At 40.4% G+C, this 144,179-nt stretch overlaps 3 protein-coding genes and 1 pseudogene across 3 annotated transcripts in view; all 4 read right to left on the bottom strand.

The window, feature by feature from the left end:
• The window catches only part of hsd3b7 (hydroxy-delta-5-steroid dehydrogenase, 3 beta- and steroid delta-isomerase), a 54,827-nt gene extending 14,926 nt beyond the window's left edge, over nucleotides 1–39,901 (bottom strand). The window contains exons 1-5 of the mRNA XM_017697407.2: nucleotides 39,846–39,901; nucleotides 37,249–37,402; nucleotides 23,923–24,214; nucleotides 9,686–9,841; nucleotides 2,228–2,336 (exon numbers count right to left, since the gene is read on the bottom strand). Of these exons, the coding sequence (XP_017552896.1) occupies nucleotides 2,228–2,336; nucleotides 9,686–9,841; nucleotides 23,923–24,076 (419 nt within the window). The 5' untranslated portion in view covers nucleotides 24,077–24,214; nucleotides 37,249–37,402; nucleotides 39,846–39,901. The remainder of the gene's footprint in view (nucleotides 1–2,227; nucleotides 2,337–9,685; nucleotides 9,842–23,922; nucleotides 24,215–37,248; nucleotides 37,403–39,845) is intronic.
• A 28,729-nt stretch (nucleotides 39,902–68,630) lies between these two features.
• On the bottom strand, nucleotides 68,631–113,193 carry setd1a (SET domain containing 1A, histone lysine methyltransferase). Its single transcript, XM_017697408.2, has 21 exons — nucleotides 113,070–113,193; nucleotides 111,417–111,561; nucleotides 110,197–110,295; nucleotides 106,684–106,954; nucleotides 103,375–103,499; nucleotides 102,632–102,867; nucleotides 98,500–100,195; nucleotides 95,874–96,878; nucleotides 93,482–93,697; nucleotides 92,586–92,673; nucleotides 91,979–92,139; nucleotides 89,350–89,383; nucleotides 89,034–89,235; nucleotides 88,903–88,949; nucleotides 87,405–88,795; nucleotides 84,283–84,679; nucleotides 81,767–81,945; nucleotides 80,951–81,061; nucleotides 80,278–80,397; nucleotides 73,401–73,538; nucleotides 68,631–70,131 (listed from the first exon to the last, which is right to left on the bottom strand). Exons 2-21 carry the CDS (start codon nucleotides 111,552–111,554, stop codon nucleotides 69,958–69,960), a joined length of 6,828 nt encoding a protein of 2,275 aa, XP_017552897.1. The 5' UTR covers nucleotides 111,555–111,561; nucleotides 113,070–113,193; the 3' UTR covers nucleotides 68,631–69,957.
• A 12,366-nt stretch (nucleotides 113,194–125,559) lies between these two features.
• On the bottom strand, nucleotides 125,560–126,253 carry LOC108427308 (annotated as a pseudogene).
• Nucleotides 126,254–130,605: 4,352 nt separating this feature from the next.
• On the bottom strand, nucleotides 130,606–143,436 carry fus (FUS RNA binding protein). Its single transcript, XM_017697409.2, has 15 exons — nucleotides 143,223–143,436; nucleotides 142,694–142,721; nucleotides 142,418–142,578; nucleotides 140,886–141,054; nucleotides 140,300–140,562; nucleotides 139,392–139,554; nucleotides 137,838–137,872; nucleotides 135,888–135,920; nucleotides 135,693–135,802; nucleotides 135,481–135,610; nucleotides 134,693–134,800; nucleotides 134,299–134,407; nucleotides 134,090–134,187; nucleotides 131,284–131,425; nucleotides 130,606–131,129 (listed from the first exon to the last, which is right to left on the bottom strand). The coding sequence occupies exons 1-15, from the start codon at nucleotides 143,233–143,235 to the stop codon at nucleotides 131,090–131,092; spliced, it is 1,602 nt and encodes a 533-aa protein (XP_017552898.1). The 5' UTR covers nucleotides 143,236–143,436; the 3' UTR covers nucleotides 130,606–131,089.
• Between the last annotated feature and the right edge of the window lie 743 nt (nucleotides 143,437–144,179).

Below are 144,179 nucleotides of genomic sequence, written 5' to 3'. Positions count from 1 at the left end.
CACTGCATACATTAAAGGAATTTCACTAAATAGCTTTTTTAAAAATGTGGTTATGTATCTGTGGAAATGGTTTGGGTGACTAATGACTTCCAGTGTTTATTAGCACGGTTAGCCTAGCAGCTCCAGTTCAAAACTAAAGACGCAATATTTGCTGATCGATAACATTTGGGTTAAATAGAATGTAAATGAGATTTTTTGCTAAGCTATTTTGTTAAGTGAGTACAGTACTAATGCACAAAGATACCAAAATCTACTGTGCAGTTCATGAAATAATCTTTGAATAATGCAACAGAAAATGTTTCTTGTGCCATTTTATAAAAGAAATAAGCCAGTCAGCTAAAGTGATTTCATCGCTATGACAGTGATAAAATCACTGTAAAGCACACTCTATTCTGTTTTTGTTAATAAATTATTTATATTTTTGATATGATTACTCTGGAATGGAAGCGTATTGCATCACTGCTTTGAGATCAGAGATAAGAATAAATGCATAAGAAGGAAGAGGCAGGTATCCGATGAGCTGATGCAGTTCATTGGACAATGATCAAGCTCTGCATGTGTTGGTTCAGATGTGCTGGCAGAAAAACTACTAAAGCCCTCCAGGACTGGCGCTGTGGACCCCTGCTGCAGGAAGTCAAAGCTATGAACAGAAAGTTCTGAGAGCGCATGTTTAAATGCAGTCTATGGACTCTCTTCTCTTTCATGTCAGCAATATCAGCAAATACTCTATATTCAGTTTCTTTAGGAAAAACAAATCTTTTGAGGTCTTTTATCTTTTGCACAGTGATGGTAAAACACTAAATCATCTAAGGTCTTTTACATACATGCTTTTGTATTAAGGCTTCTCCAGCTATTAAAACCTTCAGATATGACCAGTGACGAAGTCACACATTACAGTAGTGCGATAACTTTTAGCTGTGATGAGCTAGTATAAAGCATTAAGTTAAATTCTTGTGATAACCTAACAGTTACTGACTTAGTCATATGCAAAATCTTGTGTGCCCCAGTCAAATGATATTTTGTTGATTTTTTTAACTGAACACTAAAACTTATAGTTCTTCAAGAGTTCTCTAGCAAAGAAAATGGTTCGATAGAGAACCGAGTTTCAAAAAACCTTTTGCATGTTTAAAGGGTTCATCGTATCATGAAAGGTTTCTTCAGATTGATGGAGAATGAGCTGTAGATGGTTCCATATAGGTTTTGAAAAGGGTTCCATGTTGCACTGATGTCAATATAGAACCTACAGAGACCTTGAAGAACCATCTTTTTTTAAGTATGTCTTTTTAAGATTGCAAGTTGATTGCATGATTTTGATTGTCAACATGAGCAGCGCAGCACAGACCTACCATGGAAAGCAGTGTAAACTCCGTAACCTGTCAAAGCTTCTTATCATGCTAATATTAAATCTGTGCAAAAAGAAGAATTTTTGTCTTCAGTTGTTTTTCTGTTTTTGACATATTTTGAAAATACCTGTTGCCCTTTAGTCTGGGTCCACTGACACTAAAAGTAAGGGTTTTTTCCTTCTCCTGTAAAGTTATGAGTTTTTGTTCTGACAATAGCAATATCCTTCTAAAGCTGTTATTGGACTGTTGTGCTGAGCTTTGTTCAGCTCATACAGATGCATTTGAGTTTTAGAGACTAACACAAAAGTGAATCAGTCATTAGTGAGATTATGTTTTCCAGAATTAATAAAGTAAATCCCATTACAGTTTGTTACTATTATTAGAAGCTTGACATTGTAACGACAGAAGAACCCTTTTTGGTGCTATATAGAACCCTTTTCAAAAAGGTTGTAAATAGAACCATCTACAGCACATTCTCAATGGTTTTACATATAGGGACGGCATGGTAGCGCAGTCACCCCACAGCAGGAAGGATCTGGGTTCAATTCCCCAGCCGGGCACCCAGGGTCCTTCAGGTGTGGAGTTTGTATGTTCTCCCTGTGTATGCATGGGTTTCCCCCAGGATAGATTGTCCCTCGTGTGAATCTGTGTGTCGGCACTGTGATAGACTGGCCAATGACCCCTTGTATGGGCTCCAGCAAACTAGGAGGATAAGTGGAGTAGATAACATGTGTGTGGTTCTATATAGAACTATTTTCTTTAGTAAAGAACCCTTGAAGAACCATCTTTGTGGTACTGTGTTTGACACTGCAGAGTCATAGGAATCAGAACCGGGGGGAAGCTGAAGACAAAGCGAGAATGAACTCTTAGAGAAACAAGCACACCTGATAAAAGTGTCGCCCTTCACGTTGGGACCCACCACCTCCATACTGCTGGTGTAGATCAGGTACTGAATACCGAGCTCCACACAGGCATTTATAACGTTCTTTGTACCTGTGGACAAAGAAGAGAGAAAAGCACTGTGAAATTGCATTACTGCGCTGTCCCTGACCAACAGCAGCACAGCATGCAGGCAAAGTCCGGCCTGGAAAAAGAACTGTTCCATAATTTACAATGCTTTACGGAAATACTTGGAAACTGTTACGTGGATATAAAACAAAGCAACATGCCAGGAAAAAAAAAAAAAAAACCCACACACACACACACACACACACACACACACACACACACACTCTGTCTAAATCTTGGATTCTTAATAACAACTTGTGAAACCACAAGGCATTCAGTAGCAACTTTTCAGCAGGAAACCACAAGTTCTTCCAGCTCTCTGCTGCAATATCCAGAGATATGGGGTACCGGTGCGTTCCTCTGCCTCTGTGTAAACCTAATCCATCAATGTTTAATGGCCAGTGCTTCTTCACCAGAGGGTTCTTGCACAACTCTGAGGTGGAGTTTCAGGTCATTGCTAGCCATGTGGGCAGAGACTGCAGTACATTTGGCATCACCAGTTCAGCCACAAAGTAACAAGAGCATGTCACACTAAGCAGAATAAAGGTGGGTGAATATCAGTGAATAACAGTGCATTAACACAAATGACATTGCGCCTGGGATTCAGTTGTAGGTACGAGCTCAGGGCGAGAACAGTGAATCTTCACAGCTGTATCTGTGAGGATTCTCCTGCTTTCATACAACAGTTCTGCAAAATGGACAAAACAAGTAAAGCAAAGAAGCCAAGAATATCATACCAAATGTGCTTTAATGTCACCAATTCCTTCTGTCAAACATGGATAAGTTGGTTTTAAATTGAATATTGTTGTTTGCCTTCTCTCCTTAATATCTCATTAAATAAAACATACAAAAATGATCAAACCTGCATTTCCTCACTCCTTAAAGACACAAAGTGGAACCAAATATATATTTTTTTAAAATGTAGTTTAATTTCGGTTCTGAAAACGTAGATCATTGAACATTTAGTCATGAATGGACCGTCTGAGAAGTCCGTATCCCAAAATGCATTAGGCAAGATCACATCAAATCACTTGTAGTAATAAGAGAAGCTTATTTTACTACAAATCTCGGTTATGGGACATATTTAGAGTCAGAAGTCGGATTTCCAACAAATGTCCAACGTTACATCATATGAACTGCCCTGTTATGGACAGAATCAAAACTGTCAATCTCAGATTTAGCTCAGCTATCGGGTCACAATTTCTATAACGAAAATAAAGTAATCTAAAACGCCCAGATTCAAAACTATAACTCAAAACATTATAAAACAATGTCTCAGGCATCAGCATATTCATGATCATTTCATGTAGTAACTTTATTAGCTTTTAGAGACGGATGTCTGGTTCCTATCACCACCACTCAGTAATTTTCACTACAACAGAGCATTTCACATCAAACCACTCTGAATGAGTTAATTTACATTTTAAAGATTTAACTATGCAAAAACTTTGAATAATTTTTGGAATTCTGCTTTGAGCAGTTTTGTTGGTGTCCTTTGTTTTGAATATGAAACTAGAGTAAACTAATGTTTTTTTTTGTTTTTTTTTCCCCACTCGAGATGAATAATGATTGGTTTCTGGAGAAGCCGCAATAAAAATTACCCATATATTCTGCCTCTTGGCCTCATTTGTTATTTTCCTTTTCTTATTCTGCTCTTAACAATGGTTTCTTTGCAGCAGTTGTTCCCGTAAGGGCAGGTTTAATGCAATATCCTCTGCACAGTTGAAACATTTGTATTTCATGGTGAAACAGCTGTAATTCTACTGGTGGTTAACTGATATTTCCTGAGCTGTGAATGTCATTTATTTCATAGTCTTGAGTCTTGAATACCTGGTTTTATGACTCTGAGATCACATTTCACTTCTTTCTGACCTCATTTAAAGCTCACAGATATATCATATTCTTCAAAGTGTTTGATGATCTTGGCCACAGCAGGTATAGATGCTGAGGTTATGCTATGTATCTTTATATCAAGTGTTCCTCGGATGTCAGCAGTGATTACCTACAAGAAATTAAAGATGGTAAAAGATGAATTTCTAGACATTTGATTTATAGCCAATAACAGTGCTTTAAGTGAATGTACCTTTTTTTAAATACAGAAGCAGTGGTGACCCAAGCACTGACAATGGCTGAGATATTAGGCATGTTACTTTTAACCATACAATTCTCTAGTGGCCTGACTCCCAGTCTTGGCCAACCATGCCTGCTCAGTAGAGGGGCCCCAAGCAACGCCCCAATGCTGTCACATCTTTGCCAGCCACTGTTCTCTGGCGGGCTCTGCTGCTAAGCCTTGTCGTGTTGCCTCCACCACTGTCTTCCCTACCCATTCTTGCCATGCTGCCGCTTCCTCGCACTTCCTACTTCTGACACCACTGTAACATTGGTGAACAAGATGTGAGAAACATAGCAAATGCTCTTTTATTGAACACAGCCAAAGGAGAGTTGCCACCCAGCATTGAATGGTTGAGATAGTCTGGCCATACAACTCTCCCTGATGGTAGGCCATAATCCCATCCAAACTACCCCACATCCCAGCACGGTACAAACAATATCTGTACACCTCTTAAACTAATCAGCAGCAACTTATTTACAGTCTCTTACTGCAGGTCCACTGCTCCCATTGTCACCACACCATATGACCATGCCTCCTGTGTGTCCAAGGACAAACAAGCCATCAGCAGGATGCTTCAATATATAGCTGAAATGCTGCCAGTCACTACTTAGAGAAGACGAGGCTGTTTGTGTCATGCAATCAGGACTTCAGTGGCAGCTCAAGAATGTAATCAGGAAATGGTGACTATTGTTTGCTTAAATGTTCCACGCAATGCTACCAGGAGACACATAAGAATAAGCAGAAGCACCTGAAAGGCTAAAAAAACAAAACTATCAAAATGCTTATTGTCAGTGATTAAAGTAGCAGCTGTTGTGCGTCACGAGGGAGAAAAACACACTGATAGGTCCAAATCAGAGGAATGTGATGTGATGAAATGAAAGGAAAAATACTGTTAAGGGATTACAGCCGAGCAGAGAGAAGCTGGATGGAAACAGTGACAGCCAAGGTGTATGGAAGGTTCCTATAAAACCAGATATTTATGGTTTATTCTGAACAACTTAGCTTCATGCTGTGCTTGGTCAATGTCACTCATTCCCTCATATACCATCTAACCATCCCTAGCCTTTAAACTGCTTCATCACACTAAATTACACAGTCATATGCAAACATTTGAACGTTTTGTTGTTTTACTATGTGTAAATAAGTTAACACAGGCCACATGTTCTATTTTTTCCAATATGTTAAATGTGTTAGAAAATATGTGCAATGAATGCATGCTTAGTTTGTTAGAAAATCTAAAAATAAATGCTAAAATTGAAACAAGAAAGGAATAGGCTTGCGATATTGTGTGCAAAAATGCAGGCCACTTTCCATCTGAAGGCATTTTCAGTGCACACTGGAAGCTGTACATATGGACTGCATGCTGCTCCTCATGCTGACAGACTGAGGATCCTCTTACAGACAGACTGAGGATCCTCTTACATGCCTTTCTTCAGCAACCTGTTTCAACAGGGGTGGCTTTGTTATAACACCACCTTACCTGCCTATTAACATCACAGTAAACCTCCTTTGTGCTCAGAAACTGTTCTTGCTTTTGGTATGGCTTAGTAGTTTTGGCTGCAGGTTTAATAAATTGTGTGTTTACAGCATATAAGTCACTTCTTGTTAAAATAATAAATAAATATTTTAAAGCAACACTATGCAAGTTTTGGCGATTTGGAGACCTCTCTGGTGGGAACATTTTGTAGCAACGGTAGTGCTCTGGACCCCCACAAGCAGATAAATCTGACATTTGTGAGTGCGGTTGAAAAGTCAAAATCTTCTGAGGATAGGAGTGAATTATCTACAGTTATTACATCTACATTGGTATAATGCTGAATTTTGTATTTCAGACCTATGAGAACGAACAACATTCTGAATGATGCCCACCAAATCTGTCCTGGTACCTCTGACTTTTCAATGATCCTTTCAGGCTTTACAGGGCAACTTGCAGCAGTGCTCACCATATTTCAGCATGTTCTTCTTTTCGATACTCAGTAATTGTAACGCTGGGGAGTGACGCATGTGCTGAGATAAGCGACTTTTACTGTGGGCAAATCCAAAGTCAGGGTCGAAACAGTCCAGGGTCCAGTAAATCAAGATCAAGAGCAGGGTGGGCAGACATGATAAACACAGAATCCAAACAATCAAACAAACATCTAACGACAAACACCACAATCAGAACAACAATTCAAAACAAAGACCAGCAACCAGACAGGGCCAAAAAAAAAAAATAAAAAATAAAAAAATAAAAATAAAACAGAGCTTAAATACATAAGGGTAAATGAGGGACAGGGTGAAACACAGGTGCAGACAAATCAGTGGCACATGGACAGGACTGGGAAGTAAACACCACAAGCACATGGACAGGACTGGGAGGGGCCAATCGTGACAGTAATGCTATCCAAAACAATTCATCCATATGAGTAAAGCTATGTTTTCAAAAGCAATATTAAGAACTTTTGTCTCTTTACAGTGCTCCAGGTCAAAGGGCCTCATTATACAGAGAGCTGAGATCTAAACACTGAAATATTTTTGGTGGGTATCATATTGAATGCAAGTGCCTTTAACTCCCTACCTCTTTCCCCTCCCACTCTGAACTGGTTTAACTTTTGGCCAACCTTGCACTCAATAACTGTACTGCTGCAGTTCAAGATCTGTTATCTGTTACTTGCAACATGCACTTTATAAACCGCTGCTCTACATACTTGCACACACACGTAACTTTAATTTCCTTTCAACTTTGCACATATGACTACTTTTTAACTGTTATTTTACTATTACGTGTTATTCTTAGATTTTTAATATTTTTCTATTATTTTATTCTAAGATTATATTTGGTGAATGGAGGAACAGCAAAGTGAGAATTTCATCATACAGTGTAACTGCCTGTTTCTGCTGTGCATATGACAAAACTCTTGAATCTTAACCCTCTACTGTACACATTATAACAGTATTTTAAAAACTTCACCTTTCATTCACTTTTCTTGCATAAAATGGTTCTCATATATATTATATATAAAAAAAATATTTGGTCCCAATTATTAAATTCAAAAACATTTTAAAAATGTGTGGAGGCGTCCTTTTGGAGTATGTTGCCTTGAGACAACATTGTGAGACAATGGGAAGAAATGACATGAAGCCGTGTTCCCTGAAGTGGTGAAACCCAGCTTGTGACTGGCAAAATCTATTCTGCTGTCGCACAGTGTTGCTTCTAGACAACAAACATAATTCTGCAAAAAATTTATGCTGAATATTTAAAAAAAAGAGGTATAAAGATAGCATGACCAAGTACATGCTTTTTACTGACTTACTCAGTCTTCCCTCTATTTTTAACCCTATTATTGTCTTTAAATATGTATAATGTTATTGGAAAGAGAGGAAATTGAATTTGTTGCCCTGAGGGAACAATAGAAGGGAACCCTTCTATAAGGGTTGAAAGATAATTTGCTGAAAGAAAACCTCAAGCCCATCTAACGCCATCAAATCCCGACAGATGGAAACTATTGACTCAAGCATAATAAGATCAAAGGACGTAAATTAGCAGTGACACCTTCCTGTGCTCTGCTCTGCTCTACGGTAAATAGAATGGACTCAGAGCAGATGGATTTCCTCATGTGACGTGGCCTGTATGAAATTAGCTGCAGACGGCCAATGATAAATCCAGTGACCACATTCTTTCATCAGAGTAAAAACGTTTACTCCAGCACGCACACCAGCGCTGAGGGTCAAATTACCCAAATGTTGATCTGTGATAAGTTTGTGCCTTCTAGACACAACGAAACAGGAACTCCAGCTGATTTTAGATCTGTGTTCTTACCAAGTCACTTCATAAATATGGGTCATTGTGTAGACCACAGGCTTAATTCAAGCCTTATTCAAGTAAAGAGCACTGCAGTCAGCAGCCTGAATTCCCACTGTTCTAGTCCACCTTCCTGTGAAATTTATTCATAAGTATCTGCCAGCAGGTGCCCTTAATGTAAATACCTCCTTCTGTGTGAGGCAAATGAGAAAAGTCATACTCAGTACTAAGAGTCATATACAAAAGTTTGAACAACCCTGTCAAATGGTGTTTTGTTGATTTTCTGAGTCAATTTGTTAACACTGTATTGAACTCTTACATGTTTTCTACCTAAGCACACACAAAAAAAAAATGGACCCATCAGATAGCCTCCATGAGAAGATATTTGACCTGCAGTTTGTTTGGTCAAATTCCAAAGAGACAGATCAGCTTTTCAGACAAGGACTGGACTAACGAACTAATCAAACTAAACAAAGTAAACCACTACATAATAATGAATCAAGTAGAAATGAACAGAACACATTTCAGCCAACAAGGTGGGCTGTGAAATGCTTTACAGACTGACTGGAACAAAATTACATTGTTTTATTTAAAAAGCTGAGATGATATTGCAGCAGTTTTATGGCTCAATCCATAGCGTAAATGTTTTTCAGCTGAAAACATTTCAATAATACAGCAGTGCAATGTGCAGAGCTTTTCTGCTTTTTCATTTATTTTGTATATCTGTTGTTGTATTACTTCAATAGAACATGAGTGGGAGCGTGTTACTATAAAAGCAACCAACTTCTGAGACTTGAGGTGTTTCTGCAGATTCTTTGAGGAACAGAAATTGAGTCTCCTGAAAAGAATGGAAACTGGTTCTGTGTAATATAGTACAGTTTTTTCTATGATGTTGAAAAATGATGTTTATGGATGTTTTGATTAGAAATTAAATGAAGGGTGGTCATTGACTTTTGCCAGTACTGTGTATATGACGCAATTGGACATTTACATTCCACAGCAGCTTTATGTGAATATTTCTTCTGGTAGATATACCAACAAATTCCCTCAAATAAATCTTACATTAAAAGAAAATTACATTAAATGTACTTCGTTTTTCTGGAAAGCATTTTAGCGGGTTGATGTTTTGCCATGAATGTTGTGACATGTTGGGCGTTAGATTCCTCTTTGTGGTACTAACGAGACGTGGTGAGGTTTCTAGTCACCAGTGTGTCAAATGACACCCTCTGAATAATGCTCCGGAGCACAGGCAGGAAGTGAGCAGTGCCCAACTTGTAAAGGAAACATGTAGATCACCATCATTTACTGGCAAATCTGAATTCCCAGCAGAGCCTTTAAGGGCTTTAATGTGAAGGCCATTGTGTGACCTGCACTGAATGAAGTCACTGACAGGTAAAATAAACTCTTGACTGCTTTAAGAGAAAACTGAACTCTTCTCACCTCCCACATTAACGGCGTAGATGGTCTTCTCTGGTATTCTGTGCCAAACGTCCACTAGACTGGCCGCATGGATGATGAGGTCAGCTCCCTTGCAGGCTTCCATAACGTTCTGGTAATCAGTTATATCTCCCTGAATGACCACCACCTTGACCCGCTCTGTAAGAGAGAGAAAGAGTGTTATGAAGACCTAAAGTAGTCTCAACAGTTTTGACAGTGTTTTGGAAAAGCAGAAAAGGTAGGTGGGCATTATGACCACTGTTATCATTATGATAAATCACTACACAGTAGTGTGATATATATAGTAACAAAAATAGATGGATGGATAGATGGATACACCGATGAATATTTAGATGAAAAGATATGGATAGATAGATTAATGGATGGATAGAAGGACAGATAGTTGGAGAGATTGAGAAATGAATGGATATATGGATATTTAGATGGACAGATATATGGATAAATAGATAATTGGATGGACAGATGGATGGATACATGTAGCTTAACATACTTGTACATAAGCTTACATATATTAGGCAAAAATAAAAAGGCAAATTTGGCAGAAATAAAAAGAAAATCTTGAAAAAAAGCTATATTATTTTCTTAGCAATATTTTACAGCAGTTTTATTTGATAATGTTCTGCTGGTTCATTCTGTCTGTTTCTCTTTTTCTATTTCACAAAAGGATAATTATCAAGATACATATGGCTGTTGGGAAGATGTTCTGCAATACTACATTTTCACCACACCACATCCTTTGCTGAAAGAACGGACAACAGCTGGGAGTTCGCTGACCACAACAACACAAACTAACACAAACATTGGTATGCTGTACCTGCGTTTGATCGTTAAGAGACTCCAGAGTGTTTGTTTCCTTCAGTCTACTTCATTTGATTTGAGAGAGCTTTTGCAGGAAAGCTGTAAAAGAACATCTGTGTACTCCAGCCTTTAGAGAAGCAGTGATGACTGGAACACGCTTATCTATTCAAATAACCTAAAACAATACAGCTACTCAGTATGTCCAGTAATCCAGGGTCATTTATAAAATATAAGCAATGCCTGGCACAGTGTGGCATTTATTCACATTATCATATATGTCATTATTTCACTTTTATATATGCGATCACAGTAGAGCGGTGCAGGTGTGTGTGAGGCAGAGAAAGCAGTTTCTGTCTTGGCTGATCAAGGATCTGAGGGCGTATTCTGTATAGGGAGCTGCTGACATCTGGCTTACTGCTCTGCAGGAGGGGATATTGAGTGTGAAAAAACAGAACCTGCTTGAAACATTGAGGCTACAGTTTGTTGCATAGCAGACGAATATTAGAGGATCATTTTAAACCAATCATGAAACCTAACCCTAGTTTCTTTGTGTAACAGTGACCAATCATTAAGGACTATACCAAAGGTCAGAAATACCTGGGTTCCTAGGGGTTCCAGGACCATCTAATAAACCTCTTGAACACCCTGAATGTCTCAAAATCAAAATTCCGTAGGGGAATTCATGAAAATAAATTTATTATGACATTATGCTACTTGACCCACAGTCGGCTTCTGTATTCTTAACTAGAGCTGCATCACTGCTCTGCAGCAGATTGGTTTACCCAGTAGGCCCCTCATAGCCTAGTAACTGCAACCATGTCTGGGATACCGCTGAAATTTTTACAGTATCCCGCGGTCTATTTGCAAATCTGAAAACTTGCCCAATTTCCCGAGAGTTTGGTGGAAAGAGTGAATTTTTGCTCATTTCTCAAGCTTTAACACTTCAGAGGGTGTAGTGTGTCTTGTTGGAACAACAGTTAAAATGTGATGTAAAACTTCTTGTCACTTATCTTTTCAACACTAAATATTTACCTTCAAAGAGAGTCATTTTTATTAGTTTTTATGGCTCCAAATCGCACACAATACAGTCATTTGTCACCATTTCAGAGTAGCACTGAAATAACTGCTCAGTGTTCATGTTTCCTTGGCACCACCTCTGTATCTGTACTTGGCACAAAGGTCTCTTGACCCTTTTCCTACTGTCGAGGCTTGCGGTACTCTTTCTGCGCATGCAAAGCAAAAAAAAGCTATCAGAGTGATCATTAAGCTAAAATCCACTGGATTTCTCAACATCAGATAAGTTTTACATGGCGCATATCCTCCACCTTTGTATTTTATACTTTCCAGGAGCTCCATCTATGATAGTTGGGGGGGCTTAGCGCTGCTGTCAGAACAAAATCTCATATCTCCATGTTTGTCAATTTTCAGCTTTTTAAATAATTTGATAATCCTTTTTCCCCCCCTTTACATGTTTCCTGATGAATGGACCAAAAGAAATGGCCTAAATTGACATGAAAAAGTGTTGTTCCATTGACTTACATTAAAAGTGATGTAGGTTGCTTCCCTCTCCTGTAAATTTAGCATCTTGGCAAGACAAGGTTTAGTTCCAACAACAGCGTTATGCATTTTAAACTGATTTATTTCACTTGGAACTGTAAATGGTTTAAATGAGCATAAAGTTTACTGTGTAATTTCACAAGTGCTCAATATGAACGTCCTCCAGCTGTACGGACAACATCAGCGCCATAGTCAAACTAATCCCATACTCGATTGAGCATGTCGGGTGTCACTGCACTCACGACTCTCCCAGTGCGAGTTCGAAGATCATCCAGTTTTGTGGAACCAACACTGAACAGTCTGAGATGTTGGAGGTTCACTGCCGATGAAAATCACGCTGCACGGTTATGATGGATTCACTCTTATTGAAGTGGAGAATGCAGAGCACTTTCCATCTACTAGCATACTGAAGGGAGCCATCTTTCAGTGACGGTCAGAAACTATGACCCCCTCTTTCAATTGGTATGTCATTAGTTCCTAGTCGCCTCACGGTTGTAAAAATATGGCACTTTAAAATCTGACTTATCTTTTTGAATCACCCTGTATTACTGGTATGCATGCAATTGTACTTAATTCAATTTGTGTCCTTGACTCGTCACACTCTGTGCAAGAACACTACCTATGAATTACGCATGTGTGGGCATGTGTTGCATGTTGCATGTGTGTGGGAACGGCCTGCGTGAGTGTTTTCCTTCGTTATTTCCATAAAGTTTTTCTCGGAAAGCAAGATCTTTGCATTTGGTTTCAGAAATTCAGAACTTCACCACAGGCTTCCCCTAAACGTTCAGCTCAAGGAGGTCAGGCTGTGACTGTGTGGCTGTGGGCGTGTGAGTGTGGGAGTGCGTGAGAGAGAGGGGATGTTTGTTCATCTCCTGTCTCCTGCATACGTCCCGGAGCCATTGTGCAACATGTTTACATGCTCTGGACTGTTAGAGATTAGATAGTTCTATAGACTGCCAGTTGCTAAGTAACTACAGTGGGTCGTTTTAACATGGGTTTTTATGAAGGTTGGCTTTTTTCAGGTTTACAGGTTTCATGTTCTTCAAAGGCGGCGTGGAGCTGCCTTTCCCTGTTGCTTAGCAACAGCTAGCAATAGCTAACTCCCTAGCTAAAATCAGCCAAACTGATTGCTTATTAATTATAGATGACATAAAAAAAAAAAAAATTGAAAATCTCAGGTACCGCACTAACAGGACCCCAGCACTGCTAACAAGCTATCGTTTCAGTATGTATAGGTGAATAGAAGATTCTCCATAGGTTCTTAGTAAAGGGAATATTTGTATTCCATGTGTAAATGGTTCTCTGCATGGTGAATGGTTCTTCGTTTTAAAATTGCTTCTATATAGCACCAAAAAGGGTTCTACTACTGTTATAGCCCTCTTTGATGCTATATGGAACCATCGTCAATAAGGTTGCATGTAGAACCAACAGCTGCTTTTGGTTTATGTCAGACTTTACATCTTTGAAGGATTACAAACACTAACAACTCTTCCATTACAGCTGTCACCGAAGGCCTGCTTTACCTTTGATCTTGTTGGTCGGCTCAGAAAAAAAAAAGCTCATGTCGGAAGCTACTTGACCGCTGTGCTCTGGGCTCTGCACGAAACACAGCCACGAGGGGCACATTAAATGCTCCAAAAAAAAAAAAAAAAAAAGGGTAAGCAACAGAAAAAAAAGTCACTTCGCTCCATAAAAACACGCCCATTGTGAAGCACCCTTTACTCCAAGATGCTGGAACTAACTTTCTGGTTAAATAAATTGTGTTAAAGACATTTTTGAAACCATGTTCTTTGCTTTGTTTGACTTTTGTGTATAAGAAATACAACAGAAAACTCCGAAGTCATGTGTTATGGTGAACATCCATAAGTCTGGCGCACACCCGTAACCAAATCACAGCCATGTTGTTCATGAAAACACACTCCTCATGTTTTGCTGTTCAACAAAGTGAAACCCTCTTCCCTGTCTCTACAGAAACTCTCCAAAACATCCCAAACAAAGAACATTGAAACATGCCGTGGAAATCGAATACAGAGTGCAGCATTCCATTGTCTCAAGCTTTCCACTGAGTCTTTCCATTTAAAGTTACCATGCATGTCATCTGAACACCATGTAGAACTCATTTGGTTCCCAATAAACCAGTCATCCACTTCATGTGCTCTGTGGTGGCTCAACACAGTCGCTATAAAACATTGTATATTTGTTTGCAACATAATACAGACCACATTAGACCAGTGTTTCCCCACCCAGTCCTCAGTGCAGTGCCAGCTCCCAAAAGTATTTACCCAAGTATTAAAGAAATTATGGTGAACTTCCAAAGAAGGAACTACCGAAGAAGTTACTCTTTGATTACTGGAAGTCATAATTTGTCAGGTTCCATGGTACCAGTGCTTACCTGATACCAAAACACAGTAGACCAAATTGACAATAATCTCTATGTGATAAGACCATAGCTGATCAAGGAAAAGACTGGTCGTTGCAAAAACACCGGTCTAGTATGACCATAGGACTAGTCATTGTCCTCCAAGAGCCCTAGCCTGTCCAGATTTTGTTCTGTTCCAGCCCCTACACCACCTGATCCAGACAAAACATGCATTGCAAAACCTTCATCACCTGCCTCAGGTGTGTTTGGAGACTTGGTCTTCCCCAAGGACTAAACTTGAAACTGCTTATTTAGATGATGGCAGACAGCATTTTAACAAACAGTCAAAACATTAAAGTTCTGCCTCATTTTTCCAGGCAGACGTGTATGAACTCGTAAGGGGTCAAATTCTGATTCTGTTCTCCATTTCAACCAAACCATGTTTAGAGTGCCAATAGACCGTTAACTCTGCCAAAGAATTCCCCAAGAATTAAAAATGAAACCTCACCTAGACCACTGCTTTTCGAATTGTAGGTCGCAGCCCATTCGTGGGTGGCAGAGTGGGGCAGGTGGGTCGCGCGGAAGCTGCATCAGAGGCTATTTTTGGTTTTGCAATGAAGGCTCAGCTCAATGAATTACTCTTGTTGTGGCTGATGTGGGATATGAAGTGCAACACGCAAGAGGTGCAGTTATCGAGTGTTGTGCAAGTGACAATGGAAGGAAAATGCCCAAAGCTTCCAAAAGACCATGTCTGCTCTACAAAACATGTAAAAAAAATATTCCTGTTCACCACACACGATCAACTATGCCAGTAACGCCAATGACGAAAGCAAAGGCAAACAGAGTATACAGCTGACTGGCCTACTAAACTTGCATCTGGTTAGTAGTACAGTAAATGTAATGTAAACTATATTTATATTAGGGCTGGGCAATATGATATTTATCATGATCAACGTACACCTGGACTAATCTAGACCCTTTTGAACATCCATCATAGACTCATCACACACCCCTTTACCATCACTGCACACCTGAACGTCAAACTCTATCTCAAAGTGCTATGAGACCTGAATCGTTCTGTAGACATTACAATGACTAGTGAGTGTGTTTACATGCAGCCAGTAATCTGATCATAATCGGATTTCTGCATTTATCTGATTGTTCAAAAGGTCATGAATACAGCATATTCCGATTTTTTAGATTGGAGTAGAAATTGATCAAGAAATCTGATAAAGAGGCTAGATTTTAGCTCAGTAGTCAGATTGCTCAGTACATGTGAACTCTTACTCTGATTTCTTTCAGATTTCTCAGTCTGCAAAAACAGACTGCGGTACTGGAAATAAGCGAGCAGTGTTGATGAAAGTTGGCAGAAAAAAAAAAACAAAACAAAACAAAAAAAAAAAAACAAAAAAAAAAAAAAAAAAAAAAACACTTTTGTAGTGACGCTGGAACCAAATACATGCCTGACGAAATGAAACATTTAAATAGTCTCCTGTTTAACACTATCACAAGCAAGCAGGCATTGCACACAGCCCTGTACAGCAGCAAGATTTGACTACATTATCACTAAAGGTGTCAAACCAGGGGATCTCGAACAACCACCTCAGGCATATGTTTCTGTCACACTATTTGTCACTGGCTGCATGGTTCAAGTTCAGCACAGAGTGGGTTCAACAAATGGCCTGCAAAGCTGTGTGCAGGGCAGCAAAGGAGACGAGAAACGCAAACGCCTTAAGTGTTCTCTCACTAAACATGTAATAGTGTAGACCAATGCATGTTTTAATATACTATAAAAATATGCTACTGTGTAGGCTTGAATAAATCAGTCAGCCCTAATGTTGTTTCTGTTGATTTAAAGAATCGTATACTGAGGAAAAGCTTAATGACTCAAAGTTTTGTTTGGCAGGTTTATGTCTTATTAAAATCAAACTTCAGGTGGGTCTTGTGACCAACACTCTCGTGGGTACTGGCAAAAAAATGAATGGGGTTCTTTACAGATCTTTCCAACAAGAACTGCTTTAAAGCAGGAAAACACTATAATAATTAGTTAATGTGTGTTACAAGGAGCAGAGCATCCAAAGAGATGTCAAACCCAGACTACACAATAACAAAACAAGCAGCTCCCCTAATGGTTCAAAGTGCTATATTTCATACAATGTCAAAACAAGAAATGCAAGTCTGATATTTTTATGTTTGGGATCAGAAGAGTGAGGCACAGTCATGTACCTTTACCAAGCCATGGGCCCGCCAGCAGGCCCAACGTTTTATTACTTACTTTTATAACCTAAGAAAAGCTCCATTAATTTGTACTTAAGTCCCTGTAGTTACTGAACAATAAGCCTGAGTATGTACTAAGCCTGGACTGGGGTAACATCTCTACTACCATTTTTATTTTTTTAAATAAATTTTTACATCATTTGAATACAACAGCTGCTATGGATGCAAGAAATTGGCATCACAACAGTATCAGCATTAGTCATTTTAAAAAGTATTGCTAAAAATTGTTTAAAAAGTACTGAAATAATACTGCAAGTAGTCTCATGGGGTGATATAAAAAAATCACATTAATGGTAATATCCATATGGGACAACTTTAATTTGTTGAACATCGAACAGATGTTCAGATTTGGCCGATGTTTTACAAGTGATGTATTTATTATACTCTGGAGAAGCAGAAAATTTAAGGGACGCTGTTCAAATTCCTGCATTATAAATGTTTATGTATTAGCATCAAAAGATATGTACATGAAAAGTCACAATTCCCATATTGGTCCAGTTCTACCAGCTGTCATTTACTTTGAGTCAACATTTCTTCATGGATGGGCCAACAGAAACATTCCAAAACAGTTATCATAAATTTCAGAAACAAAAGGCCTTGTTCAGACTGCCAGTCCAAATCTGATTGTTGGCATATCCAGATTGTATCGAGACATTTTTGATCGTGTGAACAGCAAAAAAACATGAAATCAGATTTTTGCTAATTGGATCTAAACTATATTTGGAGGTGGATTAAAGTGCAATTCCAATCAAATTTTTTCCAATCAGATGCATCTCAGTCTGGACGCTCAAATAAGATTTCAAAGTGTCTTTTGCATTACTCTCAAACAACAACAACGTCAAATCCAAAGTGACAGAAGTGCTGTGACTCAGGAGGCGCATCAAAGATTCATGTCTTTGCTAGAGAATTTAAGAGTTTGGTGGGCGAGATGATGCACTTCCATCTTTCCTGCATCCACGTTTGAAATCCGCATAGCTATTGTTATCATGGCAACCCACAAAAGACACAAAAGTCTGATCTGATCAATAGCAAACAACAAAGCAAACTGTCTTCTCTAAAGATCTGATTTGAGAAAAGAATCTGATTTGTTTGCAGTCTGAACAGCCAAAAAGTTGTTACAGCAAAACAACATGAATTTACACTAATTAAAAGCTGCACAAATGAGGCCTTGACATTGCTTTGTTTTCTCATACAGCACTTCCAAGTTTTTGGGGCGTTGTGACACTGACTGCACCCACTGGGGGCGATGGGTGTTGAACTGAAATGGAATAATTAGTGAGTTTCTGCATGAGCACTGGCATCTTCACTGGAAAATGAACCATTACATGGAAAGGAATGTTAGCTGGTTCGGACTTCTGGTGAAGGCAGCAGGGTCACTGAGCAGAGAAAATTGAAGTTAGGGCATGAGTGCATGCTGGACAATGACCTTCAGCCACCAGTAACCCTAACAACGTCAGCCCTGCGCACAAACATGGGTGTTCCTGCAAGGGACCGACACAGAGGTTACACTGACCAAACATGCAAGTTCAGCATGTTTCCTGTTCATTTCCGTATCCTTTCTGTCTGCTGATTTTACCAGTCCCATTTGAGCCATTCAAACCTTTTCAAGACCCCACCCTTTCTTTCTACTTTTTGCCCGTTGTAACTGTAAAGCAATCCTGAGCATGGGAAAGGAGCTACCTATGCAGCAAGAAATGTATTGTTTGACTTGTGTTGTAGTACCAAACTTATTGTCATATTTCCTTGTGTGAGTTTCTCACCCTAATTTATGGCAAACAGACAAGCTCAGGTACTATAAACTGAAAATGTATATAATTTCTAATAAATTAATAGCAAAACCCATTGAACTATTTGATGTGGTGACAGACAACCACCAGACATGTTTGTCTAGTATGTTTGCAAAGCAGCACATTCTCCTTTCGACCTTTCAGTTTTCACAAGCACAATTGTCCTTTCTGCCGTTTTGTGTAATTTAGTTCATTATGTAAATAAAGCTAGATATTACTGCTGTACTGTCATTCATAGAAATCTACTACATAGGTAGCTAATCTAGTTTGCATAGCCAGCTAAAACTGGCACCACTGAAGAAACTAAATCAAACACAACTTCATCTTAATCTCTTCACAGGAAACATATTTAATAAGTCTATTTCTGGTGAATGCATTTGAATACATATACGATAGCCAAATTGTGTGATGACATTTGCTGGTTTGCTAATTGGCTTCTGCTAAATGTATTCAAGACACACCTGCACCAAACTAGACATAGATAAAGATCTAGATCTAGTTTGTGAGACTATGCCTTCAACATGATGGCAGTAGTATGAGGGAAGACAATGAGGGGGGAGGACCTCAAGAACTTGGGGTAGAGTTCTGGGCAGCCTTTGCCTGTAGCTAGAAGGCCAGATCTCCCATCACAGCTGTAACAGGACTGATGTAGGACTGAGGAACAGGGAGGAGATGGGGTGGTGGTGGCAATTGTGAATACCTTGTCACGGAAACAGAAGGTGATGTTCATTTATATGGCACTAGATTGGAAAAAGAGGGGGTTTCAGCCATGTTTCTCTCCCCAAAATTCAGTTATAGCTACACATGTAGCAAGATACAGTATTTATCTATATCATATTTAATCATATTTCCATGATTTCCATGGAGAACTTCTAATAGGATTTCATAAACTGGTCCCCCTACATTGTAAAGTTTCATGGTTTCCTGCTAACACACACCTTATTTAGCACCAGATTGACTTCAGTATTAGTTAATGATGTGTGTTCAGGACTGTGCAGTTCAGATGGACTACAGCAGTGGATCTCAATCCTGGTCCTCCTGCTCATTCCAGTACCGGTTTTACCAAAACCTCGTCCATTCGGCCTCACCATTTCCTCTCAGAGGAATCCCTGATACCATAAGGGCCCTTCTATTACTTTATCTTAAATAAAGTTCATTCCATGAGCGATAAGTGAACACAAGGGATCAAGTGAACATGAGCAGCAGAACATGCCCAGAAATCAATGCAACCAGATGCATTTCATTCTTCAAGAAAAGTTGTCAGCAATAAAATGTGTTCAAGTGCTTAACACTTCAAAGCCATATTCTTCAACTAGGTTTAAAAAAAAAAAAAAAAAAAAAAAAAAAAAAAAAAAAAAACTGTTATCCATGACTGTGGATAGAACTTCATTACACTGCTAGCTTGCTAGTAATTAGGCTAAAGGCTACACAGCTAGCGACAACAAAAGAAAGAAAGCCAATGTCATTATGTATAGGGGAAAAGAGGACTTGCCCTCAGACGTCAATCTCAATGAGCTAATCAGCTAGCCATGCAAACTTTCCAAAACAAAACATTTTTAAGAAGTTTGAGCGTAACGTTCCTCACATGTGAGTAACTGCTTTGTCAGGCTAAACTTTGAGTAAAATCATGGAGTTGGGTCTTTGTTCTTGTTCACCATGTAGCATTTAGCATGCTAACGAGCCAGCTAGCACAGTAAAGTGAAGTTGGATCAGCAGTCATGTATAACAGATGGAGTAGCTTGTAACTTGTAGAATTTGGGGTTTGAAAAGGGAAATGCATCAGGTCGCAATGATTTCTGGGCAAGTTCTGCTGTTGAAGTCGACACTGATGTGTCCAACCCAAGGGCTCATGTTACATCTTATTAGCTAAAATTATCTACAGAATGTAAAGAAATAACAGTCTATGTATCATTTTGAAGAGAAATCTACTGAGGTTAGCATGCTAACCTGTTAGCCTCAGCCCACCCTGTCTTATACCACTTTGTACCTCAAGCGACAATGATAAGAGGTTGCAGTGACTCAATCAAGTTGAAGGTACAACCACAAGTTAGAACCTTAATAACAATGAAAGGAACAGTAAACACAACAATGGCTGGAGCTCTTGGTAAGCAACCATTTTTCACCACTGCCGCCCACTGCTGGAAAGAAACCATGTTCAGCAGCAAAGACAAGAAGTAAACAGAAACAAAATAAGAGTTAACGCTGGTATTGCTTTCCACCACTAAACACTGCTGCTGAGTAAAGGGATGAAGGTGAAGGTGAACTTGCAACATTTCTTCTAGACTGGTAAGGAGGGAAGAGTGGTAAGGAAGGAGGAGGAGGGACTTTGCATTTCCTTGTTTCTTATGACAGGGGTGGACACCACAACTTTGTGATATTTTGCCCTCTATTTGTCTGGAGTGAATATTACAGGTTGGATGTTCTTACATATTTTTGGTCAGTGTCTGGCCCAAATTAGGCAAAGTTGTGGGGTTCACTTTTGACTGATTTGTGTCCCTGATCTGATGCAGATGTGTCAACCAGGACTGGTCTACCCAAGTGTTGCCAATCCATGTGGCAAGAGCCCCAGATGACAATGGGGGCTGGGATGTGGGCCAGAAAAATTCTGCCATCTGAAACAAGTCTGGTGCGGATCTGTTTCAGATAAGGCCCACATTTTGTGGTCAGCTTCTGGCCCAGATTAGGCATCAGCCATTGCTGTGTTTACTGTTCCTTTCTTTGACTACCTGTTCTTTATCTTCTTATATTAATGTGTGGTACCTTCAACATGTTTGGCGAGGGGCCACTGCTCTGCATGTAGTCTCATGGGGTGAGATGTAATGAGAATACCTATCTGGGACTTCTTAAAGTTTTGGTTCTAGATTCCATTGTTTGTTAAAAGAAACACTTGTGCTGGGGAGTTGATTACAAAGAGTCTATTCCTAGGCTCCAACACATGAGAGGCTAATGGCACAGAATGGTGAAAATTTACAAAGTTTACATGCTGGCTGCTTTTGCTCAGCATCCAAATCTGTTCCAGGGCAGTTCTTGGACTAATCAGGGTAAGATTCTGACCAATGATGGACCCCTCTAGTGATGTGCATGGAGTCAATTATGTGAAAAAATCTGTTTTTAGCAGAGGACGCAAATCAATAAGCATTGAGTTAGCACTAACATTGCAGTACTGCATTACTTTTATACCATTATAAGTGCTTTAACCATAGAATTCACAAACTTGTCCCTTCTTTGAGAAATAAGCCACTTGATTTCTCCTCATGTTTTACGTGATTGGCTGTTTGGCATAAACATCATGCTTTTCATGTAAATGAAAATCTAAACCTGAGCTACAGCACTAAAACATTCATCTAGCACAGTGCTCTCCAACTCTGGTCCTGGAGATCTACCTTCCTGCAGAGTTGAGTTCCAACCTGTATCCAATAAACTGCCTTGCCCATTACTGACACTTATACATCTGATCCAGCCAATCAGGGACTTGGAAGTGGCTGATTAGCTAATGCAGGTGTGGTAAACTGGTTGAAACTAGACTCTTCAGGAAGGGAGAGCTCCAGGACCAGGTTTGGATGCCACTGAGTTTATGACCATATTGCTAATTATTCTGTGTTTAGATCTTCAGCAGGACTGTCTGAGTTTGCCCAAGGACTAAAGCTGAAACCTGTCATCCAGACTAAAGTGGCATGCTCTTTTGACAATAGCCAAAACTATGACTCTCAGTCTGACTTGCTTACCTAACAAGTTGTGTCACTGCTACCACGAAAGGGGTCAAAGTTTGATTATGCATTTTGTTGACATTGACTGTGTTTTCCACTAGGCTTGTTACAGCGTTTTTAAATTAAATGTTTAATACCTTTTTAAACCATCCATATAATAAAAATAACATTCACCAATGCACAAAACTAAAGTTTTACATGTATTTGTGTCTATTTTGTTCAAAGATGCTGGCTGAAAATCATACAAGTGGTTTTTAATTTATATATTTTATTTATTTGATTTGCAGACATTCGCTGGTTAGTTCACAATCCATCAATGAACTCAAGGGTTAGGGTTATTCCCCATGGCTGTTTGGTTGGAGATCTCCAGGCTCTCTCAACATAAAGTGTCTACCATCAGTTTGATGTGCCAAAAGTGGTTTAATTTTGCTAAACATTTAATGAAGTAACCTAAAGAAATTCATTGAAGTTTACCAATAGTTGAATTGTTAAAGGTGTCCAAATACCTTTTGGTGCCACTGTATATGAATGACATGTCTTTTCAGCATGCCAGACTGTCTCAATTGGATATTTTTGCTTGATCGATTATTCTGAATGAGTTAAAATTAGTTTCAAATCTTCTTCATAGTTCACTGGTTGAGATATAAACAGATTCATTCACAGTGGTGTGGTGTAAGTGGTGCATCGTAGATAAACGTGTCAAATTAGATTTCTTGGTGATGATAACCAGGTGTGGCAATCACTAGAAGCAGTTTTATTTACTATCCAAAATGACCAGTGAACCTACATGTGTCTGAGTTTTTATATCATTGCTGTCCAAACAAAAACAAGTACGTCCAAAATAGTAACTTTACGGGAGAGGGCAAAAACACTCTTACCTTTCAATGTAAGTCAATTTAAAGAGGTTTTCTTCCAAGTGATTTTAAAGCATTTCTATTGATCTATTTTCACACAACGTAAAGGATGTAGAAAAATAAAAATCAACAAAAATGGATCTACATGGTTTTCTTTGGACAGCAATGATGTTTAATGTTGATTACGGTAAAACAGCAGTAAACCTTACAAAAAAAGTTTTCTTTGCATATTACTTTGCCTCTAAACACCCTTCATGCACCCTCCACTTTATAATACACATTTTAAGTCTTTTTTTTTTATAAAACAATGCATTCAGCGTATCAATGACCACTGTGTGTAGGTTTCTATGAGCTTTTAAAGACATTAAAACACTTCAGACATCTGGTTCCTATCACTACCACTGAACAATTACGACTCTGAAGTTTCTCCAGAATGGAGCATTTCACCCCAAACCACTCTGAATGGCTTTAATTACAAAAGAACCAGATATTCGGAAAAATGGGTGGAATTCCCCTTTAATCTTTTCAATGCAGGGTTCAGGCATCATCCACATCAGCCTGCACCACTGTTTATATTTTTAAAAACCACCTTTTTAGAACATCTACATGTACTTCTTTACATTTTGAGCTCTGTTTCCAGATTTTTTTTAGAGACCCTGTCTAAAGATTCAGTTTATGTGGATCTGGGTAACAGGTTTGGTCCACATGATTCATTTTAATAGAAGAAGGAACATAAGAAGAATAAGAAGAAGAAGTAAAAGAAGGATAAGAAAAACTCTAACAAAATAAGTCTCCAGTACCTCTGGTGCTTGGACCCCTACTAACACGGTCAATTTAAGGTCAGTTTAAGTGAATAAAAGAGAGGCCTACTCTCACTCACCTGTGCTGAGGGTCTGCAGGCTGGGATCTGCAAGCTTGTCAAAAAGTCTGATCTCCTTGATGTTCTCCTCCTTCTCCAGCAGAACGTTCAGGAGGTGCTGACCAAGAAACCCACATCCTCCTGTTATAACGTAGACCAGCTTCTCAGTGGCCATGGTGAAGCCTCGTCCCGCTCGAGCTCTGTGTCTGTTAACCTAGCGATGCCGCTGTGCGGATCAGGAAAGGAGCCTTAGAGATGACCGGCGCTCCTCTGCTCCACAGCAAACCTTCGAGCAACTCTTTTCTCCTCTGCCCTGTACAGAAGAATGAAGCGAATGAACAGAGCAACTTCTGTAGTAACGCTGTGGGAGGAGGTTTAAGAGGAGGACGAGGGGGAGGGCTCAAAGTCAGTCACGTTCAGGTTGGGGTTATTAAAGCTAGCGGTTCAGCTGAGGGTGAATTGCAAATAAGCAGCCCTGAGAGTCGGTTATGTCGCTCGCTCAGAAACCGTTTCTCTATTTTTATACAGCAGTTAGCGCCGGCCACGCGAGCTGATTGGCTGAGAGGCGGTTGTTTCAGAGAGTATTTTTCGCAAACACTGTATCACTCCGCCAAGACCCTGTTGCTAAGCAACGAGTTTGACAGCTGTAGCAGACGCTCAGACCACTTTTTTTACTTCTTACTTGGCCATAAACAGAAAATGGACACTTTTAAAATCACATTTGACCGATTTGGTCAGACTCTGAAGATGAGACGACACTAAATTCCCAAACCTTCATCACCGCTGAGCAGCTTTTCAGTGGCAGCTGTCACAGAAGAACAGCTAAACAACCTGGAATCAGCCAGAAATAAACCCAGTACCAATCACCAAACTAAATAGGCTGTAAGATGCTTTACAGACTGGCTGGAACAAAGCAAGAAGCTAGAGAATGAACTGCGTAGCAGTTCTCTGATGTAGCTGCAAGCTGCTGGTTAAGGAACTATAAATACATTAATAGCCACAAAGACCCATTACAACCAGCAGGAGTTACATAACAACCACGCAGTTACATAACTAGTCAACAATTACCGTTAGGCTACCATTCATTTTCCATTGAATTTACAACCGAAACCTCAGAGCTAGTTGACAAGAATTTGAGGAAACACTAAATCGGTAGTACTAAAGCCCTAATAAAGACATGCACATTTAATCAGGAGCTGAACCACTTCAGGAAAGACTAAAACTCCCAAACGCAGCAGATGAGCAGATTTGACCAAAATGTCAGTTTATCATTTTCTCATGTTCCTACCCAATATTTCTGATTTTGGGCACCAAACATTACATCTAAAAATAAATTGCAATAAGTAAGATTGGAAGAATGTTTACTTATGCTCTCTTTTCCTACCTCTCTCTCTCTCTCTCTCTGTCTCTCTACATATATCCACAAAACGTCATTTGTCCAGGGGCGCCCAAAATTTACAAATAACCATGTAACTCAAGTCAAGTAAAGTCATGTCTTTGTTGCTGTTCTTCAATATTATTCATATACTTCGGAATGAAATGTTGTTTTTCAGGCCCTGCAGTGAGCGCATTTGCCTGGAGCGGTGGGCAGCCTTATCCACGGCACCCGGGGAGCAGTTGGGGATTAGGTGTCTTGCTCAAGGACACCTCAGTCATGGACTGCCGGCACTGGGGATCGAACCAGCAACCTTCCAGTCACAATCTACCAGAAGATCTACAATCTACTGCTGTATCCCTTCTCAGTGACTTCATCTGCAAAGGGCTGGTTTGGCTGCAGCTTTTCATTATAAACCAGCAGGAGGTCCACTGTTGACATTTGTGTGGTTTTATGTACCAAAAACACTAAGCATTAATTTTTACAAAAGTATTTTTTAACCTCTCTTCATGCCTTAGAAATTAACAGACTGTTTTTGTTGTAGTGCCTTTAAGAATGGTGTATGCAAATTACATCTCTTCTAATTGGCTGCACTGCAATGTGCCACTGAAACACTGTCTGTGTGCAAAACCACATATTACCATACAAAATAATATTACAGTACACTCCCAGTAGAAGTCCATTTATCATATATGTAGTAGAGCAGTATGTGCTTTTGGACAACTGATTTCAGCATGAATGGGCGGAGCTAAATTGCTGTAGACTAAAAGGGAGGATTCATGTAAATGATTTGGGTTGTTGTTTTTTCTTTTTGTGACATCACAAAAGCAACTAAAAATGGGCTGTTTTTTACCGCTTAGTTCCCCTATATGGACTGCAGAGTGAACAGTATGTTTTGATTTTTGACAATGTCTGCATACTTTATGCAACGTATTTATCTAAAAAAAAGTGAGGAAAATCTAGTTTTCCAGAATATAAGCCCTTTAAACCCACTCTCCGGTGGATTTGCAATCACTGGCAGGTATGACACCAGGTAGCCAATCCATTACACATGATGTACAGAGCCCTATACCATTTAAGAATCACCTTTGTGCTTCTAAGATGCTTTCGGGAAGGCAGCACTGATCAGTTAAGCACAGCTGGACTGTGGAACGACAATAGACTTCTTTGTAAAAGATAAGAGATGAAGGTACACAGTGTGCAGGAGGGCCAAAGGGCTCTTTGCAACAGGTTATATAGCATTTTACGCTTGATAAGATTGCTATGCCACAGTGATTTGTATTTGACCCTCTAAGAGTCATTAGTCACTTCAAAGACTGCTTTAAACCAGATATTGAGACACGGAACATCTATGCAATAGGGCTACACCTATTTTTTCCATCTGAACTGAGGTTGTAAATGCCTCTGATATCCTTTCCATACTCCAGCTCCAATGATCTGGTCTTGATGCATATTTCATTCTTGCCTCTGAGGCCCACGTACTATTTTTGGCTTGTATTACATACCAAAAAAACGCCATCATTCATTTTTTATATGGTCATTTTTCTCCCTGTCTTTATCCCTTAGAGCAGCGGTTCCTAACCCAGCCTTTCCTAAATAGAATGGCATGTTTTAGAGTAGCAAGACACAAAAATGTGTAGGGTAGAGGGCACTCCAGTTTTACCATAATTACATGGTTAAGATGTAAACAAAGTCATTCAGAGTGGCTTCGTGTGAAATGCTCATTTTTAGAGAAACTAACCAAGTCAGAATTATTCAAAGTTGTGGTGATAGGAACATGATGTCTCAAGAGGTTAGTGCCTCTAAAAGCTCAATCAAAGAAAGTTATTGTATGAAATGGCAGAGCTCAGTAACACTGAGATTAATAACTGATTACATTGATTTATCAGTCTACTCAGGCTTTAGCAGAGCTCAGTAACACTGAGATTAATATCTGATAATCTCATTGATTTATCAGTGTCCTCAGGTTTTAGCAGAGCTCAGTAACAATAGGATTAATAACTGATTATCATATCGATTTATCAGTCTACTCAGGCTTTAGCAGAGATCAGTAACAATGAGATTAATAACTGATTACATTGATTTATCAGTCTACTCAGGCTTTCACAGAGCTCAGTAATACTGAGATTAGTAACTGATCATCACAGTGATTTATCAGTCTGTTCAGGCTTTAGCAGAGCTCAGTAACACTGAGATTAATCACTTATCACATTGATTTACCAGTCTACATGGGCTTTAACAGAGCTCAGTAACACTGACATTAATAAATCATCACATTGATTTATCAGTCTACTCAGGCTTTAGCAGAGCTCAGTAACAATGAAATTAATAACTGATCACATTGATGTATCAGTCTACTCAGACTTTAGCAGAGCTCAGTAACACTGAGATTAAAAACTGATCACATTGATTTATCTGTCTACTCAGGCTTTGGCAGAGCTCAGTAACACTGAGATTAATCACTGATCATCACATTAATTGATTCGTCTACTCAGGCTTTTCACAGTTTCACATTCTTATTCATGAACTCTCTCTATACTTTACTATACCCTTGTGAAAAAGGCCCAACACTTGTCCTCCATAGTATTAAAGAGCTTATACACCTGCACGATCGAGAGCATCGTGACAGGAAGCATCACAACCTGGTTTGAGAACAGCAGCAATAGGATAGCCGGGCTCTCCAGAGGGTGTTGTAATCAGCTGTGTTCATCATCTCAACAGAGCTCCCTGACCCGCAGTCCATCTACAGAAAGTGGTACTGGGAAAGTCAGGAAGACAGTGAAGCAAGCCCAACATCGGAGTCTTCACTCTATTGCAGTCAGGGAAATGCTGCTGCTCCCTAAAGGCCAACATAAGGAGAACTAGGACAAGCTTCTTCTTGCAGGCCATCAGGCCCTGAACCAGGACAACTAGGCTATTTATCCATGCACACACACACAGACATAATTGGACTACTGCACAACACTCATACATCCTACATACACAAGACACTCACATGTACATTTACAGCATTTAGCAGACATTCTTATCAAAGCAACTTACAAGAAGTGCTTTGTCTATCTAGAGAAAGTATCTTTGCTAGTTACCAATAGGTTAGAGAAAAAGACAGTCCTGAGCTCCCCACAACTCTGACGGAGAAGCGGCTTAGAAAATGGATGGATGGATGGATGGATGGATGGACAGTCCTGAGCTCAGATACTGCTAGAAACAAAAGTCACTAGATACCCAGAAAAAGGAACCGAGTTGAACACAGAATTCTGTGGTGCCGTAAATGCAATGCAATACAATACAGTAAACTACAATACACAGTGCAGTACAATATATTACAAATAATTCTTAAATCAATGCTGATTTAAGTGCTGTATAAAGAGATGTGTCTTCTGTCTGCGTTTGAAGACAACAAGAGACTCTGCTGTACGGACAGCCAATGGGAGTTCATTCCATCACCTGGGTGCCAGTACAGAGAACATTCTCGACGCTTGTCTTCCACTCGAAGGATGGCGGGTCAAGCCGAGCTGTACTTGAAGCTTGAAGGGCTCATGGTACAGTTCGAGATTTCACCATTGCCATCAAGTAGGAAGGGGCTGGTCCATTTTTGGCTTTGTAGACAAGCATTAGGGCTTTAAATCTGATGTGTGCAGGTACAGGAAGCCAGTGAAGGGAGCGCAGCAGTGGGGTGACGTGGCTGAACTTGGGCAGATTGAAGACAAGCTGTGCTGCTGCACTCACTGCTATATTCATAAATATTTATTATATTTATTAACCCCTTCAATTCCACTACCTCCTGCTCATTTGCACACTTCACACTGCAGCACATTTACTTGTATATTAATATGTCTGTATGTATATTTTTTTTATTTGTATATAGGTTCTTCTTCCCTTTGTTATACTTTTATCTTTTTTTTTCTTGTATAATCTGTTTTTATGGCAACAGTGTAGTGTAAGCATTTCTCTGCTCTTTATACTCTGATTGAATGTGTGTGTTTGACCAATAAAGGTTTGATTTGAAATGATTAGATTTGATACTTTATAAAGTGTGAAGTTTTTTTTTTAAAGCTTATTCCTTTCTTTTACTTTCTCCAAGTCAGTTTAGGTATGTAAGTTGTCCAGCTTTTTGGAGCAGAGGTTAAACTCTTCTACATAAGTAGGTAATAAGTAAAAAAATCATGTGGTTTGTGATGCAGTCATGTGTATTTTAATCCCTGCTCCAGTGTCTGTAAAAATAACCTTTTTCTTATACATACCACACAGCAGAGCCTAGACAACACACTGCTGACTCACTGATTCCTGTGGCAGCTTCTCAATGGCTTTTGGCTTGGATGACGTACCTCTGGGTCTCGTAAAGGTCATGTTTTGATTAATTAATGAGGCCCTTAAAGCAGCCAGCATATGTGATCATTTGGACAGGTTAATACAGTGATACAAAACTAGCATGACTTCATTCACACACAGTCAGAGAGAAGCCCTCATTTCAGTCAACACAGCCATTGAGTCGTACAAGTTTCAATGGAAGCATCTATTTAACAGAAGATTGCACAGATACCCCAACAACTAAATGTAATATTGCCAGTATTTACCTTTATTCCAGCTTCTATTCTTTTCAGGAGACTAACTTTCAGTTCCTGAGAATCTGCAGACACACCTCCAAAGTTCAGTCTTAGAAGCTGGTTGATCATTTTCTGAAGTAATCAAACACATTCTGTGGTGTTGAGCTCTGGACTCTGGGCTTGTCAGTCCATTGCTCAGCTTCATTGTTTGATGTGTCCGTCTCTATTTTCTCAGTGAGGTTCTTCTTGACAGCTACACATCCTTTCAGACCCATAGCACTGAGTCATCTTCTCACAGTGGAAGGATGGACAGAAACACCTGTAGATGTTTTCAGATCTGAAGCAGCTTGATTTTCTCCTCTATCTCAAAGAGGAAAGCTTTAGGTGCTGTTTATCTGATGGGGACAGTTTTGGTGTCTACCAGGTCTTCCAGGTTTTCACTCAAATCAAGCTGGAGCTCATCTGACTTGTTTTATCGGTAGGTTTCAGTCTTTAAACTGCTGATCAGTTGATCCCCTGCTTTGTTGAAATGAAAACCTGCAGCCACACTGGCCCTTTGTGACAAGATTGGACACCCCTGGTCTAATAGGTTAGTATATGTAAATGTGATGGTTTTGATGACATCACAAAATGTTTTTGCAGCTTCATTTCCACATTTCAACTATATGTTTCAGACAGTGAATTACATGTTTTGAAACTTTAACAATGTTGGCTTTCCACTATATGGGCTCTTTAACAGGTTTGAGAACCCCACTTCTCAGATGAGACCAAAGATTTCACCAAAAAGAAGAGCACCCGGCAAGTTTGGGTCAAAAACAACATCGCTTTAGATTCTGAGTATCATGGAAAGCAGCTGAGTCAGTACTGCTTCATCACTGCAGTCTGGGAGAAATAGTGGCCTACTGTACTGGAACAGTATGGACCCAGTAAAACTGAATAAATGACCTTTTGTTAAATGCATCAAATTGTAGGTTCTGGACAACACAAAGGTCACCCTCTGAGTCCCATGGCGGCTCACTGTTCTGTTTTATCGTTGTGTCAGCTCATTTATTCTGCATCACCCCCCCAACCCCCAGGAACTCTCATCACCCCTTTTTGTTCTTGCTTATCCACTTCTCCAGTAGAATTACTCATGTTTCAGCATGAACAGCTTTGGCAGGAAGCGTGGGCCAACAACAAGCCTGGAATGAGTCCAGTCTTTTCTGAACACCTCTATGTTCTACACTGATTTGCCATTTTATCAGAAACACCTACCATATAGGTGCACTTTGTAGAGAATTTTGTTGGTATAAGATTTTCTTATTGGTTCAAACAAAGATGCCACCAAACACACAAATCAATCTTTCAAAAAACAGTGAGCTGTGTAAACGAAACCCATTGTCCTAATACAAATTTGCACTGTTTTTGAGTTTTTCTCATAAATGCACTTGCGCAACGTTAACATTTCAACATTTCATTTGAAAGTGAAGGTGAAGGTGCAGCATCCGATATGTATGCTAACATTTTTTAGCCTCTCTAGACACTTCCTAGCCTCCCCTTCTCCCAATCGTTTGGCCTGGGTGAAGTACGAACTAAAACCAGAATATCTCTATTATTGTAAAACTGAATTTTAAGATCTATAGTTAAATAAACATGTAAGTTTGAGGAAATATGGGCCCGGAATAAAATATTTGTGAAAAATAGTGCATTATGGAGTTTTGCAATAACCCCCAAGATGCAGCGCTTTTGAGAAGCATTTCAAAAAGTAAGCCAGTTGAATACAGTATATTAATGAGCAGCCATGTTGCTTGCTGCTGAGTAACAGCTGGAATTATGAAGCTACAAGGAAATGGAGAGTCATTCTGTTTTGGCGTGTTTTAGTGTTGTAATAGGTTCTAGTAAGAGAAATGAAGTGAGGAAAGAGGCGAAGGCATAAAGTTTTCAAGGGGCTCAAAATTCCTACCAGCACCCTAGTCATGCTCATATTAGCTGAGACTGAGCTGGATTTCTCTAAGGGAAAAAATGAACAGCGATTTAGAAAAAAATGCTGCTTTTGCTTCCTCAGAATCTGCTAAATTATGCGGTTATTAATGAGCCAAAATATGAATATCACTACATGCAGGCTAACAAAGCTGCACATTGCATTGATGTTTTAAGACCAAAGACCTCACCAAAATAACCCAAACAAACAAACCCGCCAGCTTTGTCAGATGGGGTAGTTTAGTTTTGACCATAGTAGCCTACAGTTTGAGTAGACTGATAAATCAATGTGACCATTTATTAATTTGTGTTACTTAGCTCTGCTAAAGCCTGAGTAGACAGATAACTCAATCAATGTGTTGATCAGTTATTAATTTCAGTGTTACTGAGCTCTGCTAAAGCCTGAGTAGACAGATAACTCAATCAATGTGTTGATCAGTTATTAATCTCATTGTTGCTGAGCTCTGCTAAAGCCTAAATTGACTGATAAATCAATGTGTAGATCAGTTATTAATTTCAGTGTTACTGAGCTCTGCTAAAGCCTGAGTAAACAGATAAATCAATCAATGTTTTGATCAGTTATTAATTTCAGTATTACTGAGCTCTGCTAAAGCCTGAGTAATCAGATAAATCAATCAATGTGTTGATCAGTTATTAATTTCAGTGTTACTGAGCTCTGCTAAAGCCTGAGTAAACAGATAAATCAATCAATGTGTTGATCAGTTATTAATTTCAGTGTTACTGAGCTCTGCTAAAGCCTGAGTAAACAGATAAATCAATCAATGTGTTGATAAGTTATTAATCTCATTGTTGCTGAGCTCTGCTAAAGCCTGAATTGACTGATAAATCAATGTGTAGATCAGTTATTAATTTCAGTATTACTGAGCTCTGCTAAAGCCTTTAGGACAGTATATTCAGTATTCAGCCTTCACTACAAGCAGTTTACACATGACTTCAGTGGTCTATTGTTCACATCCCAGAATGATATATCTTCAAAGTGCACGCTCATGGTAGGCGTTTTTATAAAAAGGCCAATGAGTGTAGGTACAACGTACGTAGATGTTTCTAAAAGCATTCTTTGTGTTCACCCCCGCACTTGACTCTGTATTCAATCACTGTATTGAGCCCATGAGCAATGATGCTGAGTGGAGAGATGAATGTGTCTAAACCTGTTCATGAATAATCAAAATAAAAGTTGAATGGCTTTTGTGTGTAACAGAGATGAGAAAATTGCTCAATACTATAGCATCTCATCATTTGGCTCACATTTAAGGCCAAACATATCAAGTTCCTTACACAGTCTCCCTTATCACACACCCCATGATCTGGGACTCAGGATCACCTGACATCACTCCAAAGACAACACATGAACAGCCGACTCTGCTTGAATTGGCTCAAAAAGCCTGTTTTAGCTAAAATATGTCCTTTAGTTACCTTCTGAAGTAATGCCATGTTCTGAGGACAGAATGGCCACGTTTAGCAAAAAGGAAAATTCTTTGTCACTGGACAGTGTGACAGGCGGCCATTCTGTGTCATTTCATTTGAGACCATAAACTGCCAAGAATATCTCAATTTCCGTGTTCAGTTTGCCTTAATGTGAAGCCTGTGACACGGATTACTGACCCTGTGTCTCAATTCAGGCATTGTGTTCAGGTTTGGGAGGGTTACCAAAGCAGATTACTGACTACAGGATAAAAAAAGGTGATGTGTAGTGTTATCCAAAGGATGACTATATTAAAGTAATCTGATTATTTTTTATCACTTTTGGATTACTCGTCTTTTAAAGTCATATTAAACAAAGACAATTTTCAGCATCTGTAAAAAAGGCAAACTGGGAAACTGCACTGTTATAGGAGACAAAATCATAAAAGTGACCAATAATTGTTGCCAAAATTAAGCCAGAGCTGTAGCCAGAATGTTCAATTAGGAAGCATTCAAGTTTCAAGCTTCAAGTTTATTTGTCATTTGCACAACATGTCAGGACATTTATGCATTGAAATGCTTGTCGAGTTTACTCGGAGCTCTCACCAGTGCGGCCATTCTACGGAGCACCGGAACCGGAAGCATTCTGTCCCAGAGAAAGATTAATAACCACCAACTAGCCAACTTCATTGTAGCTTCCACAAGAGAAAAACATACTTTTAAACAATTTTAAAAACAGCACACTGCTGACCATGCATTAAATTATTTGCTGATGTATTGGTAGCTAGCTAGCTATAGTTCCTGTTCCACCTTTAATGGTGGCAGCAGTTACATTCTTGTACCTTGGGCACCAGAACTGCTGCACTATTTAAGGTGGAAGAGGGGATTCAGCTCCATATCACTGAAGGATTAGAGGTGGGTGATAATAAATAATTGCCCCGCTCATTGGAGGCATATGATGCCCTAAATTTTACTAAAGCCCAGCAGTGAAGAGCTGAACATTACCCTCCTCTGCTGTCACTGCAGACTGGCAGCAGCGCTTGTAGTTGATAAGGAAGCAATGTTCTTTTTATTTGAGGGTCCCATTTCGTAGGGAAGATTTCAACCTCTACTAACAGGGGCAAGATGACACTTGAAAACAAGGGGTGGGGTAAAAATAATAAATTATTTTTGGTTGATTTCTCTTCATTCACACATCAATGGATAATAATAGCCTTTCATAACTATGCTAATGTTCCTTTGTACAAGGACAAATGCTTCAGTGGAAAGTCTCCATTAGGAATGCACATTCTGACTAATTTGGACCTTTGAGTATCTGTAAGAATGAAATCTGAATGAAATCTGAGTTGGTAAGTTTCTCTGTCAGTGAGAAACATTTCACATCAAATCTCTAAATGACTGTTTACATTTAACCACTGAATCCTGCAGAAATTTTGAAACATTGGTGGAGTTCCTCTTTACAGGCTGGCAATGAGTGAAGACGCTCTGAGCAAAACAAACATTGACATCAGTCACCAAGTGCTGTGCTGCGTCTCCGTCAGACAGACTTTGGCCACTAGTAACTCAAGGCCACAGTCAAGGCCATGTTTTTTTTTTTCATGAGGTGGTCAGGAAGGGTAGACAGATAAATTATGTCTGCAGAGGGTGTAGGCACAAATTAGGAAATGTGAAATAACGATAGACTAGGACTGACCCTAAAGGGAAAATTCAGCAGTTCATTCTTGAGCATGTCTTAGCTGACTGCTCAAATTCCATTTGAGCAGTCAGCTAAGACATTCTCAAGAAAAAAGAGGAAGCATGCTTTGGCTTGGATGACTTCCGTATGAGGTGGTATGGTTCATGACTATAAATGTCTTCTTTTCATTCAACTCTAAGGCCTTTAAGGCATACTGAAATCATGACAGACTGAATGGGTTTACATTACGATAGATCCAAAAAAAGCAAGATCAGATTAGCTGACTGAGCCAAAGACCCTGTAGGATGTGAATAAACAAGCCAAGTAGATGATGGGTTAATTAGCATATATCGTTTTGGCAATGAATACAGACACCAAGAAAAGCTGAGCCATCACTCAGTGCTAGCTGATAAGGCTGGGAAGCAGGCAGATCACCATTAGTCACATATTGCCCATCCATGGTGTCCATGGTGGACACACAGATCTTATGTTCACCTGACGCAATAACCCACAAACAACAAACAAAAACTTCAGACTAACACTGACAACTATTTACTGATTTAAGTCTCTTCTACAGCAAGGGTGCTGCTCCCTATGAGTCTGTGCACAATGTGTCGGATGGCCAAGCCTTCCAGACGTCCATTTCTGCGCAAGCCAGGAGCGGGGCGCTACATAGCCCCCCCTTTAAAGGTCAGCCATTCCGGTGACCACACAGAGTTTGAATAGAGTTCTCCCTCTCACCCGCCTCCCTGCAGCAGGCATTTTGGAATGTCCACCTTCCTGGTAAACACACATGAAGGAAACATTGTGCAAATGCATTTTCATCAAAGTGGGACACTAAAACACTCTCTAGACTGTCTTTTATTTCTTTGGATAGTATTTTTGGGTTTTCTTAACTGCTTTTACAATGTTCCTGTCAGCTGCTGTGAACTTTTTTTTGTTTTTGGCCTGGCTGTTATAAATTCACATTTGCATAGTAGTTTCTTTTTCTAAATAATCTTAGTTTCTTAGTTTTGGAATGATAAGTTGTTTTGAAATGTTTCTGATTGATATTTGCTTTAAAAAGTTTTTAAAATTTTTCATATACGCCTGGGGTAGTTGATTAGTCAAGATATGTTTGGAGTGCAAATTAGGCCTCCTAGGTTTAGAACTGGAGGTACAAGACTAACATTAATAACAAACACTAGAACTCAAGAGTCACCCAAATCGTTTTCGTAAAAATATATCCCCAGAGCTTTCATTATGGTTGTCGAGACATGCCAACGTGGTTTAGAGAATGGTATTTATTGATTTTTGGAGACCTCTCTGGTAGAAATGTGTAATTATTTGCATGCATCATGCGGAAGAACAGTTTCTAACATAGGCATGCTTGGACCCCTTCCCTGAACGGATGAACCTGATGATTGTGAGCACATTGTAAGAATTCAAAAAGAAATCAGTCAAAATTTGGCAGAAGATGTTTTTCCTGAGGCTGTGAGTAAATTATCTGTTTAATTATTATTCATCAGTATAATGTTCATTTTGCATTTGAGACCTAGAAAATGAGTCAGACCTTCTCCAGTGTATGTGACATTTATACTTAAAGATGTATGATGTGCTCCAAAAAACACCAACTTGAAGCTCCTGACTTGGAAATGATTATTTCAGGCTTTACAGGGTGACTTGCAGTAGCGCATATTCACGATACTTATATTTCATATTTCAGTTAACGTGCCCTGCGATGGACTGGCGACCTGTCCAGGGTGTATCCTGCCTTCTGCCCGATGACAGCTGGGATAGGCTCCAGCACCCCCCCGCAACCCTGAGGGAGAAGCGGCTTAGAAAAAGTGTGTGTGTGTGTGTGTGTGTGTGTATTTCAGTTAACGAAAAAATCTTGTGTAGGGCAGCTTTGATCTCTTAAAGGTTCAAAAGCCAGGGTCTATTAACAGGCCCAAAGTTTTATTAAACACTACTATATATATGTATGTATATCACACAACATAAGACTAGTTCATCCAGTTTGCATTGAAGTCCCTACAGTTAATAAGCTTTAGTATGTAGAAAGTCTGGTATTTTAAGGGGTTAAGCACAGCCTATATAGAGTCCAAATTAAGTCTGCAATTAGGCCAAATTAGGCCTGCAAATACTCAAAGTGAATGTAGAAGCTGAAAGAAAGTGCACATGTTCGTTATGTGCTCTCTTACTCAGCCACTGTGAACTCAGTTCTGCTGGTGTGCATTGTCAGTGTTTCTCCAAGCAGATCTCACTTTCTAACCATCCAAACATCAGCAGTTTAATTTAAAGCAATATCAACATTTCTATATGGTCGTCTGATTGATTGGTGTCGGTTTATTTGACTACATTCATAAAAAGCTTTTAAATGGTCTTACCTCGAGCACCAGACAGCAGAGTTCTTCATTTCTCTTTTTCTTTTCTGTTTCTTCTTAGACTGTGATCTCATATCTGAGACACATCAACCAAAACGCAAACGCACACTCATTCTCACAGGAAACAATGCACTATCCTTCCGCTCAGCTCAGCCAACTGCCATTAACAGAGAGAGATAGAGAGAAACAGATAATTCAAGAATGAGAGAAATAACATTACAGTACTTTTGGTGTGTGGATCTAAAAAGGAAAACTACAGCAGAAAATCTCATTTAAATGATTTTCTGCCTGCCCTCCAGTTGCTACTGATGACAAAATTTGGTGTAAAAATTTTCAATCTTTATTTAAAACTCAAGCTGCCAGGCTACCGTTGCTAACAAACACTAGAAGTCAATAGTCACCCAAACCTAAATACTTGCCCAACTCTTCTTTCAAATCACTTCAACCGCATAGTTTCAGTTAAGGTCGCACATGCACTCAATAATCTGATCATAATCGGATTTCTGCAGTTATCTGATTAAAACGACCTTATAAACAGCACACTCTGATTTCTGAAATCAAGGTCTAGAAATCTGATTAATAAATCTGATAAAGAAAGCTGTATTTTAGCTCAGTAATCAGATTTTTCAGTGTATACTCTTACGCTGATTTCTTTCAGATTTCTCAGTTTCAGTATGTGTGAAACTGACTGCGGTACCAGAAATAAACGAGACGCAGCAAAACACTGTTGGAGCAACAACCAAACCAAATACATGCTTGATGAAATGAAGGATTACGATTTTCTTCTTCTTCTAGACGATGTACAGTATGTTCATATTTTCAGGTAAAGTTTTGCATGTACACTCACTGGCCACTTTATTAGGTATCCCCTTTCACCTTCAGAACTGCCTGTACTGTTCAATTGCTTGTTAACACAAATAGCTAATCAGCCAATCACATGGCTGCAACTCAATGCATTTAGGCATGTAGAGGTGGTCAAGACAACTTGCTGAAGTGCAGACCGAGCATCAGAATGGGGAAGAAAGGTGATTTAAGAGACTTTGAACGTGGCATGGTTGTTGGTGCCAGACGGGCTGGTCTGAGTATTTCAGAAACTGCTGATCTACTGGGATTTTCACACACAACCATCTCTAGGGTTTACAGAGAATGGTCCGAAAGAGAGAAAATATCCAGTGGTGTGGACGAAAATGCCTTGTTGATGTGAGAGGTCAGAGGAGAACGGGCAGACTGGTTCGAGATGATAGAAAGGCAACAGTAACTCAAATAACCAACCAAAATCTCTGAGAATTGTTTCCAACACCTTGTTGAAAGTATGGCACAAAGAATTAAGGCAGTTCTGAAGGCAAAAGGGGGTCCAACCTTTTACTAGCAAGTACCTAATAAAGTGGCCAGTGAATGCATGTTTTTGAAAAAAGCCGCAGAATGAAGTTTAAGTTTTACATTACGTTTACGTCACGTCTTCTTCTGTGAGTTTATTGGCTGGTTGGCTGACTCATGTAGACCTGGAGTTTTCACATTATCTGATTGCTCGAGAGCATGTAAACGCATTGGATTACTGACAAAATCTGATTCTCTGCAGTTATCTGGTTATTAGGTGCATGTAAACGCACTCAGTGTTGTTTAAAACACTGTACGACTCACCTGAATCACTTTTTTTTCCTAAGAATGATTTGGTATCATTCCGTGCAAGACACCCGGAATTCAGAACACAGGTACTCCAGAATCTATTGTAGGAAAGCTAAACAGGGTACTCAGTTCATTCATACAGTGTCCTGTAATAAATTTGAGGACCACATTGTCTGAACAAATAAGCCTCAGTTGTGTAGGTTTGAACCTACATGTGAATATAGACATGATGAAAAGTGTCCACCTCTAAGATACACATGACATGACGTTAAATGAGCACAGTGCAGACAGAGTAGAAGTAAACAGCGCTTACATCGCATTCAATTTTTTTTTTTGGTGGGGGGGCATCTGTTACAATAACAATAAAAAAACAGCTGTAGATCTTCCTCACAATGACCAGGTGAAAAATGACCAGCACATACACAGAGCTTTTGCACAATGACTTTACTGAGCATGTCTCTTGTTTGTCTGTGGTTCATTGCCAAATAGCCACAGTCTGCATGTGTCAGCATTAGCAGGAAATTAGCTGTAATGCAGCAGACAAACGTCTGTGTTGGAATGCAGCACCTCTTTTCCTCTGATTAGAATGATGATGCACATGGTGACGTAGTCGCAGTCTTAGCTCAAATGTCTAAATAAGGTCTACGCCATTTTACTAAATAGTTTTTTAGCAGTGCACAGTAGAGTATGAGCATGTACTTAGAGGTGTGTGCAAAGGATTTGGCACCCTTGTCAACACGTTTTGTTGACAGATTAGGGAGCAGAATAAGTGCAAAAGTTATGTCACATTTTATATTTTCTGCTTTATTTTTTCCCCAATATATTAAACATTAAAGCAAATAAGCAGAAAATGAGCAGATATTTGTTTCCTCTGAACAAAACGTAATTTGACAGGAGTGTTCCCTTAAATATTCATGAAGTCTGAACAGAGCCTGTTAAAACATCCAGTGATGTACGCATGGAAATTTACTCACCCCGAACTTGCCGAGATCGTCTTACAGAGTTCTGTGGGGTTCAGATGTCTTCACCTGTACACACTGTCTCAGCCTGGACAGGCTACAGGCTACAGTATCGGCGTAATCCTGCCTCGTCTAATCTGGATGATGAGATTCGCTGGGACATGCTATGGGCTTAATCTGAGGTCCTCTGAGAGACCTTTATACTTGTAGAATAGATATAAAGCAATTATGGCTTATTCATACACACACTTGTGGACATTATAATCTGTGTGGTTTTATCATTTTACTGACTACCGAGCTGATAGATTTATCATGTTTTATCTCTTTTTCTTGCTAGTTTTATCTACTGGTTAAAAGTTTGTTTGTAACCACTTATTGTTTATTATATATAATGTCCCATAGACTAATAACCTGTGCTGTAAAGTGTGGATTTAAATCGTGTAAACTAAACACAAAAGGGTATTTCTTTAGAGATATTTTTAGAGATATTATGTACAATAAATTATGCTGTAATCATTTGTCTTGACATTTGATCACCAATTTTCAAATTCAAGACATTCTGCATATTGTTGTATATTTTATTATAATTTCATTCTGGATGTTTTCTGGCTAATTATAGAATCATCTACAGCACTGTTCACTGCTCGCTCTGGATACAACTAATATTTTTTCATTCCTCTTCCAGATAAATTTTAGCAAGATCTTAAGATCTCAAGATGTCAAGAGGACTTGAGCTTAAAGGTCAGCTTGGGTTCTATAGGTTCATCGCCCTTGGGTGACCTGTTCTCGTGCAGAACGCCAGTGAATGTGTCGGAGCATGCAGTACACAGAGGTGTAAGTAATGAATTGCATTTACTCTCGTTACTGTAACTGAGTACAAAACCCGCTAAGATCTGGTTTCACAGCTCGACTCGACCAAGGCAGTGTTAGCCGAGCTGGCTGGTCCAAGCTAAACAGGTACCGTGTTTATGGTTTTCTTTTTTTAGAAAGCTTCTGTTTATTAAATTTGAAACCCGTTGTGTAGATTTTATTACAGTGCCTGTTACCTATTTTAGGTAACAGCTTTCGCCTACAGTTTACTGTTTATACAGCCTAGTTTAGCTGCTGTTCAGAGATAAACGGTCATGAGGCAAGAAAGCTAGTCTAATACAGGTTCTTCATCAACTCTGGCCTGTGATTCTGTCCCTCTGTCGTTTTTTAACCTGACTGGCCTGATCTACTCCCTCCTCACCTCCCACCACTCTCTCTGTCTCTCTCTTTCTCTCTATATATATATATATATCTTCCCCCTCACTCGGACTCTCTCTATTCCTCTTTCTGCCCCCCCCCCTCTCTCTGCCTTGGTGTTTGTCTTTAGCTGTGAGAGGCTGTTTAACTGTGAAATGCAATAATAATGTCTGATTCTATATGAAATTATCAGCATGATTAGTGAAATATATTACAGTAAAATCAAAGCTGGGTAAGTTGCTGACGTTGCTGCTGATTTTAATGGTGTAAATGTTCTGATATCAGTGAAAATATACAGTTTGAAGGCTGTGAATGTGTTTACTGTTTACTAGAGATTCACACCTGTTAACGTAAGCTAGAGTCCAGGGAGCTGATGGGCAGCAGGATTCTTGCATCATTCATTAAGCAGTTTACTCACAATTTTGACTCAATTTTTTTTTCTTTTAAACAAACTTAACAAACTGAACAGTAACATCCTCTCCACCATCTCTCTAAAATACTTTACTGGCAACAGATAAACTAGGATGTTTTATACAGTCATCTAATCATGAAGTGCACGCAGTTTAATGTAGACCTTGTTCCTTACACAGCTCACAGAAAGGTGTGTAAATGTGCTCCAGCAGAGCGAACTGTGATCAGTCTCAGCTCTCAGAACTTTTTCCCACATATTATTATGTTTTGCTGTGGTGTTTTTCTGTACAGATTATTTCCAGTCCGTTCAGAAATATGTTCAGGTTGTCACAGCGGAAAGAGGAAAAAGTAACTAAGTAACTCAGTACTTCAGTAGTTATTTAAAATGAACTACTTATTTATTCTTACTGGAGTAGTTTTATTTACTAATACTTTTACCTGTACTTGAGTAAATGGATTTTCAGTTCTCTTTAGTTTTGATTTACATTTATCTGCTGTCCAAAAAAACATATCTCTTTTTTATCATTTTAGCACAACAGTTGTCCTTCACGTTGTGTGTAAAGTTTACATTTAAAGGCTGAGAGAGAAAGAGAGTGACAGAAAGAGAGAGAGAGAGAGAGAGAGAGAGAGACAGAGAGAGAGAGACAGAGAGAGAGAGAGAGAGAGAGAGACAGAGAGAGAGAGAGAGACAGAGAGAGAGAGACAGAGAGAGAGAGAGAGACAGAGAGAGAGAGAGACAGACAGAGAGAGAGAGAGAGACAGAGAGAGAGAGAGAGAGAGACAGAGAGAGAGAGAGAGAGAGAGAGAGAGAGAGAGAGAGAGAGACAGAGAGAGAGAGAGACAGAGAGAGAGAGAGAGACAGAGAGAGAGAGAGAGAGAGAGAGAGAGAGACAGAGAGAGAGACAGAGAGAGAGAGAGAGACAGAGAGAGAGAGAGAGAGAGAGAGAGACAGAGAGAGAGAGAGAGAGAGAGAGACAGAGAGAGAGAGAGAGACAGAGAGAGAGAGAGACAGAGAGAGAGAGAGAGACAGAGAGAGAGAGAGAGAGAGAGAGAGAGAGAGAGAGAGAGACAGAGAGAGAGAGAGAGAGAGAGAGAGAGAGAGAGAGAGAGAGAGAGAGACAGAGAGAGAGAGAGAGAGAGAGAGACAGAGAGAGAGAGAGAGACAGAGAGAGAGACAGAGAGAGAGACAGAGAGAGAGAGAGAGACAGAGAGAGAGAGAGAGAGACAGAGAGAGAGACAGAGAGAGAGAGAGCATGAGATTGCAGGATAAGAATCTGGCCCAAGCAGTGCTGCTGATGCCCAAATCCAAAAGTGCTGAAATGATGGTCCAGTGTCAGAAGCAGCTGACCAGCAGAGGTGAACGAGTGCTTAAGACACACAGTCCTCCCTTCTGTGATTGACAAGCAGGCAGTTTCTGCTGAGTGTCTTGGATTATGTCCAGACTGGTTGTTGTTTGTCTCTAAATGTTTGGATAGCTGTGGCAGGACTGCCTGTTCCAGATATCTGGATTTAAAATGAGAGGAATGAAAGGCATTTATTTGTTTGTGAAAGGTTGTTTATTCAGTGTTCAATTGTTTGTTCAGTGGCTATTCGTGTATCTTATTTTTTCCTCTACTGGACTGTCCCAAGTGCATAAAAGGGGGAATTCCACTGATTTTTGGATTGTTAAGATGTAGTGGAGAGGGGGGCACAACCTAACACATGTAGTTTTGTTGAATAACTTAAAAAATGTTTAACCTCTTAAACTCCAAGCCTATTTTTGCCAATTTTCGCCTGAAATGACATACCCAAATATGAATGCTTTTTACTCATATATTATATAATCCAGAGGCAATTTTAAGAAGTATTATTACTCAAAAGCCTTTACAAAATTAATTGAAAACACTTGAAATTATTGAAATTAAACTATAATGGCCAAAATATGGTAAAAATAGGAAAAAAAACAAGGTGCTTTTCAAAATTTCTTTTTTTGTTTTAGATTTTAGGGACCATAAACTGAAGAGGTCATGTCCATGAAATGTTTTTGCAGTTCCATATTTTGCCCCTTGGGGTCAAATTTTTACCATGTAAAATTTTAAACTGATTACCCTCACTGATCAGAAGTTATTCACTCTAGAGTAGATAGTGTACATACATGTCTGTGTACATTTCTCCAAGTGTCCCTTTGGAAATCTCCAAAGGACCACAACCTCTCCAAATTGAAAAAAACTAATTTTCTAACAATTTTTGCAGGAAAAAAGTGTTTATGTATTACCTACTCTTGATGGCAACATCCTATGGTGTATTTCTTTACATTATTTGACAAAATGTTGTTATAATAACAATTTCAACTGTATTATAAAAGCCAAATAAGCTGTGTTTACAGTGCCTGCGGCGCTAATCTTCCGGGTTATATCCCGCCTCCCCTGTTGCGCGTCCGCCTAACGTGACACCTGGTTGGTCGACAGGTTTGATTGACGTGTCGTTGGAAAGGGGAGAATCTCAGCTTTACGACCACATGTGTTTGAAAAGTAGATCATATTTTAATTTGGGTTTAAATTAGACATAAAAGATTTTTGCCTTCTGTTTTTTTCAAGCACTCTTTGCACAAAAACGAGGATTACTACCGAACGCATTACCGGAAATACACGGGTGTGGTGTCATTTTGAAGCCAACAAGGAGAGGTAAGCGGAGCTGTGGGCGGTTTGCGTGTGAAGTGTTCCGCCGACCGCCAGGGGTCGTTACGCACGGCTGCTGAGTTTTCGGGAAAAAAAATCTCCTGTTTGAAACGCCACACTCTTACCCTACGTCGTACAGTAAAACGGATCATCGCGTCGTAATCCGGAGAGCCAGACGGTTTGAATGATGTATAAAATGCCCACATTGGATCAAATATGGATTTATAAAAACCGCAAATATAAAAAATATTAAGCTTATTTTTAAATAAAACTTTTGCTAACAAGGTATATTTCGCCCAAAATGGTTATTTTCTGAAAGGAAATACAGCTAACTGGTGCTGGGGGGCGTGTTTGGGTCCTCAAAGCCGGTGTAGAACCTATTGAGAGCATTGGGCAGTGAGGGGTCCCTAGTGCACTGTGCATCTGTGGTGTTGTAGTCTGTGATGCACTCGATGCCCTTCCACATGCTCCGTGGATCCTGGGAAGAAAAATGACCCTGGATCTTCAGAGCGTATGCAGCTTTGGCCCTCTTTGTGCCTGCCGTCAGCTCACGTCTAGCTCTCCTGAGTTTCTGTGAACCGCCAGACCTGAAGGCAGCATCCCTGACTTTCAGCATCCCTGACTTTCAGCAGAGATCGGACCTCTGCATTCAGCCAGGATTTCTGGTTTGGGTAGCACCTCACAGTCCTGGTGGTGCTGACATCCTCAATATACTTGCTAATACACCTGCCAGTTTGAGCTTTTAATGTATAATTTCACCCCAAATGAGGGAAGCGCAGTGTTACAGTTTAGCCCATGGGTGGGTTCACTGCAACAGACAGAGGGTCAGTTTAACACCCGCTAGAAAAGGTGTTATTAAAAATGAATACAAAAATGCTACACACACACATTTTCTAAGCTGCTTCTCCCTCAGAGTCCCCGGGGGTTGGATTGGTGCTGGAGCCTATCCCAGCGGTCATCGGGCGGAAGGCAGGATACACCCTGGACAGGTCCCCAGTACATCGCAGGGCAACAACAACAAAAAAAAAGCAAAAAAGCTAATTCAATGTAATTCTATCTTGTTAGAAAGAAAGATATTTTCCAACCAAACTGCATGTTATATTATTATCTATAAGACAGACAGACAGATCAACTGATAGATACACACACACATTAAATAATATATGAACATTGACATGAGACTCTGTGTCAAACAATGACAAATTTATTGTTTGTCCAGTGAAAGACAGCTAATAAAAATATGACATATCAGTAAAATATGAGCAATGTTTCTGAAAATTACTGATTTGCTAGTTGTTAATGTCCTTAATATACTTATTAAACCAAATAATATCTGACAGATACAAATAAAATAGAAGAAAGTCCCTGTTTTCAGATGTTTTCTCTTTTTCATCTTAAAATCTGTATAAACATGAACAAAAAGATCAATTTTACTATGTTTGTTTACTAAGGGTGGTTTAGCTGTATCCCTGCAGTGTGGAAGCTGTAGGGTTAGCCCAGCTAGAACTTGCTGTTAGCTTGTCAGTTGCTTCAAAACAGTACTGCATTGTCAGCAAGAAGATTCAGATTAAAGTAACGTAAGGATGGATTCTGTGATTCACACAAACAGTTCAGTAACTGGAAAAAACCTGTGTTAAAAAATGACTTTTTTGCCCTGAAAACATTTTTTGGCACAGATCTCTTTAAAACCCTGATGAATCACTGTGAATTTTGGTTGGAGGCCGTGGTTAGAAAATGTGGCCAGAAGCACAACCTGCCTGACCTTCTTTCACAAGGCAAGTCCATGTTTGTTTGTGCCCTGTGTTAGGGTGTTCCCCATGCTGTGGTTTACTGTGAAATGCATCATTTCAGAGAAATGTTCAGTGTTCACAATGGTGGTGATAGGAACCAGACATCCACCTCTAAAAGCTCCCTCACAGAATGTTATTCCACAAAACAGATAGGATTAGAGTGTCTGATGCCTGAAACATTGTTTCATAGCAGTTCTGAGATCAGCTTTTGGCCCAAAGCGTATTTTTAAAAATGCTTTCATAATGCAGTGTGTTGTGAGGCAAAATAGCCAAGAAAAACGTTTTTTTTCTCAGATTCACTATTTCACCATCATCACCATTACATATATAAACTCGACAGGTGTACGTTCACTGGTGGTTTTGGATAGTGAAAAAATGGCTATACTTGTGTTGTAACATGGTCACCCCTGGTTCCTATCAGCACCACTGTAAAGAAATTTGAGTCTGTAAGTTTCTCAATGAACCATTTTACTGTTCACTTGTTGGCCATCTTCATAACACTGCTGGGCTGTTATTTCCAGCCAGACTCCACTCTCTTTGAATGGGAAGAGACAAAAATACTCAAAACTGAAGGACAAATTACCATTTAAAAATACATTTGAAATCACCAATAAAATCTGACAAAAACCTCAGTTTGTAGTGTTTGGCTCAATAATGCAGAAAAAAAATTATTTTTTTTTTTTATTGTTCTGGCTACTGCAGATCTTTCCCCACTCATGCCACAATGTCAAGCTGCTGATTGGCTCTCTTTCCTGAAGGGCACGACTTTCTCTGTGAACAGACGCCATGTTGTGCATTATGAGCTTTCCCATTCACTCCCATACACTCTTAAAAAAGACACTTCTTTAGTAGAGAAATTGGTTCTATATAGAACCAAGAACACTCAAAGAACCTTTACATGATTAAATGTTCTATTCAGATTGGTGGATAAAGTACTGTAAATGGTTCTATATGGTACCTTTGTGAAAATGGTTCTACATAGTACCAAAAGGGGTTCTTCTATTGTTACAATGTGAAACTTGGTCTATATTTTGTTCTATACAGCACAAAAAAAGGTTTCTTCTATTGCTACGATGTGATGTTAATGTAGAACTGCTAATTCACCCTTTAACCCTCAAGGTTGGCATGCAAACTACTGGTCACCATAGCAATACAGAAAACAGTCTGGCCTAGCAAGTAGCTAACGAAACAGCAAATAGAAAGATTGAAGACGAACACTGATAATTTGGAGACAAATTATCTTATTTGCATTTATAATCACTCCAGCTGGTTTCCTAATATGTTTAATCTGCAACGAGAAACTGTCAAACACTGAAAATCACAGGTCACAAAGCTGAAATCAGTTTCTCCTTCGCCAGCCTCTTGTTCGAATTTTCCTGTTCCACCTTAAATGGTGCCGCAGTTACATTCTTGTGCCTTAAGGTGGAACAGGATAACTCAAACAGGAAGCTGGCGAATGGGAAGCGACTTCTTGAGAGACGTTTTACAAGAAACTGCTCTACTTTTGGAAAAGTTGCCTGCTATATATGTGAGAAAAGCAGCTATAGCTTAGCTAAAGCTTAAAGCAGAGCAAAGTAAGCCTGTGTCTTTGTTTATTTTATATCTTAGCCTATACTAGGGCATTAGCACATACTGAGACATATTTACAGCTTTTATAATGGTGACTATTGATTTATCAAACATGCTCATCAATATTTTGTTGGATACTACACCAAAAAGGGTTCTTCTTTTGTTACGATGTGAAGCTTGTAACAATCCTTTTTGGTGCTACATACAAACTATTTGCAGAAAGGTGCTACATAGAATCTGAAGAACCTTTTCACAGTGCATAGAACCCTTTAAACAGCCACAGGGATCTCTATGTTGATAAGTGTTCATGTTGTTCTATATAGAACCATTTTCTCCACTACAGAATTCTTAAAGAACCAACTTTTTTAATTGTGTATTTCAATCAGTGACCAGTCTCCTCATTTATATCATCTCTGGTTTCACATATTAGAAAAAATAACATAAAACATTAAATGTGCCAAAACTTTTGGCCACATTTTATGTTTTATGTTTTTCTAATTAGTTAAATTCACTGTGTTAGGAATTAGGAAATCAACAAAATGTCGTTTTTGGCATGAACAAATTTTAGAAACAACAACAGAAATAAAAATGAATGACCTCACTCTTAGCAGAGGATCCCTCCAGTGCAGCCTGAGCACACTGGCCTCACTTGGCTCTTTCTAGCACATTGCATTGAGGATGTCTTAAGGAAAACAGATTTCGGGGAATGTGTTCTCCACCCTCAGTAAAATTCCTCACACTGGAATCCAGAACTCCCCAAGGCTTCACATTTCTAACACTGATTCCCCAGCAGACCCTGCATTCCAGAACAAATGTGTGAATACATTTAAAGCTGGATTTACAGCCACCAAGAAAAAGTTTGGCCTGGCAACCTATACTCTCTCTTAGATTGCCACACTAGACTCTAGACACACTAGATTCATTTTAAGATATCATTCATTTGCAATGGTCTGCTGCTGGAATTCACAAGGCCAGTGTGGAAGACCTCTTAGCCTGGACCTCCACAGCCTCCCAGACTGAAGTTGTCATATGATTTTAACTATTAGGATTTGTTCTGATGGTTTAACACAACGGTTGGCAACACGGGGCTCCGGAGCTGCATGTGGCTCTTTTACTGTCCTGTTGCAGCTCCTCAGCAGAATTAGATTTAGAGGTGAAAATAAAATAATCCTCCTTTATGGTAAAATAAGGCTCTGCTGATCGTTCAACACTGTTTAACAATAGATGCTCTTAAACGCTGCTAATCTACCACCTTTAACCTTGAAAGTTGGTGCACAGACTGCTGGTCACCATATCAATACAGACAACAGTCTCGCATAGCTAGTAGCTAACGAAAAGGGAAAGAGAAAGATTGAAGATGAACATTGATCATTTAGAGATGAATGGACTTATTTGTGTTTATAATCACTCCAGCTGGTTTTATAATACATTTAATCTGCAACAAGAAACTGACAAACACTAAAAAGTCCCAAAGCTGAAATCAGTTTCTCATTCTCCAGACTCTTGATTAAATCCCATTAAATCCCAAGGTGGAATGGGAAAATTTGAACATGAAGCTGGTGAATGAGAAGTGACTTCAGCCTTGTAAAAAAAGGCTTTGGTTTGTTTCATTTTTTAGCCTATCAGCTCATCAGCTCAGACTGAGACAGCTTTTATAATGGTGACCATTGATTTATTAAACATGCTCATCAATTATTGAATTGCTACAGAAAACCTGTATGACTTGTATCTGTATACTTGGACAGCCTCATAAACCACTGACCTTGAACTTAAACAAAAACATTATTATAATAACAACACATTTTCATGGTTTTCCTAAGGTCACATCACCTGACTTGGTCTCAAAATTACTCAAATCGTTACAAATTTGTGAAAGGGCTACTGACACAAGATATTGCATCATGTAGGTCAGTTGCATTCTTCTTTATGGTGTAATAACCTGCCCACTCTTTCTTAAATGTGAATGTCTTTGGTTGTGCATGACATACACAGAAATCAGAATTTACTGATAAAAGTTTTTCAGTGAGTTGAATAGTACAGAGTTATTAAACACCTCAGTGTCGCTGCTGGACTGATAATAGTCCACCAACCAAAAATATCCAGCCAACAGCGTCCTGTTACCACTGATGAAGAACTAGAGGATGACCGACACAAACTGTGTAGCAGCAGATGAGCTATCATCTCTGACTTAACATCTACAAGGTGGACCAACAAGGTAGGAGTGTCTAATAGAGTGGACAGTGAGTGGACAGTGTTTAAAAAGTCCATCTGCACTTCTGTGTCTGATCCGCTCGCACACTAACATACCACCACCATGTCAATGTTGCTGCAGTGCTGAGAATGACCCACCACCCAAATGACCCACCACTCAGACTATTTTAACTGTAACATGCAAAACGACTTTATTTACAGTTTTATATGTTCAAATTTTTAATAGTTAACCTAACATGCTCAATATAGTGGGAGAGGGAAGGTGAGAACAGCCACAAGCTGGGAGGGCAGTAATAATGCGGTTACTGTACCGGACTGCAGTGGTGAACAGGGAGCTGAGCCATAAAGCAATCAGCCGATCTACATCGCAACCCTCATCTGCGGTCATGAGCTTTGGGTAATGACTGAAAGAATGAGATAAAGAATACAAGTGGCGGGAAAGAGCTTTCTTCGAAGGCTGGTGGGCTACACTTTCCTTGATAGGGTGAGGAGGTCAGTCATCCAGGCAGCTGAGGTATTTCAGGCATCTAATCAGGATGCCTCTTGGAAACCTCCCAGTGGAGGTTTACCAGGCATGGCCTACTAAGACGAGACCCTGGGGTCATCCTATGACCCACTGAAGGGAATAATATCTCCAAGTTGGCCTGGGAGCCACACGAGGTCCCTCAAAGTTAGATGAAGGAAGTTGTGGGGGACAGGGTCATTTGCTCTCCCAAGTGCTACCACAACCCTATCTGGATTAAGCGGTTTATAATGATGATGATGATGATGATAAATGTGGTTTTGTAGAATAAAATGATTTATGTTTGTTAATTACTTGCATGTTATTGACCTTTTTCACATGTTCAACTTACAATTTAATGCAAAGAAAGAACTGAGCAGGTCAGGAAGAGGGCAAAGGCGATCTTACTGTCAGACAACCACTTCATTCACGTCACAAGTCTAAAAAACCCCTCGTTAGCTGCACATGATATACATGCAAAGTCAAAATGCTTCTACATGTACAAATGCTGAAACATCAACCGTCAAGGGGATATTGCACGAATCTGGCATCAACTGAAAGAACTGCTGCAAAGAGGGCTGTTAGGAAAGCAGAATAAGAGGAAGCAGAAAAAAAGAAGCTGATGGCTGATGAGTGAATCAAAGTGAGAGTTGTTGAGTTTAATCATCAGTAATATGAAGAAAGAGCCAGGGTGTGTGTGTGTGTGTGTGTGTGTATGTGTGTGTGTGTGTGTGTGTGTGTGTGTGTGTGTGTGTGTGTGTGTGTGTGTGTGTGCAGGATTCAATGTTCTGGAATTCCATCATATGTTTTGTTTGACAGCATTGTGGTGACCAGCGGTGGACGAAGTACACAAACCAGGTATTTGAGTTAAATTAGAGACACCCAAGGTAAAATATTACTCCAGTAAAAGTAGAAATTCCTCCATTTAGACCTCCACTTGAGTAAAAGTACAAACGTATTTGCCTTCTAATGAACTTAAGTATCAAAAGTAAAAGTACTAAAAGATTCATTATGACTGTAATGTCCTGTTATCATTTTTATAACAAGTCTTTTGCTTCATGAACTCATTTCAGGTGAAAAGACTCCAGTGTTTGTATAAATTCAGAAAAAAGCCGCATCAGTCACGACTGCATATGTGTCCATATTTCTATATTGTGCTCTATTTACACAAAGTTAGGTTAGTTCATCATTTATGTTGAATAGACTCTGCCAAATTTTTACACTGCTGCGCTGACGTTGAACTGTGTGCTGCACTGGGTCGGTATGACCAACAGGTCAAAAGCAGCTCAAAACAAAGTGACCGCTGTGCCCTGATTGGTGTTCTTGCTTTGCGCTTCTTTCATTTTGACATGTTACGTTTTTATACATACAGAAACCAAAAGTAATGACAGATTTCTCAAAATGTAGTGGAGTAATAAGTAAGATATTTGACTTTGAAATGTAGTGGAGTGAAAGTAAAAAGTCACTCAACATGGAAAAACTTCAGTAAAGTACAGATACACGAAAAAACTACTTAAGTACAGTAACTAATTACATTAACTTAGTTACTGTTCACCACTGGCGTTTAGAGTTTCATAGTAAGGACTCAAAGTCTTTAGTAAAAATGCCTCAATTTTGCATTCTACTCTACTTTAATATGGAGTGTTTTGATATTATCAGCAGAGCAATCTGAGTGAACAATGAAAATTTTGAATATAAATTTGTGAATTTTTTGGCATATACCTACCTGGAAGTCCAGAGAGGCCATGAGCTGTTGTTATAATTTTCTGGATAGTTCTCTAGATGTTTCAAGTTTATTATCTTATGATCTTAAGATAACAATCCAGAAAATGTTGAGATAACTTGTTTACAAGATAACAGTTCTGCTAAAAGATTTGTAAAAAGATTACTAACTACTAATAATACACTCTTAACAGAACTCTAACACAGTCTTTCACACTCACTGGCCACTTTATTAGGTACACTAGTAAAAGGTTGGACCCCTTTTTGCCTTCAGAACTGCCTTAATTTCCAAGGTGTTGGAAACATTCCTCAGAGATTTTGGTTGGTTATTTGAGTTACTGTTGCCTTTCTATCATCTCGAACCAGTCTGCCCATTCTCCTCTGACCTCTCACATCAACAAGGCATTTTCATCCACACAACTGCCGCTCACTGGATGTTTTCTCTATTTTGGACCGTTCTCTGTAAATCCTAGAGATGGTTGTGCGTGAAAATCCCAGTAGATCAGCAGTTTCTGAAATATTCAGACCAGCCCGTCTGGCACCAACAACCACGCCACGTTCAAAGTCTCTTAAATCACCTTTCTTCCCCATTCTGATGCTCGGTCTGCACTTCAGCAAGTTGTCTTTGACCACCTCTACATGCCTAAATGCATTGAGTTGCAGCCATGTGATTGGCTGATTAGCTATTTGTGTTAACAAGCAATTGAACAGGTGTACCTGCTGATCTACTGGAATTTTCACGCACAACCATCTCTAGGATTTACAGAGAACGGTCTGCAAAAGAGACAATATCCAGTGAGCGGCAGTTGTGTGGACGAAAATGCCTTGTTGATGTGAGAGATCAGAGGAGAATGGGCAGACTGGTTCGAGATGATAGAAAGGCAACAGTAACTCCACGTGCCACGAAGAATTAAGGCAGTTCTGAAGGCAAAAGGGGCTCCAACCTTTAACTAGCAAGGTTTACCTAATAAAGTGGCCAGTGAGTGTATATAAAAGCTTGTAGTGAACTGAACAGGTGAGCAAAGTTTTTGGATGAGGCAAATGTATTCTTTCAGATGAATTTCTAGAGATGTGTTCCATGGAAACCCATAAGCCCACAGTGCAGCAGGAAATCTGACATATTAAAAGATATAAGATCTTGATTAGGGCCATGGCAAACTCAACCAGCATGGAATAAGTCAGACCTCAGCACCAGAAGCATGACATCCTGTCAAAGCCATGACCAACTGAGCTGTTTTTAGCTCTTCTGCGAGATAACACACCTCAACCCACCTCAGAGCTGACCAAAAATATTCTAGTGAAGAAACAAGGCCCAAAATAATGTTGGCCAGACTCCAGATCATTTCCAGATTGAGGTCATTTAAAAATGCCTGTTGCTCTTTACATTGTGTGCAAATTTCATGAGAAATGAACCAAAAGGCCCAAAATGACTTGGAAAAAAAGGCTGGTTCCATTGACTTACATTAAAAGTACAGTAGGTTTTTTCACTTTTCCATTTTGGAGATACGAGATACAGCAATATGGAAGCTAAGCTGCAAAAACAGCCTGTTTTGAATTCACTGTTTCTGTGATGTCAAGAAAACCAACACTTTTACATATATCAATCTATTCAGCCTACAGAAGTTTAATTCCTCCCACTCACATTGAAGTTATAAGGAGTGTTTCAGCCTGGACTTTTGTCTGAATGGAGTAGTCAATCAGAAAAGAGATCGTTTGCATATATCAGCCTTAAAGGCACAACATCAAAAACAGCCTGTGTAATTCTAAGGCTGGAAAATGGTCATGTAATAGTAATTATGACTAATGTTGGTAAACGTGTTATAAGCGAACCTGTTAGAAATGAAAAAAATAAAAGAAGACCAAACAATAAGGGGCCTTTTAAGCAGATGTGCCCAGTTGCTGCAGAAGGGCTGAGAAGCTGGCTGATTTCCTGCTGACACTTAATGCCGGATGTGCTGTGGTGGAGCAGCTGTTTTTAGGGTAAAGGATGGTTAGTCAGAGGAATTCAAGACTAAACTTCAGCACAATGCTGGGACATATTTTGTACATTTTCAAGTATTTATAGAAAAGGACAGAGGACACTATAGCTTTACAAAATGCCTTAATACAAATGAATGTCAGTTTGCAATATATTCATATATAATAAAGACTCTCAGGTTTATGATGAGAGAAATGATATGATATGTGTCATTTTCTGTGACTGTAGTGATACTTCGGGGAAAGAAATAAGACGCCACTCATTTTATCTTCTTGTTGTGATGTCAGAATTCATTACCACTCAAACCCTTCAGGTGTTTAAATCACTTGAAGCTAAAATATGAGCTTTGAAAGCCAACATGAAATCATAGCTGACCTTTTTTAACCTCATTACTTCTGGCCACGTTCATCACGATATATTATATCATTTAAGAGACAAAATTTTTGTTATCTTGTTAATTTTCTGCAAAATATAAACCATGAGCTTGCACTGGGTCGGTATGTCCATCGGGTCAAAACAAGCTCAAAACAAAGTGACCGCTGTGCCCTGATTGGTGTTCTTGCATGTTACATTTGTATGCACACAGAAACCAAAAGGAAGGACAGAAAATGTAGTGGGGTAAAAAGTAAGATTTTTCACTTTGAAATGTAGTGGAGTGAAAGTAAAAAGTTGCCCAAAATGGAAAAACTTCAGTAAAGTATAGATACACAAAATAACTACTTAAGTACAGTAATGAATTACATTTCGTTACTATCCACCACTGGTGGACACCCAACAAAAACACCCAACAAAAATAAAAAAATACCCAACAAGAACACCCACACCTCAGACCCAGAATAACAAAAACACATATACAGATCTTTAATCAAGCAACAATATTAACAATACAAATGTCCCTTTGCAAATGTCCCATACAAAGGGGCCATGCAATCCCAAGCCTCTCACGGCAGTAGCAGGGCCCTATGGTACTTTAACATAGATCTAAAATATCCAAATCTTAGTCAACACCACAAACAATGATTACTACTAGTAATAATAATAATAAGTGGGGTAGTCGTGGGCTGGAGGTTAGGGAACCAGCCCTGTGACCGGAAGGTCGCCGGTTCGATCCCCAGAGCTGACAGTCCACAACTGAGGTGTCCTTGAGCAAGACCCAATTGCCCAAGACCCAAGACCCAAGACCCAAGTCCCAAAGGCAGCCCTACCCAATTGCTCCCCGGGTGCCATGGGTAGGGCTGCCTACCGCTCCGGGCAAGTGTGCTCACTGACCCCTTCAAAAAGTATCACTTAAGAATAATAATAATAAGAGGAGGACAAATAGTGTCAGGCATACTTCTCTTCCTGCACTGATAGATGCTGAGTGAACTAAGAATTTCCACTGCAGTATTTAGTTGAAGAACCCATACAAGTGTATCCCAGCAACAACAGTGACACTGTCAGTGCTTCCCGTGGAAAACAACAGGCAGCGTTCTTCTGCCTAGGCCTCCAAACATCACCTCTGACTCACAAGAAATTACAAGCAAGTGAGTTAAGCTGAGCATGTGAAAGTAGCATTTAGTAACTAAATTCTGTTTAAAAATTGCAGGCTTTTACGTTAACGCAGCAGTGTCTATCTCTGTTTACAGTCTCAGAACAAAACCGGCCTGTTTTTATGTCAGTTTATTTCAGTAAAAATCTCAAGCAAAGAGCTGCCGCTGTTTTCCATTTAGAACAACAGACTAAAACCTGATTACACTGCAGCTTGTATTTTCAGTCAGTGATGTATCTAGAACTACCAAAAGGCCTAGAGTGTGATGTTGGTCCCATTGTACATCTAAATCAGTTCCTAATAATGTTACTGGTTAATCTCAGTGTGAAGCCTTTAGTTCAGCTCCTGAAGTCCTAACCAATGGGAGAGCTCGCTTGGCTGTATCTACTGAGATACCACAGAGAAAACAATCCTGATTGGACAATTTTATGGTAGGTGGCTCAAGAATTTAACCCTTTTGTTTCCAACCAAAACTTAAAAATGAATTAATAGTAGTAGTATAATATTCGTAGAGTTTAAAAACAAGCAAAGTGATTCTGTTTAATAAAAAATGAGCTAAAATTGACAGAGCTGTATTTTCTAATTCACAGAAATCTCTCCGAAGACCCAGAAGATTGTTGGGGTTCCCCTATGATGTGCCTGCCTGCCTCTGACTGGCATCTGAATGTATCCTGGCTCTGAATACATAATCCAGCCCTCTGTCCACAACTAAGAGTTAAGTCCCCGAGACTTAGCAAACCTACTTCTGACACTTCAGGTGGAACAGGGTTTGGTTAAGTATCTCAGTAAGACACACTTTTATGAAATAGCTCTGCAATTATGTGACTCATTTATCCAACAAATCCACAAATCTGACTCATTCTCAAAACAGAAATATGTTTGCATCACAACAAAACACCCATTTCTTCATATAAGTTCCATACTGAACCTACTGCACACTGATGTTCTCAATGCAAAACCAAATACATTGTTTATCAAGGATAAACATACAGCCGAAAAGTCATAAAAGTAAATAGGTAGCTGCTTAAAGAAGAAGAAAAAAATCAGCAAAGGCTTCATCCTGCCTCCTATTTTGCTCTGGCAACAGCACCTCATCCAAATCACAAGCACATTCTCCCTCACTAAAAAAAGAGCGTCAGTGTCAGATTTAGAGAAGCTCGCAAACTAAAAATATCCAACCTGTAATACACAGCTCTGTGGACAGAAACAGATCACTGATGAAGGACTGGAAGTTGGCTAACACAAACTATGCAACAGATGGCCAGCAGTCTATAACCGCCGGTGGGAAATTTTAAAGCAACAGATCTGTAACTGTACACAGCAACAGTCTGTGACTGTAAACTTACAAAGTGCACCAATATGGTAGGTGTTCCTGGTATTATGGCCACTGAGCGATGATATAAGGTATGCATTTCTAATAAACTGGCAACTCAGTGTATTTCTGCCCAACACATTCCTCCTTCAAATTAATTTAACTGTATAACATATACACTCACTCAAGCACATTCAGTAATTCTCCATACACCAAAACCAACTACTATTATTATCATTATTAATAATAATAATAATAATAACTAGAAAAGTGTAAAAATTGTGGAGAGATTATTCAGGTTCCAGGCAAGTGCCCAGTCAGTTGCTGAGGTGTTACTATGGTATTTTAAGTGGTTGCTATGGATACTTAGGTGGTTGTAAAGGTGTTGCTAAGTGCTTGCTATGGTGGCCCAAGTGGTTACTAGAGTGTCTCTAACAGACAAATGTAATTAGTTACTGTACTTAAGTAGTTTTTTCTATCTGTATCTGTACTTTACTGAAGTTTTTCCATTTTGGGCGACTTTTTACTTTCACTCCACTACATTTCAGTATCAAATATCTGACTTTTTACTCCACTACATTTTGAGAAATCTGTCCTTCCTTTTGGTTTCTGTGTGTATAAAAACGTAACATGTCAAAACAAAAGAAATGCAAAACAAGAGCACCAATTAGGGCACAGCGGTCACTTTGTTCTGAGCTTGTTTTGACCTGTTGGTCATACCGACCCAGTGCAGCACACGGTTCAACGTCAGCGCAGCAGCATAAAAATTTGGGAGCACATACGTCACCTAAATGATGAACTAACCTAACTTTGTGTAAATAGACCACAATATAGAAATATGTACACATAAGCAGTTTGACTGGCACGTTTCTTTTTTTCTGAATTCATACAAACACTTTCATTTTATAGTAAATTTGTTTTGGTTAGTTCATATTTATGAACAGAGGCCTACAGATCAACACAGTAAAGGAAACTTATTTGTGATCCTGAGTTTAAAGCCAGTTTTTATTCAACTTGTAACTAATTTACAAAGTAATCTTAAACTGTAACTTTGCTTGTTTGTAAAAGTGATTTCAGAGCCACTCGGTTCTCCCTGATGGAAACTGTTTACCTTCAGTGTTTTGTGCTTATGATCATTTTAATAGACGTCAGCTTCACTAATTAATGACGTTCTATTAAAAGACTGGTTTACCAAGAGAGACGCTGGAGGACTTTCACCCAAAATGAGTTCATGAAGCGAGTCTTGATATAAAAATGATAACAGGACATTAAAGTCATAATGAATCTTCTAGTACTTTTACTTTCGATACTTTCGATAAGTACATTTGAAGGCAAATACTTCTGTACTTTTACTCAAGTGGAGGTCTAAAGGGAGGAATTTCTACTTTTACTGGAGTAATATTTTACCTTGGGTGTCTCTACTTTAACTCAAGTACATGATCTGTGTACTTCGTCCAACTCTGGTCTCTAAGTGGTTTGTATGATTACCCATATGGTTGCTATGGTGTTGCTAAGTGGTTGATGTGGTGTCTCAGGTGGCTACTAGGGTGTTACTATGGTTTCTTACATTGTTAATAGGGTGTTGCTAATGGACTTCTACCAACATATATACTGGGTGCACAGACTTTTGCACTCAATTAATTTCTATGGAAAAATTTAGTCAACCATTTCTGTTTGAAAACCATACTTTCAATCAAAAAAGGTGTATACAAGCCCACAATTCCCAATCAGGCCGAACATTCCGGATTGGGAGAGGTGTTGATATCTTGAAAACAGGACAAGTTACTGGACAAAAATCTGGTAGAAAAATAATAAGAAGAATATGCAAACAGATAAAAATACCATTGTTCTTTTTCTTCTGATTATTAGCAGTATAAATAAAAGTTTAATTATGTTTTGTGTGTTTAATTGAATTATACTTACATTAACAGAGGATAGCCAGACAGACAGACACCCAGACAGATAGACAGAGATAGATAGAAGACAGACAGATAGATAGAACTTGCAGTAGTGTTACAGTAGCAGGATACGTAATTGCACATAAACTTGCGTAAGGCAGAAATCACCCCAGGGAGGGGCATTGAGCATATTCGAAAAACATTATAAAAACGGTCTATATAAAGACTGACTGTCGAGCCCTCCTGCTACCCACTTCAGACCAGCTGCCCACGCCCAGCTACCGCCACCTACCTTGGACTAGCTGTCCACCCTACACTGATGTTCTCATAGACTCCTAGCTATTACTACTATTAGTAGTATAATCACTTGTAGGTAGTTTGACCAGAGGAGGATGGGTCCCTCCTAGTGAGCCTGGTTCCTCCCAAGGTTTCTTCCTCAGTTCTGAGGGAGTTTTTCCTTGCCACTGTTGCCCCTGGCTTGCCCACCGGGGTTTTTTTTTTTACATTCTTGTTAAAACTCTGTCTTTTCTGGAATTCTGCGAAGCTGCTTTGTGACAACATCAGTTGTAAAAAGCGCTACAAATAAATTTTATTTGATGTGATCTTTGCATTTTGGCGATCCGGGAGCCAATTTGTCACCTGACAAATTGTCACCTTCTCCTTCCTCAAAAGAACCACTGGCTGAAGTTTGTTTTTTCATTTTTCTTTAACCTTCTGCAAGAATGCTTTTTAATCTTTTTATCTTTTTTGCATTTTGTAAGAATCTTTTGATTTTAATTACCCTTTGTTGCATTAGAGAACAGAATAAATTAGCACTTTGATAAGCAACACACATTTTATCCACATTGTCTGGGACTCGGATTAGGAGGGCCGGGCGCTCTGAGTCCCGACAGTGGTCATAACATTATGCCTGATTGGCATATAAAATATATTTCCAAAAGTATTCACTCACCCATCCAAATCATTGAATTCAGGTATTCCAATCACTTCCATGGTCACAGGTATATTAAACCAAGCACCTAGGCCTGCAGACTGCGTCTAGAAACATTTGTGAAAGAATGGGTCGCACTCAGGAGCTCAGTGAATTCCAACATGGTACCATGATCAGACGCCACCTGTGCAACAAAAGTCCAGTCGTGAAATTTCCTCGCTACTAAATATTCCACAGTCAACTGTCGGTGGTATTATAACAAAGTGAAAGTGATTGGGAACGACAGCAACTCAGCCACAAAGTGGTAGACCATGTAAAATGACAGCGGGGTCAGTGGATGATGAGGCGCATAGTGCACAGAGGTCACCAACTTTCTGCAGAATCAATCTCTACAGACCTCCAAACTTCATGTGGCCTTCAGATTAGCTCAAGAACAGCGTAGAGAGCTTCATGGAATGGGTTTCCAAGGCCAAGCAGCTGCATCCAGGCCTTACATCACCAGGTGCAATGCAAAGCGTCGAATGCAGTGGTGTAAACTGCCACCACTGGACTCTAGAGCAGTGAAGACGTGTTCTCTGGAGTGACCAATCACGCTTCTTCATCTGGCAATCCGATGGTCGGTACTTGTTTGATGGAGGGGGATTATGGTGTGAGGTTGTTTTTCAGGAGTTGGGCTCGGCCCCTTAGTTCCAGTGAAATGAACTCTTAATGCTTCAGCAGAGCAAGCAGACCACTGATCTCCAAATAAATGTCCAAATAAAGTGTTTATGGTTGTGACTTTAATGTTGGCCTCATCGTTGTTCCAGAGATTCGGAGGCTTTTCTAGACGCCATTTGGTACATTGTATGTGGGCTGGTCTGTGGCATTGGCGTAGTAACAACATTTTTCTGGCAACTCGAATGTGTGGTCAATTTTGTTCTTTCCAAGTTCTTACTGTGCATCTTAAAACAGCCACAGCACCTTTTTGCAGAAAAGCCTGCATTTCACTTGAAGCTGCTTGTGGGTTTTTCTGAGCACCCTGACCAATCTTCCTAGCAGTTGTGGCTGAAATCTTCTGCCTTGGTCTCAACGGAACCCCTAATTTCCCACTTCTGTATCATAGTTGAAATGCTACTGGCATCTTTTAATATCCTTTTCTGATTTACTGTATATAGTACAGCTGCATTCATTCACAGGTCCTTTAACAGTTCTTTTGCTTTCCTTATAGCTCAGCAACCAGCAAAGACAGTGCAGCCCTGGATTAACTGTGCAGGGGTTTCTCAAGAGCTTAAAAACCCATTGACTATTTATACACTGACACTGAATACAAACAAGCCACAGGTGTGGAAACTTACCCTTAATAGCCATTTAAGCCTGCGTGTGTCAAGTTGTGTGTATGTTATCAGGCCAAACATGCAAGTATATGTAAACTTTTGATCAGGGTATCATCATCGTTAGGGTAATAAAAGAGGGCACACACAATTATGTGATTGAAAATGACTTCATCTGCTCACTATTCCTAAATAAAATGAAAGTTTTCTGCATGTTCAGTCATTTGTGGGTCATTCTCCATTTGGAATTCAGATGGAGACATTTTTTAAAAATCCATTTCTTTCACCTCAAAACTAAATAATCTTAATATGTTTATTAATTATCTCCTGTATGTATATCTGCAGAAAGGAGAGCTTCATTCCAAATATATGGTGTAACACCAGTTACGGTGACTCTAGTAACTTTCTGATTAAAACTGAGGACTTAATAAACTGTCTGACTCGTTGTTGGTTAGGTGACCGTGTGTATTTAAAATCAGTAATAAAAGTGATATATTTGGCATTATTTTGACAAAATTTTAATTACCCAGCCATTAAAGCACAAAACACCACTGACACATAATAGTTATGAGCTGCCTGATAAACAAAATGATTAATAAATTAATGAAATATAGTGAGCAGGTGTGACTCGCCTTCTCATACTTTGAGATGCTTCCTCTCTGATGAGCTTCGACCTGAGGAAGTAGTTTAACGGAGCTGAAAATACTGTGTTAAAATGTAATATGAGTTACACTGATAACACTGGGTTAAACATCTTTAAAATACTGTTTTATATTACAAATGGTTTCTCAAATGTTGAAAATTGGTTTTGTGATGAGCTGCTTTACAGATGCAGAGCGACTTAAAAACAGGATAGAAAGAGAGAAACCAGAGAATCATAAGGGGAAAGTGTTATTTAATCTTAGCTCAACTGTGTAAACGTACATACTGACTGTTGGAGCTGTGTCTAATATTTTAAGCCCTGCAGCCTATATGACACAGTTCACTGCTATAAGTAGAACTAAATACAGTGTGGAGAAGTGAAAGTACACAATTCCCATAGTGACGCTAGCAAAAACCAACGTGATCATAATGACAGAAACTGAACAAAATACTGACTTTTCGAAAGAAAAGTGCCTTATATTATGAAAAACCAGATGTTGTGTTCTACAGAAAACAAGCTGTGAAAATCAATGCAAGTCTGTGGGGGACCTTTTACTTCCAGGGAGTGTGCGGTGCTGGAGAAGTGGCTTCAGTAGTGCAGCCTCTGTCAACAATGTTGAAGAATGCTTTAATTAATCAATCGGTCATTTTACACTTTATAAGGAAATGAAGACGAATTTAAGGACATGAACTTACATTTTAAAACAAGCTCTGCTCCAACAGCTTCGTTTTCCCTCATTTTTGTGGTGCGCAGAGAACTGTGGGTAACCGAAGGCCTGGAAGGAAACACCTGATGCGTCGTTGAAATCACTCAGAACATAGCCTGCATTTCCAGGCTGTTTACCAAGGGGCCTTCACTTTGGAACAACCTGCTATGACACAGTGGCCAAAATGCAACCATACCTGAGCTGCAGCCTAGACTTTGGAACCAGCAACATTCACAGTGAAAAGGTCCATATAGCAAAATTTTAGCTTTGGAACATTTCTGTCTACCACAGCAGGAGATAGCAGCGGTCTTCAGAAGCATTTCAGTTCACACTTCTTTGGATGGTCCCCTATAGATGCTCTACAGAGACTTAAATCACTAACAAACTTTCTGTTGATGTTCAGTTGATTATTAACAACAGTATGGTTGGGGTTAGAGTTAGGAGTACATGTAGGTTTTACCTTGAGCTTAAGGTAAGAGTTAGGTTTAGGTTTAGGGTTAGATTTAATACATTCTTTCACATTGAACTTGAAGTTCAGTTGAATTTAATGGATATTTAGTTGAATGTTACTTAATGGCCAACTGAGCATTTACAAAGCACCTACAGTGGACCATCCAAGTAACACTTAACTTCACAATCAGTTGCATTTGATGGAAATTTAGTTAAATGTTACTTAAAGATATACTGAGCATTTGCAAAGAAGCTACAGTGGACCGTCCAAATAGTGTTACCACATTTCCACATTTCTAAGTGATTTTTTGTGAAAAATATTTAAATATTTTAAAAGGTTTGTCATCTTTTGATGGCTTTCAATGCAAATTTAGTGTTAAAGTTGTTCAGTTATCAGTACCTGAATGTGGCAAAAACTTCAATAAAAACTATATAAAAACTTTTTTTTTTGAAAAACATGCATTTTGACATACATTTGTGAGACCTGCATGAAATAGGCTGCAAACTACCTGAAGCTGGAAGTTAAGTGATACTTTTTTAATCCCACAAACACGGAAATTCAACCTCCACATTTAACCCATCCGTGAAGCGAAACACCACATACACACTAGTGAATACGCACACATTAGGGGGCAGTGAGCACACTTGCCCGGAGCAGTGGGCAGCCCTATCCATGAGGCCCGCGGAGCAGTTGTGGGTTAGGTGTCTTGTTCAAGGACACCTCAATCATGGACTGTCAGCACTGGGGATTGAACCGGTGACCTTCCGGTCACAGGGCCAGTTCCCTAACCTCCAGCCAACGACTGCCCCCTATATACATCACATGTGTTGCATTCTATGTAATAATGTTTATCTGTATTGTTCTAGTCAAATAAACAAATAAAATACAATAAATTGGAGATGGAAACGTGTCAAACTAACTTTTTAAAATTTATAATCCTAAACTTCAGCTAGTAAATAAATACTGAGACCTTATGTTACACCAAATGTATTAAAACTGTACTGTGATTTAGAAGAGACCTCTGAAGTCTAAAGCCTCCCTAAGCCTGGCCTAGCAGTGGCCTTCAGCCTCTTGCCTGTGGTTGAACCTGGTGAACAAAAGCAGAGGCTCAGAAGGTGATTAGATCTTCTTGTCAGCAAGGAAATGAAGACACAGCTGAAGCAAACTGGCTGCTGAGCAGCATCTCCTAGAAGTTAATGACAGAATGTAAACCATTAATCATAAGAAAAAAAAATCATTTTGCAGACATAACAATAGAAGCGTCTAGACAAGAAGGATGTTCAGGTTCCTGCTTGTCTGAACTGGTGCCCCCACAGCAAGATCACATGCCCCTCTCCAGTCTGCAGAAATAGTAACGTGACACAAGTGAGTTACAGCCTATTATGGGATTTTCATGCTGAACTAGATCCAATTGAAGTGCAGACAATTTCAGGAACCTATTACCCCCCGCAAATACACCAAGGGAACTTCCTTTAAGTTACGTGGAACAAAGCTTTGCATGTTAGTGGGTTTCATTAAGCATGAAAGCCTGACTTAAAAATCTGGGGTACATGTAAGGGGGGATTGCCGGTGTGTGGGGGTGGATGCTGTAGTAAGTGATGTGCTGTAGAAACAATCTTGCAAAGCTAAATCATCTCAAATCCAGATTGTTGTAAGAATAGAAGATTGTTTAAAAGACCCTCTCATGAAAAATCAATTGTTTCACATTTTTTTAACATATGAAAGTGCTAAATTTACAGTCCATAAATATTTGGATGTTGACAGTTATTGTTATTTCAGCTGCATATTTGACTCAAAATTATAGTGAATATGAGCTCAAAGTGCAGACTTTTGGCTGTAATCTGAGAATATTTACATCCAAATTGTGTGGATGGTGTAAAAACTACAACCATTTTCATACATACCACATTTTTAGGAGCCCAAACGTTGTTATTGCTTACAGATAAAAGCTGAAAAAAGGTCTACAGTTGATTTCAAGTGTGCCACTTGCATTTGGAATTTGTTGCTGTTACCCCTCAACATGAAGCCCAAAGAGGTTCAGTGCTGGTGAAGGAAGCCACTGTTAGGTTGAAAAATCAAAACAAACCAATCAGAGATAGCAAAAACATCAAGTGTGGACAAATCAACTATTTGGCAAACTTTTAAAAAGAAACAACACACTGGTGAGCTCAGAAACACCAACAGGCCCGGAAAGCCCCAGGTTGGTGTATCACAGTCATCTGGGCCTTGTCAGAATAAATACAAAGTGTTTACCACAAGATGTAAATCATTTAAAGCTTTCAAAAACAGGAAGACCAGGCCAGAAAAACATCTTATAAAAACAAGCCTGTACAAATCTGAAACATCATCTTTTGGGCTGCTGAGATGACGATCAACTCGTGCCAGAATGATGCGATGAGGAAAGAAAAAAGTACAGTGAAGGTAGTTTTATGGTGGGGCAGTCATGGGCTGGAGGTCTCGTGACCGCCGGTTCGATCCCCAGAGCCGACAGCACATGACTGAGGTGTCCTTGAGCAAGACACCTAACCCCCAACTGCTCCCCAGGCTTTGGGTTGCCCACCACTCTGGGCAAGTGTGCTCACTGTCCCCTAGTGTATGTGCTCACTACACATACACTCTACAGATGGGCCATTTATATGGATACACCCAAATAAAATGGGAATGGTTGGTGATATTAACTTCCTGTTTGTGGCACATTAGTATCTGGGAGGGGGAAAACTTTTCAAGATGGGTGGTGACCATGGTGGCCATTTTGAAGTTGGCCATTTTGGATCCAACTTCAGTTTTTTCAGTGGGAAGAGGGTCGTGTGACACATCAGACTCTTCTCCCACTCTTCACACACTGATAGCAACACCGCAGAAGAAATGCTAGCACAGGCTTCCAGTATCTGTAGTTTCAATCCACTTACCAGGAAACTGTTCATCTAGGAATGCTCGGACCTGACACCCATAATGTGGTGGTGCACCATCTTGCTGGAAAAAAAAGTGGATTGGTCACCGTGGGCCAGTTGAATGGCCCCCAAGGTCTCCCGATCTGACCCCCTTAGACTTTTATCTTTGGGGTCATCTGAAGGCGATTGTCTATGCTGTCAAGATACGAGATGTGCAGCACCTGAAACTACGGATACTGGAAGCCTGTGCCAGCATCTCTTCTGCGGTGTTGCTATCAGTGTGTGAAGAGTGGGAGAAGAGGGCTGCATTGACGATCCAACACAATGGGCAGCACTTTGATCATTAACAGTAATAACAGCTAAAGTGTCTCAAGTCCTCACAGAGCATCACCAGGGATTAAACACAGTGTCTGGTGATGTTTATGGTGTCTGGCCTTCTGGCAGCTGTTGAGTGCAAAGATGCATTAAAGATAATTTATGATCATGTTAATTTGCCAATTATTTTTGAGCCCCTAAAAATTGGGAGTTATGCATGAAATTGGTTCAAATTCCTACACCATTCACACTATTCTGATGTAAATACCCTCAAGTAGCGTTTACAGCTCATATTCATTGTATGATTTCAACTCCGACATAGAAAAGTTTCACACCTCACTCCATATCTTTGCTGTTGGAACAAAACCTAGTATCTCCAAAATTATGACTTTACAGGAGAAGGAAAAATCGTACTCTACTTTTAATGTAAGTCAGTGGAACCAGACATTTTTCAAAGTAATTTTAGATCATTTCTGTTGATCCATCCATCATTACATTTACACACAATGTAAAGAACAATGGGTACTTTCACATTACATCAAGAACTGAAAAACAACAAAAATGGAGATACGAAGTTGGTTCTGACAGCAGCGATACATGAAAATTAAGCTGTAGAAACAGCCTGTTTTGAACTCATGATGTTTGTAATGACACAGCACATTAACTTTATCCAGTGAAACTCATTCCACACACAAGTAAACAAGCAATTTATCTTGCAAAAAAGATAAATACCACCATATCAAGGGTGGGCCGGTGTCCAGCACAGCTGGGTGATCTGCAGAATAAGGGAGGTGAGGGAGGCAAGAAACATCCACAAAATTAGCTAAACAATCCACAAAGAAACCACTAAACTATAGAAAGTGATGTCAGTTTCAGTGGAGTTTTATTGGGGCTTTCGAAGTTGAAGCATTAAGTAGATAAATAATTAACACAACTACTTGATTTGCACCTAGTTTGACTGTAGGAGTAGCAGGACGGAGCCCAGCTGTGTACACAAACCCAAAATAGTGAAATTAATTTGATCACTTGAAAGCCCTACATTTTAAACTCTGCACAGAAAGCGAAAGCGCATGGCAGTACAGTTAAAGGTGAGAGGGTTAGGGTTAGCCACAGCCTGATGAATATTACAGCTGAAAGATGACCCATTTCAAATCTAACTGCACATAATTGAGCTAGATCATGCGTGTCAAACTCAACCACTAAAAGCGCCATATTATAAATCTCAACAAATCTGTGGGCCAGAGAAAAAAAACTTTATTTTATTTTTAATTAATGCTGTGCTAAAGCCGAACTGGCCATTGTTCATTCAAAATATGCAAAAACGTCACCAGTAAAAGAGATGCTAGTAGGACATCTTGAAATATTACATGGACACTTGAAATATTCAAAATATAAATGTCTTCAGTAGCTCACTTTTTTTAAACTTACATATTTGTTTGAACTGGACACCTGACATTCTTTCTTTGCTCCAAGTTCACTAAGACTTGAGTGGTAAGATATGACTGGTGCAAAATTGAGGAATAACCAGTCCCCATACTGTTGGGGCAGGAGAGTTGTAGCGCACATCGTTGCAGTGCATGCATGGAAAATGTAGTACAACACACTGTGAAATGAGCAAATGTTAATATCAAATCTTTGGGGCCTGATCTGGCCCACAGGCCTTGTGTTTGACATGTGGGAGTCAGACCCACCACAAGCAACCAAACATCAATATTATGGTCACAGACTGAGGCGGAGCTACACTCACTTTCGAGAAACGTTATGGGCGTTGTCGGAGAATTCTATTCAGTAATGTTTTCTGCTAATACGCATTTGAATTACATAAGCATCTTAACTCTGAAATCTGATCGGTTTGGTCACCATGACCACTTCAGTTAGGACTGAATTTAGGACAAAAGCTAAGATTCAAATAAGTGACCCTTATTAGTCCCACAACGTGGAAATTTCAGCTCCACAATCTAACCCATCCATGCAGCGAAATACCACACACACTTATGAACACACACTAGAGGGCAGTGAGCACACCTGCCCGGAGCGGTGGGCAGCCCTATCCATGTTGATCAGGGAGCGCTTGGGGGTTAGGTGATTTGCTCAAGGGCACCTCAGTCACATACTCTCGGCTCAGGGGATTGAACTGGTTGCAAGGCTGGTTCCCAAACCTCCAGCCCACAACTGCCACCAAGAACTAAGAGCTGATGTTCTATTACAGAATATCAGTTCTTAAGTTCATAATGTCATCATTAACTCCAGATAAGGAAACAGTATTACAGAAGCATCTGAACTATACTGAATCTCCTAAATCCTGTCTTAAATTTAGGACTCAACACTTCTGTTTTAACTGCCAGTTTCTTTTGTGTTCAGGCAGCTGTTACAGGCAACAATTTCCTACTGGCGTAATTAACGTTTATTTATATTGTAAAAGGTTTCACTTGTGAGACGCTTTTTTCTTTTCTAACTCCACATTTTAAAAATTTAAGATACGATCCCCACCATTCCAGGTTTTCAAAAGACGCACAAACAGAACAAAAGTGCTTGTTTCAGTTTTTTAAAAAATATTTTAATGCACCATTAATAAAGGGTCCAACGCATTAATACAAGAGAAATATTGCAAATAATATTAAAATAATACATCAAATTTAAAGGAAAAAACAAAACAAAAAAACAACCGAATGATAGTTATGTACAATTTTTTCTCGCAATGGGAAAGTAGGAAAAAGAAGGACATATTTACAGACTGGAACCAGTGTGTTTCTACGAGAAACAAACACCTCTACAATATTTACATGTATTTCTTTCCATGTGTTTTTTTTTTTTTGTCCTTTTTACTTTTTAAATCTTGTTTCTGAGGGTCAGTTCGTACTGAAAGACTGTTGTAACTCTACATATATTACATGGTTTTCCTTACAAAGAAGGAAAAGACTGCCCACTGCTGAGGGCCTTCTGGAGTTAAAAACTGCTAAAAGGAAAGATAAAAACCAAAAGGGAGGAAAGAAAATATAAATCACTGGGAGACAGCTGCACAAATAAGACCGCCTGAGCTGAGAGGGCTGACCAATCACAGCAGAGATAGACTGCCAGGCACACCCTCTTTGTGTCAACATTACCAACGTCCCCCTAAACCCACTTTAGAAAAACGAAGTGACTGCACTGGTAGAGCTTATAGGGGTGGGAAATGCACCCTTAATTTAGTTCCCCACTTAGCCCAGGCTAAATATTCTACCCCACTGAGCTCAGAGCATTCATTGGTCCACAAAAAAAGAAGAAAGAAAATATCCAAGGTCAAATCAACCTCAATGTGATAAAACATTTAGTTTCCGATCCTGATGATGTCCTGTCGTCTAAAACCTGTAAAAATCAGGTAGAGTAAGGACACCAGGCTGTACCTTCAAACTGACTTTTTTCCAGTAAAGAAGGTTAAGAAAAGAAAAGAAGAAAAAAAAAAAAAAAAAAAAAAAAAAAAAAAAAGATGTAGGGAACCCTTTTAAGTGTGGTTACACAGAGGCCACAGAGGAGCAGGAGTACTTCACTGTTCACAAACCCAATTGAAAAATATTCATTGAAATAATAATAATAATAATAATAATACTTTAAAAAGGCTATTGTTCTTACGTTTAGAGTGGCGGAATCAAATAATCCTCATCTGAAGACCCCAAAGAAGGCTTTTATCCACCCCCCAACCCCTATTTAGCTTTGTGCGTATGTGAGCGAGAAGTGTGCCATTGCTTAACAACTACAGGCCTCTAAAAATATGCAACCAAATGCAGGGTGAAGATAGCAACGAATGGGAAGGGAGAGAATGCAAGATTTGTGAACCAGCAATGGTGCTGAAATCCCTATGGAGACGTCTATTTTGTCCAACCGCTGCGTTTCAACAGAATGGTCATGTATCATTAATAATACATTAGGTATGCCAAGCACATGTAATGTTCTGCCATGTTGTCCACGACTGCAACTGTATATGGATATGAACACGCTATCCATACGTCCCTGCCAGTCTCCTGCAGTGGCGGAGGGGAATCCACTGGAAAAAGCTGGATGTACACAAGAAGAAGGGTAAGCTTGTTGTCCCAGGACTTCAGTTGAGAGTTCCTCTGCAGTTCTCCGTCCCACACAAACAGGGAATTTTGTTCTCCTCAATGGGGAACTTATAGTCATACGTGATCTCTTCATTCACCCCGATAGGCTGCTTGGAATAGATGACAATCTTCTTCTGAGACTCGATGGTGATCACCTTCGCATAGCAGTTAGGCTGGAAAATAGAAGAGGAAGAGATTTAATTATCCAAAAAGCTCAGAAGAAAATTCAGAAGGACCTCACATACAAAATATAATGGTAACCAGGCCTGTGCTCTTCATACAGTCCTTCAGGAAACCGTGTGGAACATAAACGTGTGAGTTAAAGCTACTACGAAAAGGTGCTTTCGCCTCAATTTTGAAATGTTTGTGCTCCTATAAAGAGTATGAGAGGAGGCAAAGTCAAGCCTGTTTGAACAGCTGTGTCTCAAAGGATCCTTTTTCTTTAATAAACATCCAATACAAGTGGTATAATAGTATAAAGAATATTCACACATGATAAAAAGACAACTAGGCAGGCGCTTTACCGATTTTAGACTGGGCGTTCAACTACACAACTTTTAAAATCTTTGTGCATCGGAGAGTAAAACGGAGAGGATCAAACTTCACATCAGTTTGTCAGAGACTGTCTTTTTTGTGAGGTGCTCAGACTAGATGACAGGGCAAAAAGAGAACAGAACAGCTAGTCTGCGCTATGAATAAGAGCTCACACTCAGATCTCCTCAGATCACATGACACAAACAGAGCTGAACCTTCTGGGCCTGTTTGTGCCTTTATGCGCAGTAAAAGGTGTAAACTAGGGATTAATATGTGGTGAGAAGCGCTAATATTACAGTGAGAGCTGGAGAAATATTGCACTACAAACTGGCAGCTGAGATGTAAAAAGAGCGATGTGATGTCTGGATCCAACATTCTAAACATGATTACAGCTCTTATCTGTCTGAGTTTTACACACAGATCCTCCGTCTCTCCAGTCTGCTGCTCAGACAGTTCAGAGGGCTAAAGATTCACTCGTTGCTCTTCTTGCGCTACCAGATAATCCACATAGTCAGTCGCTTCCGATCCAGCTCCCGACCTCGAAAATCACTTCAGACTGTGAAACTTTGGCTCAAGAGACAAATCATGGTTAAAATTGGGCTAAAAATTGTGTGAAATTGCTCTTTGCACTGTCCACACTGCTCTGTAAAGGTTGAAGTGCTACTTTAGGTCAAGGTCCCCAACATCCACCCAAGCCTCTAACACACATTAACAGTTAAGTCTACAGTGTGAGTTTGTTTTCCATTCTTTTACACACACAGTTTAGCTCAACTTGGGCTTCAAATTAAAAATTTGAGCCATGTGCGACAGCACAAAGCAAACAACTGAGCACAAGGGAGGCACCTGGGTTCTTGAGCTGGGAGAAGCAGTTTTTGTTTTGTAAATAGGTGTTTTAAAGGCTTCCTAGTCCACCTTTCACAATAAAGAAAACTCAGATCACATGATTACCAATAAAATTTATAGTTACAGCCCTAGAAAACAGATAAGCTTGTCACAAGGTCACTGCAGGACCAACATCAGAGATTAATTAATTAAAAAAAGAAGAGAGAAGAAAAAAAAAAAAAAAATATATATATATATATATATATATATATAGAAAAGAAACAGATTCAAATTGTTTAAAAACAACCATATTGTTCTGACAAAAAATGGTCAATGGAACACAGACTTTTTACATGACTTCCACCTTCACCTACAGACAATCTCCCTGTGTAACTAGGCCATCACATAACAGCAAATGACACTTATCTCTGGGTACATGGCCAGGCGTACATGCCAGAACGCACAATGCATCACTGCCACTAATGGCAGTGGAATGGAATGACAATCATTACTAACTTGTTGGGCTGAAAGATTAATCTTTTTTTATTAATTTTTTTTTTTAAATCAAAATCGCAATTTGAAAGAGTACAATTTTCAAATCGCAAGAGCTGCAGTTTATAATAGTCTTAACAACAACACTAAACAACTAATAAAAATATACTCTCATGTTCTTAGCTAAAATAAGCCCCCTGCTTCAGTTCATACCCCAATAATAAACAACTGCAGTTTAAATTGCAATCGCAATCATAACATGGGTCAGAAAAATTACAATGAAATATCTTCCCAAAATCATTCTGCCGTACTTACATGAACCAACCAAATTTACTGAAACAGCATCTTTATAAAAAAAAAAAAAAAAAAAAAAAAAAAATGAAAAAAAATCAACTAATGAAAAGTCCTGGTCTAACCAACCATAACAGGCTCTTACAACCACAGACTACTATATTTGCCAAATAAGTTGAACAGGGCCAAATCTCCACTGTTGCTTATCCAGACCAGGTATTTAATTCAATGCTGTTGCAGTCCTGACTTAATCATGAGCCGCAGGGCAGCATGTTCCACAGTTCTGGTCCTTAAACACTCCTGCTCTGCACATTGAGGCGTTTTGCCTGCACCAAACAAACTGCTAAGTTGAAGGGAAATTCCAAGGATTTTGGACATAATCCAATCACTGAAATTCAGAGTGGTTTGACGTGAAACAGCACACTGTAAAGAAACATACTGACTCAGATTTCTTTATAGTGGTGGCAATGGACTTTTCTTTAAATATTGTTTTGCCTTAAAACATCTTTCATGTACTTTTCCTACATGAACAGCTTTTTTTAAAAAATTGTTTTGGGTCAAGACTCTCAAAACATTGTCAAAAAACAATGTCTCTGTATTTATAACTATATATCCCCTCATATAATACCTCTCTATGACGCTTTTAGAGGCATTAAATGCTTCAGAAGTCCATTTCCATCACTGCGAACATTTCGGTTGTAGTAACTTTCTCTAATACAAAGCACTTCACACCAAACCACTTACTATTTACAACGAAACAATTCAATTATGCCCAAATTTTGAAAAAGTTTTTTTTTTTTTAAATTCCCCTTTAATCACAGACACGCAAACTTGTGAGCAGTGAAAACGATGACAAGATCATAACCCACCACCTGTATGAGGGTCTCCAAGGAGAAAACTGTGGTGACTGAAGGCTAGACTTGCCTTAATAGACTTCCTTCCTTAACGTGTGTTCGCACGCAATGCACTGAAGATTTTATGATGTGATTTGCATTTTGCTCCATTTAAATGAAGCAAATAAACAGAAATTGTGCCCTAAAATTAGCATTAAAAATCCGATTAAAATGTGTTCGACACTATCTGTACGATCCTGTTCAGCATGTATAATAATTAGACAGCGTTATGTGTGAGTGTGGAAGACATTTTACACACACACACACACACACACACACACACACACACACACAGACACATTTTCTAAGCTGCTTCTCCCTCATGGTCGTGTGGTTGGTGGGGGTTGCGGGTTTGCCCATTGCAGGGCAGCATTTTCCTCTCCTCCTATATAAATGATAAGTGTACTTACAGTGCAGCAGTGGTTGATGAATCGTGCCAGGTTGCCACACTTCGTGGCATCGATGATGGTGTCGTGATCGACACGGAACAAGTAGCTGCTTCCGATTCCTTCCTGAGCATAGCGTTTCTCTCGATGGTCAGCCACCATCTGTCAAGAGATTAACAATAAAGCATAAACAAGAGAAGCAATACACTTTTCTGTTTTGAGGATTCCACTTCTTACGAGGGCTGCATAATTATATTGTTAAATGTTTTTTGCAATATTGATATTGCAGAAGACCTCAATATGCACGTGAACCCCCCAACTACAAAGCTAGACTTTTTTTTTTTATTACATGCTATGAGAAACTACTTCTTATAGCATATATGCTTCTCAAAGATGGCTTGCTTCTCAAACCTCTTCTCATAGCAAATATGCACCTCAAGATGCTCCAGAGGAGTTTCTCTGTGTTTTGATAAATCAGATTATACATTCCTAAATTATATTAATGAAACTCCAGGGTAAACCAACTCAACGTTTAGCACAAGGTAATTTAACGGCGGGTTCAATCAAATGTCCTCATGGGCCGAGTTCGGACAGCCCCGATCTAAAGCATCCGTCACAACCCTGAGATCACGTTACCAACATTTAACTGGGCGTCTCTTCATGGCACTAGACACTGACGACACATAAGTCTCACAGGCATCTGGTTTGTGAGTTAATGTTCTTAAAATTGTTTGTGCCCCACCTGTTCCCATATTACATATCACTTTCAAGTCCCCAGTACAGGAATTCGCTCGGAAATGCGTCATGACATAGAAGAAAAATTTGTTATGGTTTCCGATGTGCTTTGACAGATTTAAATCCGGTGCTGGTAGATTTTCATTTGCAACCAGCCTGACTCACCTAGAAATACCCAGGAAAAACAAGTGAGGAAACGAGGGCAGAGGGCAGCGGCATGGATGAGAGCACGTTGTCATGCTTGCTGGCTTCCTCTGCCTAAAACACCGGTCATCTACCTTCCTGCTGTATTCAGCTATGACCCAAAAAAAAATAAAATCATAAAAGCACCCCATCCAGACATAAATGCTGAGTTGAATTTAGCACAGATGTCTGTTGCGATCAACCACGTCCACAGCTTGGCAAGACCAAGCGCCTGTTTTTGAAATGGAAGAAGACTGGAGGAACTGTTTCTCCTCTATCTGTTTTAACAACGTGACTTGGGGCACATTTGGAAATTCTTCATCAGGTCTGGACAAATACATACAGACTTGATCAGAACACGTATAGCTGGCTGCATATCATTGTGTGAAAATGCCATGGTGAAAGGACCAATGGAGATACTCCAAAACCACATCAAATAAAATTTCTTTAGACAATTTCTAATTTTTACACAGGCCAGATTTTTTATCCCCGGGACGTTAAATTCAAAACAGTGATTGTGCACAAAAATATGCAGTTCTTTGTACAGGATGCGTTATTTGTACTTGGTCAACAAAACATGTAATTTGACAAAGTTCGCCCAAACTTGTACTTGTGACCGTATACAACAATAATTGTTAAGTAAACATCCAAACTTGCCAAAACTCTTGGATCTGACACAGGGCTGCCACAAGGCAATTTTCTGAGCCCTTTATTCTTCACCTTTTTCACCTTCGACTGTATAGTCAGAGGGAGCTCCAATTCCAGCATAACGTTTAACAACGATACCATAATTATGGGCACAATCTCCAATGATGACAGCCTACAGGGGGGAATTACGACTGGATGATGAGTGGTGTCAGTGTTGAAACTGTTTCTCAGTGTCAGCAAACATGAAGGACTTGTCATTGACTTCAGGAAACACAACACCCATGTCAATGCCAAAAGAGAGGGTCAGCAGCCTTGAGTTACTGGTATCACTGATTGTAAGGAAGCTGTTCTTGTCAGGGACATGCATGCACGCACGCTGATACTGTAAGTGGCAATGCTGGCACCTGGTGAAGGGGTGTGCCCCAACACATCATTTAAAAGGACGCAGTACAACGTTTCGGTGACGGGAAGGGAGATCCTGAGAAAAATTACAGCTTCAAAAGGATCAGTTTCCTGACTCGTCTTCTTTTGGGATGTGCATCCAACTATGATCGTCGAGTGCCCTTCCAAGAGTGCAAGCTACAGCCAGTGAAGGGAAAAAGTGATTTGCCTTTGCTTAATGTCTAGGCTTAATCTTTTAGGTGACAGCTCTGATGTTGAGATGTTTAAAAAATAAAAATAAAAAACAGAAGCACAAAGGAGAGGCATACATTTGAAAAGAACACCCAAATAAATAAATAAATAATAAAAATAAATAAAAAAACACTTATGATGATAAGGATCATTTTACGTGAATCACTTTTGCGCTTACTCATTTCGGCCCACCAAATACTTTTAAGAAACATTAACACGCCAAGGGAACTGCCAGAGCACACAGTTTCAGTCTCCAGGTAAACTTGCTCTTCTCAGGGGAAGGTCTTAATGATTTTTACATGAAAAAGGTGCAGACTAAAATACAGGGTCACTAACCAAGTCACCACAGAAGACTGATTTAGTGCATTAAATTCAACCACTATGTAAATACAATAAATCAGACGTACAACAAATCAATATGTTCAACAATTCCAGACAAAAACAAAATGATAGCTGCCTGGTTGGTTGCAAACAATGATTATTTCACACATTTGCACCTTTTTGCACCTTCTTTTAAAAAGCTAAGAAAGAAAGAAATCTGAATATGAGAAAATGAAAAACTTCACCTCTCACTTTTGCCCTTCGATTCCAATTTATTTCTGCTCCTCAAAGATTCTATTTATCAGCACCATAAGCACTGGCTTCCATTAACTAGTGTTAATGTTCACCAGCCCTAGAAGCAGCGCTAAACATTTAATCTTATGAAAATTTTATGAAACACTAAATCCTTTTGTTTGGCCAAATCAATTAGATTCTTTAAAACTCTCCTCTTATCAGCGGTAATCACACCGTCCCTTTTCCAACAGTAAAAGCACTTTAAATCTATGAGTCACAGGAATGACATTAATCATTCCAAAAATTCAATTTTTAAAGAAAGTGGTGCATCTTTATACATGCACAAAGACAGTATTATGAGCAGGGCCTAGGTAGATAGTTATGTAGCTTGATGCGATTTATAGCACAATACTCCTGGTTCCCAAGAGCTCCTCATGATGGAGGGGATTTCAAGGTACACTGCCTCTGTAAGACCACCAGACAACAGGCACACAATTCTGTCTTTCACCTAGCAGATGGCGTTAGACAATACATACATGGACCACAAATATAGACAGTTTCTAGGCTCAGGCCATCAGGCTGCTCGGTAACATGGACTGTAACAGACGACTATATTTGAACTCTATTTTTCATCACATTTAAGTGTGTCGATCCATGTATGCTGCATTTATTACGGCTGCTTTCACACCTAGTTTGTTTACTGAAGCCTGCACCAGTGTTTGCACCAGGTTTCTGTGATACAGCATCTTTTATCTTTAGGGTTTCTACACTGCAATGGCTAAAACAGACCAAATTACATATGTGGGTGTGTTTTTGCTCCCTCGTTTGGTGTGGTCAATCATAAAAACATATCAGTACATAAACAACCACCAGCAGCAAACTGAACCATGGTTCACTTGGAAGTGAACAGCGTCATGGAACATCAGCTCAGAGTACTTAAGGGTTCACACCTGTCAAAACACACAAAACTAAAGAAAACAGTTCCACTGGTCCACACCAAACAAGGCAGGTGTTTGTTTTATTATAAAATGCGTAGTTCCAGGCCTAAAATCTGACTGGCTGAACCGTGTCACCACATGCTCACCCATGACCGCCTCACAGCAACTGAATTGTGCATTACTGTGCCACAACATGGGAAAAAAAACCCATTATACTGTTAAAGAAATAATCTTTGTCGCTCATGCTGCTCGCATGGACAACCGAGTGTAATGATGAAGTAAGGACTTTTGTTTTTTTGTTCAAAATGAGGGGCAACTAATGTTCTTAACTAGAACTGGGCTGGTCAGCTAGCTAACAGGCTAAAAGAGCCAAAAGCCTAAACAACTCCATCTTTAATATCGTCATTAATAATGATTTGATTCAGCCCCAGTGTGAGAAGAGGGTGCTGTGCTAAATAACTCTGTGGCAATTTGGTGACCAAAAAAAACAGCTTTATTTACATTAAGCAGGGCTGTGTTATCATATATTCACTGTTACACCTCATAAAATAAAATAAAATAAATAAATAATGAAATGACCGCAAACATACTGCAGTGGCCGACCACGTTCTTTTCCTGATAGTTGCTTGGCAATGACACCACACTACAGGAACTACCTTTCTTGCCAGAATACTTATGTCGATTATTATTAATAAAATAATTATTTTTAGAAAATTTGTGAATTTTATTTTTTGTTGGCTATAGGTTTATAAAAGCAATTACTGCGATTTAAGCCACTCCTTAATTTTGCTGCATCAAAAAATGTATCGTCTTGAGACACCAAACCAAATGATCAATTTTGTGAGTCTTCACAGACACACTTATTGTCAGGGATGCACATAACTGGTACGCAGGTACGCATGCGCGACAAAAATTAGCAACGCGTACTGCCACTTGGGTCACTACCGCGCTCTTGCGTACTGACGATCCCTCCTGAAATATTTCACATGACTGCTCAAGTCGCCAGTGTACATCGGTAAATGTTGGTAATTATAGTCAAACATGTCTAAGAAGAAACAGACAACAGTAAGCAGCTTCTTTGGAGTTTCGCCCCCAACTAAGAAACAGCAACTGGAGCCAGAGCCGAAGAAAAGACTTTTTTCGGAGAAGTGGCTGCAAGAAGTGCCGTGGCTTGAGGCTAATGATGAGCGAACAGAAATGTGGTGCAAGATTTGCCGTGCCCATCCACAGCTAGCAGACAAAACAGGTGCATTTTATAAAGGGTCGAAGAATTTCAATCATCCGTTATTTAACAAACACGAAAAGAGAAAGGAACATGCCACTGTGGCGCAAGCCATTGCTAATAAACAAGCTAGCCGAGAAGACATAGCAAGTCGTCCACTTAGCAGATGGCGAGACAAGCTTACTGATCAACAAAGGCAAGCCCTTTTTAACGTTTTTCTCCTTGCTTTCCATAAAGCGAAACACACCCGTCCCATGTCGTCATTTGCGAAGGATATTCCGTTGCTGAAGCGGCTAGGAGTTAATGTTGGGACTGCTTATCATTCACGTGAAGGGGGCACAAGGATTATGCAGAGCATAGCGCATACCATCAGCAGGGAGCTACGAGCAAAGTTGCAGGCTGCTCAGTTTTGGGGACTGCTTTTTGACGGGTCCGAAGACATCACAAAAACTGAGCAGGAAATCGTGTACATTGTGTCAGTATCCACCAATGGAGAGTTTTCGTCAGACTTTCTCGGATTGGTCGAATTGGGTGCCGACCGCACCGCACAGGCAATAACAGACGGGCTTGTAAAACTTTTTCAGGACGCATGCTTGGACGACTGGAGAACAAAGTTGGTCGCTGTGTGCACAGACGGCGCAGCTGTTAACGTCGGGGTGTACAACGGCGTTGTGCCAAAACTAAAGGGACTAGTTGCGATTGGAGACAATCTTGTGCACATTCTGTGCACTGCACACACGCTGGAGAATTGCGCAAAATCAGCTGACCGCAAGGTTCCGTACTGCAACACCTTCAATCAGTCTGTGGTCAGGCTGCTGCAGTTTTATTTACAGAAAGGTGGTGCGAAAAAAACGGCTGCATTGCAGAAGCTATGTGAAGAAAATGGGATCTCCTTTGTGAAATTGGGAAAGTTTCATAATATTAGGTGGTCTGCATGGCGGCACGAAGTACTGTTAAAAATATCAAGACTATTGCCAGCCATTAAAATGCAATTGGCTACAAGTGATAACCCTGACTTGCAGCATATCTGCACAGAGCGTTTTCAATGCTTTCTAACACACATGGTTGACATTGGCAACATTTTGAAGACCACATCAATCAGATTTCAGAAAGAAAAGCTGACCATAGGGGAATGTAAGGACGAACTCATGGTGGCCATTGGGCAATTCAAACTTATGCTTGATGCTGGAGACCATAGTGCACAGACTGTTTCTAATGCTGAGGCTGACATAGACAAGACAGACTTACTCAGTGCGTTAATTGAAGAGTTTGAAACTAGATATGACTCCCTTAAGTCATGTGATCACTTCTTAGTATTTGACCCTTCAACCTGGCCTCAGGAAATGCAAGGCCTCCACAGTTTTGGAAACACAACAATTTGCAACATTCTCCAAAAATACGAGGCCATCTTGCAGCTCAATAAAGACATCACTCTGACAGAATGGATGCGCTTAAAGCAGGCAGCAAAACGGCTGGGAGCATCTTCTGTGTATGACCTAGTCCAAATAGTAAATAATCCAAGTAACCCGGATGCTTACTCCAACATCAAAGAGCTGGTTAAGCTGTCTCTTGCACTGCCTTTGAGCAGTGCAGCTTGTGAGAGAGGTTTTTCACATCTTAACATAATCAAAAACAAATACAGATCCCGCCTGTCACATGCTCGTCTCTCAGCCCATATGCACATCCACCTGTCAAAGGAGACCACAGAGACATTTAACCCAAAGCCAGCTGTTGACCTGTGGATGGAGACAGCCAACCGGAGGCTCAACCAAGGGCAAGGAAGTACATCTATAGCAGCAGCATCATCTGAGGAGGACAATGGGGGCGACAGTGCGGTGGATAGTGAGGAGGACTTTTAAGACTTATCACGGATGAGGTGAGTACCAAACACTATTTGCTGGTACTCACATGAGTAACTCACTAAAAAAGTTATGTGCACCCCTGCTTATTGTGTATAACTCTACTGCATAAAAAGCATCAGTTTTACCTGTCGGATGTTTTGGCCGACATACTCAATAACCATTTCATCCGCTGCGATGGGCTCCATGGCAAATAGGCCCCACTCGTGGATACGACTGCGACCGAACCGCAGCTTCTTCTTGCGGAACTGCACACAGAAATGAAGAGAGCAGAAATTAAACAAAGGAATGAAAGACAAAAAGGGAAGCAGACGGGATTCAGGAGAATTTAAAGAAATTCAGGTTAAACAGTGACTCCTTACTCCATAAAAGGCAAGCAAATGTTAATGGTTTCCTATTAAAGGAAAACTTTTCACTGCACAGCTACTTAACATTGTGCATGTTTTGTTTTGCTGACACACATCAGCCAAAAAAAACAAAAAAGCAAAAAGCAGAACATTACGACTACAAGTAAAAATGAAAGGTCAAGAGAAGAACAAGTGAACAATTCTCAGCATTAACACGTCCCCGATCCATAAATAAGTCAGCGCAATCCAAAAATAGCTGTGCCTGTTTGCACACATAAGGGCTGAGTGTGAATAACTCTGTTCACCTTAAAAGTAAAACAGATGGTCGCTGGGTTTGTATGAAGAAACACCGTTCCTTAAATCAGATACTGATGCAAGTAAGCTACAAAATAAATTACACTGCTGTAATCACATCAGTCTGACAAACAGTCAAGGTCATAGCAGGAGATTTCACCTTGAGCTGGTTGAGTTTGAGCAGGTCTGAGTCCATGACTGCAGGTGTGCCGATAGCACTGAGGAGACGCCTTTGCTCAGAGCGCCTCTCAGACAGCAAACGGTTCGAGCCCTGAGGGGGAAAAAGAAGGAGTGTATAATTCAGTGCTTTGCTTTGCTGTACTATACAAATGTAACTACACATTTAATTACAAAATGAGTCACAGAATAAATGACATTACTTTTGTTTTACATTCTGTAATGTTAGTCACACCTCTTATAACTTCAGCATGAATGAGCAGAGCTAAACTGCTGCAGACATAATGTAAAAGATATTGTACATGTAATGCATGTAATATAGGTAAATGTTATTTGTTGTGACATCAAAGAAAAAGTTCATTCAAAACAATTTTTGCAACCTAGTCTCCATATGTGGACCATGTGGACTGGGGAGTAAACAGCACACTTCATAAGTGTTTACATACCATATCAAACTTTCAAGAAAATAAGTAAGAAAAAAAAAACAGCTTTCCATGATATGGGCTTTTCCAAACAAGGTGGGGAGTATTAAATTATATTGTATACTTTATAAATGTATAAATTATATTGTATGCACTCCCTAAAGAAGTGGCACAATGTGAATGAGGTTAATGCTATAAATACAAGGCTTATTATTCAGTAATGCATCTTAACATGTATTCTTCAGTTACTCCAATGAATTACTTGGCTACAAATATGGAACTAATGTACAAGTTCTGTATTTATGAGGCTAAGGCACTGGCACCTAAGGGAAACGTTGCACCTAAGGGCACTGGCACCTAAGGGAAAAGTAAAATACCGCAATGTCAAAGTCCATAGCTTCCTGCACAGCCTCAGGGAGGTCCAGGTCCAGGTATACGTCCTTCTCCTTGCGGCTGATGGCATAGTAGCCCTCGCTACGGGCGCAGCCTGTGACGTGCTCTCTCAGCTGCCCGACTGCTGCTTTCTTCTTACGCCGTGGATTCGGGATGTTGGTAAGTACAGAGGTGGGTTAAGGGATGTAACTTATGAGAGAATTAACATGGTAAAGTCACGACTGAACACTTGCAGTATTTGTCCATTTGCAAATACCTTGCGGGCCATCTCATGTAAAACAACTGAGAATTACGAGTGAAAAAGAAAATGCCCAAAACATCTGTGTTATGTTAATGTTAATTAGGGATGACAAATTATTCATAACCGTAATAATCTTAAATCGTCTTTGAAAGTTCTAAGAACTGGCTACACTACGCTCAGCGTTTAAGTCCAAAAAAGTGGGTGCTTAGAGCTTGGCTTATTGTTTAAATAAGTAATTCATTGAAAAAGAAAAAACACATTTAAATCAATGACATTGTTTGATGTTTGTATACATATATATACACACACACATACATATCCACTTAGTGCAAATTAATATAAGCTGGTTCAATTGATGGCCTACAAAAAGGTGTCTCATTACCAAGGTGCCACACAAGAAACATCTCATGACGGGTAAAATCAGTTAGCTCTCTCAAGACCTTTGCAACCCCATTGTTGCAAAACATACTGATGGCATTGGTTACAGAAGAGTTTCTAAACTACTGAAGGTTCCAGTGAGCACTGTTGGGGCCAAATCCGGAAGTGGAAAGAACATCATTTCACCATAAACCGGCCACGACCAGGTGCTCCCTGCAAGAGTTTAGACAGGGGAGGGAAAAGACTTATCAGAAGAGTTGTCCAAGAGCCAAGGACCACTTGTGGAGAGCTACAGATAGACCTGGAATCAGCAGGTACAATTTTTTCAAAGAAAACAAGTAATGCACGCAACCGTCGTGGCCTGTCTCCACGCTCACCACTGCTGAAGAAAAAGCATGTTGAAGGGTGTTAAAGTTTGCTCAACAACATTTAGAACAGCCTGTGAAATACTGGGAGAATATAGTCTGGCCAGATGAGACCAAAATTTACCTATTTGGATGCCATAATACACATCATCATGTTTAGAGGTCAAAAGGCACTGCATATCACCCCAAAACACCACACCAACAGTGAAGTTTGGAGGTGGGAACATCATGGCGCAGCATACGGTACTGGCACGCTTTATATAATTGAAGGAAGGATGAATGCACAAATGTAAAGAGACATTCTTGATAAAAATCTGCTGCCACCTACCAGGAGGATGATGAAACGAGGGTGGACGTTTCAGCAAGAAAATGATCCCAAACACACAACCAAGGAAACTTTCAGTCGGTTTCAGAGAAAGAAAATAAAGCTGCTAGAATGGCCCAGCCAATCACCTGACCTGAATCCAACTGACAATCTATGGAAGGAGCCCACGGAACCTTGTGGATTTGAAGTGTTTGTATGGAAGAATGTGCCAAAATGACACCTGAGCAATGCATGCGACTAGTTTCTCCACACAGGAGGCGTCTTGAAGCTCTCACACCTCAGCAATGCATGCGACTAGTTTCTCCATACAGGAGGCGTCTTGAAGCTCTCACACCTCAGCAATGCATGCGACTAGTTTCTCCATACAGGAGGCGTCTTGAAGCTCTCACACCTGAGCAATACATGCGACTAGTTTCTCCATACAGGAGGCGTCTTGAAGCTCTCACACCTGAGCAATGCATCGCGACTAGTTTCTCCATACAGGAGGCGTCTTGAAGCTCACACCTAAGCAATGCATGCGACTAGTTTCTCCATACAGGAGGCGTCTTGAAGCTCACACCTAAGCAATGCATGCGACTAGTTTCTCCATACAGGAGGCGTCTTGAAGTTCTCACACCTGAGCAATGCATGCGACTAGTTTCTCCGTACAGGAGGTGTCTTGACGCTGTCATCACCACCAAAGGCTTTTGCATGAAGTATTAAATAAATTTCAGTAAGCATGTTCAATACGTTTTCCCTGTCTCACTTCTCATTATTACACAATTTATGGACATCAATGGGTTCATTTCTTTGCATGTGTGGATTGGAAGGGTTGTTACAGACATCTGGTGAGAATTTCATTTCAATAGCACCTTTAGAAATATTTTCACTTAGAAAACTTATAATAAATAATAATTATTTTACCTGCTGTACACACACACACACACAGACACCTTAACTTATTAAACTCACCCCTTCTAGCCTTAATGTAAGATTTTCTAACTTATTGTTGGATGCAAAAGCTTCACATGGAATGACCATCTGCATCCATCATTTTTAGGGAAGGGGGGGGCAAATAAACAAAAACAAAATAACCTTGTAGAAACTTTTGGCTTTTTCCATTCCTCAGTGACATTTCCTACCCATCATTCTTCTCGTACCCCACTCACTAACACACCCAGGTCATCAGGCCACCATTCACAGAAAGGATATCAGGGTGAGGGACCCAGTGTGTGTCGTTGAGCCAGTCCGTGTTGTGGTCATCCTGCAGCAGCTTCTCGTAGGTGCTCCTAAGCAGTCTCATGTCCTCAAAGTCCAGCCCAGCATTCCAGATGTCATAGAGGATGGTCATCTGCTCAAACTCACTGCGATGGTCAAATGTGTGCAGCAACTCTGGCTCTGCTGGCAGCACTGGGGCCTGCTTGGGCCTCCTCTGCGTGGACGGGGTTACTCCAGCTTCCTGAAGGAAGAGCCGCTCGCTTTTTCTTACCTCCTCATGTTCAAACTCGATGGATTCATCCAGACCAAAGTCAGAGTAGGCTGAATCAGAGCTGGAGCTGGAAAGCTCACCCGACTCCAACTGCTCCACATCCACGTCCTCCTCCAGGTCCTGACAGCAGAGAGGGCAAAGGCAGCGTTGGTGGGGGGAAAAAAGGACAAGCTGTGGACATCATACAAGCTGGGGTTGCACAGTTTAGAATTATAGAGTATTTCAAACAAATACAAGTACAAGTCAGAGGAATCTACTGTTATTCCAAAAGCCTCCACAGCTAAACAAGGACAGTAGAAGAGAGTGAGCTGCTTTACCTCTTTTTCAGAATGGAAATGTAATGTGTCATATCTTATATGTTTACATAAACCATCTTTGTGTAAAACTCAACTGCTCAACTGCTAAGAAAGAAAGCACACTGGTGGTACAAGACCAGTTGGACAGGCTTGGCTGCAGCTGTGGTGTCCAGAACGCAGCTCGCAGTTACACTGCATGAAATGCATCATGACACATTTTTGAACACAACTACAAGTGAAACCCCGTCTGCGTAGCCCAAAGTGTCTGCGTTCACGTCTTGCGTGAACTGTGTTTTGGGCCTAAGCGATCAGTTACCCTTTATTGTTACTTGATCAATAATTAACTCTTATCGATCCAAATTTCACTCTGAATGTGCTCCAGCGCTGTCAGAAACACACTGCATAATAAAGGAAGCGTTGTGCATACATCATATAGCGAAAGAAAACAGGACCACACAGAAAGCTCTGGTCCTACACGCTTAGAAATGATGGTTCTTCAGTAAAGAAAATGCATAAAATAAATGCTATATAGAAGCATGAACACTGAAAGAAGCTTTTGCATGATTAGCGGGTTCTTTGCATTATGAAAAGGTTTTTTAGATTGATGCAGAACACGCTGTAGATGATTCTATGTAAAACCTTTTTGAAGAGGTTCTATATACACCAAAAGGGTTGTATCAGTTTGACATCAAAACAAGAGTAGAACCCTTTTTGGTGCTACATACATCCATCTACAGCACATTCTCCATCAATCTGAAGAACACTTTTACAACGCAAAGAACCCATTAATCATGCAAAGGGTCCTTTGTTTTTAGGGTTCTGGAGAGCGCACACATTAAAATGGATAAAACAATTTTACTGATCATGTTAACGTGGCATAACTCCTCTGCTGGCAGATTTAAACAAGTAGGTTTCTTTTTCTGGGACTGTTCTTGGCTGTGTTCACATCCTTAATTAGCTGATTAGTTGGATTAAGTAAGAGCTGGGAAAACAATATCGGAACAGAAACACTGACTTAGATCATTTCTTTAGCTGCCAGCAAATAATTATGTCAACATAAACAACTTCATGGATGCCAATGCACTATTAAGCAAACGCTAATCATGAACTGACAGCATATAAAACTCAGGCAGACAGTGAAACCAGGCACCATACTGCAGCACTTAAAATGAGCAAAGGCGCATGGAGACATATGGTGATACACAAAAGCACCACTGGTCAACATTTCCGTTACTGTGAATGGTTAAGAACAGATCTCCAAAAGGCATAAAGATAAAACATTCTTTTAAACATTTTAAGCAAGATTAGTGTATTATTTTTGTGAAAAAAGAAAGGTGTTCCTAAACTTCTGCATGGTGCCCCTAGAGATCTGAGCTCTCAGACAACATTCACCAAGGTCTCAGACCTTAATTGTCTTCTTAGGTCTGTGGCTTATTGACAAGTATCGTTAGGAAAGGCCAAAGCTTTACAAAAACACTTCACTCCTCACGCCTTGTCCTAAAAATCATCAGCCACTGTCTCCTCTAAGCAGCTTCCTAGCACTCTGAAGATTAAAATAATTCATGTCTACAAAGCAGAAGAAGGCTTTAAGAAGACAGCAAAGCATTTTCAGGTTGTCTTTTCCTTAGTTCGTAAGGTAATTACGTAATGGCACTTAATAAGGATGGTAAGATCAAGTTGTGATCTGAAATACTTTCCAAAAGAACTGCTTGCAGGCCATTCAAAACCCCTGTTTGACTGCAAAAGATCTTCAAGAAAATTTAGGAGACTCTGTGGTAGAGGTTTTGTTCACAAAGAGCAAAGGCATGTTTGGAGTAAAAAGCATGCAAAATTTCATGAAAAGAAGACCTCTCCAATCGCTAAGCAAGGCATGTTGCAGCCAGTGGCACAGGGACTATTTCACTGGTAGAGGGAAGAATGAATTTGATTTAAACAAACAAAACACCGTCTGCACAGTCTGTAAAAAGCTGAAGATGAAAAAAAAGAATGGCTTTTACAGTCAGATAACGCACAAAAAACACAATGGACTACATCAAGAGGCACAGGCTGAAGGTTTTGCTATGGCCCTCACAGTTCCCCAACCTCAAAAGTGCAGAGCATGCACAATGGCCAAAGGATCTTACAGAACTAGAAGCCTTTTGCAAGAAAGAATGGATTAAAATACCCCAAAATGAGAACTGAAAGACTACAAAATCGATTAAAAGCGGTCATACTTGCCAAAGGAGGTTTTTCTAAGCACTGACCACAAGGTTTCAGGTCTTTTTACTTTGTTATTATGACACCATAAAAGACAGAAATAAAAAAGTAATCTTGATTAAAATATTAAAGAAATGTGTCTTCTTTAACTTCACGCCTTTTGGAAATTAGGTTCTTTTACTCGCTTCTACTATTCACACTAGCAAATTTTAATCAGGGGTGCCCAAACTTTTGCATGCCACTGACACAGAAACGGCACTGCATCCACAGTCTTGTTTCAACAGGCCACAGGTTGAGGTTGAAAACTTGTGAAACTTTGCGTATTATTTCTTAAGGAAAACACATCCACACACCTCTAACTTCCCTTTTCTCTGTTTCTTGCTTTGTTCCTCCTTCTGCCTCTTGGGGAGTTGCACATCCACATTCTCTTTATCTTTCTTAGTCCTCTTTTTACTCTTCCCTTTCTCCAGCTCCTCCCTCTTGAATGACCCTTTCTTTTTGGAAGCAGGACTGAGAAACTGAGCCTCAGCCGAGTCACTGGCCTCACACACAAGACCCATTCCAGGGAGGCTTCCGTAAAGTTCGGATGCGTCCCCTCTGCCCATCTGGGCATCTCCGATCACCTCCTCCGGAGCCTCCTGCACACCATGCTGGTTGAGGTCCGCGGGGAGTAAGACAGTGGAGTCCTGTTTTGTCCTCTTTTGGGTAGAAGGAAGAGGAGAAGGAAGGAGGAGAGCAGGATATTTGGAGTAATTGTGTTCCTGCAGGACGAACATGCCTTCTGGGTCCAGCAGAGGGTGCCGAGGGTGTGGAGCAAACAGATCTCCCTCTTCCTCCTCCAGCTTGTGCTCTTCAGCCTCATCTGAGGTTTCCGTCTCCTCAGAGTCTACATCCGCATCTGGGTCCATCTTCAAAGCTACGTCGGCCAACACAGACAGGTCAGGTGGAGGTGCTGTGGCCAGCTGTAGCAAACTGGAGGCTCCTACCTGCTCCCTGAGCCGCTGCCTCTGCTCTAACTGTTCCTCTTCATCCTCCTCCTCCTCCTCCTGCAAAACAGGGTGTAACAAGGAAGCAGGGGAACCAGACTGGCTGACTGTTCTGGGGCGGCCACGAGGCCGACCCTTCTGAGTGGGCGTGGTTGGGACAGGGACTGGCTCCTCGTAAGCAATTCGGACCAGAGAAGCATGGTCCAGTGGTAGGTTTTGCACAGTAAGACACACAGGAGTGACAGGCGTTTTGGGGGAGTCTTTGCCTGCACCACGTCTGGAGGGAGACTTTGCAGGGGGTGTCTGCGGGGACTGATGGGGGCCTGGACTTTTCCTGGGCTCCTCTGGCCGGAGGGAGCGCACAGGAGGAGGGACGGTGAGAACGGAAGTAGGGGACTGGGGAAGGGCACTAGCCTCGCCCGGGGAGGAGGCAAATGGGCGGAGCATTGGGAGAGATTTGGAGGACAAAGGTGGAGTAGCAGCGGTGAGTGTGGCTCCAGGAGAGGCTGCTGTGAGCACATCTGGAGGCTGAGCTTTGACAGGAGAAAGGAAGAGAGATTGAGAGGGAGCAGGAGTTGCAGGTGGAGACAGTGGCCCAGTCGGGGGCTCAGGGGTAGGTTTGACCTCATTCTCCTCCATGGAGAAGGACACGGTCTTGCGCCGCTTCTTGAGAGGAGGCAAGATGGGAGATGAAGGGCGAGGACAAGGTGGAGACGAAGGCCGCCGATCTGTGGGCCCAGCTTTGGTCGTCTCTTCTTCTGTATTTAGAAAACAAGACAATTAAGTGAGAGGAAAAAGAGGAAACAGGGTTTTCCAACAAGCTTGATGTAAAATCTGAAAGCATGTATGGGATTCTTTAGCGTACCCGGTTTAACCTCCACAGCAGATGATTGGTCGATGCTTGCTTTTTCCCTGTAAGAAACAAAAAACGTCACTTTTTCATACCAATGTCTCCTCACTTTACTCATAAGTCAATCAAATAAAATATATACATACTTTTCTTCTTTTTCTGTGTCCAGTGCCACGCTGTCCATTGTAGACTCATCCACCGTATCCAGCCCCTCACTTTCCTCTGCCCGCTCCACTTCCTCATCTTCTTCATCTGAGGACGAAGATGAAGAGGAGGACGAAGAGGAGGACGAGCTCTCAGAAGAAGAAGAGATGCTCTCATCATCACTGTCTGCACTGAGGGCTTCATCTAGCCAAAAAAGAGAAGAAAAAAAAAGTACATATTATATATAAAATATCACGTTAATTCATAGAAATTTAAAACATTTGAATGTTTACATTTTTAAATTTGACAGCAACTTACCCTCTGACTCATCTTTCTCACTGTCATCATCCTCCTGTGAAACACAAAACAATGCTCAAAACAGCACATCACTGACAGTTCTTTACACTCAAGCAATATAACGCCAAAAATGTGATCTTTATAATAGCTAAATGGGCCTGACATGAACTACTTTCCAGAAAAGATTAGTATCCAAGCACACGCTGTGCACTGCTGCCACCTAGCTTTCACTCCATGCAACAACCCATATTACTGGCTCCTAGTTGGCACACAAATGGAATTTTCTGCAAGTTTTGATGCTGAATGTGAAATCCAGCCTTCGCAAATGTTATTTTTTTAAACATGCCTAGAAAACATGAGAGAAATATTGAAAATCAAAAAATGGAACTGATAGACAGCTGTTTTTTTTTATATATTGTGGTCACATCAGAACACAGAACCAGGTGTGCCAAAGTTGTATTCCTATGTTTTTACCTGCAATGACAAAAATGCATTAACATTTTTTTTGCTGACTAACTGTAATGTTCCATCCATTTAATCAATAACAACATATCCTGATATCTTCCACATAAACAGCAGAGGATGAGAATATTTTCCACGAAATACACCAAAAAAAAAAAAAAAAAAAAAAAAAAAAATCTGTAAATTAAGAAAATCATGCTCCATAATGCTCCATCATGCTGGTCTCTGCCTATCCCCGCTCCAGACCCACCAGAAGACCATTACTGTGTGGCCCAGTGATGGTGACTCTGTGCTGCAGGACTGCTTCGAGTGCACAGACTGGCAGGTGTTCGGGGATGCTGCTGTGCATGATGGGGAGCTGGATCTAGAGGATTATAGATCTGCTGTCCTCGGATACATTAGCAAGTGTATTGAGGATGTCAGCAGCACCAGGACTGTGACATGCTACCCGAAACAGAAATCCTGGCTGAATCCAGAGGTCCGATCTCTGCTGAAAGTGAGGGATGCTGAAAGTCAGGGATGCTGCCTTCAGGTTTGGCGGTTCACAGAAACTCAGGAGAGCTAGACGTGAGCTGACGGCAGGCGCAAAGAGGGCCAAAGCTGCATACGCTCTGAAGATCCAGGGTCATTTTTCTTCCCAGGATCCACGGAGCATGTGGAAGGGCATCGAGTGCATCACAGACTACAACACCAGAGATGCACAGTGCACTAGGGACCCCTCACTGCCCAACGCTCTCAATAAGTTCTACACCGGCTTTGAGGACCCAAACACGCCCCCCAGCACCAGACTCGCTCCACCACCTGGAGAACAGCCCCTCAATGTGACTGAGGTGAGGAGGATCCTTAAGAAGATTAAAAGCTGCTGGCCCGGATAACATTCCGGGGCGTGTGCTGAAGCGCTGCGCAGACCAACTCTCCGAGGTGGTCCACACTGCCCTCACCCACCTGGAGAGTAAGGACTCTTACGTCTGTATGCTCTTTGTGGATTTCACATCTGCCTTTAACACCAGGATTCCCCAGACCCTGGCTTACACACACCATACACTTGGACTGAGCACCTCAGTCTGTAATTGGGTCCTGGACTTCCTGACAGGCTACAGTCTTGGAGGATCCACAACATCTCCTCCACCATCATCCTCCTCAGCACTGGCTCCCCTCAGGGCTGTGTGCTGAGCCCCCTCCTGTTTACACTGCTCACATATGACTGCTCAGCCGTCCATGCAGGCTGTCATATTGTAAAGTTTGCGGACGATACGGCAGTGTTTGGATACATCCCAAATAGTGATGAGTCTGGCTATAGGCAGGAGGTGGAACACCTGAGAGTTGGTGCAGTGAGAACAATCTCTGCATCATTGTGAAGAAAACAAAGGAGATGATTGTGGATTTCAGAAGGGGCAAATCGGCGGATCTGTAGTGGAAGTGGTCTCCAGTTATAGGTACTTGGGCGTACACCTAAGTAACAATCTTACCTGGAGTAATAACACTTCCAGCCTGATCAGGAAGGCACATCAGCGCCTCTACTTCCTCAGAAGGTTGAGGCGTGCTGGACTCGGGAGCTCAGTCCTCACCTCATTCTACAGATGTGTGGTGGAGAACGTTATGTGCTCCAGCATGACCGTGTGGCACGGAAGCTGCTCTGCAGCAGAAAGGAAAGCTCTGCAGAGGGTGGTGAAGGCTGCGCAGAGGACTGTTGGAGTCAGCCTTCCCACCACCATGGAAAAGGGCCACTGGCATCATGAAGGACCCCACTCATCCAGCACACACACTTTTTGTCCCGCTCCCCTCAGGTAGGAGGTTGCAGAGCATTACGAGTAAAACAACCAGACTGAGAAACAGCTTCTTCCCTGAAGCAGTAAGACTCTTAAATTCCATTTAGACATCACTGCAATGGCACTTCATGTCCACTTATTTATCTCTGCTGCTGTACTGAATCAGTGCCCCCACTATATCACCCCTAACACGTCACTTTATACATTACTAGTATTAAGATACTAGTACCTCGTACTCATGCTACTGTGTTTCATGCTGCTGTTATTTGCACCGTATTATTTATTGTTTATTGTTATTGTTTTGGGAGTTAACTGCGACCTTAAGTACACTATTTCGTTCCACCTCACGCACCACACATGATGCGAATGACAAAGCCTCATCTTATCTTAAAAAGGGATACTCAGAAATAAACATGCACCTTTTCAGAAGAAGATTCATCTGATGTCTCTTCTCCTTCACTGTCCAGGTCGTATGGTTTACGGGCCTTGGTTCTTTTCCTCCTGCGAGCTGCCTCTCTGTCGGGTGCCCGACTCTCCTCTGGTCGGCCTGCAATGTCGGGACCCTTACCCTGGAATGAGTCTGAGAGGAGAGACAGGATATTACGTCAAAAAGTGCTCAAGCTAAATAGAAAAGCAAACTAAAATCACTCTGCATACGTGTGAAATGTATGTAAGCCAAGACAAGAGGAGAGAGGAAGTGGGTTTCTGACATTCACGTCTTTCACTTTATATTTGATTTATCAGGCTAATGTAGCTAACAAATAAGAGAACCTTACACCCACCAGCCTGCAATATATCTGTTCCAACATATGAAGCCTCAGAAAAATGAAATATTGTGATACATCTTGTTACATTTCATTACCCACACTCAAGAATCAGCAATCTTGAAACATGAACAGTCAGCACTTATGCGCACTATAGACAACCGAATGACATACAACGTGCTTAGTTTTTACCCAAACCACCGATTTAAATCAAGGCACAGTGACTGTATAAAATCACGCATTTCAGGGCTGGAAAGTTCACCTTCGTCCTCTTCATCTGGTGGAGTGGAAGGTCTGGCTCTTTTCAGAGAAGCATCCTCTGCGAGCTCCTGAGGCTCTTTCCTTTTTACCTGGAAATAAACACCCCCATGAATCAGTCACTTTTGCCAGTTCTGCTTCACACTACTGTCAGCATTTTTCACAAAACAAAAGAACAAGTACCAACCCTGTATGAGGCCAAAAATTGCTTGAACTAAACTAAATCACCCACTTTAATCTTGTAAATCAGCATTACAGATTTTTTCCCCTTACATGCTTTCATCCTGTTTACGTTCAGCCAAAACTAAATTAAATCAGCAGCTTGTAATGTGATACAGCTGTTCATCGTGCATGTGCAGTGAGGACACAGACAGTCCAGTTCCTGTGGCAGGGTGGTCCAGCAATATCCTCTCTAGGTGAAATTTTTGTGATTTTATAAAAAACTTTTATAAAAGAATAAAATACACAAGTGACTACTGTAAATAACAGTCATCATAGTTCAATAACTATGCAAGTAAAAATTACTTAATGCTTACAGTAGTCCTCAAATCAAACAGACAAAAAAATATATATATAAAAAATCAAAGTTCAGACTCGACTGTAGTCGACTGTCTTGATAAACAAATTACATATAGTGACCTGTAAATGTGTGGCTGAATAATGACCGTGAACTGCTGTTGTGCTTTGGGGAGGGGAGTGATCCTCTCTCAAGAATTCTTCACTGGCAGATCCCTGACCCCCTCCTTCCCAAAATTAGAAACTCATCAAATCTACATGCTTCACGTGGATGGCACAATCATCACCCAATACTCTGCGATCCAAATTCTCCTGAAAATAGAACAGTTTGCAAGTATGATTCTTAATGAGAAGTGTGGTTTTCAGGTAAGTAAAGCCAAGTACCTTGAAAGATGGTAACCGCAGTGCCCCCCGCAGGGAGAAGCCCTCCAGGCCTCCACTCTTAGCCCAGTCCACTAGAGACATGATCGGCTCACGCGGCCGACTGCTCGTCGTCGTCGTCGCCGCCGCCGCAGCCGCCGTCGTCGTCGTCATAGTCTTCTCTTCCTTCTTTTCTTCCTCTCGCACCACTGAAACGCCTCTCATGGCTGTCTGGAAAGGCTGAGAGAAGAGAAAAGGAGTGGCTTGGTGAGCAGAGGAGTTCAAAGGTAAAATCAAATAAGAGACTTATGATATTTATTTGAATTACTCTCTCTATTGTTAGTTGCCGTGAATTCCCACCAACTGAAAGCATCTCTCCTATCAAACAGCATCAACCAATCCGTGAGCTCTATCTGAACTGCTGCTCTTGCAAAAAGTCATAAGGCAGCGGATGGCATTTCGACACCCAAGTTAAAGACGCCCACAGTTGACATGATCATGGTGTGCACACAAGTTTCACTAAAATGATGCATCACTCTAAGCCAGTCTCACCAGACACCCTTAGCATGTTTCCTCGACACGATTACTAACACATACAGGTGTTAGTCTCTGTCCCAGCAACAATTCAGTTCAACTATAATTCTTTAAGGAGCACTTCAATGCATCCTGAAACTTTAATCAGAATTCAATTTAATTCAGTTATTTTTGTTATGAATACGACTTTTAAAGGGCTCATATCACAGAAAATAAAATCTTCCTTCAATTTTTAATAAGAGTTTGACGACTGTCACTGTTAGTCTTAAATCATACCTTTCACTCCACAGTTCATATACAGAGATTAATCTGCACAACAGCCCCAATTGCATTCAGTTTTCATGACATCACAGAGACAGATTTAAACATTCATTTATGTAGTCTATAGCAGCTTAGTTCAATTCATGTTTAAGTTGCAAAGAGTATTTCCACCCAGACTCCTTTTAAAATAAGGCACAGTATATAGGAGCAAATCAGAAAAGAGCTCCTTTTATTACATCAGTTTCAAAAGCACAGTTAAACAAAAAACCCAGCCTGTTTAACTCTAAAATAGAGGTGCCGGAGTTTTTTTTTACTGCCCCATATCCCCTCCGACATTAAGCTTTCTGCTGCGTAACCTTTCCATCAACACACCCGCACACATATACTGCAATGATGTATATCATTGATATATTGATATCATTGATATATAGATACTTGACATCCTTTCTTTGTTTCAAGTTCATTAAGACTTGGGTTCAGTTTCTGAGCTGCAGAGCTGACGTTAAGTCGCTTTTGGACCTTTCAGTATAGTCTTGGCCAGCATCACAGGAGTGATTATAAAGCTCCAGTGGTTGACAGCTGGGCTCATCAATTACGTGTTCAAGTTCTCCATAAAAAAGGGCCCATTATTCGGCAACAGCCACTTCTTTGGTTTGTGTCCTCAGATTCTTTCAACGCTGCAGCCTCGGTCTTCACCGGCTGTGTTCGGCCGCTTCGTTCAAAACCTCTTCAAAACACTGAGCGGCTGCGATGAGTCTCTTCCATTTTTTTGTGCAGACACATCAGCCTAAATGTTTATGAGACTCAGCAGCGCAAAATTATGACGAATGTCGAGCTGCACTGACGTAAAAGTCACATGAATTCCAATCTGACTGTTCAGCCTAAGTCGCACTGCCGCAGATCAGATACGTATCGGATTTCAGTACCACATATGAAAGCGTCTCAAATCGGAATTGAAAATGTCAGATTCAGTTTTTTGCTGTTCACACTGACACATAAATGACACATCTGTGTCACATATGAGGAAAAAGATTGAACACGGACCACTTTTACCTGCTGTGTAAACGTAGCCTTAGTGTGTTTGGTGATACGACTGGATTTAATTGGATTCACTGCACAATATATAAACCAAACCCATAAAACAAAAATCGTTGTACTTTTGGTAGTACTTTGTGCTTTTTGGTCCTTGTTACAATTTATCAAACCTCAGAAGAACTAAATATTGTTATACGTAACATGTATCGGGGTGGTTGATGTCAAAAATATTGCATCATGAAACTCAAGACATTTTCACTCTACATAGTGTGCATCACGGTACTGTGACAGACATAATTAATTAAAAATGGCACATTTAAAAACAAACAGCTTTTATTCATACTATACTCAACTGAACAGAGCTACTTAGGATCTCTGCAATGAAACAAGCAGTTCAGCGTTCGTTAAGTATGGAAAACATCCATGATAAACAATATGAATTCCTGTGTTTAACAAAAGATAACAAAAGTTATCTTGATAAAGACAAATTATAATCATACCGTCCACCTTTTTCATAACTTGACATATTTTGCCATATCATCCATTGTAAAACATAACATATATGTATGGCTCCATCTGCTCTTACCTTAGCCTTTCTCTCCTTACGTTCCCACCACTCATCAAAGGTGCCGAAAGCCACGTTCTCCACCATCTTGCGGTTCAAGTCTCTCTGCATGATGTTCTTCATCTCCTCAATTAGAACAGCCAGGACCTGCTGGACCGTACCCTCGTGTGGGTTTTGGTCCATCATGGCCATCGGATTACCTGTTGCCCCATAGTGCTCTCCTTCTACACCTGGCGCTGCGCCATAGGCTGGCATTGGGTAGTGGGAGGGATAGTGCTGTGGTAGCACGTGCGGAGGCCAGGGACTGTGTGGCAGAGGGATGGCGTGGTGGTGAGGTGGCGGCAACTGGGCAGCGTGCGGGTCTGGGTAGGGGTAAGGCATGTGAGGGGGCATGTAGCGGTGGTCCTGGTCATAGTGGTTAGCTGCGATACCGTCTTGGTCCAAGTATGGGTGATGTGGGTGTGGTGGCGGTGCGTGGGGATGGGGCATAGAATGGAGGTGGTAAGAAGGTGGGTATTCAGAGGCTGGAGGGTGCTCTCCAGGGGGCACTGCAGAGCCATTACCCGCAGCCATTCGCATCTGCTGCAGGCGACTGAGCATCTGTGTCTGCATCTGGAAGGACATGCCACTGTATTGGCTCATTAATTCCATGGAGTTGGCATAGTCATACATATGGTGCGGCAACGGCGGTGGATATTCCGGGTGCAGCTCCATGTGGGGCAGCGGAGGAGGAATGCCAGGGGGTGGAGGAGGCTGTAGGGAGAAGCCAGGCGGGGGTGGAGGAGGCAGGTGCGGAGGGTAGGAGGGAATGGGTGGAGGTGGCATGGTGGAGCTGAAGTGCTGTGTGCTGTCAGGAGGAGGACTAGCAGAGGGGTCTGAAGTCTGTGAGGGAAGAACAGTCTGTGAAGAGGTTGTAGGTGAGGAGGAGGAAGAAGCAGCAGCATGATGAGGCATCACCATGGAGATGGCAGCATCATCTTCTTCTTCAGATATCTCCATGTCTTCTCCAGAGGAATGAGGAGATGGCTGAGAAAATGTTAAAGACAAGGAAGATAAATGTGATGGTTTTGTGAGAGGCAGAAACAAACATCTATAGCAGAAGGACGGATCTTGTTTTTGGCTTTGTCAATATAAAGTGACAAACATGGCACAGTTCTATTGGAGCTAGACTAGTTTTACAAGTAGAAGGTTCCATAATGTAATTTGAAAGACATTTGAGTGGTTGAAACATATCTGATAAAATATCTGTGCAATTTCTCTAGATTCACTGAGACAGCCTGGGTCATAGCCTGGATAGAAAGGTCACTTACTCCGCAGTTTACATTCAATAACAATACAACAATGATGTGTCTATTGTGAAGTGGACTGGAAGAGGACTATTACTACAGAGGTTCTGGGATCAATCAATTACAGAAGTGCATTCACTACACAATTATTATGTAGACTGTAAAAACTACAGTCACTGCAGATGCGTACTTGATCACAGCTCTCAAAGGTAATCACCTCAATGACAGAACATCCCCCGATAAAATTCCCCCAACACAAAGTTTAAAATACAAATAAACATACAACAAAGCTATTTATTTGTAGAGTGAACAATCTTACCGACTATCAGCACTAATAAGACTCTATCCTGACTTAACTAAAATAAGGAGGACAGAACTGTACAACCTCTTCTATCCACCACTACAAATCCCTACGAATTTGGTATAATTTCAATGATGTTCCTCTAGAACTGTATATGGCTCTATATTTTTGTGGCAAGCAGTGAAAACCCATGAAGCAAAGCAGAGTGGCTGCTGGCCAAAAACAACCTCTCTTCTATAACCTTGCAGAATCACAACTACGAAACTCCTGTTCAAATTTTACTACAGCTTTTAGTGCAAGCAAATTCTGCAGAAGTTTAAGCATTTTTGCTTTTATGCACAAGGACAGCAAAAAACAAACACTGTACTGTAGAATCACATCATACAATTCTCCAATTTAAGAGAAGTAAACAAACATCTTTTCTAGAATACAGTTTAAGGCTAACACAACACATTCAATTGAGCCCTCTATTCCACTAACCTGCACACTGTAGTGCTTTCACTGCACCAAAACACTCAGTTTCCCACTCCGTTTCTTACCACAGTTTTTAATTAGTTATTTAGTTGAGTTAGGTGGGTGTGAGAGCAGGGAAATGTGCAGGGCAGCAGTCCTCCAGGACAGGGATTGAGAACCACTACTCTAGTACTCTAACCAATCACCAAATTCTTTGTGTCAAATACTGCAGAAAACTGTTTAATCATGCTCATTTATTTAGCAAAGAGCTTGTAAATAAGGCATATCAAATATAGGGACGCACCAATCCAACTTTCTTTTTCCTGATAATATTCTATCGGTTTCATTACCTAAACTGATAAGTACATGCAGAGCAATCAGTTCAATCACTTACAACACAAAGTGAGAATTTTACGTACTTTGCATTTTTAAATTATACTCTTCCATTTCAAAGTAACAGTATATTAAAAACAGTATCAACAGTGGATCGGCCACATCTGGCTGATATCCAATCCATTTAGGTCAGCATCAGTGCGTCATTAATTGTAACAGCATTAGAGGAATATAATTGCGTTCTCTCTCAACATTTTTACTTTAGTTTACTTACCTGCCCTTCTCCGTTGTAGGTGGGTGGCGTGTGGGCACCTACAGCCTTGTGTGTGTCGGAGGTCATTTGGGAGAGTTCCTCCTGGGAGAAAACCGGCTGGTCCTGTAAGTCCGACATTGAACCAGAGACAGAAGCGCTGGAGGCCTCCACCTCCGCAGGACTTTTCCTGCTTTCTCCCCCAACTTGCTTCTTGCCTCTGTTCCGACGCCCATCCCTGTCTCCTCTTCTCCTTTGGCCTCCATCTACCTCCCCTTGCCTTTTGAGGATGGCTCTCTCCAAGTCCCCTTCTCTCTGCTTACTTGTCTCACCTTCGATGTTTTGCACCCCTCTCCTCTCCTCCTCCTTCCTTTCTTCCTCCTCGTCATCCGAGGCGAGAAACGAGAATTTTGATTTTTGATCCTTCAGTAACATCTCGATACGTGAGTCCAGGCTGCTGCTGTGGTGAACAAACGGTAGGCTCTCATTGGTCGAGTCCGGCTCTGGAGAGGAGGAGTCTCGCTGTGGGAGGGGCGGCGAGAGAGAGGCTGTGGAGGAGGGGAGATGGTGAGGGAGGGAGGTGGAGGAGGGAGAGGTGGAGGATGAAGGGATGGAGGCATGGGGAGGAGAAGAAGGCGGAGGAGTGTGTGGTGGCTGAGGGGGTGTGCTGGGCCGGCGTTTCGGTAACGTCCATTGCTCTTCTCGAGAGGGGCTTCCTTGGCAGAAGTCCAGTGAGCCCAGTGTTTCGGCCACTGCAGCCGCAATGACTGAGGCTGGAGGGAGAGGAGGGGGAGGAGGTGGAGGAGGAGGGGGCAAGGGGGCGTGGTGAGAGAGGGAGCGATAGTCGTTATCCATCGAACCTCGTTCGCCTGCACCCTGCTGACGGAAGGATGGCGAGGGGTCCAACCTGGATGAAGAAGGGGTGTCATGTGCAGGCAGGTCTTTAGGCTGGGAGTAGCCTCCAAATGAAGCGGAGGCAGGTGGAGGAGAGAGGCTGTTAGAGGAGCGGTGACTGGAGTATCGAGGGTCTGAGCTGTTGGCATAGTCTCCATCTCTCTCCCTGTCTCTTTCCCAGTCTCGGTCCCTGCTGCTTCTCCGCCGGCTGTGGTGGTTGTGCGAGTGGTGGTGGTTCCGGTGCCGTCCATGGTCGCCAGATCGCGAGCCAGAACTGTCCCGCCGATATGGTCGCCCGTCCCCACGCTCCTCGCGCCGGTCAGGGTGGTGGGAGTGGTGGGAGTGATGGGAATGGTAAGAAGATTTGGAGGAGGAAGCAGATGATGAGTTCACGTCCTGCTGGTGGTGATAAGACGAACGTCGAGAAGTCCCATAACGCCCCCCAGAGTCCCTGTCTCGCTCTCTCTCTCTAGGGCCCCTTTCTCTGTCTCTGTCCCTTTCTCTATCAGCCACAGGTGGGGACTCGTATAAGGAGCCTGAGGGTGGTACATGTGGGAGTGGGGGCATATGCATCCCAGTCTCACTTGCGTTAGGAAACGGAGGGTAGCATGGAGGCTCATTGGGTCGAAACGGAGGGGGAAATCCAGGTCGACCTCTGTGGTATATGGAGGGGTCTTGTGAAGAAGCTGCATGGGATTCATCATAGTAACGTGGGGGCTTGAACCCTGATGAGGAGGACACCGCAGAGGAAGAGCAGGATGAAGAAGGGAGCATGTCCTGTGGAGCGTAACCACTGTTGAGAGGAGCCCCACTAAAACCTGCATGCCTGCAAACAGAGGAATAAACAGGAAATTAATTTCCTGTGTCATCCAAGTGTAATAATATCAGCTTTGTGCACAGGCCATCATGTAACTGCTTAGAAGAAGCTAAGAATCTTAATTACAACGTAATAAAATAATTATGTTCCATAAAAAAAATTTCCATTCACAGTCAAATGCAAAAGCATAGGCACTGGTCAAATATTGATTGAATCATTCCAAACTGTTGATTTTCTGTGTGAAATCAAATACACTTCCTCTAGAAATTGTGACATATGCAAACATTATGGCACATTTCATTATTTAGGTTTTATTTTTCTCTTATATTGCTCAGAAAATAAGTTAAAAACCATAATACAATTTGCAGAACTTTGTCCCCTGCAGAGGACATGTTAACTGTTTTTCCCCCTCAGGAAATCATGTGAGAATGTTGTGTGTTTAAACTTTTCCATGTAAATATACAGTGGGGGGGAAAAATGTATTTAGTCAGTCACCAATTGTGCAAGTTCTCCCACTTAAAAAGATGAAAGATGCCTGTAATTGTCATCATAGGTAGACCTCAACTATGAGACAAAATGAGGAAAAAAAATTCAGAAAATCACACTGTCTGATTTTTAAAGAATTTATTTGCAAATAATGGTGGAAAATAAGTATTTGGTCAATAACAAAAGTTCATCTCAATACTTCGTTATATATCCTTTGTTGGCAATGACAGAGGTCAAACGTTTTCTGTAAGTCTTTACAAGGTTGGCACACACCGTTGCTGGTATGTTGGCCCATCTCCTCTAGAGCAGTGATGTTTTGGGGCTGTCGGCGGGCAACACGGACTTTCAACTCCCTCCAAAGGTTTTCCATGGGGTTGAGATCTGGAGACTGGCTAGGCCACTCCAGAACCTTGAAATGCTTCTTACGAAGCCACTCCTTTGTTGCCCTAGCAGTGTGCTTGGGATCATTGTCATGCTGAAAGACCCAGCCACGTTTCATCTTCAATGCCCTTGCTGATGGAAGGAGGTTTGCACTCAAAATCTCACAATACATGGCCCCATTCATTCTTTCATGTACACGGACCAGTCGTCCTGGTCGCTTTGCAGAGAAACAGCCCCAAAGCATGATTTTGCAACCCCCATGCTTCACAGTTGGTATGGTGTTCTTTGGATGCAACTCAGCATTCACTCTCCTCCAAACACGACGAGTTGTGTTTGTACCAAACAGTTCTACTTTGGTTTCATCTGACCATATGACATTCTCCCAAAACTTTTCCAGAACATCCAAATGCTCTCTAGCAAACTTCAGACACGCCCGGATATGTACTGGCTTAAGCAGGGGGACATGTCTGGCACTGCAAGATCTGAGTCCCTGGCGGCGTAGTGTGTTGCTGACAGTAGCCTTTGTAACGTTGGTCCCAGCTTTCTGCAGGTCATTCACTAGGTCCCCCCGTGTGGTTCTGGGATTTCTGCTCACCATTCTTGTGGTCATTTTGACCCCACGGGCTGAGATCTTGCGTGGAGCCCCTGATCGAGGGAGATTAGCAGTGGTCTTGTAGGTCGTCCATTTTCTGATTTTTGCTCCCACAGTAGATTTCTTCACACCAAGCTGATTGCCTATTGCAGATTCAGTCTTCCCAGCCTGGTGCAGGTCTACAATCTTGTTTCTGGTGTCCTTCGACAGCTCTTTGGTCTTCACCATAGTGGAGCGTCACTGTTTGAGGCTGTGGGCAGGTGTCTTTTATACAGATAACAAGATCAAACAGGTGCCATTAATACAGGTAATGAGTGGAGTACAGAGGAGCCTCTTAAAGAAGAAGTTACAGGTCTGTGACAGCCAGAAATCTTGCTTGTTTGTAGGTGACCAAATACTTATTTTCCACCATTATTTGCAAATAAATTCTTTAAAAATCAGACAATGTGATTTTCTGAATTTTTTTCTCTCATTTTGTCTCTCATAGTTGAGGTCTACCTATGATGAGGCCTCTCTCATCTTTTTAAGTGGGAGAACTTGCACAATTGGTGACTGACTAAATACTTTTTATCCCCACTGTAGGTCTGCACTTTTTCCGCTATAGTCACAAAATCCGAGTGTTCCATGTTCTCTCCTTTAATTCAATTCCTCTTTGCTGCGACGGTTTCTTGCCCCGAGTTTGGCAACAAAGGTAGCTCAGTGAAGCTTTGCAATATTCTCCATATAAGGCATTCAAAGCTTTTACAATGTTAATGATAGTGAGAGCTGTAATTGGTGGCACAGGACAATATTTTAATCATATCGGTATCATTCGTCAGATGCTTAGATCTGACCTTTACAAGTAACTGTTACAAAGTTGATCTAAAACTGATGACATTTTATAAATGTGCATGTATTAGTATCAACATGATAGACGTGTCCATGAAGTTTTTTTTCTGTCAGTGCACAGTTAAAATATTTGTGACTGGTTAAATAACTGCACGTACCTGCCCCCGGAGTAGCCCGATTCCTGGGAAAAGGGGGTCCCAGACCGTGATGAGTAAGGAGTGCTTCCGCCTTGTGAGGAGGAAAAAGAACTTGGGGTGTACTGCCCACTGTGCGAGGATGGGGGGGTATCTAGACGTTGCTCCCCAAATCCAGTGTCCACAGAGCATGGTGTGGTGCTGCCGGGAGGTGGAACTGGCACCTGCTCAACAGAGAGCCTCCGCCTGACATCAGAGGACTGGGAATAAATGGTAGGACAAGACAGGTGTTTAGCCAGAAGACAAAATACAGCAACACAGATGCATCTATGAAAGCCTGAAAACATGGGTGACAAGCAATTTCAAGGGACCATGGGAATTTATACTCACATATACTTGCCTGGTCCTGCAAGAGTTTAGCACATCCATCATGTTATAAGATGTATCTAAGCTTCGAGCGCTTATTGAATAATGATCAGTACAGGGTGGTTTAAATATAAGAGAATATAAATTAATATAAATTAATTTTAAATATAAGAGATAAAGAGAGGTTAGGAAAATGGTCACATAAAAATTAAATAAGCCCAGTTTTGGCGCAAAAAAAAAAAAGCATAAATAAGAGGAACTCAAGGAAAAGAAATGTCGGATACGGGCCCATAAAATGCTTTAACAAAGTTGCAGAAGGTTTATACCATACTATTAGACAATATTAGTCTCCATGACAGTTTTTAACCCTGCAAAAATCAAATTCCTACATGTGCACTTACTGTGTCAGGCTGGGCCGGAGCAGGGGGCTGAAACTTCTCTGTGAGGGCTTTGCCTCCGGTTGGCACCGTCTGAGGGGTGTATGAGCCACTAACAATCAGGTCATAATACTTCATCCTCTGCTGGCCTGCAAAGCCCACAAAAAAAAGTTATAGTGCTGCAACTGCTGGGAATACAAAACAATACTGATGGATTTCTCTATTACCTCAAGCAGTAGGGCTGCACAGTATGGACAAAATATTATATTCCTATTGCACTACCAGGTATAATGACTGCGATACACCCTGGAATATATCTGAAAAACCTAGAGCTGTCACAACCATTACATTTTAGCTAATGATCATCAAATAATTGGAATTAAGTACAACCCCATTTCCAAAAAAGTTGGGACGCTGTGCAGAATGTAAATAAAAATAGGATGCAATGATGTGTAAATCATATTTTTAAAGGAAAAGCTATAAAGACAACACATCAAATGTTGAAAATGAGAAATTTTATTGTTTTTTGAAAAATAATTGCCCATTTTGAATTCATTGCCAACATGTTCCAAAAAAGTTGAGATGGGGGCCTGTTTACCGCTGTGTTCCATCACCTCTTCTTTTAACACTCTATTCGTGTTTCAAAACTGAGGAGACACTGCTGTAGTTCTAAAAATGAAATGTTTTCCTAGTCTGGTTTGTTACGGGATTTCAGCTGCTCGTCAGTTTCAGGGGCTCATTTATTATTTTTCATTTCATAATGCGCCAAATGTTATCAGTGGGTGACAGGCCTGGTCTACCGCCCGGACTCTTAATACAGAGCAATGCTGCTGTAATACGTGCAGAATGTGGTTTGACATCGTCTTGCTGAAATAATCAAGGCCTTCCCTGAAAAAGACGTCGTCTGGACGGCAGCACATGTTGACAAAACATGTATATACCGTCCAGCATTAATGGTGCCTTCACAGATGAGCATGTAACCCACACCATGTGCACTAATGCATCCCTAAACCATCATAAATACTGGCTTTTGAACTGTGCCCTATCAAGCTTTAGCTCGGAGGACACAGTGTCCAGGATTTCCAAAAAGAATTTCAGCGGCTGATTCGTAGGACCACAGGATACTTTTCCACTTTCCCTCAGTCCATTTTAAATGAGCTCAGGCCCAGAGAAGGTGACAGCATTTCTGGATCCTGTTTATATTTGCTTTCTTCTTTGTGTTTTAGAGTTTTAACCTGCATTTGTGGATGCAGTGATGAACTGTTTTCACAGACAGTGGTTTTCCTAAGTGTTTGAGCGAATGCAGTGATTTCCACTACAGAATCATGTCTGTTTTTAATGCAGTGCTGCCTGAGGCCCCAAAGATCACGGCGAGCAAATACTGGTTTTTGGCTTTGTCCCTTACATACAGCGATTTCTCCAGATTCTCTGAATCTTTTAATGTTATTATGTACCGTAGACGATGAAAAGCAAAAGTTCTTTGCTATTTTATGTTGAGAAACATTATTCTTGAATTGTTGCACTATTTGCTCATGCTGCCTTTCACAGAGTGATGCATCCCTCCCCATCTTTACTTCTGAAAGACCCCGCCTCTCTTTTTAGCATTACACAACATTACCAGCCTTTTGTTGCCCCTGTCCCAGCTTTTTTGGAATGTGTTGTTAGCATCAAATTCAAAATGTGCAAATATTTTTCAAAAAAAGAATAGTTTCTCAGTTTCAACATTTGATGTGTTGCCTTGATGTGTTTTCAATGAAAGTGTTTAAATGATTTGCACATCACTGCAATTTGTTTTTATTTACATTTTGCACAGCGTCCCAACTTTTTTGGAAATGAGGTTGCATGTTTTTTTCTTGTTCACTGTATGCAAGTATGAAAGTACACGGCTAACGTGGCCAAATTACCTTATAAGCCATATTGCTTCCTAGTTCTGTTTACCTAATAACATTAGTTGTACTGTCGCAATGACACAGCATTTATCTAAATCACGTGCAGTTAAACAAAGTTACATGTTGAGATAATAAGCAAAAAAAAACCACCCATTATACTAGCACACCTGCTATAAAACATCAGAATTAGCTACACAGTAAACAATAAACAAGCATTACTCGGTACAGCCCTTTGACCATGCTGCAAGTCAGAATTTTTTTTTGTTTTCTTAAAATTAATGATGTATTAATTAATGCATGTACTACTTTCTTTAATTACCACTAATTTGTCTCAACCTAATTAAAATCCTGCTTGTTGCAGAAATGCAATAACTGTGGAAAACGTTTGCAATCTGTAAATGTAATAAATACAATTATCTCAAAAGATTGTGATCATCTGAAATAACTGCAATTAGGCAATAATGTAATTCTGACAGGCCTTCAAATGCTGTAGACAAAACTTAGTTAAAGACTGATCTACATTGATACAATTAAAAACCATTTATGTTCATTTATGATCACAACTAGGTGGGACCAGAAATTTTACAGGACACAAAAACTAGCGGTGCAGGCTTATTTACCAAATATAATAGCTACTATTGCAATAACGACTGATGAACAATAAATGCAGCACTATTTAGCAAACATTTATAGTGTGGAGTATGGCTAAATTTCATTTAACCTCTTTAACTCCTTGGGACCACTGGTGGTTCCAAAACGCACTGAGTCATATTCTTTACTTCGTAACTTTCATATTTCATAAGCTATATTTAAAAGGTGGGTGTCATACGAGGCTGTAACTGTCTTCTTTCCGATCAAATAGACAATTAATTTTAAACCCTTATAATAAAAGAAGCAGAATTTCTTTCTGAAAGTCGACCCTATTCTGAAATCTGAACTAAACTGGATCTCAGATGGCATCTCTTCAGTAATCTGCTCTGTAAAGTTACTTTTATAAAAAATACAAAGAGCATTTTCGACTGTTGGCTTTCAGCAGTGAAGTGTAAGCATATAACAATATGTGTATGACCATAAAATGCATTTTCTATTAGTCTGAGGGGAACTTTAAAAAAAATTACTGTTACTGAATAATTTGCCTTACGATTTGGGCATGTAAATTCAGATGGACAAACCAAAATATACCTACAAGCATAAGTGGTTAAAACAGCAATAAAAAGAACATTACAAACAGCAGTATAAATTAACTTGCAATTTCCATAAACTGAAAACATGCAAAGCCTCTTCATAAAAACATGCAAATTATTTTCAGTATAGAATCCAAAACCTCAAAGAAGCACCTTTGTGTTTCTGCAGCTGGCAAAGCACTGCTTACTCATCTCTCACAACCAGAATGATCCCCAAGGTGGAAACAGACAGAAAGCTAATGACCCAGACAGCTGTGTACCTTTGATGTCTAGCTGGGCATGGACAATGTTGCCCATGACAGAAGTGTTGTGCAGGTGTTTGACTGTGTCTTTGGCCCCTCTGGTGCTGGTGAAGAGAACGCGGGCCAGGCCCAAGTGCTTCCGGGTCTTAGGGTGAAACAAGATCTCCATTTCCTCCACCTCGCCGAACTTGGTGCACATCTCTAATAGGAAAGGCTCCTTGATGTTATCGTTCAACCGGGCAAACGTCACCTCCTTCAAAGGAATAGGACCCACATAGTACTCGTCCAACTATTGGGAAGAGGAAAAGACACAAGCTGTATTAGGAGTAGGTAAAACACACGAGAGAAATCCCTGTTCTTGAGGGATGTCTGTCATTCAAATTCTGTCATTCAAATTCATCTAGAATCCTTTCACTGAGAGAGAACATGACTTCGTATCATAGCCTCAAATTCTAGCCATTATAAAACGCCTGGATTCATGCAGCCATTGCTGTGGAACCAGCCCTCCTTTAGAACCTTCTTCATGTGTTGGGCTTGAGAGCGATTATGGCCTCTAGTTTGTTCTAACAGCACTTTTTTTTATCTTAGTTTAACTTTTAATTGTTTTATTTAATTTTTGATCCTATTTTACTCCTAATTTTATTTTTAATTTAATGATTTTCTTCTTAAATTACATCACCCATCTATTTGACTGGAAAGAAGACAGTTACAGCTCTCATACGACACCCACCTTTTGAATGCAGCTTATGAAATATGAAAGTTATGAAGAATATGTGCATTTTGGAACCACTGGTGGTCTCAAAGAGTTGAAGAGGTTAACTGTGTTTTTAATTTCTATTCTCCTTTACTTTTTTTAAACAACTATTTTCTCATTTGTAAATCACTTTCAATGACAGCAGTGTATGACAGGTGCAATATAAATAAACTTGCCTTGACACACAGACACAACGTACCAGTAATGCCACGTTTAAGAACAGCCATCAAAAATTCACAATGATTTCTGTTCAGTGTTTCACATACTGCACAAATCCAGATGAACAGGACTGACTATTGGTCAGTGTTCTTTCAGTGCGGACGATGTCCGCAGCGCCCTAAGAAAAGTGTGCCATTTATCACAGAAGCGATAAAATGTCATCATATTGCCCACCTCTACAATGTAACAGCATCAACAACACCAGGCACACCAGTTCCGCAGCGGGAATGAACACCATTAAACTAGCTGTGTGGAACCAACCTTCCTTTAGAACCTCCTTCATGCGTTGGGCTTGAGACAAGTTAAGATTTCATGTTGAGGTTCTCACAGGTTGCCATTCGTTTTAATTGATTTTTGTTTCACTTCTTACTTCAGTCTTTCTCTCTAACTTCATTATCTTGCAAAACCCGCTCACTTGTGTTGCTGAGAAAGTTTTGTATTCAACTCCAGGCTTGTGAGGAAATGGACGAGCGGGAAATAAACTGCAAATCAATTCAGGAAAGTACAGTTTAGTGCAGCCAAAAAGACATTTAAAACATCTGCAGAGAACTTTTATTGTTGTGCTCAATATACCACAGGCCTATGTAGCATGTTCTGTTACATTTAGAAGTAAAGAGGTGAAAGTTAAGATCTTGCTATATCAGCACCACGTAGCAGAGAACAGCGCAGTAAGGACGTTTTGGATGTTATTCAAAAGCACGGCTGGAATAAATTAATTGGATTCATGCTTAACGTTGCTTTTGGACAAATGAACAGTTTATGATAAATTCTTATACCACTGCTGTGATCCAGTGACTGCTACTGTTGGCACTATACAGCATTTTTTTTAACACCCTGTGTGATGATGGTCAGTTCTGGACAGAATTTTGTTTAGCTTGGGTGAGTTCAGTCTCAGTGTTAAATTCTCTGGTTGTGTTTTGGTTCTACCCAAAAGTTCTGGCTTAATTAAAGCTCCACCCTCCATGAGGGATGCCTAGTTTTTCTAGCAAATATCAGCCACAAAGGAAATGTTCAAAAAGGAAAGCACGAACTAAAACATAAACTTGTGAATTCATCCAGTTTGGAAGTCAGTAACTGAAAGAAAGGCCATGGGATCGTTTTCATCAAGTCAGTCGAATGAACCCAGCACACCTCTGAAAAGACAACTGCAAATACTTCTTTAAGGTCCACTTAAAGCAAGCCAAGTACACGCCTCAGCTAAAGCCGTTCGCTACAGGGGGCTTGTTTGGGGGACGGACTTTATGAGCAGTTGTATTAGCAGAACTTTCTGCTGACACCTTCACAGTGAAATATGACAAAGCGACATGAGCTAAAATTTCCTATCATTTGATGTCCATACGGAACTGAAGGCATCCAGTAGAAACCAGGGCTGGACACCTTTAACTCCTTTCATATACCAATAAGAAACTCTGAGCAAGATTCTGACACACTACCGATTTCGGAACTACTTCCTTTCAATACCTTTCCTTAAGTTACAAACTCAAAGTGGGTGTGGCTCAAACCAGAAAGGAGGTACTGGGCATAGCGTGTAAACAATAATAAAGAAATATTTATCGTACAAACGGCGCATTTATAAATGACGACCATGCCTCAGGAACAAAAAGTCATGCACTGCCATGAAAACACTGTCATTGTTTAACATTGTCATTGTGGTGAACGTGGTCCCCCCCGTCGATCTGGTCTGCCCTGAAGTCATTCGAACTTGGTTATTTTATTAGCTACAGTTAGTAGTCATAGCATCTCAGTGCAATACAAACTTATTCAACACCTTAATAGAGGGATATTAGCAAACCTAAGCCTAGGGAAAGGCGATATGGCTGAAATATCACATTATGATACTTGACACGCAGACACAATGCAGCAGTAATGCCATATTTAAAACCAGCCTTAAAAAAATGTTTGTTCAGTGTTTCACATACTGCACAAATCCAGCTATACTGGACTCACTGCGCTCTCATTCTAATAGAATATGTAGTGTTTATCACATAAGCGATAAATTATAGTCATACAGTCATTTCTACAATGGAACATCTTACACAACGGCAAGCGTACCAGTTCTGCAGGTGGGACAACCACCATTACATTACCTGTGTTTACAGACAACAAATTCTGACAAAATCTGATTTGATGCAATTTGTTCTGTTTCTGACCAAACAAATTTGTTAAAAATGAACAAAAGTGGCCAGAAGCAACAGGCAAGTTTGAGCACTAGGAACAAACATGCTTCACTGTCACTGCTTAGGTATAGAAAGACTTGGAACTTTTCCCATAGTAGAGAAGCAATTCGGTCTGTACCATGAAAGTACTGAATTTCAATATTGAGCCCAACAGAGACTACTTCTCACACAACATTTAGCAATATCTGCAGGGCACACTGCAGCCCTCAGCTAAGAAAACTGGACAGAATATGGAAAATGTACAAGCAGTCTTCACATTCAAAACAGGAGGCATGCGCCAGTTTCTGTCCTGCCGTCTTACGGATTGCAGTGAAAGATGTGCAACAGCTGGAGCAAAGTAGATTTGGAGGAAACCAGCAAATAGCATTCAAAAGGACCTACCTTGAATTTGGGCAAAGGAAGTGACAGTTCTGTGTGTCTGGACCAGATCCTTCGTGGCCGAGGGTCACGTAACTCCCCCACAGGTGGGAACCCTGAGTCCTGAAAGGCAGCAGGGGACAGAAGGTTATTACAGTAATTTGTAACACTGTATAATTACATATTAGTTCAAACAAAGCCTCTAAAAATACGCCATAATTCTGAGACACTCGCTGCTATGAATACTAAACAGATATGCACAGACAGCTGCTTGAAATCACAACCAATATCAATGCTAACCAAAACATTATGCATTCATTAGAACATGACCAGCTCGAGCAGTTCATCGTCCAAAAACAATTTTAATGCCATTTTACCCTCAGCAATACCTAAAACAATTGGCTGCAACTACCAAAACACTATCATGTTAACACTTTTGCAAAAGCCTAATCTACTGCTGGTGGCACTTCAATTTGAGTGGTCCTTCTGAAGAAACACACAACTAACTCACAGTAACATGTCAAAACCTCATGAGGGTTAGGTTTAGGTTTTGGGTTGAGGTTAAGGTTGGGATTAGGGCCAGGGCCAGGGTGAGGGTTAGGATCAGGTTTTGCGTAAGACTGGGTGAGGTTCCGTTTTGTGTAATGGAAGTAACATTAAAATCTACTTAATGTAAGTAATGTGTCAACAGAACATCTACAAGATATTTACTTCAGTTTATTCAGATGATTCACTCCCGATACTTCACTGATATGGTGTTGATGTGTTACTGATCATCTGTTAAAGAGTTTATCATCCACAAAGGACCACTCCAAATAAAGAGTTACCCCATTACCAATCACAGACATCAATCACTACATAACATTCCTGTACCAAGAAACACAAAAATAGAAAACAATACTAATAATGGTGCATTCCTGCATCTCTGCACTGCTAGCCACACACAGTTCTCACCAATGTGCAAGCTACCAAGTCACAATTTTGTCTTTTGTGAGTCAACTGAGACCTCTCTCACTTTCATTTTGAATGGTCTGTGTTTTGCAAAGTCATAGATGTTCACAATATTAACAGGGCAATCAGAGTGAAATTGCTGGCCAGCAGTATTAGATGCATCTTTTATATAAAAACTACACTGAGCACTGCACTAAATTAAACATTAGTCAGTGATTCATGTCTGCTGGCCTGGTCATTTCATTGCTTGCCGAGGCATTCACCAACATAGACACACAATCAAGAATGAATACCGGCACGCTGAAGTGAATCCCATCGTATCTGTAGATTTTCTGGGCAACTCTGCGGATGGCAGGGTCCTGTACAAGCTTGTAGCTCTTCCATTGCAGACTGAGAGCTCGCTGGGTGTCCACCCCACTGTCTGGATCCATGCTATCACTGCAGAGAAAGTGAGAGGAGATTCTCTATGAAGTGAGAGATTTCAGTATCACAGAAAAACCTAGTTAATTTACTCAATTTTCAGCCAGAACATGTCCTGTGTGTAAAATATGGTACTTTTGTTTTGCACTGAGGCTACAAAGCTATGGTAGCTGAAAATCAATGGAAGTCCAAGTCTCCCAAAAGTCTTTTCTGTGGACAGAGACCTCTTTTCCTTGTATTACTTGTGCTGCTTCAATTACCCGTAAAGCAAACTTTGTCTTAGCTGACTAACTAGAAGGGGAAAACAGATCTGCTTTCAAAGACTCCAACTTTACAAAACTGCTTACAGCTCACACAGATGAGCAGCGGGTGCACCCAAATCAACAATAAGACTCACGTCCTGGAAGCCCACTTTCCGGCAATTTTCACTGTTTTCCTTGCTCCCAACACACTTGATTCAACTAATCAGCTCACGAGCAGCCCATTATTGAGTTAAAGTGACAGGAAAAAACATGAAAATAGTGCTGGGCAATGGGCCTCCAGGTCAAGGGCTGAGCTGGAGTTAAACAACCAAACAGCAACAAGAGACAACGTACAGTTGATGCATAGGTCAAAATCTGAACTAAATCTATAGGTTATATAGGTGCATACACAGCTGGAACATACGCCTGAAAAGAGAGTAAAAACCTGCTTGCTGTGATGCACCAACACAATAACAGAGAGACACGAGCAGGAGAATTACCTAATGCCACCCTTCAAATATCACAGACTAGCATCAATGAACAAAATAAAGCACTATTAACTCGTGTTATTCACAGACTGGAGTCAGATTCATGCTCGAGTTTTAATGGTGAAGCAGTTACATTTCGCCGCCAGAACATAACTGAGGTTACTGCATCATTTAAGGTGGGACGAAAAATTTGAACAAGAAAGCCGACTTCAGCTTTGTGGTTTTACTGCTTAAAGCTCAAAGATTTTTCAGGGCTATCTGTAATTGTGTCTGCCTGGCTAACACAATAAACACAGACTCTGTTGGCTAAATGGGAAACTTAAGGTGAGAGAAAGCAGAAAATCCCCCGGTCGGAGTTGATTCTCCTTCCTTTTACGGCTTCGAACACGCTTGTTCAAGACGAACCCACCACACAGCGGCTCCCGCCTCTCAATGTCGTTTCACCCGCTTCAACACGGGCGACGCTCAAAAACGGCCACCAGCTAGCAAGCTACGGAGCTAACGCTAGCTAACAGGCTAAATCGGCCACCTCCTCGCAACGAAACAAGCTACCATGCTAGGCTAACATGCTAACTAGCCGCTCGCCAGGCCGCTGGATCGGACGAGAAAACTAAATAAGCTCGAATAGAAAAGAGCGATTCCGTTTCGCCTCCGCGACCCCGCTGTCCGCTCTCGAAGGGCCCTGCTCCCATTCCGGTGCGTCCCCGAAACATCACAGGACGTAATATTCCACCTAAAAACGACGTTTGATGGGAAAAAATCGGGTTAAAGACACAGCGGCCGACGCAAAACCAACCTGGGAGCCTCGCCTGTCCGCCATTAGTCACTAGAACAACATTCCTCCGATTCAGCTCGAGCACTTTCCGCATAGGTCAAGACAATCGGGACCGTCAGAAAAATAAATAATGAGTTAGTACATGTGTTAAACTAATAGAGTAAGAGATAAATGGGTGGATTCATTGGCGTTGTCTTTTTATTCCATCCAAATACAGATGTAAGCCGCACAATCTGAAATCGTTTTTTTATCCGACAACTGTACATTTAAGAATTTGAAATGGCGAATGTGTTGTTTCGTTACTAAAGACGACACTGGTGTCAGGCGGGACGGTTGTAGGTGAAGGCCAAGTTCATCAAAAATAAACACAAACAGCATCTTCATGTGAAGCTTATGGCCATAAATAATGTTACGATTATTGAAGATGGTTCGATTTTTATGCATTTTATAAAACATATTTTTATGTCATTTTATTATATTTATCAATATATTTTTATTTATAAAAGTAAAAATTACCAATTTATTTAATTTTGTTTTTTAATGTATTGTTTAATTTCTTGCATTATCTATCTATCTATCTATCTATCTATCTATCTATCTATCTATCTATATTTTGTATATATATATATACAAAAAATAAACTCACCAGCCACTTTATTAGGTACTTGTTAACACAAATAGCTAATCAGTCAATCATATGGCTGCAACTCAATGCATTTAGGCATGTAGAGGTGGTCAAGACAACTTGCTGAAGTGTGAACCGAGCATCAGAATGGGGAAGAAAGGTGATTTAAGTGACTTTGAATGTGGCGTGGTTGTTGGTGCCAGACGGGCTGGTCTGAGTATTTCAGAAACTGCTGATCTACTGGGATTTTCACACACAACCATCTCTAGTATTTACAGAGAATGATCTGAAAAAGAGGAAATATCCAGTGAGCAGCAGTTGTGTGGACAAAAAAGCCTTGTTGATGTGAGAGGTCAGAGGAGAATGGGCAGACTGGTTCGAGATGATTGAAAGGCAACAGTAACTCAAATAACCACTTGTTACAACCAAGGAATGAAGAATACCGTCTCTGAACGCACAACACGTCGAACCTTGAAGAAGATGGGCTACAGAAGCAGAAGACCACACCGGGTGCCACTCCTGTCAGCTAAGAACAGGAAACTGAGACCACGATTCGCACAGGCTCACCGAAACAGGACAACAGAATATTGGAAAAATGTTGCCTGGTCTGATGAGTCCCGATTTCAGCTGCGACATTCAGATGGTCGGGTCAGAATTTGGTGTAAACAACATGAAAGCATGGATCCATCCTGCGTTGTATCAACAGTTCAGGCTGGTGGTGGTGGTGGTGTAATGGTATGGGGGATATTTTCTTGGCACACTTTGGGCCCCTTAGTACCAGTTGCTGCAGCCTACCTGAGTATTGCTGCTGACCATGTCCATCCCTTTATGACCACAGTGTACCGATCTTCTGATGGCTACTTCCAGCAGGATAATGCACCATGTCACAAAGCTCATATCACCTCAAACTGGTTTCTTGAACATGACAATGAGTTCACTGCACTCCAATGGCCTTCAGAGTCACCAGACCTCAGTCCAATAGAGCACCTTTGGGATGTGGTGGAACCGGAGATTCGCATTACAGCCGACAAATCTGCAGCACCTGCGTGATGCTATCATGTCAATATGGACCAAAATTTCTGAGGAATGTTTCCAACACCTTGTTGAAAGTTGAAAGCATGCCACAAAGAATCAAGGCAGTTCTGAAGCCAAAAGGGGGTCCAACCTTTTACTGGCAAGGTGTACCTAAAGTGTGCGTGTGTATATATATATATATATATATATATATATATATATATATATATATATATATATATATATATATATTAGAGCACACATACAGGGTTTGGATAGCTATTGAAAAATTAGTAGTTAGGTACTTTCCCAAAGTTGTAGCTAGCTACAATTTAGCTACTTTTCCAGAAAGAACTGCTTTTTGAAAAGTAGTGGCTACTTTTTAGCTACTTTCAAAATGTGATTGTCAGAATGTTTGTTTGTGAATCTCCACCTGACACACCAAACAAGCCCAACTGACAGTGTGAGCAAAACACTGCATTTAATCGTGTGCCTGAAAGAAACACACAATTCAAAAGCTGCAAATTTACAAAAAAAACACCAGAAAGTGTAACCAACAAACAAACTTACACACTCAAAGTTACAAATTAAGACTATAGGCAAAGTCAATCATTACAGGTTTTTCCTGACAAAAATCAACAAAAATAACTCAATAAAAACCAGAGAATTTTGTGCAAAGTTTTGTCTACTGTTGAAATAAAACTACTCCAATTTAAACATTTCAGCAACATGCACCGATCATAACATTATGACCACCTCCTTGCTTCTGCACTCATTGTCCGTTTTATCAGCTCCATTTACTGTATAGATGCACTTAGTAGTTCTACAATTACAGACTGTAGTCCATCTGCTTCTCTGATACTTTGTTAGCCCCCTTTTACCCTGTTCTTCAGTGGTCAGGACCCCCATGGACCTTCAGAGCAGGTACTATTTGGGTGGTGGAGCATTCTCAGCACTGCAGTAACAGTGTTAGTGTGTGTTGTGCTGGTCTAAGTGGATCAGACACAGCAGTGCTGCTGGAGTTTTTTAAACACCTCAGTGTCACTGCTGGACTGAGAATAGTCCACCAACTAAAAATATCCAGCCAACAATGTGCTCTGGGCAGCGTCCTGTGGGCAGCATCCAGTGACCACTGATGAAGGACTAGAGGATGATTAGCTCATGTATTCAGCAAGAGATGTCATCTCTTTGCATCTACAGCAACCAGCAGCGTAGGTGCGTCTAATAGAGTGAACAGTGAGTGGACACAGTGTTTAAAAACTCCAGTAGCACTGCTGTGTCTGATCCACTCAGACCAGTGCAACACACACTAACACACCACCACCACATCAGTGTCACTACAGTGCTGAGAATGATCCACCACCCAAATAGTACCTGCTCTGTGAGGGTCCATGGGGGTCCTGACCACTGAAGAACAGGGTAACAAAGTATCAGAGAAACAGATGGACTACAGTCTGTAACTGTAGAACTACAAAGTGCAGCTATACAGTGAGTGGAGCTGATAAAATGGACAGTGAGCGTAGAAACAAGGAGGTGCTCGTAATGTTATGTCTGATTGGTGAGTGTACAGACATGACATTCAGAGTCTTTATTAAACTTCAGCAACACTTTAGCCTCAAAATCCTCATCAGTGACTCTGACTCTGTTTGGTACGGAGCCCCGCTTGTGACATCCTATATTAATAAAAATAATCCATGGCCACGCCTTATTAACGCGTGGGAACGAGATCCTAATACGTGGCCATGACTTAGATGTGGGAATGAGATTGTGGCTTGCTAATTTGTGGCCACGCATTAGGATCTCATTCCCATGGCTTACTAAGTCGTGACCACGTATTATTTTTATTTATACAGGATGTCACCAGCGGGGCTCTGTAGTACAGGGTGAGAATCAGGCCTGAATAATCTCTGCACTGCTGTTGTGGCTCCACACAACTGCTAATTCACCAACCGTAAACGCTGAAGACTGCCGTGCAGACTGTTGATCACACAGCAACGCAGAAAACTGGACTGGACATGAATTTAATCTGCAACAACTCACGAAAATACTGATTTTCATAAATCTCTGCTATGTGCCACACAAAAATGTTCCAGAGCTGATAAGTGCTGACTTATGTCCGTTTTTTCACTGAGTCCTCTGACTTACAGGGTAGTTTAGCAGCCAAAATCTGAATAATGCTACACACATGCTATTAGCATGCTAACGCTCCAGCACATTGAAACGATGCTGTGTTATAGTAGGTGTGCTGTTAAACGTCAGCACTATTATATAACAACACAACCTACTCAAATTTGACCCTACACTCTAAAAAAGATGGTTCTTCAGGGGTTCTTTAAAAAAATGGTTCTATATAGAACCACAAATACTCAAAGAACCCTCTGCATCATTAAAGGCTTGTAACAGTGGAAGAATCCTTTTTGGTACTGTATAGAACCATTTTCAAAAAGCTTCTATACAGAATCATCAATATACAGAACATTTTTTATCTGCTGCAGGTTTGCAATACATTCTCCCACCTTCAAGACACATCATCAGATGATGGCTTTCCTAGTCTTTAAACTGAAAAATCTCACTCTTGAGATTGTTGCAGTACTACTGTAGAAAATAAGTAGGCATGTATACATCAGATGTAGCGATGGTTACATTTTTAACTATGGCCCAAATGTTCCTTTCAGAATGTCTTTCTGTTTATTGGCACCAAACCTATACTAGTGTACTACTGTACTAGTTGCTGGAGCTGAATCTTAAAAGTATAGCAGAGCAGAAAATTGTTTGGGTGGCATAGATGTCTGTTACTTGTATTCAAGTCCAGTCAAGTCAATTCAAAGTTTATTTATGTAGCGCTTTATACAACAGACATTGTCGGAAGGCAGCTTTACAAAGAAATCTGGGTCAGAGCCCCCATGATTGTCGCCAATAATGTCAAAACCATGAAAGAACACCCTAAGAACAAGAAATCTTGATAGGAACCAAGACCCAAAAGGGGAACCCATCCTCCTCTGGTCGACACCAGATAATAAATAGTAACACAAGAGCAAAATAAACAGAGAACAAGATTTTAATGTTAGTGTAAAATATCAAAATACAGAAAAGGGGAAAAGCAAGAGAAGCAATGGTTGTTATTGAATAGTTTGAGTCTGTGCAGCAGCAGCATCACCAGGAGGGCCAATTAATGCAGATGAGGTTTGCACATTGTTGTACAGCAAGAAGCTCCATGGTGGTCAAACTGGTCCAGAAGGCTGGCAAGCAGTAGCACCTGATCAAGGCTGAAGAAGCAACAGCATCAGACCAAACAGGATGGGCAGCTGTTCAGCTCAGCAAAGCAAACGCAGAGTCAGTTCTATATTACTTGTATTCTTCCAATCACTACATAAGCAAACGTAATTCCTTTGCAGATTAACTACATTTGAAGTTGCGGGGAAAAATTCCCATGTAAACTGGATTTTTTTGCTAACCTATTCCTTTGAAGCAAACGGAGAGAGGGACCCCAGACGCCACTGTAGCTCTGCGCCAGTGGCTCTTGTGCATTTTTCAAAAGGCTGGTTGGATTTGGGACAAGACGCCACTCAGAATGCACGATCCTACTTGCTGAGGATGTTCGACACTTTTATTTTTGGCAGCCAGTCTCATCTTTCACTGGTTATTTATTAGTGTGCAATAAATAAGTTAAGACTTTTTGTGGCGGCTTCAGTTCATGTTGGCTAGACAAGCAGGATCATTCCTCCATCTGCAGAAGTGGAGCATGCTTGACACACAAACCGATTTCTCCTTTCATCTAATCAAATCAGCACAGAAATGCAGAGAAGCAGGATTTACTGCTGTCTGCTTTTGAGCATGAGCACCGTAAATCACAGTAATTGAAAAATTCTACTGTAACGCTGAACCAGATCGGCACAGAACTGAGAGGGCTGGGACTCATCAGGGCTGATACTGAAGGGCCTTTGAGTCAGAAAAAAGAGCACAATCTGTCCCCAGATGTTTATAGTAGCAGCCAAGGTAACAATATTCATGAGCCATTTCACAAGACTGGTGCCAACTGAAATCACAGGTCCCACAGAGTCAATTACACACAGTCACACACAAATGCAAAAAAAAAAAGGTGAACAACCCGCTGATCAAATGACATGTTTTGTTGATTTTCTGAATGAAAATATGTCACACAGCTTTTTTCTGCAGATTGTGGTGCACAATTTCTATTTAGTTGCCAAGATTAAAATATTGGGGAAAAAACTCCCATGAAATACACCCTGTGCAAATGTTACGGCACAAAAGTCTGATGAGACTGAAAATCTTTTTTTTTTTCGTTCATTTAAACCTGAAAACAAACAAATTTTTAGAATTTAGAAAAGAAAAAATTTAATGAAGAAATTTTTGACATTGTCAATTTATTGTCTTACATCTATTTCTTTTATTTCATTAATTTATGTTTTTTTATCTGATTATTTACCTGTTACTTGATAAGTTGTTATATTGTGATTTTAATTGTTTATTGATTTAACAGTTTATTGGTACCCACTTATTATTAAATTTTACTTTTATGATTTTTAGAATTTAACTATAGTATTTTATTCATTTTTTTACTGGACAACTTCTCAATCCCTGATTCCTGTGTTACACGGCTACATTGTAAATGAGGGTCTCCCTCAATATACATATTTTCTAAGCCTATTCTCCCTCTGGGTTGGGGGAGGGTGCTGGAGCCTATGCCAGTGATCATTGGGCGGAAGGTAGGATACACCCTGGACAGGTCGCCAGTCCATCGCAGGGCAGACAGACAGACTGACACAGACAATCACTCACACCCAGGGGCAATTTAGCATGTCCAATCAGCCTGATTGCATGTCTTTGAATGTGGGAGGAAGCCGGAGAAAATGGAGGAAACCCACGCAGACATGGGGAGAACATGCAAACTCCACACAAAGAGGACCCCGGTCGCCTGGCTGGGGAATCGAACCCAGGCCCTCCTCACTGTGAGGTGATAGCGCTACCCACCGTGTCACTGTGCCACCCCCTCCCTCAATGCATTCTGAGTTTAAATAAAGGTTGATTGATTGACATTCTCCACTGTTTCTAGGTCTTTCCTCAAACTGAAGCACATCACCATTTTGAGGTCTTTTTGATAAACTGGTCAGATTTTTGTTTGATTATTCTCTACATTGAAACACATGATCAGACGACTCTCAGGTGATTCGATCTACTGATCGGTGGCTGTTGCTCAGACATACAGAGCCCATGCCAGTGCACACTGTCACTACAGCAAAAGGGGGACAGCCACCAAATATTAAGAAATTCAGAAATTCATGTAAACATATAAAGAAGCTTTTCACTCAGATTGTTATTCTGATAGTATTATGTCATAATATCATTTGTGATGAAAACCTTTGCAGTAAATTAGAAAGGAAGGCAAAACAGAGGCGTGTTCACCAGTGACCAGACATTTGGACCTGCGATAAAGTGTTTCCCTCGACCTGGCAATATGCTGTAGTGGTGGTGCACACTTTATGGGTAATGTCAGGCAAATGGGCTTTCACAAGAGTTCTTCTTCTCCGCATCACCTTTATTTACTCACCAACACTCACAGCTATTACATATTTACACACGTGCACACTCAAAACGAAAAAACTAAATGAAAATAATAGACTTTACAACCAGACGACAGATCAATGACTGCAAAGTCATACAGATCACAGACATTCGTTACACTCAGTCAACTGTTCAGCTGAAAGAATCCACTTGTAACCCCAGTAATGCTGCTTATATACAAGTCACTCCTCCCCTTGAATAAACTATTACTGGCCTGGGTGAAAACAATAGCTTTGAATATACATTACATTATATATACATAGATACATATATTAATACATTATATACATATATTATATATACAATACATATTTTTACATGCAACAGTAATATTAATCCTTATTCTCCACTTACTGCTCACTTCACATTCATAACATCATCATTATACCTTTGCAATTCAGTGTACACTTATTAAACACAATTTCCTCTCAGACAGGTTTTGCTCTTTCCTCCTCCTCTAAAGAGGATGGACGCACCCAGGTAAGTAAAACTCAGGTGAACCCATTCAGTTCTCTTTTGGTCTGTAAAGGCAAGGATGATCACTCCACAGGAAGTACAGGTAAGTATATACCAGTGGTGGACAGCAACTAAGTAAATGTAATTCATTACTGTACTTCAGTAGTTTTTTGTGTATCTGTACTTTACTGAAGTTTTTCTATTTTGGACGACTTTTTCCTTTCACTCCACTACATTTCAAAGTAAAATATCTTACTTTTAAATCTGTCCTTCCTTTTGGTTTGTGTGTGTATAAAAACATAACATGTCAAAATGAAAGAAGCACAAAGCAAGAGCACCAATCAGTAACGAGGAGCGATGTTAAGGTGGACGCATGTGTGGAGACAAGCGAGATTTATTATGGGCAAATCCAAAATCAGGGTCAAGACAGTCCAGGTTCAGGTAGCCAACACAAAGAGCAGGAGGGACAGATATGACAAGGAACGTCCAAACACTTAAAAACTCTTCAAATAATACATATACTACACACACAAGCCTTACATCAAACAGCACATACAAACAAACATCAAACACGATCAAACATATCAAAGCCCAGCACTAGACTAAAGAAAACACAGGGCTTAAATACAAGAGGGCTAACGAGGGTCAGGTGGGAAACAGGTGGTAACAATCAGGGGTGGAGTCAGGCAACAAGGGGGCTGGACTGAACCAAAACAAACGCACATGGAAGATCAAAAGTAAACAAAAAGCACATGGAGGAGTGGGAGGAGCCAATCGTGACAAATCAGGGCACTTTGTTCTGAGCTGGTTTTGACCTGTTGCTCATACTGACCCAGTGCAGCACACGGTTCAACGTCAGCGCAGCAGCATAAAATGTTGGGAGAGTCTATTCAAAATAAATGATGAACTAACCTAACTTTGTGTAAATAGACCACAATATAGAAATATGTACACGTATGCAGTCGTGACTGACGCGACTTTTTTCTGAATTTATACCATCACTTTCATTTTATAGTTAATTAGTTTTAGCTAGTTTATGTTTATGAACAGAGACCTACAGATCAACATAGTAAAGGAAACTTATTTGTGATCCTGAGTTTAAAGCAAGTTATTATTAAACTTTAAACTTAAATTTGTAACTAATTTACAAAGTAATCTTAAACTGAAACTTTGCTTGTATGTAAAAATTGATTTCAAAGCCACTCGGTTCTCCCTGATGGAAACTGCTTACCTTCAGCGTTTTGTGCTTATGATCATTTTAATAGACGTCAGCATCACTAATTAATGATGTTCTATTAAAAGATTGGTTTACCAAGACAAGACACTGGAGGATTTTCACCTAAAATTAGTTCAGGAAATAAAAGACTTGTTTTAAAAACAGGACATTACAGTCATAATTAATCTTTTAGTACTTTTACTTTTGATACTTAAGTACATTTGAAGGCAAATACTTTAGTACTTTTACTCAAGTGGAGGTCTAAAGGGAGGAACTTCTAGTTTTACTGGAGTAATATTTTACCTTGGGTCCCTCTACTTTAACTCAAGTACCTGGTTTGTGTATTTCGTCCACCTCTGGTATATACAGTCAGTCTTTACTCTGTGATATGTAAGGAGCACCACAAACTAAATGTTGTAAACTCAAATGACTCTCTTCAATTTTTTCCTCATGTAATCAGGTCTCTTAGACCTTATTTTAGGTATGATCTAGGAAAATAATCAAAGCAGGGATAATTTTATACTTTACTTAAGTCAACAAATGTTTCACCTTCACGTTAAACAGGATTCATTATATCAAACCATTTAAAAGACAAAAGTCCCATCTCTAAAACATATGTGCATTTGGAAAGACCCAGTCTTCAAATGGACCTAAAAATCTCAAATTTTTGAGTTTAATATTAGGAAACTTTTAGGAAAGCATGTTTGTTATGTGTGCTGTAATATAAGACCAAGTATGATAACCAGCTTGTAACTCTGACATATTCACTCTGATAGTGTTATTAAAGTGTGTTGTGCCTGTAAAATACATACATAAACTTAATTTAGAGGAGAATACTTAAATTATTTTTGTAGTTTTCTGTTCCCTGTTAAAACTGAGAATGATTACTTTTCCGAAATCTTTTCAAATTCCTGCATAATTAAAAGATTAACATGTAAATAAGGTCATTCAAAGTGATTTGATGTGAAATGCTTTGTTCTAGAGAAATTTGTTCACAGTGGTGGCGATGGGAACCAGACGATTGAAGAGTTTAACGCCTCTCAAAGCTCCCTCACATTAAGCATTTATAGGAAATGTTTATGAATACACTGCCTGATGTCTGAGACATTGTTTTATAATAGTTTTGAGAAGGTTTTGGCCTAAAAGCCATTCATCGTGGATAGGTACATGGAGGAAGCTGCGAGGCAGAAAAGTCCTCAAAAAGAAAACATTTTCCCAGACATTATTTTACCATCATCAACATTACATATAAAAACTCAGAAGACACGTGTAGGTTCACTGGCGGTTTTAGATAGTAAATGAATGGATATATTTGTTTTGTTTTGTTTCTCTCCAATTCATTTTTTCCATATTAAATCATTCTGAATGACTTTGTTTACATCTCAAAGACTTCGTTTACATCTCTCTTTGTTTACATCTCAAAGACTTAATTTACTTCTCTCTTTGTTTACATCTCAAAGACTTTGTTTACTTCTCTCTTTGTTTACATCTCAACATTTAAATGGCATCAAATATGAAGCCATAATTAACATGGTTACTACTACTATACATTATTATTCTGTTACGTAAGACTATTAATTAGACATTTCAGTTCAGTTAACTTGACTTGACCTGTCTATGGTGTTGGCTCCAGTTCCCAGCGCAACCTAGATGGATAAGCGGTTTATATGGTGTGTGTGTGTGTGTGTGTGTGTGTGTGTGTGTGTGTGTGTGTGTGTGTGTGTGTGTGTGTGTGTGTTCAGTTAACTTTTTTTCGTTTGCACTTCAAGGCAATATTGAGCTTTGGAAAGCTGCTATCGACATACAGCTTATTATTATTAATATTATTATTACTATTATTATTGTTGATGTTAACAACAATAAGAACAACAACAACAACAATAAATAACCTGTTGCTGGTTTTCCCCGCTCCTTCCCGCCGAAAGTTCTAAGCGCAATGCATCATGGACAATGAAGTTTTCTGCGATGCTAGCTCACGGCGAATAACCTCGAGCATCTCAGTACTTTAAACTACAACTTACAAACAAGCTGCAAATCGAACTCGGGAAAACAAAAACGTACTGAATTTGTTAACTAATACAGGTTGCTATGCTATTAAACCTTCGATAAAAGCTCGAAATGTTAGTTTACTGATGAACACCAGGCGTTAAAATCTTCTGTTTGGATTCTGCAGGACTAACTGAGGGACTGTGCCGCCATCTTGCGCTTCTCTGTGCAACTACTACTACAACGAGTGACCAAAACAGAGTGAACGAACGACATTAACCTGCAAATAATGCGACAAGAGCATTTAAATACATAACATAGCTTCACTTGTATTTTATGTGGTTGTAACAAAGATCATAGATATAACTAAATATTCATGAACTGAATCGAGGTACTGACTTTACGGTAATCGTGAACATGAGCAGTAAGACACGCACACAAAAAGTATTTAAAAAAAACAAGATATCATATCATAACTGCATTTTCACTGAGTATCAATACCTAAAATACTTGCTTTTTGCATGTCAGAGGTTCACTGGCTCCTATTAAGAAATGAGATATTAGAATACAAATTCAATTCAAAAGTTATTTTAAACACTAATGTCTATTAGACACACATTTAGGCCATTTTCATACATTTTTAAATGTATTTGACAAATATATTTACTTTTTGTATGGTACATTTCTATGTGTAATATTTCCCCAAACATTTTAAAATAAATGTATTTTAAAGACAGGAGGCTGAGCTGGAGGTGGCAGAGATGAAGATGCTGAGATTTTCGTTGGGAGTGACAAGGATGGACAAGTTTAGAAATGAGCAGATCAGAGGGACAGTGAAGGTGGACCAGTTTGGAGATAAAGCCAGAGAGGCCAGGTTGAAATGGTTTGGACATGTGTTTAGGAGGAATAGTGGATATATTGGGCAAAGAATGTTGGAGATGGAGCTGCCGTGTAGAAGTAGAAGAGGTAGACCTCAGAGAAGGTTTATGGATGTAGTGAAGGTGGACATGGAGATGGTTGGTGTAAAAGTAGAGGAGGCAGTGGATAGGGCAAGATGGAGGCAGATGATCCCTAAAGGGAGCAGCCGAAAGAAGAAGAAGATAAGGTTAATGTGGCAATATATTCTGAAATACATTTAAGTACTTAAAATGTATTTTATCACGCACCCCGAAATTTATATATCATATATAAACATATGTCCATATTTTTTTTTCCAGTATCTGTACTCTTATGGTTCTACCACTAATTTGCCAGTATGATGATCTCTGTTGTGTTATTGCTAGTACAGATCCAATTCTACTTACTGAAAATGTTAATTATAAGAAACCGATGAGAAATGAAGACCACATTTTTATCAGCAGCATATTAAAGGCATCAACAATCATGAAGACACTAAATAACACGTTCAGGAATATGTTCAAACCATTTGAGTTCAAATTAAATTTAGCTGGCTGAAATGACACATTACAAATTACAATTTTTCATGCATTTTCAGAAAATTACAAAAGACACATTTCATGCATTCTCACAAAAAAAAAAACCCCAACGCTTCACATATATCATGAAGAAATGAACATCAGCACAATAGTAACCGTTCTCTAAAACTGAACCAGTCCTTAAGCAGTGCCATTTTAGTCAACCTCTTCAATAGTTGGGCCTTGAGAACTGCCACGTGAACTGGCACGAGCCTGATCTCCACAGCTTCCTGCCAGCATGCCTCCCTGGTACAGCTTTGTGACGATGGTGCTGCAGTCTTTCTCCAGCTCCTTCAACTGATGCTCATACTCCTCCTTATCAGCCAGCTGGTTGTTCTCCAGCCAAGTGATGGTCTGTTTGCACTTCTCAATGACTTCCTTCCTGTTTTGCTCACTGATCTTGCCTTTCATATTCTCATCCTCTACATTGCTCTTCTTGCTGAAGGCGTAGGACTCTAGGGAGTTCTTCACAGCGACCATCTCTCTCTGAAGGTCATCTTCTGCATTGTAACATTTTCTCAATCTCCTCTTTGCTCAGGCGATGTTTGTCGTTGGTGATGGTGACTTTGTTTTCTTTGTCAGTGGTTTTGTCCACAGCAGACACACTAAGGATCCCGTTGGCATCTATGTCGAAGGTGACCTTAATCTGAGGAACCCTTCGAGGCGCGGACAGGATACCGTGGGATGTGTCGCCCACAAGGATAGCGGCATGGACTGCAGCACCGTAAGCCACTGCCTCATCTGGGTTGATGCTTTTGTTCAGTTTTCTGCCGTTGAAGAAATCCTGGAGAAGTTTCTGGATCTTGGGGATTCTTGTAGAACCACCGACCAACACAGTGTCAGGCAGGAATCACTGAAGTAGGCTGGAAAAGTGATGACTGCATTTGTCAATTTCTGCCCAAGATAAGCCTCTGCAATATCCTTCATTTTCACCAGAACCATCGATGAGATTTCTTCAGGGTAAAAGAACTTGATCTCTCCTTTGTACGGAACTTTTGGTTTCCATCAGTCACCAACAACGTTAATAGGCCAGTGCTTCATGTCTGACTGCATGAATGGATCATCAATCTTTCTGCTAATTGGCCGCTTAGCATGAAATATGGTGTTGTTTGGGTCCACGTGGGTCTTGGTGGCATCTCCAATTAGCCGTTCAGCGTCATTGAAAGCCACCTAGCTGGGGGTTGTTGCCCTGGTTGATCACGATGATCTCTACTTTTCCATGTTGAAACACCCCAATGCAGGAGTAGGTGGTGCCCAAGTCAGTCCCAATAGCAAGTCTTTTTGCTGACATGGCTGATTATAGTCAAGCTGGAAAATACAGAAACAGTGCCATCTAAAGTGAAAGCATGACTTTAGGACAATGCATAAGCAGATGTTTTGTAAAATTTGCCTAAAGATAATTCTGACTTTTTAAACTTCTGCATGATTCAGTGACTGAGATGTAAGTAAATTCACAGAGATTTGATGTGAAATGGTTCAATGTACAAAATCTTACTGACCCTGATTACTTTACCGTGGTGGTGATAGGAATCAGAGGCTGAGACGTGTACAACTCTAGTCATTGTACTTGTCATATAAAATGGCCAACGAACCTACATGTCTAAGTTTTCATATCCCAGATAGCAAGAGGATAGTGGGCATCAAAGTTGGTGGCCCACTGGCTTTTTGCTCAGCGTTTTGTTTGTGGCCCACTGATGTTGAAACAGAGTGGTAAATAAAATGGCATTTTTCAGTGCTAATTTTAAGCACTCACAGTCCAATTTACCTATTTTTCCATAATGCTTTAAATTATTCACTAAATCACTTTATAAACAGTTACATCACAAATAAAGCTGATAATACAACGGTCTAGCACAGTGTCTGCAACATTTAATATCTTCATTTTATATTAGGCCTATTCATTTTTTCCCCCCTCAATTGTTTGTAATATTTACCTTAGTTTATTTTCCAAAACAAAAGGCTAAACATCTGTTTGAGGAGAATAAAAACTAGATGGCTTGAATTTAGAGCAATAATATGAGTGGATTAGCAGTGGCATATAATTTTGGGGTGGGGGGGCTATTTTGCCTCACAACCTACTGCATGTACCTGTCCATCATTAATGGCTTTTAGAAAATACACTTTGAGCTCAACTATTCTCAAAACAATCATAAAACAACGTCTCAGGCAACAGGCAATGTATTCATAACCATTTCATGTAACAACTTTCTATGAGGGAGCTTTTAGAGCTGGATGTCTGGTTCCTATCACCACCACTGTGGACAATTCTCTAACACAGAGCATTTCACACCAAACCACTGTGCGTGACTTTGTTTATATCTCAACAATTTAATTACACTGAACTCCTTGAGACCACCAGTGGTTCCAAAATGCTCTTTACTACTAGTGTAGGCCTACATAACGCAGAATGCACTTATGACAGGTCAAAATAACCCACATAACTGTGCTTTATCAACTAAGTCCTGGACTTTCATAATAAAAAAATCTTTACAATGACTTTTTAAGGATTTGGTATTGCTGCCACATATTTCATATTATAAATCTAACAAAAGTGACTCAATATACCTAAAAACAATCATATTAAATGTTAGATATACTGATAAGCCACTTTATAAACTCATTGTCCATTTTATCAGCTCAGACTAATTAAAACATGATGTGGGAGGAGCTGGATCAGATCCAGCCGAACCCCCTGGACTTTTCCTTCTGCAGCAACAGCAATCTCGCCTGTTAGCTGCTCTGAGGTTGTGAAGAATAACATTGAGCCCTGATGGTTTTGATACTGATAGGATGCTTTATCTGGCAAACTTAGTCTAGACTCAAAGATTTTTCTAAATTTCAGTATTTGTTTTGGCCTAAAAATATTTTTTTATTTGTGTTATTCAGGATGGAGGGCTACACAAAGGCCAAATAGTTCCCAAAGAATACTTTTTAAAGATTTACTACTATTTTACCATCATCAGCATTACATATAAATACTCAGAGCACTGTAAAGAAAATCTCAAGAGTCAGAAAGTTTCTCTACCAATTTTCTCTATTTCTGAAAAATCAGTGGTATTTTCCTTCAAATCTAAGTGATGACAGAAATACAGTCATTTTGAATGTCTGGTGCTTAGCAGGCAGAAGAACAGCTAAGATCATCTATGTCTGTCATTGCTTAGATTTGAAGTGGCTCTCTACTGCCTATGTAGCGCACCAGGTAGGCAGACTTGAAAAAAGACTTGATGGCTGAAGACTGAATACACAGTGCTGCTGGAGTTTTTAAACACTGTGTCCACTCTATTAGACACTCCTACCTTGTCAGTCCACCTTGTAGATGTAAAGTCAGAGACAATAGCTCACCTGCTGCTGTTGGTCATCCTCTAGTTCTTCATCAGTGGGCAGAGGACACTGTTGACTTTATATTTCTGGTTGGTGGTCTATTCTTAGTCCAGCAGTGACACTGAGGTGTTTAAAAACTCCACCAGCACTGCTGTGTCTGATACAGTCTGTAATTGTAGAAATACAAAGTGCATCTATCCAGCAAGTGGAGCTGATAAAACGGACAATGAGCGTAGAAACAAGGAGGTGCTCATAACGTTATGCCTGATCGATGTACACGTTACATACATACATACACAGTATGGCCATTTCTTTTCATACATACATACATACATACATGTGCACAATCAACATATAAACAGCACTGATGTGCTAACCTTATTTAAAGTTGTGTGTTTTCTGTTTTACAGGTACCTGCAACCTGGATCACCCCAAGTACGTAGAAGTAGATTTATTCCATGAAATGCCTGTCAAAAAAGTCATCTTATGTCCATGGAGGTAAGAAGTGAACTACATATACATTATATATATATATATATATATATATATATATATATATATATATTCAGAGGTGGCAGAAGTCCCTTACTAAAGTTAAAAAAAAAAAAAAAAAAAAAAAAACACTCAAGTTGTCAAGTATGAGTTTGAGTTTATACAAGTATAATTTACTCAAGCAGAAGTGTCAAAGAACTTCATAATATTTAAAGAAGTGAAGGTATGTCTTTTAAAAAATCTCATTCAATTTTTTAAACAGATTATCTTTTTTATTGAGGGTTAGAGGCACAAATGCACCAAATTGAGCATATATAAAATTGTTTGTATACTGCAGGCATCATCCACAAAAACCCACTCATCATAAGCTCCCAAACACATTTATATGTTTGACTTCCTTTATAAGAATTTGAGATGGACACTACTCGAATCTCTACCAAAAAACAGATTTTTATTTTAGCAATTAGTAGTGAACTACAGACTGATTATTTTACATAAGGCCACAAAATCCACTAATGTCTTGCAATGTCATTACATCTGGTCTGTTAGCTCTCCTAACAGCCTGCAGCACTTTCACTACAAAGAATGCGTCCATTCACTGCAAACACAACCTCTGCCCACACAACAAAACCAAGTTAAAATCAGACAATTGATTTTTACTTATACGAAGTTAAACCTATAAAGATGTACGAACTTAAAACATAATTACCAAGACAAAAAACAGGTTACTACCTCAGCAGGTAGACCCAAATGAAGGTGACATGAAAGTTAAATCAAACAGCTGATGTGCAAAGATGAGGAAAAACAACACCGCAATCTTTAACATCTAAACCTAATCACCTAGGCTAAAGCATACTGCCACAGTGGGCATGAAACATTATGGTTTATATATGTCTTACCTGTAATGACTCGATGCACTGAAGTAACATCTCCCCAGGTGTCTGAATGTAACCGTTCCATCATTTAAGGTGGAACAGGAATTGAAGCATCTTCAGCTTCATGTAGTCTCTATCCACTGTACAAGTCTGTTACAGTCAGTAAACTGGGGCTGTCACCTGAGACAGGGGCCACTGGTTTAACCCCAAACTGTTACAGAAATGCTTAGACATATTTAGTTTGAGCACTCTTGTGCTGCAAGTTCATTGATTAGCTCACAATATCGGCCCACCAGGAAATTTTTTTTCCGACTCTCCCAATAACCTTCTCCAAGACTGAGTAAGGCCAGGAGGTGCATTTTTCTTTCAGACTCATCATCCACGTTAAGCGCAGTCCTGTAAGCTGTGAAAGGAGCCAAAACACTCTTAATATACGAATGTGAATAAAACTGCTTTGTAGAAAAGCAATACAATATATTTTCAAAAACATGAGCTGCTAATTTGGCTAATCAAATGTAACTTTAATTGCTCTGTGTAACTGTCAAGCTGCATGGAAATTAAAGTTGCATGCAACTAGCTGTTTGATTTTGTAAATCCAGCCTTAGACAATGTTTTTTTCTGGATGTTTATTTCAACAGCACAATTCCATACAAAATACAAAATTGAAAACGTAAAACTCAACACATTTCACAAAAAGCTGGTGCAAATAAAACAAGTTCAAGGAATCCCAATGAGCAGCACGAGATGAAGAGACAGGGAATACAACAACTGAACCTTCCACAAATGAGTAACACAGTTTCCTGGAAAGATTACGCCTAGTTCTATTTTAGCTTTATTTTTAAGTCCAGGGCTAAACTTAATCTATATCTGGAAATTATGCTCTTAATGTAACATTATAAAGAGTATATAAAAATTTTATCAATGGTGGTGCAGCCTACGCTGGTCCCAGACTGAACGGAGTGTAAATAGGTCAGAGGTTACAGATGCCGGTTTGGAAATCAGTAGGGCCTCTCTCTGCGGTCCTGCCTGTGTTCACCCCTAAAAAAATAAAAAATAAATAATACCACATGACTTTTATAGTTTTAAATGTCTCAGTAAATAAGTAATATAGCCCCTGTTGACTAGCATGCCAAAATGTGGCCCCGTCTACTCTGGTTAGCAATTTCTGACTTGTGTACGACTTTACTCTCACCGTGAGTCCATCTTCCCAGGACCGTATCCTCCCCGGTCTCCACCTCTACCTCCTCTGAAGCCCCCTCGGTCACCACCTCGTCCACGGAACCCACCACGATCAAACCCACCCCTGCCCCGCTCACGGTCTCCACCATAACCTCCTGAGATAGAGAGGGAGACAGAAGAAGTTAGTAAAGCTGAATACACACTACTCTTCAATAATAATTCTTTAAAGCACATACAGGCATATATACAAGTTAACAACACTGGTCAAATTAAGTTTTGCTGATTTTTTTTTCTTCTTTACAACAAACAAATGTAAAGATTCAATTTTTCTGCAAGTTCTAGTGCATAATTTCTTCTTTTTGCTGAGTTTAACATCCTGGGGAGAGCAGAATGTAATCGGTGACCATTTAAAGCTGTCGAAAAAGAAGCGGATTTCAACTTCAAGAGTTGAAAAGCATGAAAAGGGATGAGGAAGCTGTTCTGTTTCTGCTTGACAATATACACTGCTCAAAGAAATAAAGGGAAGACTTAACACAATATAACTCCAAGTAAATCAAACTTCTGTGAAATCAAACTGTCCACTTAGGAAGCAACACTGACAATCAATTTCACAGCTGTTGTGCAAATGGAACAGACAACAGGTGGAAATTACTGGCAATTAGCAAGACACGCTCAGTAAAGGACTGGTTCTGCAGGTGGGGACCACAGACCACTTCTCAGTACCTTTCTGCTTTCTGGCTGATGTTTTGGTCACTTTTGAATGTTGGCGGTGCTTTCACACTCGTGGTAGCATGAGACGGACTCTACAACCCACACAAGTGGCTCAGGTAGTGCAGCTCATCCAGGATGGCACATCAATGCGAACTGTGGCAAGAAGGTTTGCAGTGTCTGTCAGCGTAGTGTCCAGAGGCTGGAGGCACTACCAGGAGACAGGCCAGTACACCAGGAGACGTGGAGGAGGCCATAGGAGGGCAACAACCCAGCAGCAAGACCGCTACCTCCGCCTTTGTGCAGGGAGGAACAGGAGGAGCACTGCCAGAGCCCTGCAAAATCACCTCCAGCAGGCCACAAATGTGCATGTGTCTGCACAAATGGTTAGAAACCGACTCCATGAGGATGGTATGAGGGCCCGACATCCACAGATGGGGGTTTTACTCAAAGCCCAACACCATGCAGGATGCTTGGAATTTGCCAGAGAACACCAGGATTGGCAAATTTGCAACTGGTGCCCTGTGATCTTCACAGATGAAAGCAGGTTCACACTGAGCACATGTGACAGACGTGACAGAGTCTGGAGACGCCGTGGAGAGCGATCTGCTGCCTGCAACATCCTTCAGCATGACCGGTTTGGCAGTGGGTCAGTAATGGTCTGGGGTGGCATTTCTTTGGAGGGCCACACAGCCCTCCATGTGCTCGCCAGAGGTAGCCTGACTGCCATTAGGTACCGAGATGAGATCCTCAGACCCCTCGTGAGACCATATGCTGGTGCGGTTGGCCCTGGGTTCCTCCTAATGCAGGACAATGCTAGACCTCATGTGGCTGGAGTGTGTCAGCAGTTCCTGCAAGATGAAGGTATTGAAGCTATGGACTGGCCCGCCCGTTCCCCAGACCTGAATCCGATTGAGCACATCTGGGACATCATGTCTCGCTCCATCCACCAACACCATGTTGCACCACAGACTGTCCAGGAGTTGGTGGATGCTTTAGTCCAGGTCTGGGAGTCGATCCCTCAGGAGACCATCTGCCACCTCATCAGGAGCATGCCCAGGTGTTGTAGGGAGGTCATACAGGCACGTGGAGGCCACACACAATACTGAGCCTCATTTTGACTTGTTTTAAGGACATCACATCAAAGTTGGATCAGCCTGTAGTGTGTTTTTCCATTTTAATTTTGTGTGCGACTCCATTGGTTAATAAATTTGATTTCCATTGATGATTTTGGTGTGATTTTGTTGTCAGCACATTCAACTTTGTACAGAACAAAGTATTCAATGAGAATATTTCATTCATTCAGATCTAGGATGTTATTTGAGTGTTCCCTTTATTTTTTTGATCAGTGTATAACATGGATAACATTAACTTGCTTTTGTTGTTTCACAGAACCAATAGGTCAATATTGTTTTGTACCATTTGCTAACGTTTGTGATGGCTAATCCTGGTCAGCTTTTCAGCAGCAAAAGTTTGCTAACATTAGGTACATTACCTGCTGCATCACTGTTCGCTCCAATGTTATGGTGTTTGGCCATACAATGTTTCTGAAGGGATTTATGGCCATAATTTTAAAAAAGTTTGCCAGCCCAGTGTCGTTCACCTTTTCAATGCATGTCCATGAACTTGGGGGTGCAGCTTCTGAAGAAGCACTGAAGGGAGGAGTGTATTTGTTTTGCTGTTACGTTCAAATATCAACAGTCGCTCTCCAGAAACACTTCCTGCGCCTTTAAAGTTATCTGGGATATTACTGCTTCTTTGGGCAAAGTGGCCATATATATTTTTTTTGTTATTTCAAGTTATGAGTTTCGTTTTTTTCACTGTTCTGAGGTCAATGATTCGAGGATCTCTAGTTAGGGTTACTACTGGGTCCAGTGTTGCTGTCTCCAGGAGTGAAATTCAAGGTTCGGCTCACTTGTAAATTTGTCATGTCCCTCCAAAATAGCAGCCTGTCTGCTGTCGGTCCCAAGCACACTAAAAAACACTGGCCCACTAGGAATATTCCCAGATATCCTGAGAGCCAGTTTGTACCAGCACTCAGAGTCCTCACAATGAAATGAATATGAAAAATGTGGTGTGTGGAGGGAAATATTGGGCACTCAGTACTTTACCTCCCATCGGTGGCATTCCTCCTCCAGCACCCTCAGGTTTGGCTGCTTTACACTGGTTACACTCGTTACGCCATGAGAAGTTCAGATTTCCACATGACCTTCACAAAATGGATCAATTAAATATGCACAAAAATCTTTTTATATGTTAGTATGTTTGTAGATGACCAGGATATACATCAAATATGTAAACGCACTAAACATGCACTCACGGGTTTGAACATTTCCAGTCTCCAGCTCTTTGCTGGCCTCCGCCACTGCCATTGTTACCAGGGAAACCACCACCTCTACTGCCACCAAATCCACCTCTTCCCATTGGCCCTAAAACAGACAGAGGAGTGCAACGCTTATTATTACTGCAGAGACAGTACTGATTCTCCTGCTCTCTGAACTGTCTCAGTCTGTACTGTTTGTACCTCACTCAGTGCCTGCTGTCATGTAAATACAATAAATCTGTCATATGCCATATAAATATGAACAGATATACTTTTATTTGATTTCTCTCATACTTTAATTTGTGTAGATTTATTTCTATTTTTCTGCATTATCTGTCTGTTTTTATCCTAAATACACAAACTATGGGACAACACACAAACACACACACACCTCCTCGTCCACGGCCACCTCTCATGCCTCCGCCTCCACCTCCACGGCCAAAGTCAGCCCGGCGCGTGGCAAAAGATACTTTAATGGGGTTTCCATTGAAATCTTTACCTGTGAACATCCAAAGAAGACATCTAAGACATGAGGAATCCACTGGGTTACCAAGTACAGCTTCTGACCATTCAGAGGACAGTGTCTGTTAGCTACGTGTTGCCATACAGGAAACAATAGCAAGCCAATATGTTTTGGACAATTAGCCAAACCACAAAGGGACACACACTGGGGTCCAGAGCCAAAACAGCTAATTGTGTCGGCGTCTAATTACTTACTAACTGTACTTTAAGTACATGAGTATTCAAAAGTGTGGAATTGAGGTTTTCAATACTTAATTACTTAATATGCCCTTAATATGCTATTCTTAAAAACATAACCGTTCAATAACATTTCAAATAGCTTAAGATACTTAAATCTACACTGAATAAGGTTATTTCTCCACATATACATATATAACAAGCAATATCTTAATACTTTTAATTAATAATTTAAATGAATAATTACATTAACTACTCTAAAGATTTAACTCAAATTCTCATTGTTACTTGCGGCTATTACTTATTCCCAAGATACTTATCATAACATTTAGCTCTCATTACTGTAAATGATTCAGTAACTAGTATGAAACAATGCAAATTGTGTTATGAGAGTCAAGAATGAAAATCTGGACTCAGAGAGAACTTGAGTGTAAATGGATGAATTATTTCATAGACATGAGGTTTCAAACATAGACCCACCATCAAACCAATCAATGGCAGCTTTAGCAGAAGGAGGATCATCAAAGGAAACAGTAGCCTCGCCTTTCAGCTTGCCCGTCTCTCTGTCCGTGTACAGGTTTATCATGGGCAAGCCCGTCTTCTTATTCATCTGAAGGAGCGAAAAAATAAACGGTTAAAAAGTGCAGGTCATGGAGAAGTTCATGGCTTGTTTCTCGTTTCTGACCACATACCTTGATAATGCCAATCTGTTTAAAGAAATCTGCGACAGAGTCCACAGTATAGTTGTCTCCCAGGCCTTGCACAAAGATGGTGTTGTTATCAGAATTATCCTGCTCCTGCACTGTAAAACACAGGCATCAAGACTCCATCACAATGCCTCAGTAAGTGCCTAATATCAGTGAGTAGAAACCAAGACTTTCACTTACTGTTGGGCCCACCGGGTCCATGGTCCCGTGGTCCTTTGGAGTGAAGCAGAAAGCATTACTACTAATGCCCATGTAACCACCCCAAAGACATGTACACAACACATGCAGACACAAAAGTAAATTTTAACAAGCAAGAACCGTGAGTATTCACTGCTTAACCGACTGAAAGTGAGGAATCCTTCTGGATTCACATGTGCAAAACTACTGACTTCTTTGGTGTTGCATTGAACCCTAAAACCAAAGATCCAACTGGAAATAATCAGCCTTTGTTTTTTTCCATACAAGAACCACTCACACTATATTTGCTACCACATTTAAGCTCTTCCAGGAAAATGACATTAGAAAAAAACCATCCATTGAGTACCTTCATGTTTGAAGGGCCATTTCTTCTTCTTCTTACCAATATAAAAAATTGTTGAATATAAAAATGTGTTGGCGAGAAACCATCCACGATTTTTCATTACCGCCGTCTCCCAATCATCTCTCCCAATGCACATTATAAAACCAATGATTCTACCATACTATGGCATGCACTCTTGTTTTGTTCAGCTCTTTCAGGTGTTCAGCAATAACAGTGTTAATTTGAGCATTTCTTTCCATTAAAAGAACCCATGTCATTTTGTCTCTCTGGCACACAGTCCTCATCTCCAGAGGAAACTTGAGAGGGTGCTACCATTGTTATAACCATTTTTGACCACCATTGATGCCTCCACTTTTGACCACCATCAACCAAACCATTATTTCTGATCCCAGCATTTTGATGTTAAAAAGATCCACCAGGAAGCTTCACCGTCCTCCATGTTACCATGAGAGCAGCCCCAGGAGGCCTTACCGAATTCCCTTCAGTACACTGTGCGCCCAAGTTCTCAAATTCTTTGGAAACCATCAAAGGTGCCTACATGCAACCATGTGATATGACATGATCAAAGTCCAGAGCTCAGAATCCATTCTTATTGTGTGTAATTTCACATGTTCATCTTGCGTTGAAGACAGACTGAGGTGTATGAGGTGCACCATGACACATCATAGTTGAGGTACCATTCAAGAAGATTGTGTTTCAGACTCGTTTTTAAAATTCTCAGTCCAGTTTGTACGTGTTTTTCTCCTTCCAGAAAGGTTATTGTTCGCACCACACTTGCATTTGGTTTTAATTTGAAAATAGTTTGACACCTTGAAAAATCAGAATGGGGGAATAGAATGTGTCTCAATGGTTTTTCAGTGGTTTTGCGTGGCAAAAAAAAATTTAAATAAATAAATAAAAACACCAGCTTACTATGTCCACCATCAGGTTTTCTTCCAGACCATATACAGACAAACAACAAAAAAAAGTGAATATTTTAACCATACCATATTAAAAATAAGAAAATCACTTGTTGGTAGGAGGATTTTTATGATCTTATGGTTTCGTTACCATGCTCCCCAAGTAGCTTTGTGTTTGTGAACTCGCACATTGTCCAAAAATGGTCTTTAATGTCATATCTTAAAATGCACCAAATAAATAAATAGGCAAAAACATTTACTCCCATTGTTGTACACCAGACAAAGACAGGCCAAAGCAAGCACACATCAAAAATGATCTCTGGATAAATGAATTACACTGAATTAATTACCGGTTAAAAAGCCATAATTTAGTGTGTCAAGGGTGGCACGCAGTTAAAGTGTTAACTAGGGTGTTGTTCAGTGCACGCAAACAACTTCACACGGTCATTTTTCAGAGATGGTGATGGATCAACAATACACGACCTAAACCAACCGCTGTTATGCCAAAACCAGAATGCTCATATAACCGAACCACACATCATCATCATCTAGCATTTCCTTCCATAGTTACCACGACAAATCCAACACAAATTACCATACCCATTCTTCTGAGAGATTACCAGATCCCACTCCCTCTTAAACTCAAGCACGCTCGAAACCCCCTGAAGGTCCTAAGAGTTTGTCACTTACCACCAAACTTATTGAATCCTCCACGATCGCCCATTCTGATGGAGAGGGAAAGAGAAGCGAGACGGATTGAAGGTTGATGAGGCTGGTGCCCCATTTCACTCTTGACGTTGGGAAGGGCTCCCCTCTTATCGCTTTCTATTATGCCTCCACCCCGCCCCTTTTACTCACTGTCATCTTTCCTTTAACCCAAGCTTTGCCCACAGGGTGACCCATGATGTCGATTTGGACTCTTACTGGATAGGATGCAGTAAAAGGTTCTTCATCATGACCACCGAGGCTTATCAATCTCATGGACAGCCTCTAAGCACGCTGGCCACAATTTAAACTATATCTCTGCATATCGTTTCAGACCTCTGATTGGTCTACAAGCCTTTTCCTCTAAAGACCAAACTCTTTTCCTCACCAGTAGACCCAATTTTACATTATATGTTTGATCACATTCAAGGTAAATTTTGGATTTTCAGGGGTAACAACCATTTACATCACTGTGATTTTTCCATATACCTTCCATTTAGCGGTGATGCTTTGGCTTTACCATTCAACAAAAACAGTACTACCACCACTGAGGACTTTCCCCCCAATTTTTCATGGTTTTCTCCCTCTAAATCAGCCCTTACTTTCCCCACAGATATGCTACAAACTACTAATCCTGTTGGTCTCCCATTCTTCAAAAAGGAAAAATAGGAGAACCCTGAAGAACCAAGAGCCTAGAAGGAGATTTAGAGATTTCGTTAAAACATCAAATCACACAGTGATCCTGACGGAGAGGATGGAGGTCAAAGTGTAAAAGGTCATGGAGTGTGGAGCGTTTACTTCAACAGTCCTAAGTCATTTTTTTTTTTGAACAAGCAGTTCCTTATGCTTGAGGATTGTCATACATCTCAATTTTAAAAGTCACTTAACCAGGGTTTGGTTTTCAGCTGCATCATTTAAACTGTTATATACTTGAAGAAATGAAATACGCTTAAAAATGTATTTCAAATATTTCCTTTGGGAAAGTAGTCATCTTGGATACTACATATTAATAGTATTGTTTACAGAGTACCTGTACACCTCATGTGTCATCATGCAGTGTGCACTTCTGCCTGTTGGACATGTATTGTGACAGACAAGGTTGCTATTGTAACCCAACTTACATAGGCTTGCTCCAAAACCATACATTTGATGTTTCTCCATTCATGTCTTCAATTGTGAAGGCCAAGACAATGTTTCCACATAGTTAAACAGGTTCTTCACTTAAAAACCTCCAGTTTGGATAACCACTTCACTATTCACCAAAGTCTAGTGGTCCCAAAGAGTAACCTTTAGAACACCTCTGAATGTTTGCATTACAGTTTAGACCAATCATGTTATAAAATGGTACCATAATTCCAGCTCTTTCCATTTGACAAAACCAATCATTGAACCTTTGTGCTTAAATAATACCACATCATTCCATGTATTACTTTTAGCCCACAATTATCTGTTTCCTTTTTTCTTCAGTAATGGAAAACTAATGCTGACAGATGACAAAAATGGCTTTTTCGGGAGTGAGGAGCAAATAAAAGTGCTTACCCCATTCCCCCTCTGCCTCGGGGTCCTCCACGACCCCCTCTGTCAAATCCGCCCGATCCACGACCTCCAAAACCACCACCTCCGCGGCCACGTCCGCCTCGGCCATCCTGCCCACCGTAACCTCCTCCACCTCCACTCATGGGTGGGGCATCCTGATTGTACCCTGATACAGAGTAAGATGTGATAAAGGCCACAGGATGAAAGCTTAGAACACTGAGCAACTGAATGGATGGATGCTAACAAAAAGCTTGTGAATGAGACCTGTTGTATAGTAACTGCTGGTACTAAGTAGCTAATTTAATGCCAGCCAATTATTCCACTACCTTACTTAATCATAATCATCATCAACCTTTATTCAAAAAGCACATTGAGGGTGACCCTCATTTGCCAATGAAGCCAAGCATTAGAACAGAGGACAAAGGATTTAAAAGAATAAAACGAGAGAATGTTTGATTTTGGCTTCTGTTCTTTTTTAGAGGGTTGGTTGTAAACTGTTTTTCTGTTGCATTTTGTGTTATTGTTGATCAACCTCAAAATAATAGAGTTACTTTATCCAAACTTCTGCAAGAAGTGCAAGAAAATGACCCAAGTATGAAGGAGTTTCTAGTGGGTTGTATTTTTTATAAACCCGGTTATTTGTTTTGTGTGGTCATTATTTACAGAAAACTATGTTCACACACCTGTAGCTGCCCTTATAATTGCCACTTTAATCCGGCTGTGGAATCTCACTTTTCCTGCTAATGCTCTCCCAGTGTAAAGAGGACGGAGACAAAGTTCTAGCAACCATAATCCAGGAAACATTTAATATGCATGTCATCCCTTCATAAATATAGCAAAGCAGCCCAACAGAACCTACTACATGGCAGACCACTTCCACAGAGTCAGTAAAAGAAAGCTTTCACACTCACCTCCACCTTGTCCATACTGATTCTGCTGTCCATAGCTTTGTGGTGGAGGTGAACTGTAACTGGGAGGCTGGCTGTAAGGGCCCCCTCCATGCTGTGAGGAATGTTGTTGTCCTCCACTACCTCCATACCCCCCACTCTGTCCGCCACTGCCTCCGTATCCTCCACCTTGGCCTGCGCTGCCACCATAACCACCACTCTGTCCCCCATATCCCCCTCCTCCCTGCTGCTGACCATAGCCTGAGGACTGACTGCTGCTGCCGTAACTGTGAACAAAAAATTACAGAATAAGGTCCAGGACTTATTTAGGCTATAATTAAACTAGTGTTATTCATTACCATCAAGAACCCTAACAAACTGTTTAAAAATAAATAAATAATAATAAAAATAAATAAATAAATAAAAACATTGTTACACTAATCCTTTGTCATTAATCTCAATATTACATCTTTTGAAAACAAACAAACTAAGTTTGCAAAGCAACAAAAATATCTTGAAGCATGTTTTGACATCTGGGGAAGACGAGAAAATAACGTAAATAGTGTAAACTACCACTGTAAACCCAACTCATTCACAAGCTCATACTGACCTGGAAGCAGGGGGCGGAGTTGACTGTTGCTGGCTGTATCCCGAATAGGAAGATTGCTGATTGTAGCCCCCTCCCTGTGGGGGCTGACTGCTGCTACTATAGCCTCCAGAGCTGTAGGACTGACTCGATTGATTGTAGCCCTGGGACGGGGGCTGGGATCCATATCCACCTGGTCAATAGAGAGGGAATTAAAATAAAATTAAAACCTTCACTCTTAACCTCCGAAATGTGCCCTTATCGACTTTTCTTTTACGAGCATTTATCTGTGAATACTGATTTGATTCACACGTCAACATCCATCTTTTCTAAATATCTAGTGCTTACTGTGAAAATTCATTCATTCATTCATTCACTCACTCATTTCTAAGGAAGAGCCCCTGAGACCTATGGCTTCATAGGCATCACAGGCTCTTTTTCAGGAGGGGAGGATAAAATGAAATAAAACAAAATGTACTAACAACAACAACAACAACAACAAATAAATGATAAAATAATTGAATTAAGATTGTAGCATTTGATTAAAACTTAAAATATGGTCAAACATATACAAATACAAAAGAGATGCGCATAAAATATGAATTTCTAACAATTAGTGCTAGAAAAACACCTCTGATATTTTCTGATTGAAAATATTCCAAGTGTATGGGGCACAAAAAGCAAGAGCTTGGTTCCCCAATTGTGAATTCACTCTTGGTACCACAAAGGATAATCTAGAACATGAACAGAGGTCACATGAGCCTCTACTCTGACCAACCTTGCACTCAAGTAAGCTGGCAACTGCCCCAAGAAGTATATTTCATAAATAAAGTCCACTAAACATTAGAATAAAGATCACAGCAGAGAGCAGAACATCCATCTCCAGTTATGAATGTAACTGCACAATGATAAAATGAGTCCAACAGGAAAAATCATTCATATAAATGATATCACCATAATCAAAAATAATATTTTTCCTTAAATAAGAATCAAAGTATGTTTAATTTCTGCACCAAAAAAACTAAGCTTGATTTCCTGATGAACTCTTGGACAGTTTGTCAAATGACAATTTGTTATCCATCCTCAAGATGGTGCTTCAAGGGTTCTTCAAGGAAACCGTGAACACTTAAAGAACGCTTTGCATGATTAAAGAGTTCCCTGCATCACCAAACGGTTCTTTAGGATGATAGAAATGTACAATAATGTTTGAAAAGGGTTCTTCTGTTGTTAGAAGGTGCAATATAGAACTGTCTTCTACAGCCATATACAGCACGCTCTCCATCAGTCTGAAGAACCCTTTCATCATGCAAAGCATTCCTTAAAATGTTCATGGTTCTACATAGAACCATTTTCTTTAACAAAGAACCCTTTAAGAGTGCAGCCATATTCTGAAATATTTCTATTCTTTAAACATGTTCAATCACTGACCCTGACAGGGCATTAATATGCGTTAACAGTTCAAGACACAATAACAAAAACAGTCTGTTTAATGTCCGAAACTATCGTGGTGGTATATTTTCACCCACATCGCCCAGCCCTACTGCAGTGTGACCTACCTGACTGGGACTGGCCATAGCTGGAGCCATATCCTCCCTGGTTGTATGGAGCAGAGCTGCTCTCTGAGCCTTGGCTGTAGCCTCCATAGCCCTGCTGACCGTAGCTCTGCCCAGAAGGCTGGCTGTAGCCTTGACTGGACTGACTTCCATATCCGCCATAACTGCACACAACCCATTCACAGTGTTATGGCCCTGCGGCAGTCACAGCGCTGCTGTTCCCGTCCATTTAACCAGCACCAACGGAGAAAAGAGGTCGTGTGTGTTTGATGCACTTACCCGCTATGGCTAGCAGTCTGGGAATAATCTGGAGGGAAGGGAAGGGAAAACGCTCTGATCAACTGATCTAGGGTTACCAGTCTTAATACAAACACTTATTTTCGACACTAAAAACTAAAAACGCTTTGAACGGTTCTTTGTGAAAGTAGGTCAGTATCACACAGCCTGACAAAATGGCGGAGACCGACATCTTATTGTGTGTCGTTTATTTTCAAAAATCACCGAAACACAAAGATATTTATGACAAGACTCGCCTTCTGGTCCATTTTCTTTCACTACATGAGAAAAAGACGCAAAACAAGCTCTGTAGGCAAGTGAGTGTAGTACCTACGGCTAGCCGGCTTCCAATCCACCAGCTTCTTTCCCGTTCCACCTTAAATGGCCCAGCTATAGCATTACTAATGCGGAGGAATGGAGCTGCTGCACCATTTAAGGTGGAAGGGGAAAATTCGAACAAGAAGCTGACGAATAAGAAGCCGATTTGATTCGGTAAACAACATGCAGAAAATACCAAAAACATAGCCCTTACCACTCGACGCCATGATCGCGTTTACACCTAAAAGTGTAAAAAGCCCAATTGGACGTAAACAGCTGGATATCTGGGTAGAGTGTTATATATTTCAGCTCAACTGCGCTAATAAATGAACGCCAGCTTCTCTCCGGCAGCCTACAGGAACGACAATAACCGACTCTGCCTGTAATGCTCACTGTCAGCCTGAGGGGGGGCGCCGATCATCCGCTTTTCTGTCTTCAGCCAAAATAACGAGGAGGGTCCAATTGCAGCGCCATATGAGGGCGTTTCTGTGAAGCAGACACGCCCCTCGTGTGACGTCAGGGGCAGATGGGCTTTGGAGTAAAAGCCGCAGTAACGGTGCTGAGCAAACTGAACTACGGCGGCGTTTTAGAGCCGCTGGTAATAAACATGAAAACAGCAGACTTTGAGAGTAAAGTCGTAAAATTACGAGAGTAAAATCGCGATATTTCGGCTGCTTCCCTTTACAGCCTTTGGCCACAGTACCTCGACCTTTCCTAGTATTAATGCCACTTTAGTGTCGTAATTATTATCGTAATATATTATCATCGAAATATTACGACTTTATTCTCAAAGTTTACTATTTTTATCTCTATTAGTGGCCCTAAAACACCGTGCGAGCGCTTTCTTTACAGATTATGTCGGGAAGTTTTACTGTTGCATTAACATTTTACTGCGACCTTAAAACTTGTGGAAAATAAGCAACGGCTGCTTGATAGTCAGCAGTACTCAACCTCGCCAGAGGGGCATTGTGTAAGCTGGCAGCACCTCAGTAACCCCTGCTGAATAAAGACCATTAGGAATAAAAAAATGTTTTGCCTCCTAATGGTTACCATTAGAGACCACTAGTTTCCAAGTAGAATTAGAAATGAATCTGGAATCAGTCACTAGGTCACCTGCTGAGTCATTCCTTTACCTTATCAACCCATCAAGAAAAGCCAACACGCATTACAG

This window comes from Pygocentrus nattereri, chromosome 14 (genome assembly GCF_015220715.1).
Source record: "Pygocentrus nattereri isolate fPygNat1 chromosome 14, fPygNat1.pri, whole genome shotgun sequence".
In the NCBI taxonomy this organism is placed as follows: Eukaryota; Metazoa; Chordata; class Actinopteri; order Characiformes; family Serrasalmidae; genus Pygocentrus; species Pygocentrus nattereri.
Note: the sequence above shows the minus strand (reverse complement) of the source record. Positions and strands in the feature narration are given on the sequence as shown.

Coding starts and splice junctions, on each gene's coding strand:
- setd1a (XM_017697408.2), bottom strand. CDS start 111,554: ATGGATCCAGACAGTGGGGTGGACACCCAGCGAGCTCTCAGTCTGCAA. Junction 96,879..98,499: donor CCTACAACGGAGAAGGGCAG/GTAAGTAAACTA, acceptor ACATTTTCTCAG/CCATCTCCTCATTCCTCTGG. Junction 73,539..80,277: donor TCGGCCAAAACATCCGACAG/GTAAAACTGATG, acceptor ATCTCTTGACAG/ATGGTGGCTGACCATCGAGA.
- fus (XM_017697409.2), bottom strand. Junction 139,555..140,299: donor TCAGTATGGACAAGGTGGAG/GTGAGTGTGAAA, acceptor ACTCTGTATCAG/GGTACAATCAGGATGCCCCA. Junction 137,873..139,391: donor CGAGGCAGAGGGGGAATGGG/GTAAGCACTTTT, acceptor CCTCTCCATCAG/AATGGGCGATCGTGGAGGAT.